Here is a 128307-nt window from a genome sequence, read left to right as displayed (position 1 = left end):
AATACCAAAATTCTTATGAAATAAAAAAAAATTTTTTAACGGAATTTTTAATTAAAATTTTAAAAAATATTAAAATTTGTTTAATTAATTTTTATTATTATTAATTTAATAAATTGAAAAAAAAATATACTAATTCTTGTTCATTTTTAACATTTTAAATAATTTTTATTAAAAATACTTCCTCAAAATTTAAAATAAAAAATATTTCAAGGAAATCGAAAACATTTTTTGCATCAGCCTTGATTGGCTAATTTATTTTTTATAACATTTAATACTGCAAACCTTATTAAATGCGGTAAAAATCCACTTATCTGCAATGTTATGTAGAATGGACTTCAACATAGATAATTAGTAAGAAAAAAAGAAAAAAAAATCCATAATCGATTGATTCTGTATTTTTTTGCGCGTTAACTCGATTTCCTCGGAAAATACCCCGCAACTGTTTACAGCGGAAAATTTATGACTAAATTACTTTTCGCGAATGCTTTAAAAAAAAATGGAAAAAAATATTTATTATTATTATATATGAGCACCTAATTTGTATCCAACCATTGACTGCGAACTTTCCCATGATATGATGTTATTTTGCTGGCTTTTCACCAACTTGTGAGCGGCATGTAGGCAACGAGAGAATAGATATTAAAATATGCAAAATGCAGCTCGGTTCTCGGAACTGTACACAGCTCTGTAATTCCAAACTGCCTTTTCATGCCTCGGATATGAAAACATTGCATTTTTAAGTCACGCGATTTTTTTTCCTCTCTCTTCTTTGTTTTGTGTACGTGTGTGGGTTTAAGACACATAAATATGAGCGCAAATATTTTTTTCTAGTCTTTCCATTAATTTTTTTGCTTTCCTCATTATTTTCATTTATAATATTTTTTTTTCATGTCGCCCGAAGAAGAGGAGTTTATGTATTATAGAGTGAGCAACAACGTTCGTGTCGCCATCGAGACGAAGTGCAGTGACAAAAGGTGGAAACGAGGACATCCTCAAGCGATTACCAACAATTTTTTTGTCGTGTCCTTTTCTGGAGGTGGATACTTATTTTGCTTTTATTGCTAATTTAAGTGTAATTTTTTATAATTTTTATTATCATTTTATTTATGTTTTTATTTTTTTTTTTATGTTTGCTTTAGTTTTTCCGTGAAACCATGAAAATTTGCACACAACACACACAATTTCCACGTCAGTCAGCGGTTGCGTGAAGTGAAAAATAATTGCAAAATATAAAACTTTCAGGAAGTCGCGGAGGAAGCCACCCAACAAAAAATATTTAAATAAAAAAAGTTGCCAAATTAAGAAGTTTCGTGTGAGTTTGAGGCGGATAAGGGAGGTGTGCTGTATTTAACTCAGCATTTTTTTCGGTGTGTTGTTGACCCAACCGCCCAAAGTCCAGTGACTGGTCTGCAAAATGCGTGCAAAATTGAGATCGCATGTTTTTAATTTCTCCGTCTCGTTCATGACAAATTTTTTTTTTAAATAAATTTGAGCGAACAAGTGTTGACTTGTTCATAGCCTGATACACAGTCAGTTGACTCATAAATGGCAAAAAAAAAAATTGTACAGAAATATAAATATCAGAAAGGAAACATGAAATAGTGTTGATAATTACTATTTTTTGTTATTTTATTGTTATTAGTCAGCCATCGAGCGAGTCGACTTGGGGCACCTCAAGATTATTTGCGATGTTTTGACCAAAAATTAAATAAAATTAGCACGCCATCGTACCGCCATTTCGAGACGTTTTGTTGTAAACACGATGTTGCAACTTGTTTACTGCCTGATAAATAGACTAACCTTGTAAAAGAACGAAAATGACGACACATTCCACGTAAACAATTTTTCGCTAAAAATACTGACGAAAAAAAAATTTTTTTAGAATGGAAAAATTATTTTTTTTTATTTGATCAGATGAGCACAGGGTCAACTATTAAAAAAAATATTTTTCATTGTTTAATTTTCATTAAAAATTCGTATCACATTTTAACAATAGTTGACGTAAAAAATAAATAAATATCAAAAGGACAGAATTTCGCTCGATCGAATTTTATTCAGTAGAACAATTCAACGATCGCGTACAAAAAAAAAATTCAAACATGTAACATTGACCTTGAATTGTAGATTTTGCTCGTCTCAAACCGAAAAAATAAAAACACAAACTTTATTTACAACATTCGGCTCAATTATGTAGATTCGCGGAAAAATTATATTCGTGCGTTCTCGGTTTCGCACGTAGCTTCCACGACGAGACCACGTGCAAAACTTTACGCACACACAAAAAAATGTCGATTCATTCATTTTCGTTCCCGTCGCAATTTTTTTGGCTAATACGAACGTATTACATAGACGATCGCTATTTTTTTTTTGTAAACGATCTTTATCTATATGGACGAAAAATTCACGAACGAGTCTCATAGGCAAACCGGATAGGTAATAAATAAATTCACGATTTTATTCGCCAATCCACGTACATTTCAATTCATGATGTAAAAATTAAATTTTTTTTTTGATGTAACGACGACCGGCGTATCAAGAATAACAAAATTTTTGCGTGTTGCAGGTAGAATTTTTTCTCTTGTTGTAAAGAAGAATGTAACAAAATAGCAAAAGAAAAAAAAATCGGGGGTAACGTGTTAAGTGTGTGTTCTTTTCACATCACAGCCCGAAGAATAGAGGCGGTTATTAGCAAAAAATATAAAAAAAAATAATCATGTGTGTTTGGTTTGAGTGAAGTGTGGATTGAAAGCGAAAATTAAGCAGGGCTCGAAATTTTTTTTAATAATTTCATAGAAATTTCGTAGTTTTGAGCCCTGTTCACGACTACAGTCCATAAATTTTGGCATAACATAGAAAAAAAGAACATAAAACCACCATACACTGGCAAAAGAATGAATAATCAAACAAAGCAACAGTTTAGATTTTTGTGTGTTGATTACATATTCTTTGCCATTTCTTTCGTTTTTCGCCTTTTTTTCGACTTACAAGAGCAACTAAATTAAAATACTCGTCATGCAAATTATTTAGCGAGTTCATTAGCTTTGGAAAAGTCTTGTAATAAAAATTTTTCTGCTTTTTATCGCAAAAAAAAAAGTAATAAAAGTTACAAATTTCATGCGTGAAAAAGGGCTTTAAATGACCAAATAATGCTAATTTTTTTTTACGCGCTTTAACTAAAAAAAAAACGAGTTTTATTGCGAAGAGTTTTTTGATGAAAAATTACTAACACACTTTTTATAATTTTTATTTCTATTGAAGATATCGATAGAGATGCTGGTTCTTGAATTTAACCCCTTTTTATGCATTTTCGAGGACGATTTCTTCCTGATTAATTTGCATAAAAAAATTAACAGCATGATCTCTCTTCAGAAAATTTGCATACAAAACTTTTACTTTCTTTATTTTTAATGCACCGTGAAAGGAGATAAAAATTATGAGAAATACTTCCTGTAAGATGATTCATCCCAAAGGCAAATTAAATGCATTAACAAACATATAATTTGCATAAAATTCGGGGATTAAGCTTGCCACATATAACGTGAGAACTGCATTTTTTGCATATTAAGTATGGGAATGCGACCTTTTTTGCGCATATAGAATTTTTTGCATTACAATAGAAGGTGGATTTTTGGTTTGAATTAAATTTAAAAATAAAAGTGAAGGTGACAACGAGACATAAACATCGCCACAGGTGAAAAAAATTCTCATCAAATTTATTGAAAAATCGTTAATGTGGTTCAATAGTGCGTCAATAATCCTCCTTAATGTCTGAAAAATATTATTTTTAGTAATTTTTAAAAATTATGCACGAATTTTAGCAGCTGCTTTGAAAAATAAAATACAAGCCGGATGCAAGTCCAAAGCGCTAGAAATACGAAAAAATATTAATGACAATATTTTTAAAAATTTTACGGGAGGGAAAACTCAAAACTTCTAATCAATAACAACCTAATTAGAATATTACAGAATTTATGCATCGTAAAAAAAAATTTTTTTTTTTTTTTTTTTTGAGGGAAAAAAGTGCAAGGGCCAACGACAACGTAAAATAAATTTTTGTCTCCCCTACACGACGAATGTTTTTCTTAACTAGTTTTTTTTTCACAAAATTGTCGATTTATTGCCAACGCCGTGTGTTTTGTTTCAAGTTCGTCTTCTTAAATACTTTTTTTTTACTAATCATATTTTTTTCTATTAAAGGGAAAGCGTTCCCCTTTTCTAAATCGGTCGATTGTGTGCAATCATGCAAAGTATTGACACAAAAACGAATGCAGAAGGCTCGTTTATTAACGCAAATTAGATTAGAACTCAATTATGAGACACTAAAAAAAAACCAGATGCGCAGTTTTTTTAATGGCAACATAAAAAAACGTGTAAAAAATACGCGAAAAATACAAAAAAAAAAAAAAATTATCAATTCGGATAAGATACTGCGAGGTCTACAAAACTAATGACGCCATTCACGTTTTTTTAAAAGTTTTTTTCCATGCGAGCGTTTCGCATTGAAATTCAGTATGAAGCGGTTTTTTCATAAATAAAATTTTGTGTAAAATAAAATAAAATTTAATTTTAAGGACGATGCACATGTTGTCGTTCGTTAAAGTCTGTCGTTCAAGGCGTGTTGTAAGAAAAAGGGACTGCTAAATTAAATTTACGACAAACACAGAATAAAATAAACAAATGGCGTTTTTCGCTGCTGTTCCACAAAAATAAAAATTTTTAAAAATTTTATGGGATGAAAAATTTCCGAAATATAAAATATGTGCAGATAAATTAGGTCACAAAAATTTTTTTTTCAATGTTTGATTGTATGCAGATGTTAATGTTGTTGTTTTAGGACCTTTTTCTGCAATATTTTTCGGTTTCTTGGCAAATAAAAAAATTAAATAATATAAATTTTGAAGTACTTACGGTTTTTTTTTGTAGAATTTTTTTTTTTGAGGCACTGCTTTTAAAAATTTTGAATTTTTATTTATTTTTTTTTATTTTAACACACAGCTGAGTCCGAAATAATTATTTATTAATAAAAAAAAATAACCCAAAAATATTGTCCAAAAAGGAGCTGTGTGTGAGGTTAAAAGTTTACTGAGCAATTGTCGTTTATTTATTTGTAGAAATTAATGCGAATGTCTTGCTATTGTCTTTTTTTTATATTTTAAACTTTGTAAAATTGTCTGTATATTTAATTTTATATTTTTTTGCAAATTATAAATTCACTATTTTATTCAAAGTTCATTGGTGTTGTTTTGTTATTAATTCTTCTTTCACACATTCTTTGTTGTAATTAATAATTTTTTTAATATTTTTCACATTATTATTCATAATTCCACGTATCATTGCAATATTCAATTTCTTTTATTGTTTTTATTTTTTTTTATTTTAAAAAAATATTTGTTTTGATATAAAATTAATGCACGTCCACACTCAACTAGTCCTTGATTTGTACTAGAATTGGTTGTCGAGCGAATTTCAGACTCAGACACTCCGCGCTGATAGTATAAAATTAACTTCGTGTGTGTGTGTGTGTGTTTGCGTTGTAAAGGGCTCGAAGGTACTAGATGATGTAAAAAATTACAACACGCTGTAATATTGCTACTAACACAGTGAACGTCGATCGCGAACTAACGCACTTTTGTAACGTGCGTGTGTGTTCGTTTGGAGAAACAAAAATATTATTTTTAAAAAAAATTTCTGTTCAGAGTCACTACCGACTCGATTGCCGTTTACAAGTGAAATGACTTCTTTTACGGCAAGAAAAAAACTACAAACCAGCACGCAATACGAAAAAAGGGCAAACTGCAACAACTTTCCCCTGCGCAGTAGGCACTTTTGTAGAAAAATTCGTCTATGAAATCATAGACAACGAGGGGAGGGGATAAAAGTGCATATTAGACGACGGCAACAAGTCCCTTTTTTCTAATACACTGGAACAGGTACCTGCTATCTGCATTCTCCTATTAGGCCCGCACGTATATCCCGTGCTCGTCTGTAGAGATCTTTTAAGCAAAATCATATAAGAACGCATAGACGAAGGGAGAGGGGGAACCTAAAACACCCGAAAAATGCATTAAAAATCATGCATCTCACTCCAATCCACAAAGGGCCCATTTAAAAGTGATTTTCGGTACTTTTCACTCGCACAAAATTATGATTCGGCTTTTGATTCGTTTACGCACGACTCACGAATGCGTAAATATTGCATTCGAATTTTTTGTTTTTGAGATGTAGAGCGTTAAATTGTAAAAAAACTGACCATTCTTTAAAAAAAATTCAAAATTTCAACAAAAAATTTATTAAAAACGCGCTTTTTTAATTTTCTGTTGATAAAATACCAGCCGCTAACACTCCACACGCAATACGCGACCCTTTTTTGCATAGCAAACATAAAAAATTCCGCGAACCCTTTAAATGTGCGAACATTTCGCATAGCGAAACACGTCGTACGTCACTTTTCTAGCCACGCGCGCACGATTTTTCTCATGTACGAGTTTTTGCAGATTATATATTCGCACATTGTAGACAGCGAGAGGTGTTTCCCAAGTTGCTGTACGTTATCGCGAAATGATTCATTCAACTTCGTTCGCGAATGTACGTGCGAAAATGTGCGAATCGTTATTTATTTATTCGTAATTCGTAAAAGGTGAACGACTCGCGAATTTTTGTTTACATTTTTTTTTCGCAAGGTCGTTTTTTGGCATTTATATGAGAAAGTATACGCGATTTCGTTTTAAATTTATCTTGATGTGACATGAAAAAAATCCGTTACATTAAAAAAAAAAAATTTTTTTTCAACCCTTTTGCCTGTTTGGTCATTAATTTTTTATTAGTATTCATAATTCAAAATTGCATTTTCTCAAGGATTTTACCCTTTAACTGCATTTATTATGCAAAATATGCAGCAAAAAAATTTTTTAAAAGACAAAAATCCCTCTTTGTATTCCTGCCGACAATATTTTGCACTTAGACAACGGTCAGTTATCCGTCACCCTTTTGCTTAAAAATCTCGATACTTTTGCATATTACGTAATACGAGTCGTTGTCGTATGGTCAGTTGCTCAATCCTTTCGGTCCCTTTCGTTTATTTCTTTATTGAGGTGCCAATTTTCTATTTTTTTTTTTAAGACTGAAGAAGACGAAACTGTAAGGATATTACGTAATCCTTGTCATTCTTGAATGAAGAAATCTCCGAACATAATAGGGGACAAAAGTAATTGCAATATAATGTGCATTCATCAAAAAAATGCAAAAGAAATAAGGGAAGAAAGTTGCCTACCTGAAAAAAGTTCTTTGACAGTAGTAAGCAGAAGATGAATGGATTTATGTGCAAAAAATAAACTTTTATGACCATCATGCAAGGGTTAAAAATATTTGCATGGAGAGAAATTTTTACTTCTTGGGACTTTCTTAAAACCATTAAAATATTAAACTATTAAAGGGTTAAGAAAAAAAATTTTTTTTTTGAAGAAATTTGCATATTTGGTCAATTTAATCCCTTTTTGGCTTTTAAAGAGGTTTAGCAGAGTTTGCAAATTATTATGGGATAAAGTCGGAGAAACAATGGGAAAGAGTTAAAAAGTTACCTGTTGATGATTTATAATTCCTTGCTAATTCCAGCTAATTTTCAAAAGAATACAAACAAAAGGAGGACAAAGGCGAGATAAAAACCTCAAGTCGAAGGAGGAAATCTTATTATTTTATTTTTGCTCGAAAAATTGGAGTCACAAACGTAGTTCGGTAGTTTAGAGTTCCTGCTGCGAAAGACAATCAGGTAGACAATGGAACAAGGTAACCTATAATTTTTGTCTATTTTTCTCTTGATTTTAGTGCGTTTCGTAAAAATTTGATGATTTTTGCAGAAAACATAATTTTTTTGATTCTGAAAAAATTCAAGAGCTGTCGAAAAAATTTACGAACTATTTTTCGTTTTGATTTTTAAAAAATGTGATGAAATAGATGCATAAAGAAAATATTTTTTATTTAATACTAAAAATTTGTTTTAATTAAAAAAAATAAAAATTAAATTAAATAAAATAAAATAATAAAATTAAATTAAATAATTAAATAAATTAAATTAAATTTAAAAAAATTAAAATAAAAAAATTTTTGTAATTAAAAATAGAAAAAAATTAAATTTTTTTTCTATTTGTATTTTATTTTAGAAATATAAATTTTTATTTATTTTATTTTCCTTTTTTTTTAAATAAATTTTATTATTTTATTTTTTGTTAATATTAAAAAACTAAATAAATAAAATTAAAAAATAAATTTTTTTGTTAAATTAAATAATAAATATAAATAAAAAAATATTATATAAGGAAATAAATTAATTAAAATATATAAGATTCATATTTTTAAATCCAAAAAATAATTTTTTCTTTATTTTTAAGCAAAAAAAAAAATTTTTTTTTTTTTTTATTTTTTTCTTTAAAAAATTAAGTTTTGCAAAAAAAAACACATTTTTAAATGCTTTTAAACAAAAATCATAATTTTGTATTTTTAAATATTTTTTAAAAGTTAAAAAAATTTGAAAAATTATAGGTTTCAAAAATATTTTATCTAATGGGTTAAACTTCAGCACAGGTAATTGATCGCATTTCACAGAATTGTTTTTGCCCACACAATGCAAAAAGCACATTGAATGCAATTTTTCACAAGAAATTTGATATTTCTTCACTCCTTCAACCCTTTTTCTACTCTTTTACTCTATTTTGATCCCATTTAAAATTTATTAACCAAACAAACAATCACAGCACAAAAAGTTTGATCCTTTCAATTTTTTTTATGACATCCAATTAATGTCTTAGATGCCGGTTGCAGAAGAATAGCAAACAATAAAAACCATAATAAAAATCAACAAAGGAAGGATGTTTATTGCAATTTATTTATTGAGTGTTGAATTGTTCTGACGAAATTGATCGACGAGTTGTTGTGTTCGCATAAAAGTGGCACAAAAGCTTTTTATGTGTAATTTTTTTTGTGATTCGTAAATTGATATCTAATGATATTTTATTTAGATTCAAACAATTAGATAACGCACGATGATGGTTTCATACAAATTGAATTAAGTGCACAAAAATGCATAGTTCACAACCGTCATCTTTTGTTATTAATTGAATATGATTTTTTTTTTTTTGGAGAAAATAAAAATAAATAAATAAAGCAGAAACGGCAATTTATGAATTAGAGAAAAAAAAGTTCAATGTACCCATTAAATTAAGACAACGTGCTAGCAAAATAGCGTAATTTTTATGTCTTTGCTGTAAATGTGGCACAGATGTTGTGACGAGGGTGCATCACAATTTCCTCATTGAACTTTCTAAAAAAAATCATTAAAAAGAAATTTTATGTCACTCTACTTTTCCTGGGTGTCTCCTCTAAATTTTAAGAGCTGTAACTCATTCATTGCAGATACGCCGCACGTTTGTCTCAAAAAAAAAATCTAAAAGGAGGGACCCTTCGCGTCGATGATATCTTGCAAAGAGACGAAAAACAAACAAAAAACAAGAATTTTACGGACGTGCATGCTATTCACGTTATTTTTAGACCAAGCAGAGTTAAACATAGCAATTTACGCATCGAAAAAGAAGAAAAAAAACCGTCAAAAATATTCTCTAAACAAATTTATGTTATGACGTTCCGACAACTGCATGCGATCGAAAAAATTTTTCGGAACGCAGCAAAAACAACTTCAACATTGAAAAAATTTATCAACAACCGAGAGATAAAATAAAGTATAAAAATGTCAACAAACAAGTAATAGACGTGCATTTTGTTGCGTTCACGATGTGCGTTGATGACGACAAAAAAAAACGAGACTTGAGTGAGCGCAAAATGAATGCAATGCCAATAACCTCAACGAAAAAAAAAAAGAAATTCTTTTTGTTAAAAGCATTTGAAATGTAATTTAATATAATAAATATTGTAAATTGGTATTAATCATCGTCAATCTACACACTTAAACTACATTTTTTTCGTCTATTGCATTAGTTGAGGCATTTAAAATGTTTTGTATAAGTGCAAAGAAGTAGTGAAAAAAAGTTCATCACTCTCGTGTCAGACATATTTTTATTTTCTTGAATGGAATGAACGACGAACGCTTCTTATCTGAATCTAAACAATTTTTTTTTTACATGAAATTGAAATATTTTTGTTTACATTTTTTCGCTTTTTTGGTGTGATGAGAGGAAATTTGAGCGGTTTAACCTTTTAAATGACTTTCGATTAAGTGGCTTTGGAATTACTTGAACTTTCAACTGTTGAAATTTTTTCAAAAAATTATTTTTAGCTAATTTTTGAAAAATTTTTAGAATCAAACGTTCTAAAAATTTTCCATTAAACAAAATTCTTATCAATTTTTTGCTCTATTTTTTATTCAATGATCGTCAATAAAACTAAAGATAAGAAAATTTGTTAGTTTTTTTGAAGTTTTATTGAAAATTTCGCTTACCGTTCAAATTTTTCGTTAAATAACTAGATTACGAAATACAAAAAAAAAGTTTGACAGACGATTAATCGTGTTTATTACTTTTGTCAATCGCCTCTTCTCACAAACTGATGACCAGAATGCCACAAAAAACAATATTTTCTCACAGATACGCAAAATACACGCGAGATTACACGCCACATTTCTTCCGCCTCGTACATCACCGCGCCGATATTTTGTGTGGTTTTGCACACTTTTTCTGATTTCCTCACGAGACGCTCGCAAAAGATTAAAGTTTTTACTCTAAAATAAAATATTTTTATAAAATCGCACATCAAAATGTAACAAAAAACGAGTAAACAAACACGATGAAATGCACGAATTTGCACATTTGCTCTTATGTTGCGGCATTTTAGGCGGCTTCTAAAATGATTTAAGCGGTAAAAATAGATGCAAGTGTGCCAAATTCGCAATTTAATGAAAAACACACATAAAATATGTTGCTAATGGTCTTCCTGTGATCTCGCTATTTTCGGATCTGGGGCAATTTCCGAAGAGGTGTGTTATCAAATTGTGGTCACAAACACGTCTTTGTGGTTAGATAAGTCGAGTTTCACGTAAATTGCATTAAAACTTGTTTCTATGCGACTTGCCTTGATGACCTTTGACGTTTTTTGCAGCTTTATTTCCATTACGTCAACTTCTAGAATTTCTGGTTTGAACGAAAAAAAATACGCATTTGCAGACCTTCACACTTACTTAGCTGTGACAAAGCACGTTTCTTACAAAAAAATATCATAAAATATAAACAAACAATGGCAAAAAAGGGAAAGAGTTGAAGTTATACAATTTGCATGGATAAATTGTGTTCCGAGAATTCCGAAAAATTTAACTCTTTCGCCTTGAGTCAAGCAAAAACAAACAAAAACATGCATTTTTTTTCAAGAAAAGTGATTATTCGCCCTCATTCAAAATTGCATTGTAATTTGGCACATCTCTGTTACTTTTAACCCTTTGCAATTTAGATGCAATAACAACAACAACAACCCTTTTTGCCAGAAATACCGAAAGAGAGTTGTTGCATGTCAACAACAATGCCGTACATAATAAAGCCATAAAATGGGTAAAGTTTTGCCAAAAAAAAAAAAAAGTTGTCCGAAAATGTTACGTAAGATTATGCCACATGAAACAATGGCAAACTTTGCAATATTTTTCTTTCGGACAACATCAAACGAACGTGTGCCGTTCTTTTACCTGAGATTTAAGGGTTCTGTCTTTTCGGGGCAAAGAATTTTTCGGCAAACACTTTCAATTAGTTGTTCATTGCTTGATTGAAATGTTTCAAATTGATGAGCCAATATGTCCCTAAAAAATATGCTTCTGTTATAATAATAACAAAAAAAAACAAGAAATGTACAAAGAACCCTTAATTTCGTTAATGGAACGGGGTAGCAATTATTTTACTTTCATTTCGTTTTTTCGGACAAATTGATGGACTGTTACAATAATAAAAGTGCGGCGTTAATGTAAAATCGATCTCCCTCCAAAAAGAATAGAACACGAAATATGAAGAATAGTAATGGACACGTTAGTCGCGCAATATTATTGGTATGAAAAATATAGAAAAAAAGATAATAGAAAATTTATAGTTAACATGACGTGAGCGTATTTTGTTTGTATCAAAACGCGGGAGATGTAAAAAAGGTTTCAAGCTAACAAATCACAAGCAAGTGTTTGGATATATATTAGACAAAACTGAAAGCCTTGCTTTGATCTTTTTTGAAAATCAACTTTGACTTAAGTTTTGTTCGTTCTTATAAGACTAGATAATTTGCATTGGTTTTCATCTAATATTAGCGATTAGTTGATAATTTGACGATCTATTGAATGTTCTACTTGTGGTAGATTAGCTCTATTTCGATCTCCATGCTCCTTCTCCAAATTCTGTGTGAACCCTTGTGTCTTATACAACCCTTAAGATTCTTAAAAAGTGCTCTTCTACTGTTATGATCGGCTTCTCTGACAAAAATATGTTCAACGTAGTCAAATTTATTTTTTTCCGTTGTCGAAGCTCTTCTTCACATACATTTGGTTTGATTCAAGGTTAGACATCTTGCTTGGATATGAATTTTTTTATCATTCGGGCAATCGAAAATTCTGTTTTGCTGTTCAATTATATACTTTTTTCATATAGCTTTAGTTTATCTGAAAAATTTTGCAAATTGATCGTTGAAGGTAATTCTGGTTTCATTTTATTGTATTCGTTAAATCCTTTGTAATAAAATAAGTTTTGTCCTGCACTTGTCCTTCGGTTCGCTCTTAAACTTTCTTTAAGAAGATTTTCTTCTTGTTGTTATCGATATCCATGTCACGGACAACTTACCATATGAAACGCCAACTTCTACAAAACGCCTTTCGAAACTTTGCTGTAATGATAGTGAAAGCAATTGTGAAATATTAATGCGGTTTTCAATATTTAATGGGAATACTTCTTATGAACTCTTATCAACTCTAAACGGCAGAAAGATTAATTACGATAAAAGCTCAACTCAATTCTTACCTTTTTTCTGAAAACTTAAAAAATTCTTTAATTAAGAAATCTTCTAAAAAAAATCATCTTTTGCACATTTCATGCTCATTTACCTGTTCCTCCATATACTTACATGTGAGTTTACGCACCTTGTCCTCCTTTTTTTTCGGTAATTTTTAAATATTTTATACATTTGAATTGATAAATTATTGACGGAACATTTCACCCTCATCAAAATCCACGTTCCACACGATATCAGCCAAAAAATTTAATTTCATTTAATTGTGACTCGTATATTAATGCTGCGTAGAAAAAAAAAAGAAACAATGAAATTCACCACCTGCCATTTTTCCGATGTTAATAATTTCAATCAATTCGACATTATTTTTCGGCTATTTGCTTATAACTTTTTTTGTTTTGTGCGTGAGTGTCCTTTTGCGTATCGAGTAAAAACACATGTCCCATTTGAAAATGTTATTACTCGATCGTTTTGCTTTTCCGAAAAAAAGGCGATTTACATGAATTAATAATTAGGACACACAGCGAAATTAAATATGCAGTAGATTGATTCGAAAAATTTTCTTTTGTAACTTTTTTTTTGTTCGTGTGATTCGTGAGGACACACAACAAGCTACAGAAAAAGTGTAATGATAATGGATATTGTGGAAAGAAGGACACATATAGTTATTTTCCAATCATATAAAATTGATAAATTTTTTTGTACAAAAAAAAATGATAACTAAAGTTATTGTACATTAATTTATCAAAAACATGACAAAAGTTTGGTAATTTGGCGTTCTTTCACTTCTTTTAGATTGACATTTCAATACTATTTGGTGTGACCTGAAAATTCGGGCGATTCTGAAGGGGGTGTGGGGAAAATTGCTGCTTTTATTATTGGTTATTTGTTCAGGAACTGATGTATGAAGGTTCTTTTTTTTGTGATAATAAATGGCCAAAAGAGAGTCACAAATCATGCAAACCTCATTAGTTAAGTATATGACATGTGTATTTGATGTTTTTTGTCTAATGGCAGGTGGTTGATATTGGTTAAAATTTCCATACTCTCTAATTACGATAATTTTGTGTCCCTTACTTTTTTTTTGGGTGGCACGGGAGGACGAAAGACGCAACACAACAATTTGTACTTTTAATGCTTTGTTTGTTGTCGACCGTTGTCCATCGATGGCTTTGATTGAAATAAAAACGCCTGATAATGACACGCAATTTTAATGTATGCAATCAATTTATTATTATTAGCTATGGAACATGTGTCATTTGGGTCATCCTATTATTATTTGATTTTTTTCGGGTAATTTCACTTAGGGGAGAATTACTTTTTTCAAATTTTTCGAAAAAAAATTGAATCCTGATTCTTTGACTTTTTCCAACCGATACGAATCTCAAAACGACAGAATTAGCGTTTTCGCGTTTGAAGGGCTTACAAATACAAATAAAGTCAGAATATTAGTTTAGTTACAGTTCAAAACACATAGAATTCAATGAGAATCTACCAACACAGAGTTAATAACCTTCACAAGTGTACACGTGGATGATACGTGTATCTCTCTGTTTTATTCAAATACTAATAAAAGTTACATATCCAACGAAATTGAAAGCGACTTCTAGTACTTCAAGAGCGATTCTTGATTTTTTTGCGTAGCTCAATTGGATCTCTCTCGCAAATTAGTCATGTAAAAATGTGTTGGAGCTCGGAAATGTGCTCTGTGATGTAATATTTTGCCATTTTGATTGTGTTTTAATTGTATTGTTTATTAAAGTGACGCAAATGGAAGCCATGTTGGCAGAAAATTTACTTCAATAAAAATTAATTTCTTTTAAAATTTAATAAATTATAATTTTTTCAATATTTTATAAAATTTTTAATATTTCAATCCAATTTTGTGTTAAAAATTCATCGCGAATTTCGGTATAACAAAAATTTCTTTCATTCGCAACATGTTTTTGTTCCGACATCGCCCATAAGATATACGCAAAAATATCTATGTGTGTCATTACCAAATGTTTTTTTCAAGATCAAGTTCACAATCTAGTCTAAAGAGAGAACCTATTTTTGTGTAGTAGTAACCTTGACATAGACATTCATTCATTTAGGAACACAAAATTTTTATACGCGAATCTCTTACAATTTTTTAGTTTTAAATTGAGAGAGAGAATCGCGAAAACGTTCCTCGTGTATTTATTGTTCGCGTATATTTTCCATGGAAATAGATCAGTTTTGTATGCGATCGTCTCTTTTTGAGTCTATTTGAAAGAGCTGAAAATTCTTGACCTACCTCAAAATTTTTGTCAGCTTCTATAAAGGAGCATATAGTTTTGAGTAGAGAGAATTAAAACACATATGCGTAAGTGACACGTAGAAATGTGTGTGGCGAAAGAGATCCGCGAATAAGCGTTGCGCAAGAAAAAGGAGTGAGACCGATGTATTTGCGCGAATTCTTTTCCCCCACTTTTTTGAGTGGCTTTTAAAATTTTAATTTTTTCGCTTTAAAAAAAATCAAAATTTTTAATTACTTTAAAAATTTTTCTAAGAATTTATATTTTTTTTTTATAAAAATTTAATTTTTAAAAAAAAAATTTAAAGAAAAATTGTTTAAAAAAAATTTTTTTTTGTTAAAAAAATTATATTTTATAATAAAAAAGACCGTCAATGAAGTTGAGTGACCAAACCTTGTAAATAAATTTCGCACAACTCTATCTATTTCAGTCCCCCATAAAATTTTCATATCAAGTCTCTCTTTATTCACGTGTGTCGCTCTACTCACTTAGCCACCAACGAATGCGAATACACGCGAAAACCGAACACAAAACAGGGACAAAAGAATATTTTATTAATCAGTCTTTTGCGCGAAGTGATCGAGGTTGGATCGCAAAAATTTTCAAGGGGACAAATTTTTTAATTTTTATTTTAAAAAATTATAGAAATTTAAGCAAGTCGGTCATGGATACGAGGGAAGGGAAAAAAAACTTGCTTCATCAAGCCAAGAAAGTGGATTAAAAACGCGAAAAAGGCTTAAAATTAAAATATTTTCATAAAAATGGTTTAAAAGTTGAGTACTTACTTGACTCATCCCCACTTACGTGCTCTTTCTTCACTTTTCTCTTTGTTCGTAAATTCGCGATATTCGCAAAAAATATTTTTTTTGCAACCAATCACAGTGTTCATCAATAAGCCCAGTTTCCTCCATTTTATTTTTGGAGCTTAAAATGGATGTTATTTAATTTAAATTCAGCAGATCAACAAAAAAATTTTGATTCTAAAAAAAATAAAAAATAAATTTTTAAAAACATCGTAAATAATTTTTCTGCCAGCTCTAAAAATGAATAAAATAATAAAATAAATTTTAAAAAATGTTATAAATTAAAAATAAAAATATTAAAAAATAAATTAAAATATCATAAAAAATAAAATTTTAAAACCCAAAAAAAAACCATAAAAAATTAATAATTTCATCATAATTTAGACGAGCGATAAAAAAAACCTGACTTTTCATGTCAAATCGCTCAAAATCCCATTTAAACACCTTCTAATCCTGTTATGTACAAAATCTCCTAATGTCTGGCTCTAATAATAAAATAATCTGCTTGCTATATCATGGGAACTTTTTTCTGCATTCAGCATCTTAGCCGCTTATCTAGATCGCAAATCACACAAAAAAAAACCTTTTTTATTCAGTTATTATTATTGTTTCCCAAAAAAATATCTTGAAAAAATATTTTTCTTCACATATTAGACATATGTGCGTTTTTTTTTGCCTGATTTCTTGATTCCTTTTCACGAGGTATAAAATTCGTTATAAAATTTATCTTGCATTGTGTTGCATGTGCGTATCAAAATAGTAAAAAAAAGGTACGAATATCGTTGCACAATAAAGTGGCATTTTTATTCAGGACGTGTAAAATTTATTATATGACGACTTGTAGGTGTGTGTTGAATTCAGTGCATTGTATCCTCCGGTGAATTGTCTATTATTTTTTGTTATTCTTCTTTCACTTCTTCGTGCGTCGTCGTGGATCGACTGACTGCAGAAACACTGAAAGAATAAAAAAACATGTGAAGGTTGAGAAAAAGTCACACGATATTCAACCAGAATAAAAATAAATAAATCATATTACGTTCCTTTCTTATTGTCGTCTACTTTTTTTTTTCTCCTTTTGATATTGTTTAATTTGTTATTGTTGCATTTTATTGTGTGTTTTGGGTCGCATCATGAAGGTGTCTTTGATTAAAATTCTTCGCGTTTTTATAGCGAACCGATTTTTTCAGGTTTGTTTTGTTAAAAAGTGACAAAATATGAGATTTTTGAAATTTATCGCAACGTTATTTATGTTTTTGATGGAAATTAATGGATCTCCAACCCATAATTATTGTTAAGATCTCTCGGCGAAAAGAAAAAATAAGAGAAATGAGATAATGGATCTTTTTAAAAAATGGGCGGACATTCGCGACTTACAAGATTTTTGAAGAGAAACGCATCTGCACGACTCCATTTTTCATTTCCGTCAAAAAAAAAAAATTTTTTTTTTTGGAGTTCAATGTCATTTGTGCATCATCTGAATATAAATCAACTCCAAGAAGTCAAAATTTTGTTTAACTGTTATTGTTATGAGGACGCGCATGTCTTTATTTATCACTTCAAAACATCTTCAAATTTTTTTTTCGGCGTAATAAATTCGTAGCGCATGCAGTACATGTGGCCAAAAATTAACTCTTACATGCCATAAACGGCACTTTTATGTGTGCACGCAAGAAGAAAAAGCAAGAACTACTGTTCTTTATTATTTTACGTTTTTAAATGAAATATATGTATGTACGCCGCCACTCCGCGCATAATGCATAAACAGATAATTTAAATGCATATGAGCATTTTGTCGAAAAATAACAGAAACATGGTATCGTTTACATTTCTGGAATAAAATAAATAATAATAAATTGCCGGTTAAAATTTCATATATGAAGAACATGGTTGTGCCTAAAATAAACATAGTAGGTTGGACAGTAACTGCGATAAATGGCTTCTTTGAACAAAATTCATGAAAACTTAAGAATTAAGAGTTTTAAAAAAAATTTCAAATTTTTCCTGATATTAAGTTTAATTTTTTTTACGTTAAATTTTCTATGAATTCTGATCTGGTCGAAAAACAATTGACTTAAATTCTTACAAAAAGACAGGAATGCACTAACTTTTAGTCAAAAGTAAATATTTAAAAAAAAATCTTAAGTTTTTAAGTAAAAAAAAATTTTTTGACTTAATTATTGACTTACTAAAACTTAAGTCTAAGAAGAAGTTAAATTAAGTCAAAAGTATTTTTTTTTAATTTTTACCAAATTTGAAAAAAAAATTTTTTTTTTATTTAAAAAAAAATTGGTAAATTAAGTCAATTAATATGACTTAAAAGTCAAACTTAAGTGATTTTTTCTCAAGCTTAAGTTATAAGTCAAATAGTTTTGTCTCTTGACTTAATAAATTTTGAAGCCATTTGAAGACTTCAGAGACTCATGAAATTTGTCAAATTAGTAACTGACTTAATTTTTTGTATGAACGTAAAGTTCTTAAGTTAAGAAATTTTCTTAAGTCAACGTAAAGTTCTTAAGTTAAGAAATTTTCTTAAGTAAAGAAATTTTCTTAAGTCTACATAAAGTTCTTAAATTATGTAATTTATAACATTTTAAGATTATTTTTTGACTAAATTAACTAATTTTGTATGAAAAGCTGTTAAAATTAATGAAAAATACTTGACTTAAGAACCTTAAGTTCAAACAAAAAATTTTGATCTTATAATAAAAAGCGCATCGATGCACCCTCGTGTGACACGTCCAAAATTAAAGCCATACAGGAAGTCAATTGTTATTTTTGTGTGAGTGAAGTAGTTGCAATCACGCGGTTTTTTGTGTTCATCAACAACTCATCAACTATTGAAGGGCTTTGAAAGACAAAATTAATATGCACAATGCAATTTCGTCCAAAATTTATTGTACGATTTCACATAAAACAACAACAAAAAGAAATGGGACGTGATTTGACACTTTTCCATTAATTTTTGTATTTTTTTGGGAACGAAACCAGAAACAATGCCTCAAACGTGATTCTGATGCGTTTTTGATGCAATCTTATGTACATATTAAATACCGCGGCAAATGTTTCGGTGAAAGCGTATTTTTAACGATTGAACATCAAGAAAATACGTGTCTGGCAAATGTAAGTGATTTCTTCATGAAAACTTCGAGGGCAATGTCCTAGTTTGACGGGAAAAAAAGTTTTCTGGCGTCACTTTTATCGAATAATGGACTTGGAAATCCGGTTAACTTTTTGACGTTGGTGGCATGGCAAAACAGAAGTAGCGCCCAACATCAAAGAGTTTCACGGAGAAACGCTTTTGCCGCCTTCACTTCGCGATTTTATGAGAATTTTCGCACCTTCCCATCGCAAACAATACGAAGGAATCAAAAAATTATAACATCCTAACAAAAAGCAATAAAATAGACAAAGAAAAGCTAAAAAGATTACACACTAACAAAAAAAAAACGCAACAATCCACCTGACAAAATTCATCCCTTAAAAAGTGTGTGAAAATATTTTTTTTTTTCTAAAAAAAATACATTCGCTGTCTGGCAACCTTTTGTATATCAAGTCAACTTTACGCAATCTATAAATCTATTTACGTACAAAAATGTGTCTGGAAGAAAAAAAAATTGATATCGTTAAAAAAAATCCTAGATAAATATATTGTATCAAAAAATGAGAAGTAGGTAGGTATAAAAAAAAACGAAGTTTGACATAAAAAAGGGACACGAAGGATATAAAAATGTACCTGTTGTTGTCTCGAAAATGCCTTGTTTCATCCACATATCCATCGATGTGTGCTGTGCTTGTGCGGAGCGTAAGCGTGTGATGCAGCACACGGTCCGACATTGTGCCATGGCATCGTCCATGGATGGATTAGTGTTACAATTATATTCTTTGTCTTCATTTTCCTTGCCTTTCTCGTTCGATATCCTTCCCTCCTTCGAGGCTTTTGTTTAAAAATGATTCGGAAATATGAGAAATGGGTTAAAAAAAATATAAAAAATTAAGATAAATGATTAATCATAACTCACTTCGTGAAAAGAAAGAAAGAATAGCTCAAAAACTGGCCAGACTGCAATTATTATAATGCAGTATAATAAGTTAGAGAAACAAAAAAAAAATAAAAACGAAACTTTTCGACAGACACACGATCGATTGTTAGCTTTTTGAATTTGAATCATAAAGAGATCTTGTTACATATATGTTTCGTTCGATTGTGTTACAAATCAACGCTGCACGGGAGATGGATCATAATAAAAATATAATGATGATGATTATTATTGTTATTTAACGCGCGTCTCTGGCCTACATTAACAAATTTTCTGTTAACGAGTCTTTTTGAAAAAATATTTTCATGGAATTTTGCATCAATTTTCAACGAAAAATACATTGAAGGTGGTCCGTGAGAAAATTTCATGTCCTTAAATCAAAAATCAATTATGAAATTTTAAGGATTATTTAATTGATTTCGTCTGAAATTTGATTTGATACAAAAAAAAATCAAAAGTCATTCCTTGAGAGACTCCTTTCTTATAAAAAAAAATTTTTTTTCATGGAACACAAAGCAGAATCCAAAACCAACGCCTTTTTAGCATCTTTTATATTATTAATACTGCATATATACGCATTCTATTTAACTTTTTATTTTTTACTATTCAAACATCGTAGCAACAACGAAAAAAATGCATCCGACGCAGAACGACCACAAAGAATCAAGTATCAAAAAAAAGTTTTTTAGACGAGAAGCATAGAAACAGACAAATATGGGTCGTTACCCTCTAGAATTCACGGTCATTTTAAAGTCAAACTAATGCAACGATTTTAGGCGAAAACACGAAGGAGAGTGCTCTGTAGGTGTACGCAATGCACGCAATATCAGAATTATTCGCCTACAACAATTTTTCTTCTTCGGGAGAAGTCGGAGGATTTAGGGTAAAGTATCAATTAATGAAAAAAAAAATTATCATAAATATTTTATTATTTTTAAACAATTTTTAATTTGAAATTTAATTTTTTGAATATTTATCAATTCAATTACTGAAAATTTAAACTTTTTAATTTATTTTAAATTTTTTGAACTTAAAAAAAAAAATAAAATTAAATTTTTTTTATTGATAATTTTATGGTTTAAAACGACAACTGAAATCACAGCAGCTAACTAAAGCCACAAAATACACAACTTACAAGAACCTTGACCCTGAACTACGGGAGAAAATCATGGTCGATGACAAAAGCTGACGAGAAACTGCTGCAAGCCTTCGATAGGAAAGTTCTTCGTTCCATATTTAATGCGAAATTTGTAAACGGGAACTCTCGACGACAAAAAAGCTCAAAAAACAGATGGGCTGAGGTCAAGATAGATTCAGGAGACAGACAACGTTGGAAACTCATCTTAAGCTCAGCTAATTCCAAATCTTGGATGTAACATCATAAAATTTGTTAATTGAAACTTCACCCTATCGCTCCATCCTCGTTTCCTCTGTCTTCGTTTCATCCAAAAAAGAAAAAAAAACAAAACAACGCAACTAGAACTGCATTCTGTCCTCGATTATACTCAAGATTCCTATTGAAAAAGATTTCTTGTCGAAAAAAATGCATGTTCCAGTATGATTTTCGTGCGTAGCGTGCGTAGAGACACACACATGTGTTCACATATGCTTCTTATAAGCAAACGCAACTGTATTGGAATGCCGAACTAGACAAACAAACACATTTACGCAGCGATCGGCTCAGAGACTTTGCATGAAGTGAAGGGGAAACGTCGAAATTCTCTCGTCATCTCGTCTTTGCAAGCGCACACAAATACACACATCACGACGCGATACGAACATACAATACCTATTCTATTGGGCTAGATTACGATTCGCTGACTGACTGTCTTTTTCATGGTTTGTTTTGTTCAATTTTTTCACTCGATATGTGGCACAGGTACTCGTGCGTTTAAATTTTAAACTTTTCGAAGGGGAAGTTGAACGTAATTTCGGAGAATTTAGAGGAGAAGCGCGTCAAAAAGAGATAAAATATAGAAAATTATTGAAGAACGACTGAGATGGAAGACCGAATTTTCGCTCATTATTAAAAACTTTAATTTTAATTGTTCTAAAAATACTTTTGCAACTTAAAATTCACATTTTGTTCTGTTACAAAATTATTTTTGAACATGAATCAGCTAAAAATTCGAATAATTCCCACACAAAAATGATAATCTCTTGAAATTCATCAAACAAGGTGTGCCATTTGCCTACCAAATTTTTCATGCTGTCATGCTATTTTGGCTTTCACATGCCATATTTTGATCGCTACTCGATATTTATGACATTTCTCTTGCATTTTTAATTCCACAACCGATTACGGACCCAAAAAAAGACAAGTTTGGACAACATTCGCCTATTTTGTTTGAATATTTTATAAATACAAAAGGTAATTTGTCCATGAAAATAGCAGCACAAACGAGCAACTGAACCGTTGTTCAAATAAATTATCAATTATTCGCATAATGAAGGCCAATCGTACGTTTCAAGTTTCTTTTTTTGTCTATTTTTTTTGGCTAAAGGGCAATTCAAATGCGTGTTCGGCACATTAGTAATCATTTTTTCAACCACAAATGCATGTTCCATAAATTTTATGTTTATACGAAAAAAAAAGCGAGCGAAAGAAAACATTGTAAAAAGTCAAAAAGGAAGTCGCATATCCGGGACTGCGTGTGAAATTAGACTTACATGCATTAAATATGCGCCAAAAATGGGCCTTGACATTCGTTCGTCATGTGGTTCCGTTGAAATCGACTGCCCCCTGAGACTTTTATCAATATTTTTTTTGTAAAATTATTTAAAAATTTTTGTAATCAGTGAAGTTGTCGTGCAAGTTGGTTGCAATTTATTACATTTTTGTTCATGCTGATAACCTCCTTATCTCCGTATCATAACTTGCTTGACTTGTTTGGGGACAATTTTTAGTCGACTGTTGAATGATACTGATAAGAGGTTCGTGATTCACAAGGGAAATGTTGTTTTTTGCGGTTTTCAGTTCGACAAGGCGTCAAACGACTAAAATATCATTTCGCACCCCTTTTTCATCGTCGCCGAGTCGATAACAAGACGATCACGTGTTACAAAACTCCCTCAATTCGTCTCATTTTTACAAATTTTTATATTTTTCTTGTCAATGTTAAATGACTCGTTAATAATTTGGTCCAATAAAAATGCGTTGTAAATAATAAATTTGATATTTTTACGTTATTTTATAAGCAGTTTAACATCAATAATATAAAAACCCCTTGTCTTGCCCCATGTCTGCCGATATTCGCCTTTTTCCACATCATTTTGTCTCAAAAGGACTGTAAAACTTCAAATTTTTCGGTAATCTGAAACTTTTTCTTGATTTATCGTTCTGCTACGTTTAAAATGTGCTCTTTTTGAGTCGAAAAAATTGATGATTGACTTATTAGCGATAACTTTGACATATGTTGTCTGGCAAATGTTTTCAGAAAAAATATGTCGATCGAATTACATTTTGAAATTTTGTTAATTTTTTCTTCAGACGAAGGTAAGAAATTTAAAAGGAAGACCTTTAAAAAATTTGCATCAACCTGAAAATTTTTTATTTAATTAACATAAATTGCATTACAATCAAAAATCGGTTAAGAATCAGCTGGAACTATTGCCAAAAAATAAAATTCCGTATGCAAATATTCCGAAAACCGTTGGAATCTATTAATTTTCAATATCAAGGCAATCAAAACAGTTCAAATCGAATTTTGTTTATTTCTTATGTTAATTTTTGTGTCTTGTAGCAAGGCTACGAAGGGTAATAAAATATAAACTAAACTCACAAAAAAGGGACATGTAATAAATTTAAAGGGCAAGACGAGAAAAAAATCAGCGCGCCAAAGTCGAGATATGCAAATGCAATTTTGTAACAACATTAATAAAAATAAAAAGCGGCATGAAAAAAATCACCACTCTCCGTTTCCGTTTTCTTCGGTCGTATGTCGTTGTTACCCCGTGTATACGTCATCCTAACCATAAAATAATAATAAATATGCAAATGCAATTAGGTAGTGAAGCTGCTGCTACTGCTGCAAAGAAATGCACAACAACACACAGACGGTTGATATGCAAAATAGTTTTTAAGTTATTTTTATTTTTTTTTTCGTTGACGAGTTTTTTTTTCTTCTTTCATTCAACAAGTAATATGTAAATTTTTTTCACTTTTCTTTTTTTGTACGGTGTCTCGTATGAAATGTTTGTACGAACCATGCTGTTAAAACGTTTAATTTTTTATTAACTCACGGAGATATGACAGGAATGTTCCAGAGAGGAAAAAACTGGTAGGGAACGGGTCGTTTGCGGAAAAAAGGTACGTGACTGACATCAGATTTCGAGAAAATTCGTGAAAATTATTGGAAATTGTATTTTTAAAGAAAAGGATTGAACTCAATAGTCCTGAAAATTAAAAAAAAAATTTAAAATATTTTTTTGTGATTTTTAATATTTTTTTAATTAATTAATTAATTTTTTTATTAATTTTAAAAATTTAATAAAAAATAATAATTTATATAAATTAATAAATTTTATATTTTTTTAAATTTTATAATTAATTTAATTATTTAAATTAATAATTTTTAATTATTTTTTTTATTAATTTTTTTTAATAAAAACCAATTAAATTAGAGACTAAAAAATCCAAAAAATAATTTTTAATATTTTTTTAACGCTCAAAAATAATAATTCTAATTTTTATTTAACAAAATATGCATATAGTACTCGTTTCATGAGTCGTCTTCACCCCTCGTCAAGTACCCGTAAGTAAAAAAAATGTGCATCGTCTCATCATCATGAACATCAGTATTAGCAAGGACAATGCAAACAAACTAATGCAGCAAATAAAATTCATATAAAAAATTATAATAAATTAGTAAAATATTCAAATTTTATGCAAAAGTTTTCGATATCTTCTTTCATTCAATTTCTTTTAAGAACTTTTTAATGTATTTCTTCCCTATCCTCTTGCCCCGAACGTAGAGATTTGCGTTGCACCAAAAAATTCAATTTGCATACAAGAAATTTTCCCACACATCAAATAGATAGAACCCTTTAGTACGTACGCTACACAATTCACGTACAGCCAAAAGGTGTGCTAATTTGAATATTCCTGTGCGTGCATTAGTCGATTGCATACGAAAAGTATGTAAATTTAGTGCACAAAACAAATCAAAAAACGCACCTTTTGGCAGGGCAACTTTTTTTTAATATGTTCCGTGACTCTTCTATAAAAGACATGTCTCGGTAATAAAAAGTTGAAAGGATGATCACTCTTTCTCTCTGGGTGACTCGAAAAAAAATCGGTAATGCACAAATTTGCATATCAAGCGATTTTTATTGCTTCCTTGAGAATTTCGTGAGAAATTTTATATGTAAATGATGTTGATGACGACGTGCAAAGATCTTCTTTAAAAAAATTTTTAACGTTTTTGGCAAGGTCGAAACCTTCGCCCTTTAACTCTCATTGATCATCATCACCGAAAATCATTGAAAATCAACAAAAATGCGAAACTACTCGTTTATTAACAACTAATCAAGTATTTTTTTTATTTTTTAGTTAAATAGCCATGAAAGTTTATTCACATTCAAGCCCTTCAGCGTACACCTTCGACAAATATTTTTTTTTGACAAAAACTTGCACGTTAATCTGAATTTATGTGTGATGTTTTGCAGTTTAATTTACAATCGGATGCCAAATAAAGTAGCTTTGACGACCCACATTTTTTACCGAACATTCGGTCGTTAGCTGATTTTTACACGTGTAGTACCACGTATGTATGGTATTGACCTAATTTTTAGCAAAAAAAAATTTTTTTTCAGTAACGTGGCAAAAAATAATTTTTTATGCGTGGCGACTAATTTTTCTTAAATTATTTTTTTTAAATTATTTTTTTTTTATTTTATTTTTTTTTTATTTTTTTTATTTTTTATTTAATTTATTTTTTTTTTTATTTTATAAAAAAAAATATTTGTGAAAAAAAAATTACAAACCAGAAAAAAAATTGTCTAATTATTTTTGACAATGATATTGAATAGACCCAAAAACTATTTTAAAATGCAAAATTAAAACCAGTTTACATTCATTTCTTTTTATCAAAGGGCGATAATTGGAGAAAAAGTGTTACATGTCAAAAAAAACGACAGCGAAATTAAAATAAAATTTTTGTTGTTAAATGTTTAGTTAGAAGAGCAATTATGAGTGAAAGAAATCGCTAAAGGGCCATTTTTGACGTTTCTTGCTCGCATTTCATTAAAATGTGATCGCACCTTTTTTAACGAGCTTTTTTTTTTGCTTTGACCGTCATAAATTTTTATTGGAACTCTTTTGTGCCACAATGACTTTTAATTTTACGACGCACTCGAGTTTTTTTTTTATTTTTTGGACGGGAAACATCTGCAAACAAATGGCGTTGATACGGCTATTAACAATATGTGGTCCTTTTTATTAATTATCGAAAACCCCTTCGTCCTTTTTTTCTTCGATTTTTTCACATCCTTTGATATTCTAAACCCGTCATCATTAACGCAAAACAAAATGTGTTCGAAAAGCGTGATTATCTGCTGAAAAAAAAAGTTATAAAATTTTTTTTGAAGAAAAAAGAGCAAATGTTGGATATTTTTAACCCGCTTCTTTAACTCTTTGCAACAGATTGTGTTTCGGAATTACGTCATGATTATCATTAAAATGGAACAAAAAAAGGATATCGCAGCTTGCATTCTTTGTGTGAAGTAATAAATTTTGTAGAGAAATGTGTCGATGAGAATTGATTGTTTTTTTTTCGTGGATAATGGCGTTTGGTTAAAGGATGTTATAAATTGGCTGTAAATTACCCGAGAAGATGAGGGAGGAAAGGTGTTTTTTATTGTTTAATTTAGATGTTTTTTATCTGCTGCAAGATTCGTGGAAAGATAAAAATTCGAGAAAAATTATTTTTTAATCCTTAATAAATCATTGAAAATGTTAAAAAGGTAAGTTTTTGCTGAAAATGCAATTTTTTCAATTTTAATTTTTTTTTATAAATTTTCAATCCAATTTAATTTATTTAAAAAAAATTAAAGTGCTTAAAAATCATTAAATTTTAAAAAAAAAATAAAAAAAAAATATTAAAAAAAAATATTAAAAAAAAAATATTAAAAAAAAATATTAAAAAAAAAAAAATATTAAAAATTTAAAAAAATATTTAGAAAATTTTAAGAAATTTAAAAAAAAAAATATTTAAAATTTTAAAAAAGTATACTTTTAAAATAAATATAAAAATAAATTTTATATAAATATTAAAAAATTTAAAAATAAATACTAAATAATTTAAAAAAAATATTTAAAATAAAAAAAAAAAATATTAAAAAATTTAGAAATAAATAAAAAAAATTAAAAAAAATATTAAAAAAATATTTAAAAAAAAAAAAAATTAAAAAAAAAAAATTATTAAAAACTTAAAAATAATTTATTTTCTTCAAAATTTTAAACGAATTAAATTTTTTTTTTAAAAAAACGTCAAATTCAGACACATAATTCATCTAAATTTGGCGATAAACTTTCACTTTCCAGTTCACCCCATAAAAACCCACACAAAAAGTCAATTGTCTTCTCACACAATTGATTTTCCGACAGGAATTACAATCAAACACTGATCGTATTAACTAACTTCTTGATCCTTTTTATCCTCTCTTCCTCAATTTCTTACGTAAAAAAATCCAATAATTCTCCAAAAAATCGTAAAATCCAATTTCGCACTTATACTTACAACTTCACAGCAATTTTTTTACAGAAAATGCATCATAAATCTTCCAATATCGCATCCCATGCAACATTTATTTCCAATTTATTGCATTTCTGGCATTTATCTGCACTTTGCAGACGCATTCACACATGAGATACACAACAGATTGCACAAAAAAACACAAAAAAGGACTCGAAAAACTGACCTATATCAACGATGATTGATGTGAATCGGATGGCAAAAAATATGTTTTCTTTTTAATGATTGTCTGGACCTTTTTTTCTCGTCATTTTTTCACACTCCTAATGATCTTACGTACAAAAAAAAATATTTTCGTTTTGCAATAAAAGAAGTTGTTGTGTCTCCTGCAGCGTGATCCACTTAAGTGTCTTTTTTGTGCACTTGTTTGAGAATTAATAGCAAAAAAAAAGCTGTTCCTGGATGAATAAAAGAGGATTATCATCATGATTTTATGATGATGTTTTTATTAGGTGTTGAGATCTTTTGAACGAAACTCGCACAGTGAGGTCTGAAAAAAATTTCACACACAACAAAAAAAAAAGTTGGTAAACAAAGTGCATTGTTGCGTCACAATCTGCTCATCCACAGAAAATCCAAAGTCCAAAGTGATAAATTATCGAATCTCATGCGACATGCCATAAATTTTATTGCATTATTTGCATTGGAATTCGACGTGATGACAAAAATAAAAGAGAAAAAAAAGTTACATGATGCAAAACTATTTTTGTCAGTGACACTCACGCACACCTTTCTACGTGCGTTTGATTTGCATAGCGGATATTTGGCGTTCATAACAAATGGTCCACGCATAAATTTTGAGAAAGTCTTGCATTTTCGAGAAATTTATTTATTTTTTTTTTGTCAAATAATGTGCAAGTGGCATGAATATGAAATGAGTTGTAATAAAAATGTTAATCGCCAAGTGAGAGTTGCACATTGCAGAGGTAAAAAAAAACTTTTACCGACCACACAAGGAAATTAATTTGTTTAATCACACTCTCGATTTTTTTCTTATTTTTTGACGTATTCCAGATTTCACCCCTTTCGATTTTTTTTACTTTCATCCTCTCGATTTTTTTTTATCAATAAAATGAAGAGCAGAAAAAAGTTTCCTGTGTATCTCAACCCCTTGATCTCTCTCCCTTTAAATAAATTTCAAGCAATTCGTCATTGAACCAAAAAAAAAAAAAAATAGGATGCTGCCAATGAACTCCTTTCAAAATATTTACCACGCTCAAACATTGGTGAACATAAATATCGAAATCAAAAGTGAGGATGCACCTCGAACGACAAATCATTGCGTTCCGTCGCACAACACAGGAAATCGATAAAAAAATATCGTCAGATTGCTTTCAGATGAATTTTCGAAAAAAAAAATCTTTAATTATATCATTGAGAAAAAAAGGATTGTTTGTCATTTTTATCGTGAAACGAAACATATTGAGAATAATAAAAGCACCTCATTAAAAAAAATTAATGACTAAATAAACGTTAAAACAGAAGGCGATCTATTTCGTGGGAATTATTAGCATATGTGAAATGGAAAGGATAAATATATCGGATTTCGATAAATTTTGGCTTCAGGATAAAAAAAAATCCTAATAAAATTCAAAAGGATATAATTTGTTAAAAAATTATAAGAAAATTCCTTTAAATGAGCTCAAATGTAAATAAATGGAACAGACAGCGCATGGGAACCTGTCGCACGGATCTTGTGGTTTTCGATCCATTTTTCGATATCTTCATTAAAGAAATGAAAACGTAGAAATAAAATCATTCTCCCACAAAATCACAATCAATAATGGGATTAATTGAAATAAATTTGGACCCTTTTCGTACCTAATAAAACGATCAGTCAATCGTCTTAAAAATTATTTTTATTTATCTTTCGTCTTTGGATCTGCTGTTGATGCAATTTATTGGTACAAATGCAATAAAGTACTTAACTATCTTGATTTTTAAACCAAATAAATCTTTTTGTGCAGCAAATGTGATTTCTTTGTAAAGCAATGAATTTCCATTAAAAAAAAAATTTCGTCTGAGAATTTTACAGAAAAAGAAAAGAAAGAACAAGACATGTGCATTAAGGGTTAAAAAAAGTAATTTCTCATCATCGACGATGAAAAAGGAGTAAAAAACAACGCAATGCCGATAAAACAAAAAAAAATAAATAAACAACAATTTTGTTAAAAATAATGCAAAGTCATGATTTGAAATTAAAATTATTTTTTCGCTTGTCTACTGCGTTACTCTTTTTTTTTTGTAAAAAGGCGTTTTTAAATTTTAATTAAAAAATAATACCACCGTCAGTGGAGCAGAACTTCTAAAAAAAATTAATCGAAGTCCAAACCGCGAATCCCTGAGAAAATGTCTCTCCTAATTTATGATCAAACCAGAAAAAATATCGAACAATGAACATTTATTAACAATAAAAAAATTTATTCGAACGAGACTTGGCTAATAAATTTCGTGAATAAAATTCAAATAGTCACAAAGGACAATGGGATATTTTTTGATATAAAACCAGATTGGCTTTTATTCCTTTTGATATTTTTTTTATAAATCGTTTTTTGGGACGCATTTCTGTCAATTTATTATTAACATCCAAAATATGTGATCCTTTTTTTGTATGATACAAAAATTAAATAATATTACAAAAACATTATGAACGGCAGGTTGGATGCTCTATGTTAATCCGAATGTGGGAAAATTTTAAATAAGACACCTGCGAAATTGAGAAGGTATAACGAGGATTGAAATGTGTGTGGAGGATAAAGTCGAAGATGATGATGCAACCCTTTTTATAGGTTTTTGAATTGGAGGAGATGCGAAGGTATTTTTTTAATTTAATTTAATGAGTTAATTTTAATTTTTTGAATATTTTTTTTTAATCAAAAAAATATGATTTCAGACGAATTTTCATATCAAAAATGTCAATGTTGAAAATATTGAATAAGGAAATAATAAAAAGTTTCGAAAAAATGAGGTAAGAACTTCAAATTTCAAGATTTCTTAATTTTTCAAATAAAGAATTAAAGCAAATTAATTAAATTTTTGAAAAAGTTAATTTTATTTCATCAATTTTATTATTTTGCTTCAAAAAAATCATAAGATAATTTGAAAAATTAATTAAGAAAACTAATTTAAATTTAATTTAATTATTTAAATTTAAAAATTTAATTAAAAAATAATAAAAATTAAATATTTTTAATATAAATAAAATTATTAAAATATTCAATAATAAAAATAAATATAAAATAAAAATTTAAGTTTATTTTTATTTAATAAAATATTTAACTGGTAAATTTTTAAACTATTTCTTTTATTATTTTGAAATTTATTTATTTTTAATTTTTAAAGTATTAAAATAAAAATTTATAATTTAATCATAATTTTTTTTTAAACATTTTTAATAATTTTGAAATTAATTAGTTAATTTAAAACCAACTCAAACAGCATTTTTTGTTAATATTAAACTACGAATTAAAAGAATTAACAATAAAAGACAAAATTTCAGCATCACAGATGTCAATAAAACCTCTCCTCAAGCCCTTTTCCACGAATCCCATCCTCAAATATTTATATCAAAATGTTGTTACGTCTCCTTTTGTTGACACTGTCACTTGAAGTCCTCGATCGAGATGATCAATCACTTAAATTTAATCGGACAAGTGCACCTTACCTTACCTTTTTCCCAAATTTTTACACTAAACTCTCAAAAAAATCCTAACAAAGCTTCGTTAAATCAACAAAACACAAATTCATCACTCTCAATTTCAATTTTTTTGTTTGTTTTTCCAAATATCTGAAATATGCAGACAAGGGGATGCAACTCGCAGGTAGTTTTTTTTTTAATTTCTCGCTACCACATGTGTGTGAATTCGTACGAAACATGACTTTAGCTAATATTTCGTATGTGATCGTGAATTGAAAACTTAAACAAGTGCATTTTTTCCGCCATTTTGGTTTCATCTCAACTTCACATGTTGCTGTTGTGTGGCATGTTATGCGATAATGAAGTTTTTTTTTGATAAAGGACCGTCTCAAGTGCTCTGAAGATGCAACGTGACCATGTAATTTTTGTGTGTGGACAATAAAAAAAAGTTTTTTTGGACAATCTGCATCTAAAATTACATAATATCAACTGCACGTACACCTGAGGGTAATAAATAAAGAACCTGAGACGTTTTTTTGTACTTTAACTTCTATCTTTTTTTGTATTCTTATTCTTATTTATCATATCAAAGTTTTTTTTCCTTTTTTTATTATTATTACTCGTTTATACACGGTTCTTGGTACGAGATTTCTTCAACATAATGATGATTATTGTTAAATTTTGTTGTTGTTATAACTCCTTCGTTTATTTTATGATACGCATAGTCGCATGTACATGTGTGTCTATCTGCCAGACAGGCAAAACTATTCTCGAAATATTGTGCGTTAGTTGCGTTGGATGCCTTTTTGTTGTTATTCTTTTCTTTTTTCTGCCTCATCTTCCAAAAAAAAAACACATAAAACGACGACATCATTGTGATGATGCGCGATAGGATTAACAAAAAATATTCTCAGTTTTTTTTATCTCTTTCTTTGTGATGTTTATACAAACTTTTTTTTTCTTCCAGAGAAACACGTCGAACAATATTTAGTTCATTGACCCATTTATGAACCTTTTTTCTCTCAAATCTTCTCGTCTTTCGCCCGTTCGAGTGAATAAAAAACGCATGCGATGCAGCCTGGATACGTTGTGCGTTAGTTTTTTTTTTACCATATTTAAATTTAAAAATGGTTTTTTGTCTTCTGCTTCTTCTTCGTTTTCGTCGTTAGCGTTTTAATGTCGTGGGCTGAACAAGTTTTGACGAAAAAAAAAAATCAAAAATAAAATGGAAGAACATAAAATCGACTAACGTACAATAAATAAGTGGCTTACGCATTTGCTGATATATGATCAACGTGTGTTTCGCTGTGTCCTAGGTTTTTTTTTCGTTATGCATCCAACATCATTTGAATAAGAATACAGATTCCATGTCTAGCGATGGACCGCAGATCAGAACTCGCGCTGCATTGTCTGTTGATAAATTAATCTCCCATTTTATTTTTGTCATTTCACGTCATTTGTAATTCGAGATTTTCGACCGGTCATTAATTTAAAACTTTTTTTGTGGACTTTGATTTTTTTTTTCGTGCGCGACGCGATGGTGACACACAAACATAGATAGACGCGAAGAAAGAGGAAATGCCATTGCATTTGAATAAAATTTTTATTGGCTTCTTATCAGATCGTGAAGTCAAATGAATGGAAGATTTATTAATGGGATGGAGGAACAGTTGAAAGGCGATTCGCAGTTTGAGGTCCATCCGTTCCTAAAATTTATTTTTTTATTAATTTTTTTTTTTAATTTATTGCAAAATATTAAAAATTTTAATTTTTTACTAAAGATCTGTTCTTTAAAAAAATTATATTTAAAAATTTTATTTTTTTTTTTAATTATTTAAATTATTTTTTTATTTAATTAATTTTTTTAAAATTTATTTAATTTAGTTTATTAAGTTTTAATTTTATTTAATTATTTTTAATTTTAATTTAATTATTTTTTATTAATTTTTTTGCAAAAGATCAAAATTTTCAAGAATAAAGATCATTTCTTTAATTTTTTTTTCAAATTTAATCTGATTTTTTATTTAATTTATTTTTATTTTGATTAATTAAATTTTATTTTATTTATTTTTATATTTTTAAACTTGAAAAATTCAAGAATTCAATTATTTTAACAAAAAAATGGTCTTTTTCCTTATTCAATTATCAAAATTTTAATAAAAAAAATACTTAATTTTATTTTTTTATTCAATTAATTAATTTAAAAAAAATATTTAAAATTTTTAATTTATTTTATTAGTTTTATTAAACTGATCTTCTTTTAAAAATACAAAAATATTAATTATTTTATTTATCAAAAAAATCTAGCAAAAAATATCCATTTCCTTATTGAATAATTAAATTTTTAAGATAAGAAATCTTTAAATATTTTTAAAGGATGTTAATTTAAATTTCCAAATAAAAAAATCTTTTTACAATTTTTTTCAAAAGAATATTTTATGCAAGCCCCATCATTAATCATGCAACGTGCTGCGTTCCAATAAAAAAAATTAAAACATACGATCGACGTGATAGTTTTTTATTGGACTAATTGCCTCAAGCTATCTCAATTTACTCCATTTTCTCGATGTTTGATGTTTATTTCTTCTTCGTTGTCGTTTCATTAATTTATCAGCAAAGAGAAAAAAAAATAAATGAAGAAATTTCTACACACCTGATTTAATTCGACGATTCCAGCTCAATAAATAAACGTTCCCAAATAATATCAAATAACCCAAAAGTTAAATAAAGCCAAGAATTATTTTATTTGTTGTGGCATTTGAAACTTTTTTTGAGGTAAAGTACACGAAAAAAAGGGATCTTGAACAAATAAATTTCCTAATTTTTTATCGCGTAATTTATTGGATGTATTTAACGAACAAAGAACCCCTTTTCAAACGTCTTTTTAACAAGAGAACAACTAATACTTCCTCCGAAGACGACAACGACATTACCTGTTATTATGTCCTTTGATTGTCACAAGTCTGGACAACTTTTTCCTTTGAAAAGGACCGACTTTTTTGTTTATTTTAATTCGTTTTTCGGGAGATTAGGGAAAAAAATTCCTTTGCTTACACAACAAAATTATGTCCGCGTCGCGCATTTTCTACGCTTATCTAATCTTGAGAATAAATTTATTTTTAAATTTAAATCGAATTTAGTTTTAGATTTTTTTTTAATTAATTAAAAAATAATCTTTGGTGGTCTAAAAAAATCCTTAAGAAAGTTTTGTATTAAATTTTGTCACATTTTTAGCACTTTATGAATTTCTTTGTGTCATTCAATTCGTCACATTTTCATCAAAACAGCACAAAATGACAACCTGTCACGCGATCCTCTTTGATAGCTGCCGTTTTTTCGGCATGTACTCTAATAAAACTTACAACAATGGGTCGTAAAAGTGTCTAAAATCCCTTTTTCTTTATGTACTTTAGCAAAAAAAATTCTTATCGCACATCAAAAAACTGACAGATCATTTTTCCTCAGACAAATGGGTCAAATTACTAAAATAAAAAAAAATAAAAATAAATAAATGGAATTCGCATTGAGGTGCAAGGTGCTTTTATTACCCATTTGCAACATGTTGAGTACCGTAAAAATTGCAAAATGAAATATGTGAGCTTTGAATTACGCATCTCAGGTAGCAGGAAGATTCGTCTTCGATAGAGACACGTCGCCAAAAATGGACCGACAAAGGAAAATCTGCAAGAAACCGGTCTTGGTTTTTTTTTAATTTTTTATAAAATTAAAAAAAAAAATTTTTTTTTTCATTTTTTAGGAGTACGAGACTTCGCAAGGAGGTAATGATGTATGTAGACGTAATTACATGCTCCGTAAGTGAGATAATTGTAATGAGCAATAATTGCGGGTGTTGATTTTTTGGGGAGAACGCACAATTGAACAATGTTAGACCACCGGAAGTTACCAAAAGTTGATTTTTTGTTGAATTTTTTGCTCATTTCACAATTTTGAGACACTTGTTGCGCATTTTTACGACAAAATTGGCTATTTAGAACAAAACTATGCAGATTTTCCTCCGCAATTCCCATAATTATATGGTTTTAATGCCAGGTTTGTCGTATAATGACCACTCTCAGTGCCTTTTATATGACATAATTATAGTAATTCTCGCTTACATAATATTTTTGCCGTCCCGCAGTAATTTGCGTCAAATTATCCGACCAATTATTTATAGCAAGTTCCTTTGTTGCTGCTTTCTAAATCGACAAATTTCCTGAATGAGCATTTCTTGCCTTTAGAACTCCTTCCAGAATTGTCTAAAATGAAAAATAAAATTAAAAAAAAAAAGATCACGATAAATACCGCGACTAATGCACAAAATAAGCATTTCTCCGGCTTTCGTCTTCTGAAAAAAAAAAAATTCAAATTAGGCTAGAAGCGTAGAAATTCAAAGATAAAATAAAAACTTGGCCTTGAACTAGGTTTTTTACTCTTTTCCTACACATTTTACCATTTCAGAACGCATGCATGATGCATTTTTAACACACACAGACAACGATCATCAAATTTTATGTACATTTTTTATTTACTTTTTATAGGTTTACTTTTAGAATCAAGTCTGTCTGACGATTTTAGACGCGGAACGTCATTAAAAAGGGTGTGATTACCGGGTTTCTATGCCGATAATGACCGCAATTTAATTTTACTATTTTTTTACGTTTCCTTGATTACTTTTTTTTTTGTTAAATTTAAAATCAAATCATGTCGAAGTCAGACAGGTACAAAAAAAATCCCAAAAAATAAATTAAGGATATCAAAAAGGAAAAAAATTCTGATCGTAGATATGAAATTTATTCGCTTGGACACATTTTTATTTTATTCTTACAAGAAAAAATACGATTAGATTTCATTTTTTTCAAAGGTTTTGAATTAAAAAGATAACTAAAAGACAGAAAAAGGACCAAAATGACATTAATTTTTTTTTAGTTCATGTCTGTAAAAAAAAGTTGCTATCTTCTATAAAAATCGATTTTCCCTCAAATTTTTTTTTTATACGAATTTTTTTCATGCGACATGACGCATCGTTAGATAAAACGCATGAAAAAAATTAGGGAAACGATGCAATTGAATGCCGGTTGCACGCCTAAAAATTTTTTGGCTCAGCCGGGCATATTTTGATATAAATTTTGCTAAATACCACGCTCCATGCATGACTAACCAAGCAAGACGACGCATATAAATGCGTTCTTTTACCTTTCCCAATTCTAATTTCATGTCTAATTTTATGTCAAAATATATGGCATTTAGTTTTTCACAAGCACGGTTTTGCGCCAGTCAGCCATTTTTCGAGAGGAAGACTAAAAAAAAATATTGCGTTCTGTGTGTATGAAAGCGGAAAGAATGTTGTTGGTTATTATTTGATGAATAAACATGATGTTGTATTTATTTTTGTACAAACGACGTTCGAGAATGAAATTTTACAAGAATTATGTAACGAATGCGAAGTTCAAGTGAAATGTTGTCAGACGATAGGCATCTTGTGTAAATATCCGGAACCGGACTTAATTTTGAAGATTTACAGAAATTTAAAGACAAGAATTAATTTTGTTTGTTTTTTCTTATGAGATTATTTAATCCATTTTATTTGGTATTAATAATAAATTAAATATTTATTATCGATTTAAAACCTAATAGTAAAAAAATAAAATCTAAATCAAAGAGATATAAAATTGTAACAATAAAAAATACCTCCAACGAATTATTTGGTGACCAACCATTTTTTACCCCATTCGTCCTCAATGTCCTACAACACTTGTCATGTTTCTCTTTTTTTTCTTCTTTTTTCATTTGAGATGAATGCTTAAATCTTCATTGTCATTATTTTTATTTTTTTCTTTTATTAAAATGAACATAAGAAAAAAAAAATCATTTTAGGGGCATTTTTGTCTGTCTTTCATTAATTGAAAAGAAAGTTAAAACAATATTTCAAAATTAAAAAAAAAATATTTAAAATTTATTTTAATTTAGGTAAATTTAATTTATTTAATTATTTTTTTTATTTTATATTTAAAATATTTTTTTTATTTAATTTTTATTTAAAACATTCACATTTTAAAAAATCCTTCAAGCTCAAAATTTTGAATTATTATTCAATAAAAATTTGTTCAAAAATTTTTAAATTTTCCAAAAAAATTGCTTAAATATTTAATTTTGAAGTTTTTTGAAATTTTGTAGAATTTGGTTTTTAATAACTTTTACATTTTTTTCTCAGACGAAAATGTTAAATTTTTTAATAATTCTAAGTTTATGAAAAATATTATAAAAATTGGTAGCAAAAATAATTTTTTTTAAATACCATTTTTGGTTTTTTTATTTTTAATTTATTTTATATTTTTCCATTACTTTTTATTTTTTATAAAAATTTCTTTTTTAGACTGTTTTATAATTAATTAAATAAATAAATTAAATTAATTAAATAAATTAATTTTCTTAAAATAAATTTTTGAATAAAATTTCAAATTTTTATTAAATTAAAATAAAATAAAATAGACTTATTATTTTAATTTTTTAACGACGACGATGACTTTTTATCCACATTGCATCCCAAATATTCGACCATCATTAGTCGAAAAAAAAAAACAATTTATTTAAATAAATTTCTATTCCTCCATTCACTCTATCGCAGTCATGTGTAGGTTGGATATGCACTGATCTCCATTATACTTAATTTTTTTTACCTTTTTCTCATTCTTGAACGGATTTTATTGCCTTCGTCCGTAATTTATATCCAAATCCAAAAAGAAACACCGAACCTACGAAAAAGGATAACACAAAGATTATATTCGTCGTGTCATATTAATTTTATTCAAATAATAATAAAAAGCTGAAAGACGAAAGAAGATGAAAAATCATAAATTTTAACGCATTGCATGCACGCAACGCATTCAAGGTTAGGATAGGAGAGGCATGTAAGGACATTGCCCTTTTAGCATCGAGCATTTCTGGATCTTTTCTTTAAAAAAAATCATCTTTTCAAAGAACGCAGTAATTTATATACATCTCAACAATGCACCATCCTTGGTAAACGCGTTTAAATAAATATAATAATTGACGAGTCCCAAAAATAAAAAAATGAAAAAAAAGAACACATGCGAGTTATAAAAACGCGTCTTTTTTTAAAAAAATGGAACGAAAAAAAAATAAATGTTGCGTAGTTAATGCATATTTCTCATTAAAAAAGGATATACTATGTTATTATATCACGAAAAAAGGACAACGACGCGTTAAAAAATTACAAGACAAAATTTTCTCACACTTTTGAAAAAAATCGTTTTCTGGAAGAAGAAGAAGAATACAATTGTTAGCGAGAATCAGAGGATAATGACTTTTTAATGAAGAAAACTTACCAATATGGAGGAGGATGCGTTCCGCGATGTGTTAATTTATACGTATTTTTATTGCCGCCACATGTTGTTGCAAAGTTAGATTTCATGCTTTTTTTTCAATTTTAATGGAAAATGTGCATGCCACACATTTTGACATTTTTAGAATGAATTTTTTTATCTAAACGAAAAAAAAATTCGACAGATAATGATTTTGTGGTGAATGATGACGGTTGAGTATTTTTTGGTGGGAACGACGAGACGCGATATTGTTTTTACCCCGATGATGCCTTTTTTTTATAGAATTTTCACATGCATGATGTTGCATTTTTTACTAAAATAGAAAAAAATTCGTGTAAAAACCATATGGGTCGTTGCATCTATCAACAAAACAAAAAAAATAGAGAAAAAGAGACAGCAACCCCTTAATTGGACACCGTCGTTCGCATTGTTTTGTTGTTTTTTATTGGAGAAACACGCACATTTCCTGCTGATTGATGTAATAATTTGATGCCCGAAAATTGTGCAACCCTCATGCACTTTTTTTTAGACGAAAAAAGGACAAAAAATTGTTCTGAAAAGAGAATAAAAAAAAATTGTGCGGGTAGTAATGAATAAAAAAAATGCAGATATTTGATAAGATATTTAATTTATTTTATTGCGGGGTTAATTTATTTATTAAGAGATGTTAGACGATGATGAAGATAGACATCATGTGAAAAAATATCGGCAAACCTTGACACGCCATGCACTGGCAACGGCCTCTGTGTTGCATTGAAAAGCATTTTTGCCCCGTGGTTAATGTACGGCTCTCATTAAATTTTATTCCGTCTGCGACCCGTTTTTTATGACATTTATAATTTTTTTTCTGCTGTTCGTTATTACTTGCTAAACTGTGTCCTTTTTTTCGTTTTTTCACTCAATCTTCACTTTTACATCAACCAGTTACGTGGCAAAAGTACAGCAAAAGAAACACATATTTGCACTTTATCATGCAATATTTTAATTAGTTTTGTGGAGCAGCAGACGAATGTTTTTAATTTTTCTTTTTTTTCTGTTTTTCATTCAACAAGGCTACAAATAAATAAATTTGATAGAAATCATAAAAGAAAAATTAAAGTGACGAAGAAAAGTAATGCAAAAAAGTCGTAAAGTAACTTTTTTTTTATCTACCTGAGAATCGTTCGTCGTCCTTTCAAACCACAAAATGGTAGCTACTGATTTTTATTTTCTGTGTTTTTCTTTCATTTCGTAATATTTATCATTTTGAGAGGGAGACAATTATTACACAACATCCTCTAAGTGACTCTCGAAGATTGCAAGGTGCGTACAATAGACGTCGAGCGAATTAAATAATAGGTACGAAAAAGGAAATCAATAAAATAATAAATTGCCAAGTTTTTTCTCACACTCGCAGGTCAGAGACGGATGAAATAAAAAAAAAAATAAGGTAAGTCTGTAATAAAATTGGTTTTAAGTTTAAATTGGCAAATATATATGAAAATTCACTTAAAAACGTCTGAAATTAGTTTATTAATTAATAAAGTTTTTTAATTAATTTATTTTTTATACCTATATTTTGCCATTTTTAGTAGTTTTTAACTAAGGGTAAACTAAAAAGATAGAAAATTTGAAATTTTCTAGCTTCAAAAAATTTTTTGAAAATTTATAAAAATATTTAACATTCTCAAACTTAAATCCATAAAAATAAAAATAGGTCTTTAAAAATTCCAAAAATTATGAAAAAAAAATAAAGAATTAATTTAAAAAAATAATTTATCCACACATCTTTCTTAAAATTTTAAGACAATTTAATTAATTAATTTAATCAATTTTAAATTAAAAATTTATTTAATTAAACTAAAAAAAATAATAATATTAATTATAAAATAAACATATAAATTAATTTTAATTAATTAAAAATTTAAAAAAAATATATATTTTTTTTATTTTGAATTAAATTTTTTATGTTACAAAATTATTACAATTTTAGTATTTGGTCTAAAATTTTTCAAAAAGATAAAAGAGTTTTTTATAAATTTGTAATATTACTTTCTAAAAAAATGAATTTTTGAATTAATTAAAAAAAATATTATTAAAAATTTAAAAATTTTATTTTTTCAATTTTTCAAAATTGTGTTATTTAAATTTTGTGAAACATTTTAATTTAAATTAATAATTTATTATAAAACTATCAATTTTTAAAAAACTTTAAAATTGTTGTATTGACCAAAAAAAATATTTTAAAATTTAAAGTTTATTTTTAAAAATTTTCTGAAGTACGGCACTGAATTGCATTTCAAGTCAATTTCAAGACAAACACACACACAAAAGAAATTCAACACATTAAGATAGCAGTGCATTTCGCTATTTTAAAAAAAAATTTTTGATTGTCCTTTTTTTAATTCAGGGATGGAACTCAATTTTCGCTGAAACAATAATTTTTTATCCATTTTTACATTAAACAAAACTAGACAACGTCACTGACTCGCTATCGCACTGCCTTCCCTATCTCAGTGTGGGTTGCTATCAAAATATCCAATCAACTATTCCAACATAATTTATTTTATTTTATTTTTTTTTTTCCTTTTTTCTGCAGACCTTTTATCCTCAAAACACACTTAACGCATTGACTAAATGCGTTGCTCACAAAAAAGACAACAAAAGACTATCAAAAAATTCGCGCGCAGGTATAAAATTCCAAGAAAAAGCACTCGAATTTGTGCATTAATATAAAAAAAAACATAAAAAACGAAGAAATTCACAAAATTAATGGCATCCTTTTTAGTTTTTTTTTTGTTCGATTTTTGAACAAAATTGACTATTTGTGTAAATTTCTTGTTTCTAAACGTGGAAAGAATTGAATTTACGATAAAAGAACTGTTCTTTTATTTTTTTAATGCACTTTGCAAGATAAATGTCCGATAAAAAAGGGGCTTTGTATAAAATATGAAGAAGAAACGTCTCGCAATTAATCGATGCAGTTAGATAGAAATGTCTGAAAAAAACGACACGTCAGTGAAATTATCAACGCTGCATATTGATCTTTATTGGCTGAGCAAATAAATGAAGTTTGTTTGCTTTTCGACAAAAAAAAAACACTCACATATTCGAGTTTATTGGGGTCATTGTACCAGCCAGCAAGTTTATCTGACAAAATTTTTGTTTATTTCTAAATGCGCACATTTTTACATCGCATCGTCGTCAGCATTATTATTACAATAGCAAAGCAATAAAAACACATACGCATGCATTTTGTACGCATATTGAGGAGAGATAGCAGCGGCTTCATATTTCTCCTCTTGATTTCTTAGAAATGCGTGAAAGACGCACACAAATGCACGAAAAAACTGATAAAGTGCGAATGCATGAAGATTGATAATTTTTAAAATATTTTTTTTTTCATCTATCAATTGAATGTTGATTTATTATTCTTGATTCTTTTTTCGTTATGCTCAATGGAAGAAATCATGAAGTGATCACATGGAACACACACACACACCCAGAGAAGTCTGACGATCTTCGCGAAAGTAGACGTTTGTATGCTAATGATGCCAACTGTTTTTCTTCAATGGCGATCATAAAATATGAACAACGAAAGTGACGTGCATTTGCTCTATGTTGATTTTTTTTTGTAAATTTCAACTTAGAGAGGTTTGTAAGTAGGTTGCACGTGTAATTTGTTTGGCATTTCTTTTTCGGATGCCACGTAGGTGGCTTTTGCAGAGTGAAATCATTAAGTGTGGTTTGAAAGTAAACAAAATTTTTCGACAATCAGATCAGATGCGAGGTCAATATAGCAATTTATGCTCATCCACAGTCAATGCCTTTAGCCAGTTTTGAACAATATTTTATCTAATAAATTTGTGAGCCCTTCAAAACTACAAAAAATGATGCATATACTAGATAATCCGAAGGCTGTCAAGCAAATTTTTCGAACAAAAACACATTTTTTAGGTAGTGACACACTCATAAACTCGTTTATGGTAAGTTTATAATAACATGCTAAAAACCTTGCAAACCCTATTTCAATGCAAACCTTGAAAAAGGAATTAATGTCTTTTGTGTTTTATACCAAAGACATGATTTAAAAGCGGTAGTAAGTGGGTTTTTATAAAAAAAAAGGTTAAATTTGCAACCAACTTGTCAAAAATTACATGAAAATAAGGGCTTTTGAATAAAACACTTGACGAATAAATAGCACATACATAAAGCTGTAAAGATGTTAAATAAATATAATAATATAAAAATTACATATAGATAAAGGCAATAATTTTGGAGCACACTCAAAAAATAAACACACATTATCGTCTACATCATTACGGGTGTATTGCATTGTGTGTAGTTTGTGCGTAATATTCACAAAAAAATGATGTAAAGAAAACCTTGTCGGGTACTGAAAATTATTTTACATGAGCGTATTTTCAAATTTTATAGCTAAAAGTTGAGTTTTAAAATATCAAGTGTTTTTCTCAACTTTTTAATCATTAATTTTTTGATTTTATCCATTTTGTTTAAAAAAAAATCAAATGTTTGAAAAAAAATAGTAAGAATTAAAGTGTATAAATAACATGAATAAATAAAATTAAAATAAAAATTTAATAATTTGATAGAAAGAATACAAATTCAAAAGAAATTTTGCACAAAGGATGCAATTTTTTCTTTGCTTGACATAGCTGTAATCGAAATTGCAATTGCCAACATGTCGCGACAAGGAAAAGACAGCAGTAAGTATTTTTTGTTTATTCTATTCCTTAAATTTTTCATAAATTTTTATATTTCTAGACGATTCTTTTAAAATGAATGCTCAAGATGATGGAAGGTCTTTTAAATTACAAGAAAATCTTTTAAATTATTTTGTGCAAATATAGAGTATATGAATATCAAACGAGGTTTCAATTGACCCAGTATCTGAGTGGCGAGTCAAAATTGAATTATTGACCAGTTCGAGGAAGATATATTTGAGGATAGCGACAACGAATACATACAGCCGAAAGTAAGAACACGTTGATATAACATTTGAACAAATAAGAACAGAAAAAGTTTTTCATTCTGTAACTATTAATATAATACATATAAGGAAAGGCAAAACATGGATGTACCTAAGTTTTAATGAACAGATATCAAAATTGAATAGAAAAGTGCCTACAATGCATGAAAATGAATGAATTTAGTTTTAAAATACAAACTTTTTTTAAAAATAAGTTTTGGTTTGCAATTTATACTCAAATAGATAATATTAAGCATCAGAACGAATAGAAAATCTGGCCAAACGATTTAAGCATCAGTAACAGACAGACAACCATCATATCGCATAATTTTTCTAACAATAAATTGTCTAATAGTACTTACTAATACAAACTCAGTAGAGAGGTGAATGGCATTTGAAAAAAATAGCAATGCGACTGAATGCCATCCATCCACACAATAACAAAACTAAATTTTTGGTCGTACGTAAACAACATTATATGATCCATAGACTTTGCTCGACAACAACTGGTGTGTACTACTAAATGTTATGAATAAAGGGCCTTCATCATGCATAATTCGTTATATATGTGTAAATTTTGTGTAAACGTTGAAAAAAAATATTTTTGTCGTAAATTAACGAAGATGCTGGTGTCTTGCATGTTGATGATTTGCAAGATGACAAAGAAAAATGTTATCAAACCTGATTAAAAATGCAAATATTGAAAAACAGCGATAAGCAAATATTTGGTACGAGTAGCACAATTACTTTACGTGCAACAACACGTGGAACTTCAGTTTTTGTCTATTTTTTGGCTTATCATATTTGGCCTAGATATGAGCAAATTATTTTTGTTACGAAATTGATAATCGTTGAGTCATGACGAGAGCTCTGAATAAATTTTGAAAAATTAATTGAAGCTTCAATGAAATTGTCAAATCGGAAAGGATGAACAAAAGTTTTAAATTAATGAATAAACAAATTAACAACGCTTAAATGTACAAATTGCTCACAATTGCATTAATAGCACTTACATCACATAAATGGCTTTAAATATTACAATTACAACACATATTCTGCGGGCAATTGTATCGTGCCTTTCTTCAATATCTGTATGAATTGCAATAAATTGTAAGAATTGTTATTAAATTGTGTGAAATATGGGGTTATTAAACTTTTTTCTGAAGTTGTATCTCTTGGAAACGGATGGACCTTTTTTTGACAGGAAGCTTGATTATGTGAAATTCACGTGCGAGTTGATAATTTTCATTGTTTCATGTTCCGTTAAATTTGTCATGTCTTTAAATAAGGCACGTTCTTCAGAGATTAATTGTTTTGGATTCTGACATGAATCTTACATAATTTTCTAGTATAAAAGGCAGGATTTTGTTTGAGACTTTTAAAAGTTAAGTTAAACTCTGTAACGTCAGTCAGGAAATAATAATCTGTTCAAGATGAACTTTTTTGTCAAATATTTGGCAATGATCCTCGTGATTTGTGCTTTTGTTGTAAGTTGAATTTTTTTAGAAAAAAATAGAATCAATTGAAATTTTTGAATTTTTTTTAGTATGTCGTTCTTAGCAACCCTTGTAACGGCAACTGTGGCGGAAAAACCTTGGAAGGTTGTGGCAATTGTGGCGAAGAGTCAGTCGCTGATCCATTTAAAGATACTATTAAATTCTGAATAAAGTTCTTCTCCTCGTAAATCTTTCGTTTTTCTTTCCTCCATTTTGTTCCTGGCAACATCCTTCTCCCTTCAGATTGTACTAATTTGGCAAAAAAATCAAGGGAGATTTTTCTCCTGTGTCAGCTTCTCCTGCAATCTTGCGTGTGCGTACTAAAATCGATACAATAGGAAGCAAAGGATGACAAAGAGACGAAAGGAACGCCTCTCCTGCTTTGTGTACAAGTAATAACATACAATTCACCCCTGAACGCACTTACCTGACGACCAATTACTCCGTAATGAAATGTTTTTGCTTGTACACGTGCGTTCTCTAATTGACCTCTTTCTTATTTTTACCTTTTTTTTCGACTGTTTGTCTTTTGCATATTTTATCAATTTCGATTCCAATTCCGAAATTCCCTATCGACGCATGAAATTTGTCAAATAAATTACAATCAGAATGGAAATAAAATTAAATTACTCCATTGCGAGTCGAGTGGAATCGTTTAATAATGAATGCCAAATGTTGTCCAAAAAAAGGAAAAAATGAATAATGATGTTACATTTAATATTAATATGTGGCAAGGCAATCGCTCTAAGTGGAAAGCTCTTTTCTCCAATGCATTAAATATTCACAATTGACAAATATGTAAGGACGATAATGATGTGCGGCGGTGTAGTGTCGTGATAATGTTTAGTTGCCAAACATGGAAAAATACTAATTAATGTCTTGTATTGGGAGAATCGTAATTAGTTTGAGTCAATATTTTAACGAGATATCATGAGTAGAGTGCTAAATATCAAAAATATATTCAAATTTTGAAAAAAAAATCGAGAAAATGATGAGAAATCATCAAAAATCCTTTAAAATTCACGAGAAAAATTTGAATTTCCGCATTCCCACAAATAATTTGATGACTTTTGCCAATAATTTGCATATCGATGCGGGTTCAATGAATCGAACACCCTCATCTCATATGAAAATTTTGATTTCTCAACCAATTTGTCTCATCAATTTGATAAATTTAATCCAAATACGGGTCGTAATTGCCTTTTAATACTTCAATCTCATCTAAAGTGTGCGAATTTGATCAAATTTTTATTACAAAAGGTCTAATTTTGATTTTATTTGTCTACTTTTTAAATATTGGCAATGCATTTTTGTACATTTAACGATTTCAAGTGTCCTCCAGATCTCCTTTTCATTACGAACGATCCCTATTACCACTTACGAACTAATTTTTTGTTCAAGAAAGTCAATTTTGATGAGCATGTACTGTTTCAACGAGTACTGACATGCTTTCGATCGGCGTTTGTGGCGTAATTCCGTGTCCCAAATTGGCAATATAACGATCTTTGCCGAATTTTTTCACCATATCCTTTACCAATTCACGCAATTCTTCAGGAGGTTTGTACATGTCTTGCGGATCGAGATTTCCTTGGACTGTTACGTTCGGTCCAACACGATGACGAGCCTCAATTGGGTCAATGGAGTAATCGATACCGACGACTTCATAGCCGAGCTTTGACATTTCTTCCAAGGAATGCATGGCGCCTTTTGCGAAAACTGTCATCGGGACTGTTGCGATGTTAGCTGCCTTTAATTTTTCGTGTAATTTATCGCGGATGTCTTTTAAATAAGGAAGAGATGCTGAGAGAAACTCGTCTTTGCTGATGTGATCGCAACTGGATTCAAAAACTTGCAACATTTGGGCGCCAGATTTGACTTGCATGAAGAGATAATCAACAATTGTGTTCGTTAAGTTGGTAAGAAGGCGTTTGGAGTCGGCGGGATATTCCGTGAGCCATGCTTTTGCCTTTGACATCGTTTTGCTGCCGCCTCCTTCGATCATGTAACCCATTAAAGTCCACTAAAAAGATGAAATTTATTTAAAAACTTCAAAAAAATCGATAAAAAAATTTAATTACCGGCGCTCCCGTGAATCCAATCAACGGAACTTTGCCATCCAGCATGTGTCGCATCATCGTAATCGCTTTTCCAACGTAATCCAAACGCTCGACGGCATTCTCGATGGTTAATTTTTTCATGTCTTCCGGCTCAACAAGTGGTTCGGGGAATACGGGACCCTTTCCAGGCTGCATTTCTACCGTCATGCCATACGCTTGGGGAATCACGAGAATATCCGAGAAAATAATTGACGCATCAAGGTCGAATCGTCTCAAAGGTTGCATTGTAACTTCACAAGCGAGTTCTGGGGTACGACAAACCTCGAAAAAGTCATGTTTGGCACGAACTTCTTGAAATTCGGGCAAATATCTGCCGGCTTGTCTCATAACCCAAACAGGAATTCGATCAACGGGCTCTCCGCGAGCAGCACGAAGCAAATTATCATTCTTCAGAACTGGAAAAGGCTAAAAAGAAATAAAAATTTGTTAAATTAATTCAAGAAAGTGATAAAAAAAAATGTCAAAGCGGTCAAGGATGGAAAGTGGATAAACAAATAAAAGAAAAAATAGTGAAATTACGGTAAATTTGAAGAAATTTTCATTAATCTTCGATGCACAATGGCTTAAATGTTAATTTTACTCACTTTTCCTGTAGGATCCATTGCGAAAATGCCACAAAATAAGGTGAAAAATGCCAGCAAATATTTTAAAATGACCTGCATTAAAACAGCTGACTGCTGAAAATGTTATTTATCACTTTCATTCGTCTCATATCACAATTCAGCAAGTAAACAAAGAACTATCAACAACTTTTGCCGGCTTTTCTAAGCAAAATTTTTACAATTTTCACAGAAATTCGAGCTGCAACGCTCCAAAAATGAGTGCCAAGACAGAAAACGTGAGCCCATTGAATGAGGAACGCACGGGAAATGTACGAGAAGTTGGTTCAGAAGCAGTTTGGAGTCTTTCGAGTTGCAAACCAGGTAAAATTTTTAAATTTTCTCTTCCAAATGATCAAAAATTAACTAAATTCTTGTTTTTTCTCGTAGGATTTGGCGTTGAACAACTCCGCGACAATTCTACAGAGACTTATTGGCAATCTGATGGACAATTACCACATTTGATCAACATCCAATTCCCACGAAAGACAACCGTCAGTCACATTTATCTCTTTTCTGACTACAAACTCGACGAAAGTTACACTCCGAGTCGGATTTCCATCCGTTCAGGCACACATTTTAACGATTTGCAGGAAATTGAGGTTGTGGATTTGTGCGAACCAAGCGGATGGGTCTGTATTGCGGTGAAAGATGTGCGAGAGAAGCCAATTCGGACATTTATGTTACAAATTGCGGTAAGAAAAGTCCCTTGAAAGACTTTTTAGAACAAAAATTCATAAAAAATTTCATTTTTAGATCATCAGCAACCATCAAAATGGTCGAGACAGTCACTGTAAGTTCTTTTTGTCAAGGAAATTTAAAAAATTTTCATCTAAAAATATTTTTTTATCAATTTTCTAGGTCGTCAAGTACGGATTCACAGTCCAGCTGAAGGTTTGTGTGCTCTTAAACTCTTAAAAATGCATTTTTTCATAAATTTTTCTAATTTTAGGACGAAGATATCCGCTGGAAATGTTTGGAGAATTCTCGACTGTTGATTTTCAGGCCTACAGTACTATTCGTTAGAGCTTAAGTAACCAAGATCTGTTAAGAATTAGATTAAAAAGTAGTTTTAAGTCGTTTTTTTTATACAAAAAAGAAACTTTTTTCATCAAAAAGTTGAATTTCGATAGAATTCAGACAAAAATCAACAGAATTTCGCATGACATTTTCTTATCAAATTCAATAACAACAAAAACCCGTTAATTTCTGATGTTTTATCTCACTATCCGTCAGTCTTCTGCTTGATTTCGCCAAGTGAGTGTCTCGTTAATGCTTAAATTTCTTCCGAAAAATTTTCAATCAACGTCTTTTAAAATCGTTTTTCGTAAATTTTCATCGTCAAAAGTGCTTTGCACACCAAATGAACGATGAAATTTAAAATTTTGTGTTTAATTTTCGTGATTTTATGTGAAAATCATTTCGCCCAACACGTGCTCGCCACTGAATTATCGACATTCGAAGAAAATTACATCCGAAATTTGTTCCATAAGAACTTGGAAGAGGATTATCGAGCATTTTCCAATGAAAAATTGACTCCAAAAATCGCAGCGGAAATTTCTGGTCGATACAACGCTTTTCAAGAAAGTCGAAGGAAGAGACCAGATCATTCGAGAATCAAGAGAGAAGCAACTCAAGAAGGTAACTTTTGGTTTATTAACAATTTTTTGTACAAAATTTTAGAGAAATATTCAAAAAAATCAGAAACCAAAGAGAAATTCTTTGATATAGGCACAATTATGGGCATCAAGGAACTTCATGAACTGACTCATGTCCATCGGGATTTCTTCGTTGTCCTCATTTGTGCTAAAGAGGTATTCGCGGAACGAGTCAAAGTACTGAAAAGCTTCTTGCGAAACAAGTTCCGAGTCTTTTTCGGGTGTTTCTACTTTGCGCAAAGTGATTTTCTGCCATGTCCATTGACGAATCGTGCGCCAAAAGTCTTGCGTGTGCTCCTTTCTGCCCTCGACGCAGATGATTCCAGGTTTGCCGGGTCTGAAAAAGTACTTTAAATATTTTTTTACAAGAAAAATTAAAAAAAATTACCTCATAAATCCCGTCAAAGCGAGTTCTTTGGCTGTTTGAAGGATATTCCTCCGCTTCGTTTTGCTCTTTATATGATGCGAATAGATCCACAAACGTTCCATTTCCGCTGGTTTCTCGTCTTCATCAATTTTTTTCGTCGTTTCGACGCCTCCTTTATTCAATTCCTCGAAAGTTTTCAAATTTTCTTGAATCCACGAGATGATTTGGAAGATGTAAGAGTCACTTTTATCACATTCCGACTCGATAAAGTCTTGTAAAAGAATTTTAATGGCACTTTCTTGCGTTCGATTGTACTGACTTGAACGAATTGTGACGTCAGGAAGCTCTTTTAGCGGATATAAATGAGGTAAGGCGACTCGTACTTCGACTTTGTAATTGTCTTCGGAGGTGATTGTCACAATAAATTCCAATTTGCTTGAGAGAGATGAAGATTTTCCTTTGACATAGTCAGAAATTTCAGGTATTGTTGAGTAATCCAAGACTTTGAGCTCGCCAGGAGCGCAATAAATGGATGAAAGTAAGTCGATTTCGTCTAATTGCTTCTCGAGACATGATTTTTTGGGGTCGTCATCTGACATTTTCTGAAAATAAAAATTTTTAAAATTACTTTTAGAAAAAATTTCATAAATTTTTATTTTTTTTAAATTCTATTTTAGAAAAAATTTTTCAAGTTATTTTTTTTTAAAGAAAAAATTTATTTAAAGAAGAAATTAAATAAATTTTAGATTTTAATTTAAAGAAAAATTTATTTCTAGAATAAATTTATAAAGTTTTTTTTTAAAGAAATAGGTCAATTTTTAAAGAAAAAATAAATCTTTAATTTTTTTTGTAGGAAAAATTCAATTTTTAGAAAAGTTTTTATCAATTTTTATTTAAATTTTAAGAAAAAATTTTAAATTTTTGAAGAATTTTCATGATTTTTTATTTTTTGGAGAAAAAAAAATCAATTTTAGAAGAATATTGCAACACATTTATTAAATTCATCTCCATTTAACATTCAATAAAGAAAAATAAACTTTTCAAAAAATTTTTAACCCGCAAAATTAATCAAATAAGAAAGGCGTATCGAGAACCCCCAACCCAGCATTGACTCCCGTTTCATTCGATTCAGCCAATTTCGTTCTCAGTATGTGACCTCCTTGTTTGTTATACAAAATTTTGTCTTTTGTCCCAATAATAATGCCAAAAATCCCTAATTCCGACACCAAATCCGACGGTGTTGAGCTAAATTTCTGTCCCGGTCGAATTATGAAGCCCTTTGACATCGGCGGCAAAATGCGATCCATCAAAATATAAGCAGACCTCTCCTCTTCCGTGAGTTTTTTCAGTGTGCTAGGAATGTCTGCGCCGTAAATGTTATGTCCGCCGCCTTCACGTTGCGGTTTCAAGACAAATCTTTCGGGTTCAGCAAGTGCCATTTTAACTGCATTTTCCGAATCTGCGTCATTTTTGTCTAAAGAATACAATCCAGTGAAAACTGCCTTAACTGCTTGAATTTTTGCTTCGTCCTTGAGGAAACGTCGCAAGTTTTCTTCCTTTGCGAGCTCTTGTTGCACCTTTTTCGTACCTGACAAGTGATAATTGATCGTTGGACATTTGATTGCTGATGATTTTTCGATTTTGCAACGAGCGTTCCATTCACGTTCAGATGGGTAATGTGCTCCATCATACCCGGCACGGAAATAAACGACACTAACCAAGTCTCCTTCGACGACTAACTCGTCATTTTTGTTCAATTCTGCTTCGATATTTAGCTCACTTAACGTTTTTCGGATCACTTTGACGCCCGCTTTCCGGATTTCGTACTCGATAAATCGCTGATCACAAATGTTGTTGGTCACATCTTCAACTACAAACAAAATAACGGCATTTTTCGCTCCATACATCTCCCAGGCACGCAACATTCCGTCACACAGTCCGTGTAAGGCATCATTTTGCGGTAAATTTTTGCCAATTTTCTCATATTCATCCAATTCGCCGAGCACATAGCAGTGAACGTCTCTCAAAATTGTCGCCAGAGCTCCAAAACTCGACGCAATTGTGTTAATTTCGACTTGTTTCAACGAATTTCCCTCAAATTTGTGTGGTAAATAGTCCGATCGGATCAACGTTAGGCTCAGCGCATCCTTTTTCGGCTTTATCGATTTGTAACAATGAAAAAGTTTTGCAGTGAAATCATCTACTTTGATCGTACTCGCTAATACTGACGATAAAAATTCGTCGTCGTGAGCCACAGCATGCATCAATTCATTCAAAGTTGTCTGAAGAGCGACTACTTTTTCAAATTCGGCCCGCGGAAATGGCGAAGGAGTCAAAACAAAAGGCACAAATTGTAAAGCATCCGGATTAAAATTATTTGAGGGTCGAATTCCAGCACCGTGCATCAACGCATAGTCCTTCGCTTTTGTAATCAGTTCCGCGAATTGTTCCTCGTCTTTGGGCAAAGTGATAAACTGCTTGAAATAATCCATGGTCCAGCCACGTGTTTCGTTTCTGCAAAGAAAAAAGAGGAAAAATTCATGTTACAGTTGAAAATTCTTAAAAATTTGATGAAAAAGTGCAATTATGAGATGAATTTCGAACCGAAATAGAGGAAAAAATTTAAAACTGTAACATAAATTTGTCCTCTTGCTCACAAAAATTCTCTTTTCAGGCGGTGTTTATGTCTTGGATGGCTTCCAGGAGGCAGGAAGTATTCCCGTAAACTTTCCAATTGACATTTGTTGCTTCCAAATCGTGAAAAGAAATTATGCTGTGGCATTACATAAGACGTCTTCAACTAGCAACGACACAATTTTGTCAATTTTTCGTCGAGTAAGTATTATTTTTATGAATTTTCGGTAAAAATTTTGACAAATTTATGCTTTTTAGGACGATTCAAATGGAGAATTTATCAAAATTTACGAATATAATACCAAAAATGCTCATTACATGGACTGCACGTTCTCCTCAATCGCTGGATTTGTCGCTGTTGCTAACTACATTGACGAGTCTGAGGATTTTATGGAAGCAATTGAAGGCAGTTCTCCCGTTTTTCGTATCACAAGTGATGAAAAAGTTGAAATTGTCTTGACTTTTTCGACGCCGTATCAGAATTCCATTCATTTTTGGTGCGTTTTCATCGAAATTTTCATCAAAAATTATCAAAAAATTAATTTTTTCGATTTTTTTTAGGAAATATAATGACAACATCTTCCTAACTCACACCTTTAAATACCCTCTTGGTACAGCAGGTGCTCGCAAACGATGTCCCATCTACATATGGTCTGAAAGGCAATTCACGTTGATCGATCGCATCAAATGTTTGAACTCCTTCCACATTGAACGTTTCGAAATTGATCACGAAATGTACGTCGCAGTCGCGAATTTCGAAGATGACAATGGAAAAACCGACATTTTCTCGTACATTTACAAATATGACCTTGGAACGCAATCTTTTCAGGATTTTCAAAAGATTGAAACGCACGCCGCTGACGATATTCGACATTTTGAGTTCACATACGGGGCACAACATGACGATTATTTGATCGTTGCGAACCAATTTGAGGTTGATGCAGCGGGAAATCGCAATTATGAGACTTCGTCAGTTATTTACAAGTTCATTAACGGATATTTTGTGCCGTTACAGAGCATGGTTTTCGATCACGTGACTCATGTGATGCCTGTCATCGGAAAAAATCACGAATTTCTCCTTTTGGTAGCTTGCAAGAACAAAGCTGTGCAAGTTTATCAGTACGATGGATGGAATTTTGTCGAATCAACGATCGATTATACGAGATATGCTTTCGGGGATGGAGTTACGAGCATTCGAGCGTACAATAATTTAGCTGAAGCAACGGTCATTGCGATTTCTAATGAAAATCACAAAGCTGGAGACACAAATTTCTTTTTCCCCTTGTACACACTCAAAAATGACATCTCACAGATCTACAAAAAATTCCGGGAATGGGTCGATGCGACGATCGATCGTCAAAAAAATCAAAATTTAGAGGAAATTTTGGAAACACTCAAGAAATTGCCAAAAATTAACGGACCTGAGCTCACAATTTATGGAAAACTTGAACTTGCTAATGCGGTTGTTCATCGCTTGGATACCTGGGTACTTGAAACGCCTTCTTTGACTTTAGACAACTCGTTAGTTGAAAGAATTAATCAACTTCATGCGAGAATTGAACAAGTCAAAGCCCAAATTCATTATTTGGAAGAAGTTTTAATGCCTGGAAAGGAACATGTCGAAGTCGCTTTCAAGAAAGATCGTCCTCCGGTAGGAGATCAAACGAAAAACGAAGAAAAAATCGAAGAAAGTACGACGAAAGCAGCAGAAGTGGTGAAAGAAACTCCAAAAATGACAGAGACACCAAAAACGGAGACAACTACAAAAGCATCTGTGGAAGAAAAAGTCGCAAATCCTAAAGAAGAAGAAATTGTGAACGAAGTTATCGAAGTCAACGACTTGTATATCAAGAAAAAACTCACATTCACTACCATTAACCAACGTCCCGCTAACAAAATGGTCCGAAACTTCCCGAATCAAGCCTTGAATCTGCCGAAAATTAAAATAAATGGCGATGTCACGTTCCAAGATCGCCTTTTCGTGTCAGATAAAATCGATGATGTCAAATTTTCCAATGAAAATTTACTCTTACGAACCGGAAATCAATTTTTTATGGGAAATTTGGATGCTGAAACGATCGAAACGAACAAACTCATGACTCCGTATCTCAATAAAGAACCAACTTCGGTCTTTTTGGAAAAGACATTGAACGAACATGTGGCTCAAAGTCGTATGGCGATGCATTTCGATGAGATTGTTGTCGATGAATTATTCGTTAATGGCTATTTTAACGACATGGATATTCGAATTTTTGACTCTCTTTTACTCAAACCTGAAGGAGATCAAGTTTTGGAAGCAGCATTCGCGATAGAAACGTTGAATGCGAATAACGTCGTTTTGCTCGGAGGCACTTTGAGTGGAAAACATTCACAAGATTTAATCTCAGCAAGGGAGGGAACGCATATTATTGACTCTACGGTGCAATTTACGCATCCAATTCATGCGGAAAACTTGATTGTTTCGGAAAGAGTGAACAATATTCATGTCAATGAAGGTCGAATGGATGTCCTGTTGAAGGAAGCGAACTACACTCAAGTAAGTTTTTAATTTTTTCATGACTTTTAAAACTAAAATGGTTTAATTTTAGGTAGTTACTGGTCCAAAAGTCTTCGATACGGTCCATTTACTGAACCCAATTGGGCTGCAAGGCAAAATAAATAGTCAAAGTTTGGAAAAAATGAATCCTCTGACGACAATCGATCGAAATCTCGTGCTAAAAGGCGATTACGAAATAAATGGCGACGTTTTAATCAAAAATTTCATGCAAAGTAGTGACATTATTGGTCGTTCAGGAGAATTTTCAGCAAATCGTCTCTTTAGACATGGATTAACTTTGGATACAACTCATTCCGACAAATATTTCGTCTTTACCCAACCGATCCGCATTGATGATGTCTACACAAAACCCAGCGAAACCTTTAATCCCGATGATTTTGTCAAGACTGGCAGTGATGAGATCCAATACGTGACGGGATACAAATCGTTCGCTAATGATATCGTCGTAAAAGATGGATTTTGCGAGGCAAACGAGATAAATCGAGTAAATTTGGATGAATTAGAGAAGAATGTGTTGAAAAAAACGGGCGATCAAGTCATTTCCGGGCATTTTCACTTGTCGAAGTTAACAACTCCGACAATAACTGCTGAAGAAACATCCTTCGAAAACGCTCGTTTAGAGGAAATTTTGACTTTCGACACTCCTCAAACGATTTCTGGACCCGTAACGATCGACTCAAGTGTTCGCGTTCACAATAACATCGAAGCGAGAAATTTATTCAGCGACGGCGACTTTGCAGATGGGAATTTGCAGTATTTGGTTGAAGATACTGTCGTTCGAGATGGTCGGCATTACCATATAACCGCGGAAAAAATATTCGATCGTGTCACTGTCGATGATTTAAAGTTCACTATGGGCACTGGAAAGTTAAATGGCATCGCGATGGATACTCTGGTTTGGGATTTGGACATTTTCAGCGATAAATACATTCATATAAACGACAGTTTGTACCAACCGAAGCCACTTAAGATCAAAAATTTGCATGTCACGGGTGCAATAAATGGAGTTAATGGTGCCGACTTTGGAAAATGTTGGCTTTTGCATGAGGGAGATCAGGAATTTGTAGCTCCAATAACCGTCGATAACTTATTTGTGGAAAATTTGAACTTGAACGGATACCTAAATGGGCACAACATCAATTATTTGTATGAAAATACGATTTGGCTCAATCGTGACGAACATTTGGGACATGTAGAAGCCGTTGCTGTAACCGCTATGGACCCTGTAACCCTCGGAGGACATGTTTCAGGCATGAATTTAGCTTCGGATGTCTTACTGAGAAATTCTTCGTACGTTCAAAACGTTGCAAGTCTCGTCGCAAAGTCAATTTCCGTCACAGATTTGACCGTTCAAGACACTTTAAACGGCGTAAATTACCAAAAATTGGTAGAATTTGCCACAAACGATGCTCCGATGAACGTTCACGTGCTGGGACAGATAAATTTCTTGTCACAGCCGGTGTTTAAGACGATAAACGGCATCGATATCGACGAATTGTACGAACATGCATGGCTTGCGAATCGTAATGCGGTCCTCAAAGCCACTTACTATCTCGAAAATACGGAATTCGTACACAATATTATCTCAACGGTAAGTAAAAAAATTGTTTATCATCGTTATTGATATTACACAACACAGATAACAATATAATCGAGGAAGGAGAACGACCTTGAAACCATGGACAGGTAAAATTCTTGTTTTTTCGTTGCAGGGCTTCGTGAATGACTTCGATTTGGACTACATTTCCAAGAATTATTTCAGTTTGACACAACCGCAAGACATCCCGGGAGCTTTTTACTTCCAAAATGGGACACTTTTTGAACACTTGAAGGTGGATAGTGTAAAGTTGGATGGAAAAATTCGCGGATTAAATGAGTAAGTACACGTTTTTACCTTGAATTTTCGATGAAAACTGCTGCGATACCGCAAAATTGGTCCCTGAAACGCCTTGTCACAGCAGAAAAGTGCTTTGATAGCAGAAAAATTATATTTTTTTAGACGAGAACAACTCGTTCTGCTTCCGTATTGTTTACTTTTGCTGAATCCATGTCAACATTCAGTCTCTCATCACTTTGATTCGTCTCAATTCTCTCTAATTTTTTGAATTTTTTCGTCGTTGCAGGCAGGATTTCTTCGTCGACATCAATTATTTGAATGAATATGCCTTCAAACGTGGAGTTGAACAAGAAATTAGCGGAATTTGGGAAATTTATCAAGTAAATGTTGATGGTAAGTCACTTTTTAAACAATTTTTTCAATAAATTTGTATCAAAATTCTTTTTAGGTGACTTGAATAACGTTCTTATCAACGATTACAACTTCCAAGATGATGTTGTGCGATACGATGTGCCTTATAATAACATCACAGGACAAAAATTCATGGAAAATTTACATGTCAACAACGTAATTTGTGCCTTTCCAACATGCATCATTCAAGAAACCGACGTCAGTGAATGGCTTTCGAACGCAGTTTTGGTCTACGGCAACTACACAATCCAAGGCAAGACCACAGTCGAAAACGTAACTGTCTTCGGAGAGCTCAGATCTGTTGGTACCATCAACGGAAAGAAGTTTGACAGCTCCACGGTACTTTTGAGGGACTCAGAACAAACTTTGTTGAACAAAGTCTTCATTCGGAACAAACATCAGGACCGCATCGTGCCAGTTTTCTTCGAAAATTTACACGTAAACGCCATAAATGGAAAGAATTTTAACGAAATTTTGCAAAAAATGGTCCCGCGACACGGAATCTCATCTGGAGTTGTAAATAATTTGGAACTTTATGAACCGCTTCAAGTACGTCACTTACATACGAAAGGAAATCCGCTCTTTAACGTCGATTTGCAACAACAAATGAACGATTACGAGCACTATGGAGACTTTTCCGCCTACGAACAACAATTTAAAATGTTGGAAAATGTCGGTTCATACCTCGAAAAGGCCGTTACTCGTCCCGCTTACTACTTGAGTCATCTTGAACTGCGAAAAGGCATCTCGGGGGCATTCACGGATGTCCTTCCCGTTAAATTGGTTGAAGATACGTATCACTTGGCAGCCTTTGATCGCGATGACACGAGTTTAAGTGTGCAATTTTATCAATTTAATCACACGGAAAATCGATTTGACGTCGATCACTTCATTCCGCCGCTTCGAACAACCGCAGAAAGTGGCGAAAGGATCTTGAATGTCGAAATCGGGCATGTTTTCGATATGGATAACTTGATTCTCGAGACACAAGCAAGCACGGGAGAGTTTATTCAAACAAGTCTTGGATTCTTCCATGAAGAAGGCTTCCAGAGGCTATGGCGCTTGAATACCACACACCCCACAAAATCGAGTCCTTTACGTTTAAGCGGCATGGATTGCATTTTCCGGTATTCTGAAGTCGTTTCCACGTCAGAAATTGCTTGCATCGGTCGTAACGGGATATTTTTGTATCAAAAACTTGAAGGAGCTCCCATTTCGCAGGTTGTTACTTTGGGCAGTGATGAGCAAAGGAGTAATTCTGTGATAGTTTTGACCTCCGATGGCAACATTGTCATCTACGAACCTCAAAATATCAACGAAAATGATAAACTTACGTCGCCAAAACAGTCGTTGCAACCCATGAACCCCTCCTACATTCAAGCTGTGACCTATGACGAGTATTCTTACATCGCAGTTTGCTCAGACAAGACCGAAAATGCAGCTCATTACGGTTCAATTGAGATTTATCGCGCACGAAAAGGTGCGGAATTCACTCATTTCCAGACAATAAGCATCAAAATCCCGTTAAAAGTTGTTTTTAGCAAGTTGGAGTCGAATGACTTGCTAATGTACGTTCTCACCAACAACCCATCGCAAAGTATTATTGTGTATCAGTACACAGGAGCAGCGGGTTTCAAGGAATTTATCGCGAGTTCGACCCTTCCACGGGGAAAAGGCATCCAAATGGTTCGAATGCCGGATGAAAAGAGAGAAATTTTGGCAATTATCACCGAAAAAGATGTCATGTTTGTCGAACCAATTCTCAAAAAGTGAGAATTTTGATTTGTTATTGGTTAAAAAAAAAAAAAAATAAAGAAATTTTGTTGTTGTTGTTATTTTTACCGATTTTTATTGTATCTTTCTTCACCATTAAATGTCAAATTTGCTGTTTATTCATCGGTAGCTTCAACATTTTCTGTTTGCAGCTCTTTGAATGTCGCGACTGGAACATAGGTGACCAAGGTGTACAATTTGTGTACGGAATCTTCATCATCATTGCGGCGACGTGACAAACGAACGCGAATGCGGAAAGGTGGATTTCTAAAAAAAAAAAATATTTTTTTTAAACAAAACTCATTTTCTTGAAAAAATTTAATTTTTACCTGATACCGCGAGACCAGATGGCTTTGTTAAGACGTGTGTCGATGCGAACGTCTTGCGTGCCCATCTCCTTTTCGGCAAATTTGCGGATGATCTTGACGGCACGGGGTGAGCGCTTCTTGAAGCCAACTTTGTGGAGGCGACGATTCAAGTGAATTGTGCATTCACGGGTCACCACTTCATTGATGGCGGACTTGTTACGTTTTTCACCTTTGGATTTTGCCATTTTTCAGGTGTGTCGCTGTATTTCTGCAACGAGAAATTACAAAAAATTAGCAAAAATTCACAAAAAAATGATGTCAAATGTCAAAATCGTAGTGCAGCAACATCAACAGAAAGTGAGCGTGTACAAAGTGAAAATTAATTATCCATTTTTGAGCACTTTTTAACAAACTCCCGTCGAATCTTTGACTTTTAATCGATAAAAGAGCGAAAATCACGTCGTTTAAACACATTTTCGGGTTGATATTGCCGCATTTCGATGGAAAATTCGATGAAAATTAGCTGGAGTAGCCATGTGGACTTACTTAAACACAGGAAGGTTCAAAAGAAAAGACAGAAACGTCAAAAATTGACAAATTCGTTCGATCGGCAAAGCAGGATCTTGAAATGCCTTTCGAACAGAGCTAATAATTTATCAGTTTCATTCGTCTCATATATTGTGAAATAATTTTAAATTTTAATTTTCTTATTTTTTGCCTAAAATTACATCTAATTAATAGAAAAATCTGTAAATTTTGATAGATTTCAATGTAAATTCATCGAATTTTATGAAAACAATTGTTGTTACATCCGAAATTACGTAAAATCAAGTCAAAATAAAATGCCGCCCAAAGCTCTAAAGGTAAATTTTTAAAATTTTTCTTAAAATTCAATTTAAATTTCTTAATTTTGTAGGATGCCTTCGTCATTGTCCTTGACTGCAGTGCAGATTCGCAAAAATCATCTTCAAAAGAAGGCGAAACTTTCTTCGAACGAGCTAAAAATTGCGTTCTCCGTATTTTCGAGAGAAAAATTTTTGCATATTCCGAAGATCAGCTCTGTCTCTTCTTAATGGGAGCTCCGGGGAATTATTACACCGAAAATGGGGAGAAACGTTACAAAAATATCACGAAAGAAGTTGATTTGCAGAAAGCTACATGGGATCATTGTCGTTTTATTGACCACTCGGTAAAGCCCTACGATGGCAAAGCTGATTGGTTTGAAGCTCTCGACTGTGCTTTGGATATGTTGCATGATGCAAGTGACTCTCGACCTTTTAGCAAGATGAAAATTTTGCTTCTATCCACTTTGGGTACTCAAACGACAGCAACATCGAAGGATGTCAAGGAATTTATTAACAAAACGAAAGTTGAAGATAAGCCTCCAGTTGAAATTATTGTCATGTAAGCTAATTTTTCAACTTTTTTATAAGATTTAATTAAAATTCAATTATTTTTTGTAGCAATGACAACATTGAATTAACAGAAGAAGATACTTGGACCTTCTCACAAGTCGATGCAAAGACGCAGGAACAAGAAACGAGCGAAAATTTGATTAAACAAATCATTTCAGAAACCGATGGCGTTCTTTGCAACTTGGAAAATGCAGAATTGGAACTTTTGCACTACGAAAAACAAAAAACTAAAGGCGCCCCGAAGTATTTTACGTTCAAAATTGGTGAAAGTATCTCGATGGAAGTTGTTGAATACGTCAAAGTAGCAGAATCGAAGCTTTTAAAGTCATGGCAAAAGATGACATCGGGCGGAGAAGATGTAAAAACCGAAAGAAAATACTTCCTCAACGACGAGGAAGTGAAAGTCGTCCCTTCTACAGTTGATCCAAATGAAATTTCAACGACAAATTCTTCAATTTCGGCAACAAATTCCTCCATGATGACAGAAATCACGTCCCCGAAGTCAAATATCTCCATGGAAGTCGATCAAAAACCAGAATTGGAGGCAATTAGAGGGTACATGTTTGGTCCCGATGCCATCGCTTCTCCCGGATTATTTTTGGATTTCGGCGAAAAGAGTCTTTTGTGCATTGGATTCAGTGATGCCAAGTACGTTCGTTCGGAATACCTCTCTGGCAAGGGATGTCACGTAGTTTTGCCCAAACCAGGCTTTAAATCATCCATCAAAAAGTTCGCGTCTCTCGTCAAGGCCTTGTACGAAACTAATTACGTGATTATCGCTCGTAAAGTTTACCAAAAACGTGCAGAACCCAAAATTGTGGCACTTTTTCCGGAATACAATGAAAACGAGAGACCATTTTTGACGGAGATTGGCTTGCATTACCGCGAATATTGCATCGACATTAAATTCCCTTCCTTACGAAATGCGAGAAAATTTCAACCGACACAGGAACAATTCGATATTATGGACCAACTAATCGACTCGATGGACTTGATGACCGTTGGAAATGAAAAATCCGGCAACGCAGAGGCTTTTTCGCAAAATAAAACGTTAAATATCGCCCATCAACACATGTGTCGAGTAATCGCTCATCGCGCCTTGCATCCAAATGCCCCGATTATTGATAAAATTAGCGAAGAACTCACCGCCTTAATTGACGTGCCTGAAAAGATCAGAGAAAATTCGCGTGATATTTTGCTCAAAGCAAAGGAATTATTCGTACTTGAAGAGAACAAAGTCCCCACAAAACTGCAACTACTGGAGCAACGTTTAAAGGAAATTGCCGAAAAAGAAGCTGGAAACGCCGAAAACGACCAAACATCAGCCGAAATCGATGCGAAAATCACTCGCGTTGGCACCGTGACTCCAGCAGAAGATTTCCTCTTTTTAGTTAACGCGGGTTCTGCCATCGCTGAGATCACGCAGCAACTCCAAAACGTCATCCGTAAAATCACATTCCAGGAATTTACGATTTCCAAAGTCAAAATTACGAAAGCTCTTGTCGCTTATCGTTCCCAAGCGATGGAAACCAATCCCGCGAGCTATAATGATTGGATCGTTCGTTACAAAGAAGAACTTTTATCGAACGAAAAGCAAGAATTATTCACAGAAATTGTTGTTAATGAAAATTTGGGCTTAATTTCGTCTGAAGAGTCGAAATTCGCAGAAGTCACGACTGAAATGGCAGAAAATTTCTATACTGTCGCCGAAAAAAAGCAAAATACGACAATCGTGGCACCCCAAGAGGATGACAACGACTTGGATGACTTGATAGAATGAAAGTTTGTGATGTTCTGAAATATTTATCTCTGTCAATATTATTTAATTTTAACTAATATTCAAAGGTTTTGATTCATTAAGTAGAACAAAATCAAATAAAATCGCACATTTCGACGGGAGTTTCATAGAAAATCAAAAATAAACACGGGAAATCGCTTCTACTTCTTAAATTTTTGCGTAAAACGAGTTTTTGTTTCGGAAGATACACAAAGAGAGAGCTCTCACTATCGTTTTTCAAGAGCTTTCTTTTCCTTTTCTGTAAAAGAAAAATTAAAATTCATTAATTTTTCTTAATTTTTAAGTAAAAAATTAAATTTTTTACCTTTTTTCTCCGCTTCACGTCTAGCAGCTGCCTCCGCTCGATGTTGCTTGATAATTGCTAAGCGTGCCAAGTCAGCTCGCGCCTGTTCAGTTTTGCCCTGCGCATGCAACTTTTGATAATTGGCTTGTGCCCGTTGCTTCTCGAGCTCTTCGCGTTCTCGTCGCGAAAGTTCGGGTTTCTTGCTCCCGCTTGCACTGTCCAGAGAGATTTGTGTCACCTTGTTGGCAGCTTTCTTTTGCACACGATTCGGATTTTCGATTTCAATGACGCCCTGAGGTCCTTTCGCCTTGCCATCGTCTTCTGATTCAGATTCTTCTTCAGATCCTGAGAGAAAATTTTATTATTATTTTTTTTTTTTTGAAATTTTCATAAAAAATTGAGTTTCTTACCACTTTCTTCGGACTTTTCGGAAGCTTCTTCTTCCTCGCTGGAACTTTCTTCCTCATCGTCTTCGCCTTGTTGCTTGCGCCACTTTTTCTGTTCAGCCTTTTTCCGTTCCTGCTCGAGCTCTTCGACATCGGTAAAGTGACGATTGCGTCCCTTGTGATTGACGTATTTTCCTGATGCGGAGAAAAACAAATGGGTAAATATTGAAGACGACAACGAAGACGAAAAAAATGTGTTCTTCAGTTAAATCTTACCTCTAGGCATGTTTCACAAAAATCCCGTAAGCAATATCACAAAAGTAGTTGCAACGTGAGGTTTTCGAAAGAATTCGGGGAATAAGTCGCTTTGTATCGTCGAAATTTCGGGTTTTTTGATATGATTTATCAACTTTTTTGGATTCCTGGCTCTTTGTTGAAGTGAAATCCCATGTAAAATTCCAAAAATTTTCGCAAATTGTTTGGTTTGTCACTGGGAAAGTCAGCTCAAATGGCGTCATTCATTTATGTCGAGGTTGGGGGGAGGGAGATACCATATTGAGTCTTCATGTCTTCATTTTCTACGCATGTAAGATAAATAAGAAAATGTTTTAAGACAATTTTGAAGACAAAAAAAAATAAGATTTTAAAATAATTTGCTTGATTATTCAAAATTGGATTTCAATTTTTTGATTTTTTTTTTCCTTTTTTCAGGTTTTGAATAAATTTTGAATTTTAGCTCGAAAGCACTTCAATTTTTTTTTTAAACTTTTTTGACAATTTTTTTAGTTTTTAAGAAATTTTACTTAATTACATAATTTAATTTTATTAAATTAAATTTTAGGTATATTTGAACATTTTTTTTTTAAATTTCTTTAAAAAAATTAAAATAAAAAAAAAATAAAAATATTAAATTTGAAAATTTTCTGCAAAAATAAAAAAAAATCCACAAAAATTATTCTTAAAAAAGTAAAAAAATTATTTTTTAAAATTACGGAAATTTTTAATTACCGGGAGTGAGGTTCAAAAAATCCCACATCATTAATGAAAAACGCCACGATAAACAAACAGCGGAAAATTTCGTGTCCAACGGAATCTCTTAAACTTTCAACTGTTTTTGACTCTTAATGATGGAAATAGAAGTAACTGAGCCCCAAGCCAGTGACGATAGCCGATTCAACACGCTACGGCACTCGACACAGGAAAAATCTCCCAAAAAATATGAAGCAGCTAAAGTTGCTGAAGAAGATTTACGGCAAAAATTGGAGTCAACACCGTCCTTTGATGAGAAATCCTTTCATGACGTCATTGTTTCTCTGTTATCGATGAAAAATACGCTCTGTAAGTATTCAATTTTCTACAAATTTAAAAAAAAAACTCGTAAAAACAAACAATTTACCTGTTGCTTACCTTTCCAGCTGATGCCCGCTTCGTACGTTTCCTGTTCATCACTGCGCCAACGAAATCTGTCTCGGAAAAAACTTTGGATCACATTTTTGCTCACATCCTATCGACGCCAAAAATCACAAAATTCTTTCCAAAAATCAGAGGATGTCTTCACTACTTGGTTGGCTTGCTGAAATACGAAATAATTGACAGTTATGATTTGCGTGGGCAATATCCTTTCTACTACAACTTGTTAGATTATCCGAATTTGGAGACGTCTGTCGCAGAACTCATTTATCACACAACCACTTATGACAACATCAATCCGTGGCTCGTGGATAAGGTTCAACGGTTGTACCGAAAGAAGGAAAGTCTTCCTTTGAGAGCTTTATTACAACTTTTCGGGCGACTCCGTTTAAATATCGTCTCTTTGCTCGATTTGCCGAAAGTAAAAGACGAGATTAATTCTTTCGGTGCCATGAATCACGTTTTGACAAAAACTCTCGAACGAATTGCGTCTCCTGAAACGCTGGCAAAACTAAAGAAACATCCGACAATGACTTTTCCTGACTATGCCCAACTTCAAATTGCCTTGCGATCCAAAACGTATCCGAGAAGTGTGCGATATTATGCGGAATATGACGACTTGGCAGAATTGCTGGAGGAGTATTTGCGATCGTCTTACGACATGTTCCAGAGTTCTTATGACGCGCTTTTGTCAAATCGATACAATTTTGTGTTGCTCGGAGTTCTTGGACATTTATTGAACGATCAGGCTCGTTTTTATGTTCGACACATTTGGAAGTCAATTAAGGAAGGAGATTTGAATGAAAAGGAGATCAAACTGTTTTTGACGAATTTATATCAACTTTATCTCGTTTTTGATCATGATGTGTTCGGACTTCGTGAGGATTTGTACAATTTCATGGAAAACAATGACTTTTTCACTTACATCAAAGAGGTAAGAAAGTAAAACTTGAAAAATTTTCAAGAACTTTTTTTTATTTCTTCAAAAATCGAGTAGATTTTAATGGATATCATCTTTAAAATGAATTTTATCTTTAAAATCTATCAAAATGGAAAATTTCTAATATTTTTTTTAGATTCAATTTTAGCTTTGAAATTAACGTCCGGAGTTTTCATAGTTTGCTCCGAGTCGACTCTAATAATTATTAGAGTAGAGTTGAGTCTGCTCTATCGAACTCCAAATTTTAAAATTTTTCACGATTCTTCCTCATGCTGACATAAAATCGAGTTTTTTGTACCAAGTCAATTTTTGACCAGTTTTAAGCCTAAAATTGAATAAAAAGTCATTCTGAAGATGATTTCCATTCATATTTTGGCAATTTTCGAACAAATAAAATTTATCTCGATTCTTCCTCATGCTGACATAAAATCGAGTTTTTTGTACCAAGTCAATTTTTGACCAGTTTTAAGCCTAAAATTGAATAAAAAGTCATTCTGAAGATGATTTCCATTCATATTTTGGCAATTTTCAAACAAATAAAATTTATCTCGATTCTTCCTCATGCTGACATAAAATCGAGTTTTTTGTACCAAGTCAATTTTTGACCAGTTTTAAGCCTAAAATTGAATAAAAAGTCATTCTGAAGATGATTTCCATTCATATTTTGGCAATTTTCGAACAAATAAAATTTATCTCGATTCTTCCTCATGCTGACATAAAATCGAGTTTTTTGTACCAAGTCAATTTTTGACCAGTTTTAAGCCTAAAATTGAATAAAAAGTCATTCTGAAGATGATTTCCATTCATATTTTGGCAATTTTCGAACAAATAAAATTTATCTCGATTCTTCCTCATGCTGACATAAAATCGAGTTTTTTGTACCAAGTCAATTTTTGACCAGTTTTAAGCTTTATAGATTCAAATATGAAAATTTTTTAAATTTGTAGTTTTGATAGAGTCGACTTCCAAAAAATTGGAGTTTAGCACGGAGTTAGTCGACTCTATTTTGAAAACTTCAGACGTTATTTGAAATTCATCAAAATGAAAAATTTCTAATATTTTTTTTTTATTTTTTTTAGATACTGAAACTCGTGCCATTGGTATCGTATCCGGAATATGACATTTTCTTCAAATATTGCCTCGAAGTCTTGTACAAAAATTTCATCATTGGCGCGCAACACAAACAATCCGTCTTCATGTCGAGCATCATTAAAGCCTTATCACACCTTTTGTATAACACGTACAAAGTAAAGTCGGACAATTATCGCGTACCTTTCTTATTCGTAAATGCCGAAGAGCGCGAAGTCATGTCCGACATGGATTTATCAATTGCCATCACCGCATCGCAACACATATGCAAAATTCTCGTCAACGTTGCTCACGGCGATTTTCGCGCAATGCTCAGTGTCATGCAATTTTACGAGGCTTTGAGCGACGGAGAGGAATTACACAAAATTAACGTTTTGAATATCGTTCCAACCGAAATTTTCTATGCTTTTGTGATAAATCCAAATAGTTTGTTGCTCGATCGTTATGCAATGCTCATCATTTCACTTTTGATGCTTGCCGACATGTATGACGTGCCACCTAAAGATAGTGGCATCATTGAAGTCAATTCCCAAGCAAACGAATTATACGCTTTTCTGTTTCGAGATCCTTTCGCGTCGAAATTCATTCAAAAGCGGAAAATCATTCGAAACAGCAAAATGTTCAAGAATATTTTTGACATGCAAAACCTTCAACGAGTTTACGTGCTGAAAAATAATCTTGCATTCAAGCACTTTTCGTCGAAACTTCCTGCCAAAACATCCGGCGACGATTGGACGTCGTACAAACGTAAATTTCCCAATTTAATGACACTTTTGTCGCACATCCTCGCACCGGGAAAGAAGAAAAAGTAATTTTTTGTACAAAAAATAAAGTTAAATTGTTGTAAAATTTATTCGTTTGACGTTTCGTCAGTGTCGACTGCAAAATTAAACTGAAATCCTGATCCACTCGAAGGCAAATCAATCTTTGAAGGAGCAACAACGGAACTTTTTTCCACTTTTTTCTCATCCTCCAACGATAAATCGTCCATTTTACCAAGTCAATTTTTGACCATGCTGAAAATTGAATAAAAAGTCATTCTGAAATCCATTCATATTTTGAGTAAAATTTATCTCGATTCTTCCTCATGCAATATTGAAGTTGAACTTGAAATTTTTCTCTCCCTCGACAATTGCAGCCTTTTTCACGAAATAAGCTTTGTTGGACGATCTCCCAGATCCGAGAAATTTAAACGAATTCGGATCTAAAATGAAAATTTTTCGGTTAATACGAGTCGAAATCGAGTTCAAAAAGTTTCTTACTAATGGAGTAAGTCTTCTCATCCTCCAACATTTTCGCCCGGTAGTCCCCGAAAGTGGTTCTCATCAATTGACGCTTCTTCACTGTTGGCTGTGCAGAGCTCCGAAGTGTCGTTAATGTCTTCAAAGTGTCTCTGTTTTGTTTTTCATTTAATTTTCCCGAGTTTAAGCTCTCTTCCAGTCTTTGGATGCACCAAGCAAGTTCCAATTCGAACTTTTCCTGTGCCTCTCGTTGATCTTGCGATTGTGCTCCGTGATCCTGTGACGTACTTGGCATCGGTTGAGGTCGAGGAATTGCCTTGAGCTTCCCCGAGTTAGGGGCTCGGTGCATTTTTAGCTTTGGAGGAGGCATTTTAGCTGCACGTTTGTCTTTGTTTATTTGTTTACAAATGTGAAAATGTCAAAATTGGCTTTTTTGAAAAAAGATTTGAATGATTTTTTGTGTATTTTAATAAGTTTTAATAAAAAAATTAACGTTAAATTTATTAAAATTTTCTATTTTTGAAATTTTCTATGAGATCGTTATGCAATGCTCATCATTTCACTTTTGATGCTTGCCGACATGTATGACGTGCCACCTAAAGATAGTGGCATCATTGAAGTCAATTCCCAAGCAAACGAATTATACGCTTTTCTGTTTCGAGATCCTTTCGCGTCGAAATTCATTCAAAAGCGGAAAATCATTCGAAACAGCAAAATGTTCAAGAATATTTTTGACATGCAAAACCTTCAACGAGTTTACGTGCTGAAAAATAATCTTGCATTCAAGCACTTTTCGTCGAAACTTCCTGCCAAAACATCCGGCGACGATTGGACGTCGTACAAACGTAAATTTCCCAATTTAATGACACTTTTGTCGCACATCCTCGCACCGGGAAAGAAGAAAAAGTAATTTTTTTGTACAAAAAATAAAGTTAAATTGTTGTAAAATTTATTCGTTTGACGTTTCGTCAGTGTCGACTGCAAAATTAAACTGAAATCCTGATCCACTCGAAGGCAAATCAATCTTTGAAGGAGCAACAACGGAACTTTTTTCCACTTTTTTCTCATCCTCCAACGATAAATCGTCCATTTTTGAGTCAATATTGAAGTTGAACTTGAAATTTTTCTCTCCCTCGACAATTGCAGCCTTTTTCACGAAATAAGCTTTGTTAGACGATCTTCCAGATCCAAGAAATTTGAACGAATTTGGATCTAAAATGAAAATTTTTCGGTTAATACGAGTCGAAATCGAGTTCAAAAAGTTTCTTACTAATGGAGTAAGTCTTCTCATCCTCCGACATTTTTGCTCGGTAGTCCCCGAAAGTGGTTCTCATCAATTGACGCTTCTTCACTGTTGGCTGTGCAGAGCTCCGTAGTGTCGTTAATGTCTTCAGAGTGTCTCTGTTTTGTTTTTCATTCAATTTTCCCGAGTTTAAGCTCTCTTCTAGTCTTTGGATGCACCAAGCAAGTTCCAATTCGAACTTTTCCTGTGCCTCTCGTTGATCTTGCGATTGTGCTCCGTGATCCTGTGACGTACTTGGCATCGGTTGAGGTCGAGGAATTGCCTTGAGCTTCCCCGAGTTCGGGGCTCGGTGCATTTTTAGCTTTGGAGGAGGCATTTTAGCTGCACGTTTGTCTTTGTTTATTTGTTTACAAAAGAGAAAATGTCAAAATTGGCTTTTTTGAAAAAAGATTTGAATGATTTTTTGTGTATTTTAATAAGTTTTAATAAAAAGTTAAAATAAATTTATTAAAATTTTATATTTTTGAGAGAAATTTCATTAAAAAATCAATAAAAATTATTAAAAATAGCAAAAAATATTTTTAAAAATTTAAAATTCCAGACAACCGTGATTTGAGGAGTACAAAAATGAAAATTTTGATTAGAAAATGACAAATTTGTACCGGGGCGAATTTCATGAATGAAAATTTTTCCTTAATTTATATTTAAAATCCATAAATTTAACTAAAATTAATAAAATTTCATTCAAATTTCTTAATTTTTTCATAAACTTCTTCAAAAAAAAGGGTAAATTTTCGGATAATTTCAAGTAAAAAAAATTTCCAACCGTAAATTCAAATTTGACAGATTTATGACAACAGTACAGAAGCACGTACAGATACGACGACGTACGGGAACGATGGAGCGGCGAATGAAGAGTGGGTTGAAAGCCACGTAATTCATTCTCGCAGCAGCATCAGAGACAAAAGCTTCGTGTCTCTTGTATTTCCATTTATTCCACAGTTGATATTCGCATCGAATCGAGCTAATTGTTCTCGTGCATAAAGTGACTAACTTACCAAACAATGAAAGTGCTAGTTTTCGTGCTATTTACGGTCTTTTGTGCCGGGCAATTGGCCACCGCTGACGACGACATTAAACTCGACGAGGGAGTGCTCGTTCTGACAAAGGGAAACTTCCAAAAAGCCATTACCGACAACGAATTCATCTTGGTTGAGTTCTGTAAGTACTTTTCATTCATTTTTTTTTCGTTGCATTTCGGACTTTCTTTTCATTTCTCCGGGACGGGATGATGATGTGACCCACGCATATCGCTCACAGACTTTTATGGTGTGTACGGTCATCAACCTTTCTTCTTTCGTTTGCTTCCTCTTGCTTCTTACGTGTTCATTACGTGTACGGGCGACGCACGAAGAACGGAAAAGTTGTATTGTGAAATCGTAGAGATTTTTCTAAACCTGATTTTTTTTTTGTAAAAAGTTGTATGCATAGGCAAATCACGGGCGTCGTCAACGTTTACCGGTCAAGTGACATTGAAAACGTTGCACGTTGTTGCTTTTGCCGTGCTTTTTTATCAATAGAAGACGTTTGCAATCTTCTCGTTCTAATCTTTTGAGTCACCACGTCGACTGAAATGTTGTTTTTGTTGACGTGGCGATCACTTTTGATTATTTTTTTTAAACAATGCTTCTTTAAATAAATAATTTGACACAAAAAAAATGCTGAGTAAACACAACGAGGTTGATTTTTTTATTAAACGATTTTGATGACACGACACTTTATGCTATTTTATAATAATTAATTGATAATTATACCTTATCTTATTTTCCACAGATGCACCATGGTGCGGACATTGCAAAGCCCTCGCTCCCGAATACGTGAAAGCAGCCAAACTCTTGAGTGATCAAGACTCCAAAATTAAATTGGGTAAAGTTGATGCCACCGAAGAAGGTGAACTCGCTGAGCAATTTGGCGTTCGTGGATATCCAACATTGAAATTCTTCCGCAACGGAAACCCCGTCGAATACAATGGCGGTCGTCAAGCTGATGACATCGTTGGATGGTTGAACAAAAAAACTGGCCCACCAGCCAAGGAATTGAACACTGTCGAAGAAGCGGAAGCCATGTTGGCCGATAACCAAGTTGTTGTTGTTGGATTCTTCAAGGATCGCGAATCTGCTGAAGCTAAGGCCTTCTTGGGAGCTGCTTCCGCTGTCGATGATCAACCCTTCGCCATCACAAGCAACGAAGATGTCTACAAGAAATACGATGCCAAGTGCGGATCTGTCGTTTTGTTCAAGAAATTCGACGAAGGAAAGGCCGTTTTTGAGGGAGAAGCTACCGAAGAAGCTGTCAAGAAATTCGTTGCTACACAATCGCTTCCATTGGTCATCGATTTCAATCATGATTCTGCTCAAAAGATCTTTGGCGGCGAAATCAAGAGTCACTTGTTGATGTTCTTGTCCAAAGAAGCCGGTCACATGGAGAAATACACTGAAGTTGCACGCAAAGTCGCCAAGGATTACCGCAACCAAGTGTTGTTCGTGAGCATCAATGCCGACGAGGAAGACCATCAACGTATCTTGGAATTCTTCGGCATGAAGAAAGAAGAAGTGCCTTCCATGCGTCTCATTAAACTCGAAGAAGACATGGCAAAATACAAGCCCGAAAAAGCCGATCTCACCGAAGAAAACATCAAATCGTTCGTCGAAAAATTCTTGAAGAACGAATTGAAGCAACACTTGCTCAGCCAAGAATTGCCCGAAGACTGGGACAAACAACCCGTCAAAGTGCTCGTTGCCACAAACTTCGATGAAGTCGTTTTCAACAAAGACAAGGATGTTTTGGTTGAATTCTATGCTCCATGGTGCGGACACTGCAAACAATTGGTACCCATCTACGATGAGCTCGCCGAAAAGTACAAGGATAACGAAAATATCGTCATTGCCAAAATCGATGCGACTGCCAACGAATTGGAACACACCAAAATCACGTCGTTCCCCACTCTTAAATTCTACCGCAAGGGCGACAATCAAGTCGTTGACTACACTGGCGAACGTACCGTCGAAGGTTTCAGCAAATTCCTCGATGCTGGCGGCGTTGATGCCTCTGCTGGCGTTCCCGATGTCGAAGAAGTGAACATCGATGAAGCCGACGAAGACAAAGCCAAGAAGGATGAACTGTAAATGCAAACACAAAAACACACACAAAACACCTGTTGTACGCTTAAGATAACAAAAAACACAAAATAACATCTCCGTTTTAAGAGTAAATAGTTCCATCCCTCCCCCTCCTTGCCCCCTTAGAAACCCCCCTCAAAACACCCGGTCCTTAATTTTATATTAAAGAATACAAAAAGTAAACGGTTAAGAGTGACAGAAGCATGAACTGCGCGCGAGTTAGACTCACGTTCCCGAAAAAACAAAATTTTTTTACTAAAAAACGCATTTATTCAATTGTGATTCGCCTGATTTTCAAAAAAAAAAAAAAAGATGTGTATTGTAACTAACCACCTTCCTTTTGTAAAATTTAATTGATGTTACATTAACATTAGAGATAAAAAAAATTTTTAGCATTTTTTTCTTATTAAATATTATTAATTTTCAACGAATTTTTTAGTAGTACTCACTTAGAGACTCAAATTGCACACATCCTTAACTTACTTCTCTTAGTTTTAGTCGTCGTTTCAAATTTTTTTTTTATATCAAGACATTCCGTCTAAAAATTTTCCGTAAAAAGAAGAAATTTCCTTTGAAAATTTTTATTTGTTAACGAAAAATGGGGAATTGTGTCTGAGTACCAATATTAACTGATAATAAAAAAAACTTGATAATAAATTATAAAAAGTAAAAAATAAATAAAAATCAAGAAAAAAATTAAAATGAACTTTTTCTTTACTTTTTTTTTTTTGGCTTCTTAAACGATAAGATTCAAACTTCTTTTATCTCAACACACAAAATTCGCAAATAAAACGTAAATCAAGGGTAAAACGAGAAGAGTTACGACCAAAAAAATCGCTGAACTCAAAAGAATCTTGTCTTGTCGCTTTTTGTTTGCGATACACTCACGATAGGGGATTTGTGAGAATGATACTGTGTTGTACAGGGGTATCCAGTGATTGCCAATTTTGGAGTACAGGAAGTCGTCCAGCATTTTTCGCAGCAGAAACGAACGTTTGTTCACCAAATCGCGCATTTCGACGTAATTGTACATGGCAAGGTCGCAAATGGCGTGTGCATCTTCCCAACGAACGCGACTGAATTCCCGTAAGGCGCCTGCAATGTCGGATTTGTATTCGTTTAGGATGTTCTTGAGCACCGTGACGTCTTCCATGCCGGCGTTCATGCCTTGACCGTAGAAGGGAACCTGGTTTTATAAGAAAAAAAAATTAAAATTGTATTTTTTTGCCCCGAGGGCAAAAAAAAAAAAAAGTTAAAAATTTCGTCAAAAATTACAGTTTTTTGGTGTATTTTCATCATTTTTCAAGAAATTTTCAAGAAAATTTTTCAATTTTTAGTAATTTTTGTATTGAAAATCGTATTTTGACATGAGATTTACTTTTAAAAATAATATTCATAAAAATTACTGACATTAATTTTTAAAAAAAAATTGACAGTTTTTTTTAAAGATATTAATTTTTTTCAATTTTAGTTGAAATGTTTTTATATCAATTTTAAATATACAAACATCAATATAAAAAATTTTATAACAACCAAAATATTAATAATTGGCCAAATTGTTAAAATTTTGACATTTTGTATGAAAAGAAGTATTTCAAATTTTTTTTTTGCCCCCCCCATTATTATTTCAAAAATTTTGAACAAAACTATTGAGTTTCATTTGGAGCGGCCTTATTCAAAAAATTAATTAAATACAATCAATCGTGGCAAAAAAAAAAATTATTCATTAATTCAAATTTTTTCATAAAGATTTTTTTTTTTAATTTTTCTGACTTTCAGAATTATTTTTAATTTTGCAAACTATGAGACAAAATTTGTAATCTGAAGTTTTTTTTAAAGAATTCAAATATTTTTTTTTTTAAATAGGTATGTATATGAAAATAATTTTAGATATTGAAAAATGTATTAATATTTTTTTAAAAATCTTTTGAAAAATTAAAAAAAAAAACATTTTTTGTAAATTTTTATGCGAATTTTTAATTTAAAATTATTAAAAATTAATTAAAAATTAAAATTTTAAAATTAAATTATAATAAATTAAAAATATATTATTTAATTTTTTTTTAATAAAAAGAATAATTTAAAATTTCATAAAATTTTGATAAAAAATTAAAAATAAATAGATATTTTTTTTGAAAATTTTCTTTTAAAAAAAATTTTTTTTTTTGCATTATTAATTTTTTTTTTATATATTTTACATCGAACTTTGTGAATTCAAATTTAAAAAAATAAATAAATAATTTTTAATTTTTTTTAAATTTTTAAACATAATAATAATTATTGAGTTTCATTTGTAACACCATAAAAAATGTATTTCTTACCATTGCATGTGCTGCATCTCCAATAATCAACACTCTGCCATACGAATCGTAACGACTACACTTCACTTGAATCAAATGCTGTGCCTTAATTTTGAAGAAATCTTTCATCAATCTCTGTTCTCCGATCAACTCAATGGCATCCGGAAAATATTCCTTGAAAAATGCGAGCAAATCTTTTTCCTCGCGAATACATTCGAAATTCTTAAACGGCATAAAAAGTGTCACGGTCCACGATTTGTCTGCATTTGGCAATGCGATCATCATAAATTGCCCTCGTGGCCAAATGTGCAAATAATTTTCGTTCATTGCAAATTCCCCATCTTCCGTTGCGGGAATGCACAACTCCAAATACCCGTGATCGATGTACGTTTGCGAGTAACTAAATCCCGGTTGTTTCACCATTTGCTTCCGCACGGCACTAAAAGCTCCATCCGCACCAATTATCAAATCCGCACTTTTGGTAATGACACTTTTTGCCGGGTCCCGCATATCCATGAAGCGCATTTCGCCGTTTTTCAGGTCGCAATCCACGAGTTTCATGTTGAAGTGCATCGTGATATTCGGTTGTTTTTCCGCAGCGTTCAAGAGTACTTCGTTCAAGTATTTTCTGCCAACGGAATAAATTGCTTGGTTGCTCACATGATCGTATGGAACGACTTTTCGGTTGCCTTGCAAGTCGTGCAACATTCTGCCACGCATCGGAAGTCCATGGGTGACGAGAGTTTCTTCGAGGCCCACGTCACGTAAAGCAGCGCGACCTCGTTTACTCAGCGCTAAGTTGATGGAACGCCCAATAACGAGCTCTGCTGTACGAATATCCTCACGAAATTCGTATAAATCCACTTTGTGACCCATCATGCCGAATTGCAAGGCAGCTAAACTGCCAACGAGACCCGCGCCAACAACAGCAATGTGAGGTTTTTCGTGACCCGTCGTGCCGTTATTCACTGACATTTTTTTAAAAATTTATTTTTTTCTTCGTCTAGATGAACCGCTCGCTACAAAATCCCAAAGCAAACTGTTTCAAACTATTTTCCGTTGTCTATTTTGCACCTTTAAGCACCTTTGAGCTGCTCCCCTTATCAGTTGAGTACTACTTATGTGCGATTAATGAAGTGAATGAAGTCGTATGAAGATTTTCAGCCGAACTACAAGTGTGACAGTTGGTTAGCGACAACAGCGAGAGACGGAGAGAAGCCACCAAACTCGAAGCCATTCAAGTATTTAACGCATTACGAAGCAACCAAAGCTCTCAAATTACAAATATTTCTTAATAGAGCGAGAATATTTTGTCTAGCTCATGTTTGGTTGCGGATTCACTTAAAATTGATCTGTTTTTTACGTGCAACGCGAAATGTCGAGAGATAATGTCGATTGATTTGTAATTCATCAAATTTTGTTTTGATATGTCATTCGGGGATTTCGAAGGTAATCCTACTCTTGAAAATTCATTCATTATTAAAAATTATCTTTTTTATGAATCACGTTTAATTTTTCGATGATAACTTTTGACCCGACATTTGTTTATTTTTAGTTTCATTGCACTAAAGTGACTTTCAAAACTTTTTACCAGGCAAAAAATAAGTTTTTAAGTAAAATTTTTTCATTAAAAGTCCAAATTTTATCTTAAATGCGTTTAAACGAGTTTTTTTTTCTTTATCTTATCATTGATGTTAACTATTTTTGCATTTTTTTGAAAGAATTTCATTTTTAAATATTTTATCATTGTCCAAAATGATAATCTCTTTGGTTGCACGTGATGCAAAAAATCTTATCTTGAAATGAGAAAAGTTTTAAGACAAAAATTGAGATAAAAATTCATCAATCTTAAAAAGATTAAATATTTTATTATTGTTTTTAAGTGAGAAAAAGTTTTTGTGATTTGCAAAAATATTAATATCGCTTGAAAATAATTTTTTGTCCTTATCATAGAAACAAACTTACAACCGTTTATACCATGTTGAACATGTCTGATCACCGAAGTAAACAAATAAACTTTATCCTGATTTTTTTGTTTCGCCAAATATCGACCCAATATGATCAGAAATCATCTTTAGAATGAATATTTATCCAATTTTAGGCTTAAAACTGGTAAAAAAATGACTTGTAAAAAAATCAGCGTTTTTACTTCCAAACGCTGATTTTTTTGTTTCATCAAATATCGACCCAATATGATCAGAAATCATCTTTAGAATGAATATTTATTCAATTTTAGGCTTAAAACTGGTCAAAAAATGACTTGTAAAAAAAATCAGAGTTTGAACCTCCAAACTCTGATTTTTTTATTTCATCAAATATCGACCCAATATGATCAGAAATCATCTTTAGAATGAATATTTATTCAATTTTAGGCTTAAAACTGGTCAAAAAATGACTTGTAAATGACTGATCAACTTTAGAATGAATATTTATGCAAAAATCAACTTTAGAATGAATATTTATTCAATTTTAGGCTTAAAACTGGTAAAAAAATCAGAGTTTGAACCTCCAAACTCTGATTTTTTTATTTCATCAAATATCGACCCAATATGATCAGAAATCATCTTTAGAATGAATATTTATCCAATTTTAGGCTTAAAACAGGTCAAAAAATGACTTGTAAAAAATCAGAGTTTTTACTTCCAAACTCTGATAAATTATCAGAGTTTGAACCTCCAAACTCTGATTTTTTTATTTCATCAAATATCGACCCAATATGATCAGAAATCATCTTTAGAATGAATATTTATCCAATTTTAGGCTTAAAACTGGTAAAAAAATGACTTGTAAAAAAAATCAGAGTTTGACCCTCCAAACTCTGATAAATTATCAGAGTTTGAACCTCCAAACTCTGATTTTTTTATTTCATCAAATATCGACCCAATATGATCAGAAATCATCTTTAGAATGAATATTTATCCAATTTTAGGCTTAAAACTGGTAAAAAAATGACTTGTAAAAAAAATCAGAGTTTGACCCTCCAAACTCTGATAAATTATCAGAGTTTGAACCTCCAAACTCTGATTTTTTTATTTCATCAAATATCGACCCAATATGATCAGAAATCATCTTTAGAATGAATATTTATTCAATTTTAGGCTTAAAACTGGTCAAAAAATGACTTGTAAAAAAAATCAGAGTTTGAACCTCCAAACTCTGATTTTTTTGTTTTGTCAAATATCGACCCAATATGATCAGAAATCATCTTTAGAATGAATATTTATCCAATTTTAGGCTTAAAACAGGTCAAAAAATGACTTGTAAAAAAAATCAGAGTTTGACCATCCAAACTCTGATAAATTATCAGAGTTTGAACCTCCAAACTCTGATTTTTTTATTTTATCAAATATCGACCCAATATGATCAGAAATCATCTTTAGAATGAATATTTATCCAATTTTAGGCTTAAAACTGGTAAAAAAATGACTTGTAAAAAAAATCAGAGTTTGAACCTCCAAACTCTGATTTTTTTATTTCATCAAATATCGACCCAATATGATCAGAAATCATCTTTAGAATGAATATTTATCCAATTTTAGGCTTAAAACTGGTCAGAAAATGACTTGTAAAAAAATCAGAGTTTGAACCTCCAAACTCTGATTTTTTTATTTCATCAAATATCGACCCAATATGATCAGAAATCATCTTTAGAATGAATATTTATGCAATTTTAGGCTTAAAACTGGTAAAAAAATGACTTGTAAAAAAATCAGAGTTTGAACCTCCAAACTCTGATTTTTTTATTTCATCAAATATCGACCCAATATGATCAGAAATCATCTTTAGAATGAATATTTATCCAATTTTAGGCTTAAAACTGGTAAAAAAATGACTTGTAAAAAATCAGAGTTTGAACCTCCAAACTCTGATAAATTATCAGAGTTTGAACCTCCAAACTCTGATTTTTTTATTTCATCAAATATCGACCCAATATGATCAGAAATCATCTTTAGAATGAGTTTGAACCTCCAAACTCTGATTTTTTTATTTTATCAAATATCGACCCAATATGATCAGAAATCATCTTTAGAATGAATATTTATCCAATTTTAGGCTTAAAACTGGTAAAAAAATGACTTGTAAAAAAAATCAGAGTTTGAACCTCCAAACTCTGATAAATTATTCATCAAATATCGACCCAATCTGGACAGAAATCATCTTTAGAATGAATTTTTATTCTTTTTTAGGCTTAAAAGTGATCCAAACTCTGATAAATTATCAGAGTTTGAACCTCCAAACTCTGATTTTTTTATTTCATCAAATATCGACCCAATATGATCAGAAATCATCTTTAGAATGAATATTTATCCAATTTTAGGCTTAAAACTGGTAAAAAATGACTTGTAAAAAAAAATCAGAGTTTGAACCTCCAAACTCTGATTTTTTTATTTCATCAAATATCGACCCAATATGATCAGAAATCATCTTTAGAATGAATATTTATGCAATTTTAGGCTTAAAATTGGGTAAAAAATGATAACGCTATTCAGATTTGAAGCCTCATTATTCCATTGTTGACTCTTTGAACTTTTAAAAATATTATTTGATTTTGTTGCTTTTTTATTTATATTTATTATTTTAAATATTTTTCTTTTACAATCTAACAACATATAAATTATTTATTTATTAAAATAACAGGAAGTTTATGTTCTAATTAATCTGTTTATTATTTTTTATTTATTTTAAAGTTTGATAAAAAATATTTATATTTTCTTTTAATTATTCAATAGAACCTTAATTAAAGTAATAAAAATATTGGTCATGCTAATGCCCGAGGAATATTTTATTTGATAAAATTATTTATTTTAATTGACTTGGAAATTGACATTCCTTTTAAATTATATTTTTTTTAAAATTATTCAAGGAAGACTAAAAGACAAAAAAACTTAGGCACCACAAAAATGGCAAATTGATAAACGAAAATTTCTAAAAATAGTTTCGACATTTTTTTATTTTATAAAATAAAAAAAGAATGTATTCGAGACTCTTATCTCATACTTTCGAGATAAAATTAAAAATGTTTTCGAACACATGTTTAAAAATAAAATTTAAATGCTTACTGGAACAAAGATTAAGTAGATGTAATGTAAATAAATAAATATTTTGGTTCGTTTTATGAAAAAAATTTCCATTTTTTGAGTTTAGCTTGAGCACATGTGGCTCTTTTCGTAAATATACAATTGCTTTCAAAGTATTTACATGATTTTTTTTTTCACTTACAGACTCACAATCGGATCACATTCGAGTGTTGGCGGGATTTTTTGTTGTTCCGCAAGGAGATTAAAGACAACTTCATCATCGTCATCGTCTTGTAAATTTTTGCCATCACCAACACCGATCTCCGAATGCTAGGACGTCGAAACCTCTATCAGTAAACTTTCATCGACTTCTTTGTTGCTTATCAGTGCATTCGACAACTCGTGTCGCGCTTTGTGTACAATCCACAACATCAACCCGACACCAATTAACACTTCCATGACGAAAACGCCGTATGACGCGAGTTGCGTGTGATGATCATTGAACACGTCATGAATGTACTTGAGTTTCGTCCCGAAGTAGACGTTGATTATTTGTGCCGGCAAGAGTCCCAGCAACGTTGCTGTGTGATAATTGCGACTTTTCACGGAACTTATGCCGAAAATGGTGTTCTGTAGGCCAAACGGAATCGGGGTCAATCGACAAAAAAGCACAATTTTGAATTGTCTCGTGCCTGAAATCACTCGCAAAATCGCGCGACCAGTCTCGTTCTTAATAAATCTAAAAAAAATCGATTGAGTGAAGTGCAAGTTCAAATTTTCTTGCGTAACAGCATTTTTAATCCAATTTACCTGTGTACGGGATAGATTCCGTGGAATGCTTTAATCACATTATGCGCAATGAAGACTCCAAGGTTGGCTCCGAGCACAACCGCAAGAAGTCCCGTTGTCATGCCCAGCAAATAGCCGCTGGAAATGATGAGCAAAAGGTATCCGACGACAATGGGAAAACTAACTACAGTAAAGAGCGCTACGAGAACTACGAAAATCACAATGGAATTTTGTCTTTCGATCCAGAAGAGAGTCGCCTTGGCATATTCCTTGAAGGTAAGTAAGGCAATCATGCAACAAATGATCACTAAAAATATAATTTGATTAATTTTTTAACTTTTTTTAGGAAAAAATGAAATTTCTTACGAATAAAGGGAATAAAGAAATTGAAAAACGGCGTATTTGTCACACATTTATGGATCCGTATGCAATATCCTTTTGCGTAATTGGAAGGCGATAATTTTGGTGAGACATTTGACGGAGACGAGAACACGATGCACCCATCCTCAAGTCTCTTGATTTCCATGTTGCAACGATCCCCTCTCGTTCGTTCAATCAATTAACATCATTTACACTGCTGAATTGGCTTCAATTTGTCATTCTACCTACTTTCTACGTGATTAAAATGTAGAAGACGAGAAAAAATGTAGAGCAATGTCATAAAATTTCTCTCACTTACCTGAATTTTTGGACAGTTTCTTCTCTGGCTCACGGATTTGAATGTCTTTGTATCATTTATCACAAAATTCGCATTACTAATAACTAAAAATTATGGAAGAAATTGCTAAAAAACAGCAAACTGGCAATGTTTACAATTGAATTTTTGATGAAGTGTTGCCTGATGACTCGAACAGGGTCGGAAAAAATACTATAAGTCAAAAAAACTATTGCTTTTGCTTCAGTAAAGGTCCAAATTAAATTTATTTTTGAATTTAAACTAAATTTTTTTTACTTAAAAGTCAAAGTTTTAAATTAAAAGCCAACTTTTACTCAGCTAAATTTAAGCTTTTTGTGAAAGTTCAAGTCAAAATTAAAAGCTAAAATTTAAATTTCATAAAAAAAAATTCAAGAAAAAAATTTTGGATTTTTAAAAAAAAAGTTTTTAGATTGACTAAAAGTTTAAAGTCAAATCATTATTAAAAACTTTTTTTTTACAAAAATTATTTTTTTCATTTCAAACAATTTTTTATGAAAAAATTAAATTTTTGGAAGAATTAAGCTTTTAATTTTGATTTGAACTTTTACTTAATTAAAAGTAAATTAGCTTTATTGGCTTTTACTTTTAACTTTTATAGTCAAGAGTCAATTTAATTTGGACCTTTACTGAAGCAAAAGCAATAATTTTTTCACTCACAGTACTTTTGACCCTGGTTTTAAGTCAATTGAGGCAAAATTAAAAACTTATTTTTTTTTTAATTTCAATTTTTTGAACATAAATCGTAATTGAATTTACATTCATGCCTAATTTTTTGATTTTTTTTAAGAAAAAAAAATGTTTAATGAAAATTTGAAATTTGTGGAAAAATTAAGTTTTTACTTCATTAGCTTTTCTTTTGAATTTTAAGTAAAAACTCAATTGAACTTTGACTTTTACTTAAGCAAAAGCATTAATTTTTTTTTGACTTACAGTATTTTTTTCAACCCTGTTCTCGATTAAAAAAATTTCTTCTTGCTAATTCAAGACAAAATTTGACGTCGATTGTTGTTTTGAAAATTTATCGCAAAGTTTTCACGGAAATTAAGCAGGAAAAATGGCCTCTGCAGGTCGAAATGAGAATGGAATGCCAACTTCGGTCAAATCTGAAGACATCGGCGATAAAAATGGCGAGGAAAAGCAAAAAACAGCAGGACAAACAGTTGCTCCCGAAGGCACTCGTCAAAATAGGTAAGTTAGGCGTCGTTTATCGAATTTTTTTATAAATTAATTTTTTTTGTAGCATTGAACGGATCCACATTCGCAAACAAAAGGTCTACCAAATGAGTCGCGCCTCAAAAATGGCAAAACTTTCAATGTACTCCGCTTGTCAGAGTCCCAAGTGTCGTTGTACGGGCTGGAAGACGCCGCAAGAGAACCGCAATCGTGATGTCGAAACGAATTATCAGCCGGAATCGACGGAACCATGTCGCGCTCCCAATTGCGGGCACACGTTGCAAGATCACGTCTCGCATTTGACGGAAGTTACGGATCCGCAAATTAACGAACTCATGTCGACAATTGTGGATGTCGAAAATTTGTACATGAGCATCATGAAGGAAGAGGACAAAGACACGAAAAAAGTTTATTGTTACCTGTTCCGGTTGTTGCGACAATGTATCTTGACACGAACGCAACCTTTGATTCGGGGTCCTTTGGGCGAGCCTCCATTTGAACATCCAAGCATCTCGAAGGCAATTACAAATTTTGTCATTCACAAGTACAGCCATTTAAGCCAAGCGGAGTTTGTGACGATGACAGAAGTGGCAAAAACCTTTTTGCATTGCTTGAATCACTGGAATTTCGAAACGCCATCAGTTCGGGTTGATTTAAGTTACGAAGATGCTTCTGCCTATAAAATCAATTACACGCGATGGTTGATGTTTTGTCACGTACCGGCTTTTTGCGGATCTCTCAAGCACTTTGAAACGTCTTTGGTGTTCGGTAGATCGCTCCTGAAGGCCGTTTATCAGTACATTTCGCAACAACTCCTCAACAAATGCAAGACTGAAAAAGATCGGATGCCTCCTGAGAAGCGAAGTGTCTTGGCCCAGCTCCCACGTTTCCTGGAAGCACTCAAACACGAAGTTGTCGACGAGGAATCGCTCATTTGGGACATCAGTTTCAAGCCGGCAGCGACAATGTTGCTTCAACGCAAGCGTCATAGCGAGGCAATTGGAGCTACTTCGTCGAAAAAAGGCGTCGACACCAATAAACGCATCAAACGCGAAGATAACGAAGATTTGTCGGATGACGTCATCATACGAGCGTTGAACAAAATCCAAGACAGTAACAGCATCAATCGAACTGAAATCGTTTTTCCGGTAAATGCACCACGAGACGAAGCAGCAAAGGGCGAAGAAACTCGCGGCGAGATCGAATTTCACATTGTTGGCAATTCCTTGACGAAACCCGTGTCCAAAGAATCCATGTTGTGGCTTCTGGGCTTGCATAACGTCTTTGCACATCAGTTACCGGGCATGCCACGCGAGTACATCAGTCAACTTGTCTTCGATCCGAAACACAAAACCTTGGCTCTCATCAAGGAAGGACGTCCCATCGGCGGAATTTGCTTCCGAACCTTCACCTCGCAAGGTTTTATTGAAATTGTCTTTTGCGCTGTCACAAGTAGTGAACAAGTCAAGGGCTATGGGACACATTTGATGAATCATTTGAAGGATTACAGCATTCAACAAGGCATTAAACACTTTTTAACGTATGCCGACGAGTTCGCCATCGGTTATTTCAAGAAACAAGGCTTCTCGAAAGACATTAAAGTGGCTCGTCCTGTTTATGCGGGCTTCATTAAAGAATACGAAGGTGCTACATTGATGCATTGTCAACTCATGTCGACGATTGTTTATACGCAATTCACTTCGGTAATCCGAAAACAGAAGGAAATCTTGAAAGAACTCATTTCGCAACGTCAGCAAGAAGTGCAAAAAATTCATCCAGGTCTCACTTGCTTCAAAGAAGGCTTGCGTTCAATCCCAATCGAGGCAATTCCCGGCTTACGTGAATCATTCCCCGGATGGAAACCGCAACTTCGGGCACAACGCCAATCTCGTCCTTTGGAAGAAACCGCAGATCCCGAAAAACTCGCTGCTACCTTGGGAAATGTTTTGCAATGCGTGAAAACAAATGCCGCAGCTTGGCCTTTCCTGAAACCCGTAAATCCCGCAGAAGTTCCGGACTACTACGATCATATCAAGTATCCGATGGACCTGAAAACCATGACTGATCGCCTAAAAGCGAAATATTATTCCACAAGACGATTGTTTATTGCCGACATGCAACGCATTTTCACAAATTGTCGCACTTACAACGACTCTACGACGGAATATTACAAGTGAGTTTTTAATTTTTTCCTTAAAAAACTTTTAAAATTTCATTTTTTTTAAATGATTTTTTTCATAGATTGGCAAATCACTTGGAACGATACTTTGTTACACGCATGAAAGAGTGCGGATTGTGGGACAAAACTTGACCTGAAGACAAACTCGAGTCACTGGAGGATGAAATAGGCTCGGATTTTAGTGACTAGCAAAGTAGTTGTAGTAAATTTAACTTGAAATTTGATGAAAAAATCCCTGAAAATGATGAATTTAGTGATGAAATCCTGTAAATTACCTGTAAAATTAGAGAAAAATGTATTAAATGATAAGACTTTAGCAGATATTTGCACAAAAATAACTGTATTTGGCATATTATTTATGTACTTCTTATTGGATATATACATATGGAATTGCAGTTAAAATGTTACTAATTTTATGAGATTAATTGCTTTGGAAAAAGAAACAATACTGAATTCAAGGTACATATTGCTATTTAATATTTTGGTGAGATTTTTTTTTTCATTTCGTGATGAATTCCTTTTCTTTGTTCTTTCATATGATAAAATAAAATCATTCTAAATATTTTAAAATTTTGTAATTTTAAGAAATGTAAAAACAGGAATATTTAAATAAAAATTGAATAAAATTATTGAAATGTGTTTTGTTTTTTTCTGATGAGTTTTTTCACTTCAAAAGTTCTGAATTATCAAAAATTTCAAGTTTTTTATTTTATTTTTTTTTAGACTAGACTTAAAATTAGATTGATTTTTTTTAGATAAGTTTTAAATATTTAAAATTCAGAATATTAAATTAAATAAAATAAATTTAAATAAATAAAAATGATTTTAAAAATATTATTTAAAAAATAAATAAATTAAATTTTGAGCCGTGAGTAAATTACTCAAAATATTAATTTTAAATTAATTTTTGGCCTCCGAGAAAATTAAGTAGAAATTCCTTTATTTTTTAAATTTAATAATTTTCAAGTATTTAATTTTTAATAAAATTATTAATTTTTCACAAAAAAGTAGGCTTAAAAAAATATTTATTTTTTTTAATCTAACTTTACTTTTTGTAACTTTAATTATTTTTACAAAATAATTATTTTTAAATTAATTTTTTGGGTTTAAAAAATTTTTTCATTATTTTTTTTAAATTAAAAAATATTTTTTTAAAATAATGTATTTCAAATTTTGATAAAAAAAAATTTAGTAGGTTTGAAAAATAACTTTTTTCATTAAATTTTTAATTAAATAAATTTTAAGTCATTTTTGAATTAATTAAATTTAAGAAGGCTTTAAAAATAATTATTTTATTTAAAATTGTTATTTCATTTAATTTTTTGATAAAAATTAAATTTTGATGAAAAATTTGATAAAATTCGTTACTTTTGAAGTGAAACTCCTCCAACTAACATTAAATATTTAATCTACTTGTGATAAGGTTAATGGCGTACTTGATCACTTTCTAGCAAAATTGACTACTTCTTAAATTTTCTCATCAGCTTTAAGCCTTTTTTCACTCATTTTGGCCTTTTTTTTGATTCAATCCTAATTCTAATAATTGATATATTTTTTTTTCTTAATTTTATTCACTGGCGGAATTAGCTACGGGTTTTTTTTTATAAAACTGAAATATTGTGCTGATAACTTTTTTTATGATTATTGTGTGTGTTTTTTTTCTGTTTCACTAATTCTATTTATTTTGCATTTTTTCTAGATTTTGTTTGTTGAGTATTTTCCATGGATTTATTTATTTTCTTTAGAAGATTAAATATTGTTTTTGGGTTTTGAAAACTGAATCGTCTTAAAATTATTATGGAAGATTCCAAAGCTTTTCAATGATATTAAAAATTATTTGAGCGATTTTTGGATTAATTTGAATTTTAAGGAAGAAATTTTTTTAGTTGCTTAATAATTAATTTTAATTTTTGGAAATAAAACTTAATTAAAGGCATTTTTTTTTAAAAAGTCTTATGCGTTAAATAATTCATTTTTCAATGTGAAATATTAAATTAAAAATAGGAAAAAATTAAATGGCACACACACGAAAAATACAGAAAAATATATAAATTAATTGCCTAATGTTAATAATTCGTCTTAAACTTCTATAAGAAAATGTTAGTTTTGGAATTCGTTAATTCTGGAATAAATTTCCGAATTTTCAACCGTATTCCGATTGGATGGCAATTGAAAATTCTCCTTTTGGAATTTGAGTTTCGTGATACCAGATTCGGGTGTCGAGCAGCAAAATGTCTCCCGGTTCAACTTCGAACGAGAAGCTTTTGCATGCGTTTTCGCATTCGGGCGTCGGATTCAGGGACCATGCTTTGTGTCCTCGTAGTTGGGCCTGCCACATTAATCGAGGAATGTAGTCAATCTGAAATTATTTTTAAACAAAGTTTTTTTTTTCAATTTTTTTTAGAGAAAAATGAACTTACATGCATGATGGCACCTTGATCGTATCCCAAAAAGACAAAATCCGTTGGCGAGAGTTCGGCATCTTCCGGGAGAAATGGTAACGGTGGATACGGATACAGTTTCCGAATGTGTTTCATGATGCTCGGATGACAATTATTCCATCCGACATACCATTCGTTGCCATCGTCGAGCGGTTCTTCGCCCCTAACGCGCTGAAAAACTTCCCGCAACGTCACAAAGTTCGATTTAAAGTGCAAAAACTGACAATCTTCAATAACACTATCGATGGCTCCCGGAACTCTTTGGTAAATATCCTTTAGAAAACTGTAATTTAGGTTTTTGACGGCATCCCAGTGCAGCGCAGCGCCCTTCACGATTATCGGTTGACTAGAATACGCGTACGGCTCGAATTCGTCTCGCGTCACATTTCGCGGCAGAATTATCGGTGCTTGTAAGCCACTGCAATGCCTGCAATTCGAGATGGGTCGTGTAATTTCCCAACTGAGATAACCCATGCCGAGGAAACATCGCGTCGACAAGATGTATTCGAAGAGATAGACGAGAGCGGGTGTCGCTACGAACAAAAGTACCATCAGCAACACGCCATACATGAAAATGACATTTTTGCCGTCGGAAAAACTGAAAAAGCTCTCGACTTTGATGGATTTCTTGTACGCCTCTTCCAGGTCATCGAGCAGAATGTCTTTGCGAGATCGCAAAATGGCACTGTTCAAGCCACTTATCTTCTGTAAAAACAATTGATCACATTCTTTTGTGCGTGTCTCGCTACGGACCATCTGGCATGTGAGATTTTCGTCGCTTTTGGACACACAATTTAACTCGGACAACACATAAATCGCCTAAAATAACACAGAATTCTTGGAATTTCCCAATATTTTTATCTGGATGTCAAATATTTTTGTTTATGTTTGGGGCTGTGCCGTTACTACCTGCCCAGCGTGCGAAAATTTTGACAGAAATTTCATTTCAAGCATGCTCAATTCGAATAAAAATTATTAATTTCCTTTATTTTTAAGGATTTTATGAATGAAAAATTATTTCTCATGCTTGAAAAAATTTTAAAAAATATTTTTTTGATAGAAAAAGTAAAGAAAATTAAATTTTTAATGATTTTTATTTAAATTACGAAGGCACTTCTTGCATGATGGGTATTTTAGAATGTCAATTTTTTCAGTGCCGTTAATTTTAATTTATTAAATTTCCAATTTTTATTTAAAAAAAATTTTTTTTTATAAAAATTTTCTTAAAAATCAATTTTTCATTAAAAAAAATTTTTTAAATTTAAAAAAAATTTTTTTAGGGTTCAATAATTTATATTTTTGCCCCATCTACATCTCTGTTCACGTGTAGTAGAGAAGTGCTTGTGTGTGTGGCAAGTCGAAGTCGTGAACTCTGCAAAGAGAAACCTTTGAAAACTCAAATTAAAATCATTTCTCGCAAGAAATTCAAAGGAAAAACATCAAATGTGCTAACATCGAGCGACATTTTTACGTTTGGACGGGCAAAGAACTTGGGTTACTGTCATTATCAGTGTAAAATACGTAATCCAAGCAGGACAGAGGGGCAAGAAGTCGTGTGGTTATCACTTACAATTGGATATTTCGTGAATTAATTACATAAATTGTGACGAAAAGGTGACAGAAAATGTCTGAAAAGGGCACCAAGAAGGTCATCAGAGTCGGTTCGCGCAAAAGTGAGGTGAGAATTGCCGCTTAAAAGGCATTGCAAAAGTGTAGAAAGTTACGTCACACTATCTTTCATCCATGAGAGTTATTAATTAAACTAAATTACTTTCGCTTTTTTGGCGTGTCTCGCTAACGTTTACTTACAGCTAGCACTTATACAGACAAACTATGTCATTTCGTGTCTCAAGAAATTGTATCCAGAAAATGTATTTGAAATACGTAAGTACACTCAATTCAAGTCGATATCAAAGAAAACGAGTTTTTTTGCTCAACTTTATTTTTTCTATTTACATACAATCAGCATGTATTACCATTACTAAGCGAAAAAACTCACGTTTTTACCTTGTACTCTATTAAATTTTTTGTTTACTTATTTTTTCGCAGATAAAATGACCACTATGGGTGATCGCGTTTTGAATGTGGCCCTCCCGAAAATCGGCGAAAAGTCGTTATTCACGAAAGATCTTGAAGATGCGCTCACAAATGGCGGAGTTGACTTTGTCGTGCACTCGCTGAAGGATTTACCGACTGCTTTACCGGTTGGCATGGCGATTGGAGCGGTTCTCGAGCGTGAAGATCCCAAAGATGTGCTGGTTTTGAATGCGAAACATGCTGGAAAGACACTTCAAACCCTTCCCGAAGGTTCTGTCATCGGAACTTCATCTCTTCGACGCTCCGCTCAACTACATCGTTCCTATAAAAATGTCAAAGTTTGCGATATTCGGGGGAATTTGAATACCCGTTTGGCTAAACTCGATGCGGAAGGCTCGAAATTCGACGGAATTATTTTAGCGCATGCCGGAGTCAGTCGCATGGGATGGGAAAAGCGCATCAGTCAAGTGTTGGAGCCCGAAGAACTGCTGTATGCCGTAGGACAAGGTGCTTTAGCGGTCGAATGTCGTTCGAATGACGATTTTATCTTGGACATGCTACGAAAATTGTGTCATCTTGACACGCAATGTCGTATTTTGGCGGAAAGGAGTTTCCTGAAAACGTTGGGAGGCGGATGTAGTGCCCCCGTTGCCGTTCATTCAGTACTTAAACGTCCCTTGGATGAAAAAGGAGAAATTGAACTTGTTGGTGCGGTATGGAGTTTGGATGGAACAACGAAAATCGAAGAGCAACTCAAAGCGGAATTGAATTTCGAAACAGACAATAACAATTTTTCACCTCGAAAGAAACTTAAAACAACTCATGACATCGACGAAGACACGCACAATGACAAATCTCCGACTCCGCCGAAAATTATCGATGATTCTGCGGGTACGTCACGCAAGGAACGCACACCGTCAATTGATGAATTGATCACCATTCATCGGGATCTCTTCAAGAAATGCCCGTATAGCGGGAAATTGACGCAAAATAAAGTACAACCGGAAAAAGAGGAAAAACCAACGAACGGAAATAAAGTAAAAACGGAAGAAAATTGCCCGCTAGACTTCCCCGTAGGACAAGACGTGATGGGAGAATGCCCGTTCTTCAATAGTACCGAACAAAAAGTCGAAGCATCGCTCGATTTGGGTGCTAATGGACCAAAATGCCCAGTCATTGATTGCGCTTCAAGCTCAGTTGTAGCGGAAAAATGTCCCTTTTTCGAGCACAAAGAGACGGAAGACGTAAAATTGATCGAATATGACGAAAATAATCACGTATCGAAGGCTGTTCCAACGTTAATTGACCACCGAGATGAGCTTTATTGCGGCATGCATCGTCATAAGACAATCCAAAAGGAAATTTTTGATGCCTGCGAGGAGCTGGGGAAGAAATTGGCAAACAAGTTAATCGAGAAGGGAGCCTTGGAAGTTATGCGATGCGCTCAAAATGAAATTCACGCCAAAATTTAGGAGAATTTTTTTCTTGTTTTACCACAACAACGAAGTTTTGTTGCAATATTTATATAGAGAATTACATACGGTGTTTAGTTGTTGATATTTTGTATAAGAAAAGTTTATTAGTTAAAGCCATTGTTTGTGGCGGTGCACTTTTATTGTCGTTGAACTGTCTCAGGAGTAATTTTTATTACATTAGGATTCGTAATGTAGAGCACATGAAACCAATAAAATGAACAAATTAGAAATTTTATAGAAAATATTGTTATTTAATTTTTCAAAAATTTAAAAAAAATATCTTGAAATGAAAAAAATATTCAATCACATGGTTCGTCGAAATTTTTTTTTGTTTGATTTTGTATGGAAACAGTATTCAAAAAATTCCTGCATATCAACAAGTGATATGATGAAAATAAATCATGGTTTTATTTTTTTTTGCAAAAAAAAAAAATATTTTTTTAAAATTAGTTTTCAAAAAAAAAACTTTAAAAATGTTCAATTTTGAGTAATTAAAAAAAAAATTTTGAAAAACATTTCTAAAATTTTTACAAAAATTTTTTACGAAAAAAAGGTAAGGTTCAAACATTTTTTTTATTTTTTTGAAGATTAAAATTGCATTAAAATTAGTTAAAAATCAAGAATAAAAAATTAAATTAAAACTCATTTAGTTTTGATTTATGCTTTAGAATTTAATTTTTTTTAAATTAAGGCCGCTCCAAATTTTTTTTGAACTTTTTGTCCCATGCCCCAATTCAAAAGTCGAAAAAATGAGTCGGCTGAAAGTGATACTCTTGACAGTTGTATTACAGTATCGATTTCAGCCAACTCACTCAATATCTAAAAATCTGAAGCACGAAAATTTTAGCAAAATTCATCTTAAAAATGTACTTTAAAGCCTAGTTTAGTTAAGTTTAGTTACTTAAGATGGGAACAGAAGTAGTGACGCTTCCCGCTTCGGCGGAAGATCAAGAAGAAGGCGAGATTATAGACGTAGAAGCATACGAAAATATGGAACTCGAGTCCATTTCAAGGTAAAAACATTTTTTTTCCACGCAAATTGTTTTTTCTTACATTTTTCTTCAATTTTTTATAGCGAGGAAGAAGAAAACCTCAAAGATCGGATTCGTGAGCTGGAAACTCGCAACAAAGAACTGGAAAAACTCGCAGCAGTAGCAAAAGAAGAACGTCGAACCTACAATTATGGTAAGTGTTATTTAACAGTGAGTCATTCGATGCATGCTGATGATGCATTTTTTTCGCAGACAACTCGGATTTTGTTGAAATTTCATCGGAAGAAGAGACGTATTTCGAGCCAAAGTCTATCAGTAACAAATTTTACGTGCGAATGCTGCATCCGAATGGCAGACGAAGCAATCCCGTTTCTCGTGGTAAAAATCGACGAAGTGATGTAAGGTACAAAAGTCCGGATAAATTCCGTAGCAACGTGGTTTCACCTGATTTTAAGAGGAGACGACGAAGTATGTCGCCCGAATATTATCAAAAGCCCCGGAACGATCACAATCGGGAAAGAGGTAAAAATGAGTCGTATCGACGGGAGCACAAGAAGAAAAAACGACGGAATAACAAACGGGATTACAGCGATTCAGAGTCTGAGGGGGAAAGGCACAAGCGAATTCAGTTGACAGCAGCGGTAAAAAGAGACACTCGCGTTCCAACATTGCATGCGGATAATCCTTTGATGAGAAAATTGAAGTTACGACCCGGATCAGCGAATAAAGAGAACGAAAGATACGCGAATGGGGATGATTTGGAAGTAGAAAATGTTGAGGACACCAATGAGCGGGACATGGAATTGGAAGAACCCGAAGAAGAAGACGATGAATTGATCGCACTTCGATTGCAAGCTCTCAAATCCAAGGCAGAAGTGAAAGAACTGATAAATGAACCACCTGCGGAGGCAAGTTCCTTGAAGGAATTCAAATCCGACGAATTCGATCAGGAAGAATTGGAGCTCCGGATGATCGCATTGAAGTCAGCAATCGTGAAAAAAGCTGTCGCTCGCAAAAAACTCAACGAAAAGCCATATTCGCCCACTGACGGCTTAGAATGGACTCCCACATCGCCCGACAATCCCTATGCCAGCAGTGAAAGTAACATGCAAATTAGTCCTGCCATCTCCCCAACGCTTGACGATGCCGTCCTTCAACCCATCGACATGGAAATTGCAACGCCCGATCACATGTCAAACAGTCCAACGTTTTATTCGTTCGATGAGATGAAAAATACTCCGGATTACAATAATGCATGGGCTCCTTTTATTCCAATGCCGATGCTTGTTCCCGTCATGATACCACAAATGGTCCCGATGATGCCAAAAACGACGAAAAATGGCGTTCCTTTGGAATTTTTGAGCAAACCTGTGCGTGATGAGGTGACGGGAAGTTGTCGCAGCAATACTCAGTCCCCTTGCAATACTGGAATTGCCTCAGAGAGTGATATTAATTCAAATCTTCGTCCTCGGAGTCGATCTTTAGATAGTTTACCGCAAAGTACAAAAGAAGTAGAAGAAGAAAAGATGCCAAAAGACACAACGACAGAAGATGACGAGGAACAAGCACTTCGAAATCTCCTACTGGCAACGATTTCTCCGAATAGACAACCCAAAAAAGTCTTACCGGTGAAGGAAACTTCAGCTGACACGACTCTCGATATCGAAAGCGACCTCAAAAGAGCAGCAAATCGTTTCAAGGAACTGTCAGAACACGAAGAAGAATTAATCGAAGCGAGTTTGGACAAGATTTTATCGAAAAATGAAATCCCGGAACAAGTTGAAGCGAAAATTGAAGCACCAATTGAAAAGAAACCGGCTGTGAGCTTAAAAGACGTCGTTCAAAGACTCAAATTATCGCAAGCGAAAGCAAAATTATTGAAAGTTACGGATGTTAAAGATGAGTTACCGGTAGAGGAATGCAAGGAAAGTAAAGTTGAAGCACCTGTGATAGAAGAATCCAAGGAAATAATTTCCGAAAGTCTTCCTGTTGTTATTGAAGAGCCAGCAAAAGATATTTTATCAACCATAGACTCTCCAAAATGTGAAAAATCCACTCAAGAAATGCCAATTGACAATCCAAAGTCTGTGGAAAGTCCAAAAACTTTAGAAGAAAATGCTCCAGATTCACCAAAACCCGTAAATTCACCGAAAATTGACACATTTTCGCTTCCAAATACTCCGCCGCCGCCATTACCGAAAGCCGTAATGCAACTCAAGCCAAAACAAATCACGAAAGCAATGTCTTCAATAGCTGCTGCCACACTTAACAAACCAAAGCCCGCACAAACAACGAAATCCGCACCTGTTGTCATAATGAAGCGCAAGCTAAAAACGAATTCTAGTATCATAAATGTGCCATTCCAGCATAAGACAGTGGCGAAAAAAGCTCCTACATCCACGCCAAACAACATTCCAAGTACTTCGGCGGCAATTTTATCGCTTGAAGGTGTCATCAAACCCGTACCGAAAGTCATAATTCGTTTGGGAGAGTCGAGTTCGTCGGAAGATTCGGATTCCAGCTCGGATTGCGACGAGGAAATGCTCATGAATCAAAGTGCTATTGCAAGTCCGTCACATATCAATGAAATTAACGGCGTGGCATCGAGTCCCGCAGCAGAAGAGAAGAAAGATGATGAAAATATTCCGTCAAAAGTCGATTCAGCGTTCGAAAGTAAGCTAGATGAATTCTTGAAACAAGCACGTGCCAAAACGGAAAATGTCTCACCGAACAAAGCATCGCCCGGAAAAGTTACAGTTCCTAAAATTGTTCAAAAAACACCTTCAGTAAGAAAATTTTTGATTTTTTATGAATTTTGACTTTAAATTTGTTCATTTTTAGGCTGTTCGTCACTTACCGCTTTCATCGCAGATTGAATACAAAAATTTGCTGGCAAAAATGCAACTTTTAGAGAAGCAAAAGCAATCTCGTGTGAAAGCAAAACCAAAAATCAACTTGGAAGCGGGCGGAAATATCAAAGTTACGGTTGTGAATGATGCTCCTTGCACTGAAATTGTGCCTCCAACAAAAATTGAAGACACTTTCGAGGCACGTTTAGCCAAAATGAGTGACGAGGCGAAGGAAAAAGCATTGGAAAAATATGAGACATCCTACAACGACTTCAGGTTTTTTTCAATTTCTAATTTTTTTCTCTCAAAATTTCATTAAATAATAATTTTTTTCATTTTAGCAACCAATTCGACTCGCAACTCAGTGATTTCATGGACCGCATCACAGAAGCCACAGTTGAGAAGCGCAAACAAATCCAACTCGAGATGGAAGCGGAAGAGTTGCGTGCGAAATTGGCAGCTGTCGAGTCACAATTAGGGCATCAACGTGAAAAAGTACGAAAAATCTACCCAAATATCTCGGCGGTGCACAAGAAAATCCTCGCAACTCGCGACAAATACGTCAAAATGGGCAAATGTTGCGTAAAATTGGGCCAAACGGTCAAGGGAACGGATTATCAGTAAGTAAAAAAACAAAATCAAAACTCTGGTCTACCGAGTTCCTCGCTGCTTTCGTCACAAAACTCCCGCCTCGTCGTTATCTTTTCGTTGCTCGTCCACAAATTCGTCTTCTAAATCTACGCGCAAGAGGAAACTTGTCACGTGTGTGTCGACTTTTAAAGGTAACTCTTTTCTCTTTACTATCACCCCAACCCGAATTCTAGGTTTACGAGCGAAGCCAAGGAAAAAATTGTCGAACGCTTGAAACAGCTGCCCACGAAGACGAAACAACTGAAGAACGCGAAAGAGGAGTACTTGAAGGAACTGGAAGAGGCTCGAAATGCCAAATCTGGCAACAATTCGTACCAATCAGTGCTTGATTGCATGTCATCGACTAAAACGGGGTATGTGTCTTTTTTTTTGACAAAAAAATTACCAAAAAAAAAAACAGATTTTCAAAACTTTGCAATCCTAGAACAAATGACGGAGTTTTGTGCCCGTTCGACTTAAGCGGGAAATGCTCTGACAAAGAGTGTAAGTACGTCCATCTACCATAAAACCAAACATTATTTCTTAATTTCGGGTAAGTATTAGTTAGAAGTGAATGATGTTTAATGTTACAAAACATAAAAAAAATGCGCGGAAGCATGAAAAAAAAAATTATTTTTAAAAAACGGATGGAACAGTGAATCTAAATAAGAAGATATATAGAAAATTATTAAATATATCGAAAGTGAACCAAAAAATATCGCCGTGTGAAGCAGAATACTATTTACAAGTTAAATGATGGAACGACGACCTGTTGGAAATTATTGATATAAGAAATTAGTAAAAGAGAAAAAAAATCAATTTTCATACTATTATTTTACACTTAAAATTTTATCCATATATTTTTTCTAATGGTTAAATTAAAACAATAAAGACAATAAATTATTACAAAAAAAATGTGTTTTTTTTTAATGTTCTAAGGCTTTTTGGAAAATTTGAGGTAAGTATTTTTTCTAAAGTTAAGTTTTTATGACGTTTCTGTGTCAAAAATAATTTTAAAAGCTCAAAAATATTAATTTTGAATTAAAATACGTCTTAAAATTAAATAAAATAAAAAAAAAATATTTAAAAAATTAAATAAATTTAAGAATAATTGAAATGTATTTAAATTAAGTTATTTATTAATTAAAAAATTATTTAAATTATTATTTCATTTTTTAAAGTTAATAGGTATTTATTAAAAAGTAATATTTAACGAAATTTATTTTATTAAAAATTTATTAATAATTATTAAATAATTATTTATTGTTTTTTAAAAATTAAATTAAATTGAAATTCAATAAAAATTATTTAATTGATTAAAAATTAATTTAATTAAATTTCATGTAGAACACAAGATTTATTTCGTTAAATTATTTATTTTTGTTAAATATTTATTTATTAATATTTTATTTTATTTTCATGAAAATATTGTTTTAGAATTTTTTTAATAAAATTTCATTATTAAAAATTTTTTTTTTCATTAAAATCCAAATTTTTTTTTGAAATTTTTGTCCCATGCCCCATTTAAAAGTCGAAAATCCAATGGGGCAAAATAAAAAAAAAGTTAAAAATTTTACCAAAAATTACCGTTTTTTGGCCTCTTTTCATAATTTTTGAAGGAATTTTTAAGAAAAATTTATTTTTTTTTTTAATTTTTTTAACTTTTGTATTGAAAATGATATTTTTACAAGAAATTTCTTCTCTAAAAATTTTTTTTCGAAAATCATTGAACTTATGTTTTCAAAATTTTTTTTGAGATTTTTTTTATGAAAAAATTTTTTTTTCAATTTTTTATTGAAATATTCTTCAATTTTATAAATTTCAAAGTTAAATCAAAAAATATTGTTATTTTAAAAAATTTTAAAATTTTGTCATTTTGTATGAAAATAGTATTTCAAATCTTTTTTTTTTTTGCCCCCCCCCCATTTTATTTAAAAAAACTTTTTGGACAAAATTATTATTATTTTTTGGAGCGGCCTTACCTATTTTTGATTAAAAGTTGTTCATTTTAATTTAAAATATTTTCATTCAGTGCCGACAAAAAAATTTAAATAAAAAATTTTCCATTTAAATTACCTTTTTTAAAAAAAATAATTTTCGATCTTTTAAAAACTCATTTTGATCACAAATCGCCCTAAATTCCCTCAACAAAATATTTTGTCAATAGGTTACTTCCTAACAATTACTTTTTAGATGACTTTTTCCCTCAAAAAGTTCATAAGGGATCACAGTTCACCCAAAAAAATTTAAAGATTTATGTCTAAACAGTACTTGAGAGTTCATTCTAGTTATGCAATTGCATGAAAAATGACCCTCAAACCAAAACCGATACAAAAAATGCAAAAGATTAACATCTTATTCAAATAAAAAAAAACGCAAAATTTGGCAACAATCTAATCAAAAAGTCGTTACATTTGCATTGATTTGCAAAAAAAATAGGGAATGACGAATCCACTCATGCGAAAAATTTACATGTTCACATATCCTTCCTCTGTTTTTTGGGTCAATTTAATTTTTATTGTAATTTTTTCTCGTGATTTTTCATGATTGACAGTTAATTTCGCGCTCAAAATTTATTCAAAGCGAGATTTTTTATTTTTGGATCAGGCTTCGTTGTCACAAAAAAATTAAGACATCCTTTCAAATTACCATCACATGTCCTCATAACATTTTAATGAATGTTGAAAAGTTGTACAAGAGAGAAAATTACGATGAAAAAAAAAACACGTGAAAGGAAATCTCTCGTTCCATGTCGGGCTTAGTGAACGACGAGAAAAAAAACTTTTATATATTCAAACAAACTTTAATTGAAGTAATCAAATTTTAATGAAATTACCTTTTTTAGCTCCACCTTTTCATTTTTTCTGTGTGTGTTCGAGGGTACGGAGCAGAACATTACTTAACAACAACATTTATACTGCTTCAAGCCTTATACACTTCATTTTTATGTTGGTCGTGTTGTTTTGGATGTCCTTTCTTGCTCTTGCTTAATTTACCAACTTGTACTCGAATGTTTTTTAACTGTTTAAATATTCTCGTTTGGCAGTGGCAGCGCGCGTGTGTTCGCTCGTAACCCATAAAATGGGGGAAAATTATGGAAAAAACTCAGATAGCTTAAAAATTATGTCTTTTTATTTTATTTACACATCCATAATTATTATTTCTTGTTTTTCTCTGCGGTTTTGCTGTGCCAGCTACCCACGCCATGTCACAAAAAGGGGACTTGATTCAATTAAATGTACTTTGAAACAAGACACGGACCAAAAACAAACTTTTTTAAACAAATATCTCGAATTTATTTATAATAATAATAATATACTTGAGTAATAATATTAAGAAATTCGTAATAAAATGTATGTTTGTTCGTAAAATTTAAATGATAAAAAAAATGAATCCCAGCTAGAATCCAATTAAGAGCAGAAAATCGTATCAGGTGGTCGTCGTCGACGTCTATTGACAAGGAGTTGCACACTAAGTGGGTGATCAAAAGAAAAATTTAAAGTTTTCTCATTTATTTTCGTCTAGCAGCCAACTTACTCTTTTGATATCAGCTTCAGCTGGTATAATTTCTGGTCGATTCGAAATTCCGCAAGACGGGGTATTGTCTAATCCATGAATTAATCTGTAGGTTTCACTGTTCTTAATAAAGCTAATGTCCTTTTCGGGTTTCTGGTACTTGAGGAAATTTACTCTAAATTAAGAAAAAATATTTTTTTTAGTAAAAATCTTTAAAAAAATTTTTTAAACGATAGGAAAACGATGAAATTGACGAGGGTGAATGATACGAACGACATGAAAAACTCACAAAAATTACCTTCGCAGGAGATTTCGTCCTCATCTTTTACCTTTTCAAGGACCAATCGACTATGCTCGGAGCTGTTTTTACGAAATTTTGGTCATTTTCGCTCATTTTTTAAAGCAATTTCGCAAAAAAAATTCGTAACTTACTTGCCCGTTCGTTTATGCGATGAAATGTCGGACCAATAGAAGTTCCAATGGGCAACCTTTGTGTCCGCAATGAAAGAAAAGAAGAGAATTCCATGACAAACTACTGTTATTAGAGTTGTTATCCAATAGAACTTTTCATCACTGAACAAAATTACATGAAATTAGTGGGTTTTAGTGACAAACAAGACGAAAAAAACAGTTGAGGCAAGGAAATCAAACTTCTTTTAATTGCGTAAAAGACTATGATTTGGCTTTACCTTGCGTCATATCCTAAACTAGTGCTTTCATATGTGTTCCTGTGTATGCAATGAGGAGAAATTGAGAAATGAGGCGTTTTGTGATCAATGAAAATAATGATTTTTGCTTGTTTTTGGTGAAAATCATTACCCTAAAGTAGATCCCTTGATCAATTCTGCTTGTGAGCTAATGACTTCCGCGATAAAATCTTCGTTGTAGGCGTCTTCGGGTCGTTTCCACATGCGTCCCTTGAGGAAAATCGGTCGTTGTTGGGGCGTGAGGGGACCAAATGCACTCTTAAGTCGCTTCTCAGCCTTTGGTTTCAACTTTTGCTTCAACTCTGCCTGCAAATTCGCCTTTGGATCGCTCGAAATGTTGAAATTCTCCTCAACTTCAGCGGGTTTCTTGAGTTTTCGTGATGAAAGTTAAAGTATAAACATAGAGATAAGGGATTTTTTTTAACTAAATGTGAGTAATGTTAATCAATTCATGTATTGTTTTCATATTTTTTCGTAAAAACGAGGGACAAACATCAAGTAGACGTTACACAATATGAGAGCTGATGCAAGCTACAGGGCAACTAATTTTCTAAAAAAATTGAAAAATTAAAATTTTTGTCAATAAATACTATTAAAGCACTTTTAATTCTATTTAAAAGTCTTCACAATGGTAAATGTCTCGAAAATCTCATTGGACACTTCGGAATTCTCAAAGTCGCCGCTGCACGATGTGATAACCCAGCATCCAGCTCTTCTGTGTCGTACCTGAATATTTTGTGTGTGTGTGTTTGCAACATCAACAACATAATTCGAACAAATATTTGGACGAGAATTTTAACAATTTTTTTTTGTTGTACAATCAATTATGCAAAACATCGTCATTTATTTCGTTTTTTTTTATTTTTTTTTTCGGCGAAGATATTTAAACGAATAAATTTTGAAAAAATATAAAACCTCATTAAAGCAAGACATTGCATTGAATAAAATTGTGGAACGACGGAAAATTACATTTCGTTAATTTTTCGTCGTTTTTCTTTGGTTTTAAAGTAAAAAATTTGTGATTTGAATGCTTACCTTCTCAAATTTATCTTCCCAGTCTTCTTCGTGTTTGTCGACTTCCTTTTGGATCTTTTCAAATTCTTGTTCGGAGTGAGGACCCAAGTGCTCGGCGTTGGCATCTTCTGGGATGTCGTATTTTTCTTCCTCTGGAGGAGGAGTTGGTTCCTTTTCTGGCTCTGGTTGAGGTTCTAAAACAGATTTTTTTTTGTTAAAATTTTATTTTTATTTTTTTTTTGAGTCGCTTTTAATTTATTTCAAACTTTTCTCTAGTCACAAAAATTAGAAATTTCATGAAAATAACTTTTTATAAAAATAAAAATAAAAATTTAAAATATTTTTATAATAATTTTTTACAATTTTTATATTTTTTCACTAATTTTCTATAAAAAATAAATATTTTTTATAAAATTACTCAACATAGTTTTCAATAAAAAAAAAAAAAAATTAATAAAATAAATAAAATAAAATAAAAAAATAAAATAAAATAAAAAAAATATTTTGAAAAAATTTAAAAAAATATTTTAAAAATATTTTAAAAAAATTTAAATACATAATAAATATATTTTTCCCAATTTTTAAAATATTTTTTTTTTATTTTTACTTGATATATTCTGAATTTAATTTTATTGGAAGGTCAAAAATTAAATAAATTTCGTTATTTAATATAAAAAAGTATTTTTTTTATTTATAAATTTAATTTTTAAAAGATTTTTTTATTTTTATTGTAATTTTATGAATTAAATTTTAATAAAAGGTCGAAAATTAATTAAATTTATTTATTTTAGAAGTAAAAGTATTTTTTTTAATTTTTAAAAATTTAATTTTAAATTTTCAGTATTATTTTTTTTAGGTATTTTGACTTTTTATTTTTAAAATTTTCTCAAGGGTCAAGTTTGAAATAAATTTAAAGCGACTCACGAAAAAAAGCAAGAAACGTGGAAGAAAAAAAAACTTACAGACAGTCAAAGAGGAAAGAAACAGAAAAACCAACGAGAAACGAGACCATTTTTTTTATCTTACCTTCTTCCTTTGGCGGCGTCTCAACTTTACGCGGCACCTTAATTTCCGCAATTGGTGGATTCAGCAGCGAATGCAACTGATGCGTGATGGCATCGAGTGTCGCTTGAATTGTCGTCGGCAAATTTGACAATGCTTCGAGTTGTTGTTGCACTTGCGCTAATTGCTTCACGAATTCTTCCGATTCCTCCTTGTTCTCTGTTTCTTCCTTTTTGGCTTCCGTAATTTGCGGAGAGGGTTCAGGCTCGGGAACGGGCTCTTGTTCTGGCTCGGGCGTTTCTATTTTGATTTCGGGCACAGGAGTTGCGGGTTTTGTCTCTTCCGTGGGGAAACGTGGCTCGGGAGACGCTGTTTCGTGCGCTAATGGGATATGAACGGGAAAAGCTCGCATTGGTGAAGGAGAACGAGTTTGTTCTTCTTGTTGAATGATTTCTGGAGCGATTTTCGGTTTGGATTGCCGAACGATTTTTGGGCGATATGTTTGGGGCATGACATTGTATTTGTAGGCTTGTTTCGGGACGGGACGTTGAGGCTTTTGGAGGAAGGTAGTCCAACGTTTTTCTTCTTCTTCCAAGTCTTGTTTGGATTTGCGCATTTCCTCGTTAATTGTTTGGAAAACTTCACTTTGCTTGAACACACCTGCGGTTGGGATGAGTTTGTTAAAGTTGACACTGCAAAAAAAAAAAAAAAAAAATCATGAAAAAAAATATTTTTTTAAAGAATTTTGAAGAAATTTTCTCACCCAATGACGTTGTGATCTTTTAAGACCTCAGCTTCGCCCGAAATCATTTCCGCAATATCGTCATCCGTGACAAGACTTGGATCCTTGGGGAAACTCAGGACTTCGTTACGATAATCATCAGCGAAATCCAAGGGATCTGAAGCCGTTGTCGGGCATGGAGAGGCGCCACAAGGAGTCAAATCGCGTTCTCTAAATTTTTTATTAAAAATTTATTAAAAAATCGTAAAATTTTTATAAAATTACCTCAAAACTCCAACGCAAAAGTTATTCCCCGCCTTTGTGAGTACCTCGTGCGCCTCTTGATGCGACAGGGGTGTCGTTGGAATGTCATTTATCCGTACGACGACATCGCCAACTCGCATGCCAGCTTCTTCGGCAACACTTCCTTCCATCACCTACGAGGAAAAATCGAGTGAAACATTTTACATAAGAGTCTTGGCAGTGCGAAATACGTCATTTGAACGCTCGCAATGTGCAAAAAAGAAAGATATTTCGCACAAAAATGTTGGCACTGATTCATCTTTATTTATCTTTTATTAATTCTTGTCTCGTGTTATTATTTTATTTATTACTGCAAATCAATTTGTAACATTGTTGTTGTTGTTGTAGATTTTATTTGAACAACAAACAACGTGATGCACTTTATCGATTTTTTTTTCTTTTCTAATTTTATTTTTGTAATCACAATCACAATTTGCAGACGCGCGTCTATAATTAAATTGAAAATGTAGTTCATCTCAAATTGTTCTAGATACAGGAAAATGATCTTTCGCATCTATTTTAACTTGAATCATTCTTAAATTTTTCATTTTTTCTTCGAAATTTTTAATTTTTTTACTTTAAAAACTTCTTAAAAGACATTTTTTAAAATTTTTTGTAATTTTTGAATTACGTAACATTTTAAGTCCAATTTTTTTAATAATTTTATTTTTTTTCAGCAATTAAGCCACAAAAAGACTCAAGAACCTACCATCGACACTGTTAAAGGTGTTTCAAAGTCAGCTCCGCCAACGAGACGGAAGCCAAACTTCCGATTGTCAGTCTTGCAGAGCTTCAGCTCTACCACCATTTTCACGGATTAACTTTACTTTTTAAGTGAACGAAAAAAAGAAAGAAAAGTTTTTTTGTTCTTCAACTTTTACTGTGTCACAGTAGAAAAGTGAGACAAGAGATTCTTCTTCTTAGTTTTTTATGACTTTTCACTTTGAGCACCGAAGATTAACTGAATGGATTTAATTGATCATCGAAGTGTGTAACGAATCGATTGGCGAGTGAAATTTCTCTTTAAATTTGATCGAAAGAGTAATTTAATTGATTGTTTATTGCAATTTTTAAGAGATTAAGAGAGAAATTTCTCTTTAAAAGTTGAGTTTTTCCATTTTCTTGAGTTCAAATCTCAAGATTTTTGTGAAATTTCTTGAAATTCATTGACTTTTAAAAATTTTGAAGAAAATTTTTGATATCTCAACACAAAATTTATTGTCTAACGATGATTTTTTTGATTGTTCCAAGTAATAAAATCCTCTCAACTCGCATTTAATTTGAGTAAAATGAGATTTTTACGAAAAATTTCCTTGAAATGTGATCGAACTTTTCAATATCGGAATTCAATTAACCTTGAACTGCTTTTTCTTTTGACATACAATGCGCCAAAATATTTTAATTATGTTACATTTTGAGTATTTTGTCAAGAGTCTCTTTACTTTGTTGTAAGTACCTAAAAAAAAATATAAAAAAAAATTAAAAATCGTTAAATTTAATTTTTTTGTGTGACATTTTACCTCAAAAGATCATTTTTTGAGAGATTTTTTTACGAAATCTCCCTAAAAATCATCATTTGAACCCCGATTGACCGTTTGTTTTGTTGAAAGAACTCCGACCTCCAACCCTCTTGTAGTTCGTTGTTAGTTTGTTGGCATTTGGCAATTTTACAAACAATTGAACTTGTTGAAAAAAAAAAAAATAAATAAATAAGTTTGTCAATCAAGATTACACTCATCAATATTTATTTTTTTTCTTTCATGACGTTAAAGATTAAAAAAATTTTCTTTTATGTAAATTTTTTGACAATTTTTTTTAGTCCTCGTTAATATCACGAAGCAACCATAGTCAAGTCACCCATTCATTCATTCACCCATCACCGTCATCGTCAACAACATTCAACACGATTAATTATGAAAATCTTATTAAAAAAGTCTGCATTGCCATTACTCTTCACTTTTCTTTGACGCAAGCAGAAAAAAAAAGTTTTTTCATGTCCCGGAATGACGTTTCGTTCAGCAGGCAGCAACAAAGACGGGTAATTACGAACTTTTCTTCGAAAATCGTTCCTTTGGGGTAGTAAGGGGAACACGTTTTTGTGTATATTCCGTACTTTTTAAGGGGTTCTTTTACGGCTATTATGTGCATCTCTCGTCTCTTTCGTATTTAAAAATGCTTGAGAGCAACCAGTAACTGTCCCCGTCGTTCAAGTGTTTTTTCATACCTTTTTATGCGAATCCAACGACGACGACGACGGAGAAAAATTAAATGAAGAGTTGTATTACCGTAACGACAAACAATTTTTATGCAAATTTCAGTGTTTCTTTGCTGAAAGTATTTGTTTAAACAACAGTATGAATGACAATGGTTGCCAAACCCACAACGAGTCAAAAAATTTATTTTCAAATTTAAATGATAATAATGTACCAACACCGGGGGAAAATTGTATTAATTATAAATTTCGTAAATTTTAATTCATTATGTTCTTACTCTGTAAAAAATTGGTGTCTCGCAAGCAAAAAATTTCGCGAGATTTTTTTCGAAACATCATGAAAAATTTTTAATTTTCAAAAATTTATGGGGAAAAACTTTATTTTATATTTTTTGTTAATTTTATGATTTAAAATGGTTAAAAATGTGATTAATATAAACTTTTCTCAAAATTTTCTCAAATTTCTGATTCCTTTGTATTTTTTTTCTTTTTTCTCTCAAAATAAAAAAAAATGCATATTTGATATTATATATCAAAAAATGACAAATCTATTTAAAATCTGTAATTAATTTAAAGTTTTAATAAAAATTTAATTAAAATCAACAGAAATTATAGAAATTTATGAAGTTGACTTTTTTTTTGCGTGCCTTGAATTTTATGAAATAAGAGTTAAATAGCTTCTTTTTAGAGATAATTTTATTTTTTTTATTAATTATTTTTATATTTATTTATTTTTCAATCCTTTTTTTTTATTTTAAACCAAATTTTTCAAAATTTCAAACCTTTTTTTACGTTCTTAAAAATTTTAAAATTTAAAAAAGAAAAATAATTTTTTTTTGTTTTATTGATTTATTTTGGTCAAATTAAGAAAAAAAAAGTTTAATTTTATATTTTTCACAAAAAATCTCAGAAACTTGAGCAAATTTTGCAAAAATAAATGTTTCTTAATTCATCTGTTAACTATTTTAAATCAATAAATTAACAAAAAATATCGAAACATTTTTTTTTCTCTAAAAAATAAAAAAAAAAAATAATTGGTATCTCGTGGATATTTTTTGTCTCGAGAAACCAATTTTTTACAGTGTACGTTCTTATTGTTTGTTACGAAGAGCATTATTTTGGAATTTTCGCTAATTAACATTCATATCCATTTAATTATTGGTGTAATTGCTTGCAAGTAATTATATTTCCTTTCGGGGAAATTGTTTATTGTTTTGTCTCCCTCGCAAGTGCTAATTTGGTAGCGGCGCAACGTTAATTAGCGCCTCAAGCGGCCATTTTTGAGAAAAAAAAACAATAAAATAAAAATTAATCGTCATCGAAACCTATCAATAATGCTCAAATCCGGCCCATCGACGTTCAAAAGAATCATTTTACACACAATAGAATCTTTTATGAGCCGCATAATCTGATGATTTGATGAGTTGCTTTAAAATTTGTCATGATATAATATTATTATTATGTCATTTTAATAACGGAACGACAAAATATATATGAAACGATCATAAAAGCGCTTCTTCTTCTCCTAAAAAAACGAGAAAAAAATAAGGAATTACTCGTTATTATTATTAGATTATTAAAAAACGAGGTACGGATATTCGGCGTTACCAAAGATACGAACTATGGCTTTCAGATGACACAAATCGACCACGACTATAATGATGTTGGCGATGATTTTAATGAAAACACGCACAATTTATGGTTCATTGTTATTATTACCGCAGGTGATTTTTTTCTTTCTTTGCCATGCGACGAAACGAGAGGAATTTCAGTTAAAAAAGTGTCGCTTTGTACAAAGTACTTGTTTGCCATAAAAATGTCATAATTTTTATTAGGCCTGTGTTTCGTACAATTTTGCTCCTCTCTCGTTCATGGGCTAATAGATGCGATGTGGGTGGGTGCGTTTGATATTTCGTTCTTTTTTTGTCGATATAAAAAGAGAGCACAACAGTATTAAGTACTTAAAGTTTTAAAACCTTTTTTGAAGTAAAATCTTCAATAGAGCAACTTTGAAGGGAAAACATGTTCTGACTGACGGTTGATGAGAAAATTTTACTTTTAACGGTTATTTTGTGCCCGCAGGTCTGCTTTTTTCGTTAAAAATATTTCTAGCTTCTCGTCCAAAAAAAGAACGAACTCAAGCAAGTGGCATCCCCTTTCCACGGCGCCGAGTTATTATTTTTCTAGCAAATTTTTATGAGAATATTTAATATCGCTTAAAGATGGAGAGTAAATGTATTTAAAAAAGAGGAGAACGCCTTGTCTTAACTATAACGGTTATTGTCATTGTTTTAGTCGTTTAGAAAATTTACTTCCTTATCAATTTTCACATTTTTTGTGCTCTTGTTATTTAATAATTTTGTGGAATAATGATTTTTTCATAAGATTTTTTTGTGTCCTTTGGCGATTCGATGGTTAATGATACATAAGAAGGACTTAAAAGTTGTTTAAAATTTTAATATGGAAATATAGAATTTATTTTTATGTAGAAATGAGAAAAATTTGATTTTTCGTGGGTTTTATTGAAAAAAAATTTACAATACAATAATGTTTTATTCCTTCGACTTAATTAATGGGTATTATTGAAGTTAAAAAATTTTTAAATTTTTTGAAAGGGCTCCACAAAGGATAAAAATTTGTCAAAGGGCTCTAATTTATCATTTTTAATCATTTTATAACTCAAAACTGCCAAAAAATTGAAACTGAAAAAAAATTTTTTCTTTGACATAGTTTTGTTTTGAAAACTAAATCAAGAGCAAAACTAAATCAAAAACTGTGTCAAAGCCATTTTTGTCAAATCTTGCTCCAAATGGATAAAAATTTGTCAGAGGGCTCTAATTTATCATTTTTAATCATTTTATAACTCAAAACTGCCAAAAAATTGAAACTGAAAAAAAATTTTTTCTTTGACATAGTTTTGTTTTGAAAACTAAATCAAGAGCAAAACTAAAAAAAAAACTGTGTCAAAGCCAATTTTTTGTCAAATCTTGCTCCAAATGGATAAAAAATTGTCAGAGGGCTCTAATTTATCATTTTTAATCATTTTATAACTCAAAACTGCCAAAAAATTGAAACTGAAAAAAAAATTTTTCTTTGACACAGTTTTTTTTTTGAAAACTAAATCAAGAGCAAAACTAAATCAAAAACTGTGTCAAAGCCATTTTTGTCAAATCTTGCTCCAAATGGATAAAATTTTGTCAGAGGGCTCTAATTTATCATTTTTAATCATTTTATAACTCAAAACTGCCAAAAAATTGAAACTGAAAAAAAAATTTTCTTTGACACAGTTTTTTTTTTGAAAACTAAATCAAGAGCAAAACTAAATCAAAAACTGTGTCAAAGCCATTTTTGTCAAATCTTGCTCCAAATGGATAAAAATTTGTCAGAGGGCTCTAATTTATCATTTTTAATCATTTTATAACTCAAAACTGCCAAAAAATTGAAACTGAAAAAAAAATTTTCTTTGACACAGTTTTTTTTTTGAAAACTAAATCAAGAGCAAAACTAAATCAAAAACTGTGTCAAAGCCATTTTTGTCAAATCTTGCTCCAAATGGATAAAAATTTGTCAGAGGGCTCTAATTTATCATTTTTAATCATTTTATAACTCAAAACTGCCAAAAAATTGAAACTGAAAAAAAAATTTTTCTTTGACATAGTTTTGTTTTGAAAACTAAATCAAGAGCAAAACTAAATCAAAGAGCAAAACTGTGTCAAAAACTATGTCAAAAACTGTGTCAAAGCAATTTTTGTCAAATCTTGCTTCAAATGGATAAAAATTTGTCAAAGGGCTCTAATTTATCATTTTTAATCATTTTATTACTCAAAACTGCCAAAAAATTGAAACTGAAAAAAAATTTTTTCTTTGACACAGTTTTGATTTGAAAACTAAATCAAGAGCAAAACTGTGTCAAAAACTGTGTCAAAGCCAAATCTTGCTCCAAATGGATAAAAATTTGTCAGAGGGCTCTAATTTATCATTTTTAATCATTTTATAACTCAAAACTGCCAAAAAATTGAAACTGAAAAAAAATTTTTTCTTTGACATAGTTTTGTTTTGAAAACTAAATCAAGAGTAAAAAAACTGTGTCAAAGCCAATTTTGTCAAATCTTGCTCCAAATGGATAAAAATTTGTCAGAGGGCTCTAATTTATCATTTTTAATCATTTTATAACTCAAAACTGCCAAAAAATTGAAACTGAAAAAAAAATTTTCTTTGACACAGTTTTTTTTTTGAAAACTAAATCAAGAGCAAAACTAAATCAAAAACTGTGTCAAAGCCATTTTTGTCAAATCTTGCTCCAAATGGATAAAATTTTGTCAGAGGGCTCTAATTTATCATTTTTAATCATTTTATACTCAAAACTGCTAAAAAATTTAAGAATTAAAAAAATATTGGTTTTTCTTCTTATATTCTTTCATTTGCAACTCTTTTTAGTTCATACTCTTAAAAACCTAAATTTTTATTTTTTTTGTGATTAAAAACAAAGAAATTGTAATAAAAACCCTTCAAAAAATTCTTCTGAGCTCATCTCATCACTAAGTGGATTTTTTTGTCTATAAAGCAAAAACATATTGATCCCCCTTCATTTTTTCTGTTGTTGCTACAATTCCATCAATACTCAACTCACACTCATTTGCATAACCAAACCATCTCTTTTACCTTCTTTTAATAACAAGTGCTGGTAAAACACACTCAGATCAGAAAAGAATAGATGAAAAAACGTAATAAAACACGAAAATTCCGTATCAATATCTCGAAATGATGGCGGAATATTATTTTAAATTTAATGATGGAAGCCGCATAAATATCATCAACGAAAGTTCAAAGGAATTAATAATAATAAAAAAGAAAAGAAAGAATAGAATGTGTGTGTATTCCAATGAATGTGACAAATAATGTTTGATCTCTACTCTTTTGCTTAGCGATTTCCTAATTTCGTCGAAACAACAAAAAATAAAAAATTGATGAAGTATCGAGTTTCCAAGCGAAATCATGATGGTGGGTGCTTTAATTGTCGTTTACTTTTATGGAGCGTCGCACGTTTTAGTAAATTTATCTAAACAAATAAAATAAAAAAAAGAGAAATGTCTTCCATTATTTGCATTAGTTTGTGTGGTACATTTGTAGATGGAAAAGCTCATTAATTTAATTCTCAAAGCTCTTTCACCCCTTTTTCGTGCTTATCTCTTCTAAAGTGTGTGGGATGATAAAAAAAAAGAAAACGCGAGAGCATGGAAAAAATGAAAGGGGGAAAAATGAAACAGAAAACATTCTTTTACATCACCATAAATTTATTTGCATATACCTACCTACACTTTTTATGATGATCTATCTGCCTAATGTACAAAACAGCAGTTATCTAGGAGGAAAGAACTCTACACTTTTTCTCTCTCTCGACAATTCGAATGGCAGTCTTAGACTTTTTTTTTAAATAGGGTTGAAGATAACGAGCGATGTTGCGTTCACTTTCATAATGTACCGTAATGAAAAAATGAAAGAGTCGTATGGAAAAAACAGGAGCAGCAGTTAAAAAAACTGTGGGGGTTAATTTGAATATTTTTTTAATATACGAAATTCTTATCTTTTTACGCGATGTTTGCAACTGTCTACGGATTACGTACAACTTCCCATTTAACGAAATTGCTATATAACGAATACAAAGGTTTAAAAACCAAAAATGTGCATTGGGACGATATTCTTAAATGTGAATAGGGATAAAATAGGGTAAATTTTTAAAATATGCATTGGGTTAAAAATCTTGAAATCTTTTTTGAACGGAAAACTTTTTGTTTTTTAGCACTTTCACTTTTGTAACCCAAAATGTTTATCTTTGTCTCTATACAATCGAATTCAACGATAAAGTTTCTCAATTTCACGGCCTCGCACGCGCCTTCATCAAGGCCGAAAGTCAGCAGCGATTCCACCGCATTCAACGATTTGCTTGAGTATATAACTAAATCATTAATTTTTAGCCCATTATTACCCTCCAGTTCTCTTTTGAACGTTTCTGCAGTCCATCCCTCCTGGACCTCAGGTCTTTTCATGATTTTGATCGTACACCTTTGGAGCACGATGTTTATCTCCATAACTTCCAAACCTTGAAGATCGCTCCATTTACGTCTACGAAGCCATTGCCTCGTTTTTTCGTCCTTACACAGCGCAATGAAACGCCCATCACGCAGGAACATGTTCTTTATCTTCACATCCGTTGGGTTTGCCATTTTGCTGCGGCTTATGCTGATAAACGAGAAGATTTTTTGTAAATCGGACTCGGTCAGCGCATTAGATAAAAGTTCTTTAATGTGCTTTGGGTCAAAATTTTTAAATGCGCATCGGGTCAAAAATCTTAAATGTGCACTGGGTCAAATTTTTTAAAAAGTCAAGTGGGGCAAATTTCGAGTGTACAATACTTTAAAAACTAAAAATATGCACTGGGACGAAAAATCCAATTGTATAATGGGCTATTTTTAATATTCAATGATGATATAAAATGAATTTTGTGAACAAAAACCGATTCGTTAAATGGGAAGTTGTACGTAAACGAAAATAAAAACGTGTGTATCTTTAGAAAAATGTAATTTAAAATGTAATTTATTGGCTTTATTTTAAAAAATAAAATAATAAATTTCGCTTCTTTTTTTTCTAGTTTAAAATTTCATCCTTTATTTTCGATTTGTTTCATTATATTTGATTAAAATTCAATGCAATTTATGTTTTTTTTTCTTTTTTTTTAAGAAAATGGGAGAAAGCCTGCATCGTAATCAACTGCTTTGAATAATTCATGTCGACTGGTCCTCTTGACAAAAAAAATTGAAATTTGCATCTTTTTAACCGAGATTTATACATAAAGTTATTGTTGACTTTTACTTTCTTTCTCCGCAAATCTTGATTATTATTTTATTTAAAGAAAAAAATGGAGAGAAAAACAAAGACGAACAATCAATTTTGTTTGATTTGATTGAAAATTTGATATTTTTTCGGAATAATATTAATATAATAAGGTTTCAAATTCAAATTAAATTAGACGAAAAAAAATATAATTTTAATAATTTTCGTTCATTTTTTCTTTATTTTAAGGCAAGATTTATCCAGTCAGTCATCAGGTCTGTTAAAACAAAGTGTGCAGATAAACAGGTAGATTAAAAATAATTTACGTACATAATTTTACTTTTTACCATTTTAGATAACGAAGGGAGAAAGATTTATTTTTTCCTTCTGTCTCTTAAAATTTTTCTTTATTTCATTTATTTTTAGTATTAAGCAATTGTACACAAAAAACAGTAAATGGAGGAAAATTTTCGGTACTTTTATTTCATTTTTTTTTCATGGAATCATGATGAGTTGTTTTCAATTTTTCATTATGTGCATTTTCCCATGCCAGTCCCAAGAGTTATTCTTTTTCCTTTGCTGGTCCTCATTTTTTAACTAAGAAAATACGGTGCGCGAGAGATTGAGTATCTGTAATAAATATATACGCGGAAAAAAAAAGTTAATGGAGCTTTTTAATACTAAATTACCATTAAAAGATGAAAATGCGCGACATTTATTTTTGTCAGCAGAGTGGAAAATGGGTTTTAAATCCTGTGTCCTTCTCTCCATGTACTTTGATTTTTCGCTTTTTCGTGTAAATATTTTTGTTTATTTCGCAGCCAAGTGTTGGAAGTCAGGAAAAAACATTAAAAATTATTACATTATTATTAAGAAAAATAAAAAAAAAATAATTCATTGTGAAATTAAATCCATTCTACCTTTATAACGCACACGTTTCATTAAAAAAATCCCATTTTTATTTTTTTTATCGTTATTGTTTACGAAGTTTGCAGAACTCATTGGTTTCATTGGCGGATTCAAATGGTCTCCAATTTCGATTTTTTTTTTGCTTGTTTCTTTCAATTGTTTGTCTTCTTTTCATTCTTTATGTATTGCCATTATTTCCCTTTTTATTTCAATTTTCTATCGTTTTTTTTTTTAAATAAAGCAGAAGAAAAGAAAAATTCCAATCTCAGCGAAAAAAAAGTATCTCCTTTCACAATCAAACGAGTAAAATACTTAAAACAACAATAAAATTCGCCATTATTTCGGGAAATCGAAAGAAGAAAAAAAAATTGGACGCGAATTACACGCGCGCGAGAAGGGGAACAAGTTTATCATCGAGCTGAATGACCGACCTGAATGACGTGATGATAGGATATTGTCATTACGTTGACTCTTTTATTCTTCGCGATTCTCCATAAAAATGAAAATATTATTTTTTTTCTCATTATTTTTTTTTTTTTTACCTTGATCGATCAATAAGTACTTAAATGTTCGAAATTTAAGAAGATGATGGGCGAACATTTATTAGCAAAATCAGCGAAATTCGCGAAAAAAAAATTATCATTGATAGATTTTAATTATCGCCACTCACAGTAAAAGGCGGAAAATGTTGAGAAAATGGAAATTTTATGCAAATCAACAATTACCTTGAACAAAAAAACAAAAAAAAACCGAAGGAAATGTAGAAAAGGAACGACGAAAGTTTAATTGTTAACCCCATGTTGGCAAACATAATTAATTAAAGTCTTATCGTTGTCTTGTTATCGGGAGAGGTAGGTTGTTTGCATAAATTTCTGTCGTTATTTTGGTTGCGCGGGACCGTTTTTTCAGTAATTATAAATGGTCGACATGACTCCACCCTTTATGAAAAAATTTGAACGTTTTTTGTCCTTGTACGTTTCTTTTTTTGTTAAATGACGTTGAATTCATTAAAATTCTATTTTTTGTTGTTTCTAATGAAAGAAGCCTTTGTAAGTTATTGACGACAACGTTGATGACGAATATTCAAAAAAAAAATCTTTAAGGACATTAAAAGAGTTTTTTTTATGTTTCATGATTTAAATAAAAGAAAAAAAAAGGAAAAAAGAGGAAACAACAATAAACAAGAAAAAATTTTTTTTTTGCGTGCTCAAGTATTTAGGTGTAATGTACAACAACGAAGGATGGATGGCAAGATAAAAAAGGAAGTTACCCATGCTACATCACTCTTCATCTACATTTACTTAAAATTCTGGCAAAGAGGAGAGTTAAAAAGGACTAGAAACGAAAGAAAAAAGCGAAAAAGAAAAAATGGGGCCGCTAAATTAATTTGCTTGAAGGGGGCAAACAACGCGAATGAATACATAGACACTTAAAATTAAAATCGTCGTACACGGGAAAAAAAGGCGCAAAGTACCTCATTCCATTTTTTTGTATTCTCGCACTCTCTCGACAACATCCCCAGTCCTTTATATTGTTTGGTTATTATAAAGCACTTGTACTCTTTCGTTTGCAGTGGGTGTTATTTTTACTTTTCTTATTTTTCTTTCGCGTTCTACGGAGACGCCGCGTCGTACATTTAGACAATGAATTTTTTAGCGGAGCCGAACTGGTCGAAATTTCGAAATGGGTTTGAGTTTCGCTTGAGAGATGACTTTTTAAATAGAAAGGGTGGCTTTTGCTAATGGAAGTCGTTTTTACTTTGCTTGTTTACTTGTGTATACACTTCTTTTGAGTAAATATTTTGTTCTGTACTGTTCTGGGAATGGACGAGAATCATTTTTTATGATGAATATTGCTTTTCGTCTCGTTATGCGTTGAGAATCCCTGCGTTATGGGCATCACTTTGAGTACATAAAAAAAGATAAAATACTTAAGCAAATTATGAGCACCGAAAAAAAAGGTATGAGGTGATCGCAAATTTTATTATAAAAAGGCTTCGTTAATATTTTAGCATCCTCGTCAGTAAGTGCTTGTTTTTCGTTCAATCCATTTTTTTTTGAGTGTTTATGAATAAATGACGACAAAAATGACAACATTAGCGTAAATTTTTTTTTGTTGTAATTTATTTTTTCATCCATCCAGGGAAGCTTAATTTTTCTCTAAAATAATCTTTTAAATCAAGCTGCTACATTTTTTAAATTAATAAAAAAAAAATAAATTAAATTTTATTTTTTTTTTGTTTTAATTCATTAAATTACTTTTTTAAAGAAATCATAAAACACAAATGTGCACCCAGATGAAAGAACAAAAAAAAATCAACCCTCTCACAGTGTGGGGTGAATTCTAACCCAGAGGAACGTGTGCCGATACTCAGAATACGTAGCAACAAAAAAATCAGCTGTTTCGATCGATTTTTTTTTAACTCTTCATCGTCTTAAAAAAAATATTTTAAAACAAACTCTGTGTATATAATTTGAGTCGTGAAAAAAATTACCCCCTTGTAATTTTAAAATGTGACTCACAAAATGCAACGGAGATTACCCACGTTTATGCATGTTGATGAAAATCTCTGGGGTGACAGTTTTTTTTTGTTCTTTCAGTCCGTTATATTTTTTTTTTTGCATAGCACGAGGACTTGATGTGATGTAATATGATTCTTTTGTTTTTTGTACCTTAAAAAAAATTGTTTAAAATTTACTTGTGGGATTTCGAGTTAACATGAAAAAAATATTCTAATGAGTTTAGAGGAGGATGTTGGAAAGGATTAATTAAAATTACAAAAAAAAATTGTTGAAAAAAATGTTTGTTCAAAGGCGGTTCAAGTTTTTTTTAGCTGAACTGAAAATCTGTCGTACTTTGCGGAAAACAAGCAGCTTTTGTAATTTTTTTTATAATTTTTAACGGTCGATGCCAATGACATTGAATTTTTTTTCCTTTATCTTTTTTTCAAAGGATTATGGTCGCTTTCAATTGTTGGACGTTCAAAATATGTCATTTTAATGCATTTCAACACGTGTCTGATAAAAGATTTCGAATTTGTATTGATTGAAAAATTCTCAATTGGTTTGAGGGAAAGTTTATTTTTCATCAAGGACCTTGTCTAGAGCAGAAAAAAATTGTGTAGGTGTCCATTAAAAAAATCAAAGAAAATAAAAATCTCGTTAATGAATTCATCATTAACATCACTCAACGATCTTCTAATTAAATTTCATTTTTAATCATTCCAGCAGTGTAAGCAGTAACTGTTTTAAAATGTCCTACGGTGATTTTTTTTCACAGTATTTTACGTCAGTCTCATACCTTCGAGAAGAAGAAGAACAATCAGTATAATTGTTTTTGACATCAAAAGGAAAAATTGCTAATTAATGAGCTTCTGTGCCGTTTTGCGACTTGTCTCACAAAAAAGCAAAGATTATTGTCGTGGAAGAAAAAAAGAGCGTTTTTCAAAAGAAAAATCAGTTTTTTGCACGTCCATTGTCCTTTTTAGCTTCGTCACAAAAGATTTTTATGCCAATTCACTCAAGTAGAATTATTTTTCATTATATTCTCATTATAAAATATGCAAACAAGCACAAACACGGTAAAAAATTATAATTGTAACGATATACAATAATTAGTGTTAAATTATTTGCGTTTGCCAGTTTTTTTCCTCTCTCCGGTACTACACAATGATGATGAAATATTTTTCAAGTAATTATAAAGCACGCCCATTTTCTTGTCTTTTCTAATTTTATTTCATTTTATATAATTTCTGTTTTTTTTGTGTGTTGAGTGAACAAAGCGCGATATCAGAAGAAAATACAAAAATAAAAGAGGAGAATGAGTTCCGGATGGGAGTCAAACAGGGTGGCGAAACTTTTTTCATTGAATTTTTTATTCGTTTAGGTAGAAATAAGCAAAAAACATGAGAGAATCGGAAATAAGAAAACAAACAAAAATTTTGACGAAAATAAATACAAAACGATTAATTTCCACTTGAACAGGTTACAAAAAAATTAATCATCAATTAGTGATTTTTTCTTTTAATTAGATGCAAGAACGATTTTGTTGAGAAGTAGTCGAACGCTAATTAATCAAAAAATTTTTGTTTGTTTATGACAAATTTTCGATGCCGAGTCCGATTCACGTATGCGCATCACATACATGTGTGTGATTTAAATGCTTTTTAGACGAGAATCCCCGTTGATAACCCTTTCGTCACTTTGTTTCATCGTCACAAAATAGGCAATAAATTGTCAAATTATCGACTTTTTGTAACTTTTGGGCAAATAAATGTTGCAAAAAAGGAAAATAAATCATCCGGTACTAATAGTTCCCTATTGATATTATCACACACTCAAAACTATCTCTCACTTGAAACGGTTTTACGTGCATTTAAACCCATTAATAGGCCCCTTTTTGCCATTGTAATTGTTTGCAATCATTATCGATTACAGATATTTTGCCTTTATTCTCATTTTTTTGATCAATTGTTATTGTGATATTTTTATTTATCTCAACAATGCAAAATTTATCTCTTATTCAGAAGCGGTTCAGGTAGAAACGATGATGCGTAACCCACTCTTTTAATACACACATAATAATAAAATAATAATTTTAGCATATAAATCACGGAGCTTTTATCGATCGAACCCTTTCTTTGTTAAATTTTAATTTTTTCTGGTTGAAAATGGGTTTGAATGTAGTTCATAAATTTTCTAAACGACTCGTGCCGAGCTCTAAAAAATTTTTTTTTGCTACATCTAAATTTTATAATGATCTACATTTTTTTAACAATGCACAAAAAAAAATTTTAGGGTGAGGATTAAAAAAAAATTGAAATGATTTTTTTAAACCCTTTCACTTTCATCGGTTCATGCGCAGCTTGCACCGAATTTCACTTGTCGAAATTTTTTAATGATTTTTTTCATCTCGATTCCTCTTTTTTTTATTTTTTAATGTGACTATTATGCTAACACAGAAAAAAATTTTAATATGCATGCAGGAAGGAAAAAAAATCGTGAGGGGTGAAGTTTGGTGTGTAATCAAATAAATGTGTGAGATATACAGAAGAGATGAAAAAAAAATTGTGAGTGAAGATTTTTTTTAACCCCTTTCTAGTCTTTTAAAAAATATTTGAATATAAAAAATTATATTTGATGTTGTCGGTAAGCACATTAGAAACGTTTGCGGATGGGATGAGGAATTTTGTGCAGTCATGTCAGAAATGAAATATTTCGCTAGATGACTCAGAGATGTTTGGAAATTGATTTTTTTGGTAAGTAAAAAATTAAAGTTTAACTTGAAGAAAAATTTTAAAGACAAAAATAAATCTATTTTAATTTAATTTAAAATTTTTAACGTTTCTGATGATATTAAGAATTTTTCGTTTGAATTGTAGATTAGGTTTGAGGATGCATCACCGCGGTCCGAAGACCTATTGTGATCTTGAATATTTTTAATTAAATTGATCTTTGAGTATTTACTTCCCTGTTATTTGTTATGTAGGTTCAACCTATTAGTGTCTCAGTGAGATCGAAATCTGTTTTTCACAAATTCGCACGTGGCTTTTTGAAATTCACATAGTTCACGTCGATATTGAATCCGTCAAGCATCTTGTCGTTCGCTTTTCTTTTTTAAAGCTTATTTTTCTAAAATTAAAGTGGTTTAGTTTCGTTAACAAAAATCATTATTATAATTTTAAAACGCAAATTTTTCTTTTTTCTAATGGATGAAAAGGGTTATTCTCTTACCATAAGTACGCACGAGTCATTGAGACAAACAGCGAAAAAAAAAATCACCCCAGAAATGTCACCCTCAGATGTTTTTTACGAGTCGCATGTTTTAAATATTTTTTTCCTTTCCAACTAAATTTCATTATTCAAATCCATGTCATACATTAATAAGCTCTATTGAATTATGATTTTAACAGCATCTCTCTCAATGCGAGCGTAAAAAATTGATTACCGAAACTTTAATCTTGCGCGAATCCTTTGAAAGACTGAACTTTATCGTCTCGAAACTCTTTTCATTTCTTTTATATAAATTCCTTAAATAAAGCCATAAAGCGAAATATCAGACAGCATTAATCTAAATTGAGTTCATACCGAGAGTTTCAATGTCGAAGGAGCGCTGAAAAGGTTTGCATATATATAAAATAAAATTAACTTGCGGTGTGTCGTACTTACTTGCAATATTCATAAAATGTTATAAATTGGAATAATAATGTTCATATTCTAGTCATCTTTACCCGTTGTAATGATTTATTAGATGAGATTCCCTATATCTCTCATACACTTTTTTATTACCCTTATGTTGTTATTATTGCCGTGCCTGCTTACCGTAACAGCTCTTCTATTTTGCATACGCACGAGATAAAAGCGATTTTGAAACCCATTTGGAACTGTATTAAAAATTTAGATTGCAATCGTTCTCTTTCTTTGTTGTTAATGTTGAGCCAGATTTCGAGCTTGTTGAAGTGTGGAAGGAAAAACGTAAAAAATATGCTAGAAGATTCGAACTTTAGCCGGTGTCCGGTTTGCGATCTAGTTTAAATGTCGTGTTGAATGGTTTCGCAGTGTTTGACTGATCAACCTTGAGCCACAGACACTTTCAAATCATTTTATGATCAATTATTGCGCTGTAATTATCATCAGCTAACCACAACTACTCGCCGTTTTTTTCTTCCTAGGAAACAATTAGAATCTTTATTGCTGTGCGAATTCGAAATTAATCTAGATCTTCCGGTAAATGTAACTCGTTTCATGTTGAATTAAAAAAAAAGAAGAAGAAGAATGATAATTAACTTCTAGTTTTGGCTGAGTTACGTATAAGGTGTTTAGATGACATTGTCACTACTTGTCCTTAAAATGTCAGTTTCACACAATGGCATCATTTTTACATACAATTCATCCCAAAGCACGGCGATATGAACGTAAAGTGCGTGCTTCTGCTTTTCAATTTAAATTTTAAATTAAAAAATCTTCGATGTAGACTTGAAGATTTTTTTTTGTTGTTAAGAAAAGAAGACAATGACACTTACTACGCATTGCCATCGTTGTCGTCGTCGTTGTTGTCTCGTGGCAGACAATACATGTGCCTACATACGCGCAAAAGTACAACATCAAAACAAACATATAAGGAGTGCTGACGGTCGCATAACAGCATTAAAGTAACCTTGATTTGGTAAGTACAACAAAGTTATGTGACGTAAATCTGATCTGTTTTGTTGCATTTTGTTATGTTAATTGCGTAGCGCCTGATCAATTTGCTCGGAGCGCTAATATTAAATGTTCTATATAAAAAATTTATTAATTTTTCATAGAAATCGCATTTGACATCGTCTCGCGTGCTTGTACGCATTTCTCGGCCATGGTCAGGGTCAAAGCGGATTGTTTCCTACGAATGATGTGACATTGTTCAAGTTAGCTATTAACTAACTTTAATCAAATACATAAATCATAAAATCATGTGCAGTTTGAGCTTCTGAGTTGTATCGAAACGTAATTAAGTTCTAGAAAATGTGTAATTATTGATTTATGATAGGTGTATGGCGCGGGGCAACAGTAGCTGATCGTGAACAACATTGTGTGCAAACTTACAAGGCGTTTATTTACGATGATTTCGAGGAAATATAACTAAATGAGAGCGGAAGGACAATTGTTAGACTAATTAAAATTTATGTCTTTTGTCTCCTTCACATATTAGATCATTAGCTACTTTAAATTTTTGTATCCTTTTTTGTGGTTCTTTTTTAGGTTAATATTCGTATAATAACACTTTAGAAAATCACTTTTTTCATTTAAAGAGAAAATATCAACGTTCAAGAGAGATTTTTCGCCACAAAGATTTTTGTCAACGTCCATATCATGCTGAAAATTTGGTTTCTCGTCAGATCATCGAAGTTAAGCAGTATCAGGTATGGTTAGTATTTGGATGGGTAAGTACTTAGTTGGCTTGGGAACGCCGCGTATCATTGGCTTCTTTTTTTACTCACCTTAAAATATAAAAATGATAACGAGTTAATTTTATTACCTATTAATATACTTACAAAATTTACATGTGCTTCGCTGGAGGCCAGAGGCATGTCATTACCATTGCACAAGATAAGTTTCTTGTTAAGAGACACATTTTGCATCAATCAGTAGGTATGTATTACTTCAAGAGTTCTGTCAAAAAGTCACTTAATTGACGTGTCATTTGCAATTTTAAATACTTTGGCAACTAAAATGTGGTAATGGCCCACAAGAATTAACAAGTATACTTACATGGTGTGTGATGACTGTCATTAAACTGACCTACATCCTTTGCTTAACTACTTGTTTACAGGTAAATACATCAATTTTAACAGACAGATGCTGTAATCTTACACTTGACACACATTCTGCTGATACGAGATAAAACTCTTGTAGGTTTAATGTAAAAATAAATAAAATCACGACTAATCGATATCCATCAAAAGCAATGATGATATGTCTGGACAAATAATTAATTAAAAACTTGAACTTGTTTGAAATTATTTGTATGAATGAAATTGAAAGTTGGCTATTTATTTGTGTGGTTTAACAAATATTTGACATTTGAGAAGACCATCAATATTTAAACAAGTAAACACTTCTGAGTTTTTTTTAGGTATGAGAAAATCAATAGGTTTAAACTTGATCTAATTGATTAAAACAAATAAAAATGTTAAATGGCATCTTAACCATGAACGGATACCATAAATTACCGCTCATTATTTTGATCGTATATGTACTTACTTAATAATACCAACGATATCGATCTATCAAGGTTTGCGGCTTCACAAAATAATACAAGCGCTTTTCAGCATCCATTTGCGCTTTAAAAGACGTTTTAATGGGAATTTTTGCAAAAAAAAAATGCGAATTCACAAATTAACCATAAATTGATTAAATATATTAAATTGTGTCTCTAATTATATTTTTCTGAATCACTTTAGCCTTATACTTGATCATTCTTAGAGATTTGTTATGTCATATAGCTCAGCAAAAACCCATTTGATCGATTTGTTACATCAGTGCCAACAGTTTTTATTCACATAACATACAGGTGGTCAATTTTGATTCTCTATTTTTTTGCGTTGAATTGAACAAGCAATAAATTACTGCAAAGAAATAAATTCTAATAAATGTTTATTTAAATTGACGTTTATTTTGTGCACCGATTGCTGCTTTTATTGCATAAGTAATGCATTAAATGTCTCTAAGCATATAAAATAAATTTGATTTTTTGAGGCGATAAGTGACTAATTTCGGAAATGCATGTAAATTATTGCAATTTATGTATTCTGCGTAAGGCTACTGGTGTGAAAATGTAAAAAAAGTGAACGACACGCGGCGTTCTCAAGCAGTCAGTCATCTAAGTACTAACCTTAGAGAGTCTGTGGAGTTAATTTGAAGGACTTTTTGTATGATTCTATTTTTTATTGGATTCTATCGAGTAAAGAAAAATTTTCTCATTAATTTAAATATAGATGACCAAATTCGTATTGATAAAGTCAAATGAAGCGTTTTTTATGCAAATTTATTATTATAAAGTTAAATGAGTAGAGGTTTGATGACCTTTAGTGAATTCTTTTCGATCGATAACAGACAGAAGAATATTTGTGAGTAAATGAAAATAAAAAAAAAAGTTTTGATTTGTACAAAAGATGGAAGAAAGTTTTTCTTCTCATTTATTTTTGGATTTTTAATTTAATTTGTAATAATTTAGTGAACAAGGACTGGGGCGGCATGGACAGCATGAACGCCATGAACAACTGGAGCGTGCACAATAGGGGCAGCATGCACAGTCTTGACAACAGGAACGCTATGGACAAGAGGAGCAGCGACAACAGTTTTGTGAACAACAGGTGAGTGATGTTGAACAATAGATTGATGGCTTGTGGCAACTGGAGCAACAACAGTCTTAGTTACAACTGGAGCGTGTACAGCATGGACAACTGGAGCAGCAACAACAGGTGCTACGTAAGAATGATGAGCTTTAGTTTGATGGAATAATTTTGTGCAATTGCATTAGTATAAAATAGAAGCTTTCGCAGAAATTGACCATAGCGTTTAAAACATAATTCATGTGAGATTCAATTTCTTCGATTGAGATGCCCAACAAATCACTTTTAAATTTAGATCAGCTTCTTTGGAGATGAAAACTTACCATGATGTACAACTGGGGCAGCAACAACGACTCCAGGAGCAGCCGAGGCGTAGGCGATGACTGAGGCAAGGATCAAGAATTTGAACATTTTGGTGGATGTGTTTTTAATAAAAGGAAGCTGAGAAGCTGTTTTAATCACTGTTAACTGAGTAATAATACTGTCTTCAGTCAGACAATCCTTTATATAGGCAGTCGGGAAGCTCAGCGATACGCATACATCCATAGAATGAGTAGTTTGAGTAAACATAACAATAATAATATTCAAAACTGAGCGAATATGATGAAAACTACAACAAACAACGTCAACTTACATTCAATGTAAGTAACTTATTGAGATCATATGCTCAGTATGTAATAGAACTAAAGTAACTTACAGACAGGTTATCATATTTTTTGTGCAAAAAAAAAAGAGAACATCAAACATGTAAATTAAAAAATAAATCAGGTGACAAAAACCCTAATTTTAATAAGCATTGAAAAGTGTCCTTGACAGATAAAAAATAAAATCGTTTATTAAGTAACGAGAAAAACATGTCTAGACAGAATATTCACGAAAATTCTCGAGAAAACTTTATATGTGTAAGTTACGTGCAAATTGTTAAACCTTAATAAATGGGAGAGAAGATTAGCAACATTTCCGGATTATTATATTGTACAGTTTTCTTTTGAAAAAAAAAAAGATTTGATAGTTGAATAAGTATTCAAAATAAAGTTCTGCAAAATTTTTTTTTTCAATTTCTTATCATTGAATCATAAAAAAATTGTTTTCAAATGCAAAAAGCAGTGATAATTTTGTTTTCAAATTTTTTAAAGCATAAAAGTTTTTCAACGAAATTTCTTATAAATTATGATAAAAAATCAAAAAGTCATAGCAAAATTGAGCTCTTTAAAAAAAAATGCAAATTAAATAAGCAAAGGCGATTCCATCATTTTGATTCAAAATAATTGAAAGGTAGAGAAGAACGAAAGTGTTTAAAAATAAAAGTAAAGTTATTTTAATTTTTCAGGAAGAAAATTTGTCTTCCGATTTATTATTTTATGTCTATTAATTCAAATATTGATTTAGTGCAAGAGGACTGGAGATGCATGCACAGTCTTGACAACGGGGACGGCATGATGATGTACGCTGTGAGCAGAGTGAACAGTCTTAACAACTGGGACTTCGTGGTGAACAGCGTGCACAACAGGAGCAGCATGAACAGTCTTAACAACAGTTGGGACTTCGTGGTGAACAGCATGGACAACAGGAGCAGCATGAACAGTCTTGACAACAGTTGGGACTTCGTGGTGAACAGCATGTACAACAGGAGCAGCGTGAACAGTTTTAACGACTGGGACTTCGTGATGTACAGCGTGAACGACGGGAGCAGCAACAACAGTTTTGTGGACAACTGGAGAGTGATGCTTAACAACTGATTGATGGCTCGTGGCAACTGGAGCTACAACAGTTTTTGTCACAACTGGAGTATGCACAGCATGGACAACGGGAGCAGCTACGTAAGATTGATGATAATCTTAATTTTTTTTTTGTTTTGGAATAGAGTAATGTTTAAATTAGTCCAAAAAAAGGAAAACTTTCGCAGAAATTGACCTTTGTTTAAAATATAATTCATGTGAGTTTCAATTTCTTCGATTGAGATTCCCAACAAATCATTTTTAAATTTTGATCAGCTTCTAAAGGATGCAAAGAGCACTTTGCTTAAATTCTTACCATGCACAACTGGTGAAGAGACAACGACTCCTGGAGCTGCAGCAGCGCAGGCGATGATTGAGGCAAGAACTACGAATTTGAACATTTTGGTAATTGGATTTTTTGGAAGCTTTGAAGCTGTTTGTTTCACGGTTGATTGATTAATGATACTCTTTTGGGCCAAGACAATCCTTTATATAGTTGGAGATGTAGTTGAACTGTACGCATATAATCCATACATTAAACCACCGAATATTCGTTTTAAGCAAACATAACAATAAGTAAATAAATAAAAAATATTCAAATACGTAAAAAAGCGCGCGACAATATTGAATACAGAGCCAACAACAACAAAAAGCCGACTCAATGTAAGTAACTTATTGCGATCAAGTTTTTTTTCTGTACGAAAAAGAAAACGAAACGATGCGATTTTTTGAAAGGACCTATAATAAATACATAACCCAAATAAGATAATTCATATATGTTTTTTGAATATGTGTGGAAACATGCATACATATTATTTCAAAGAACTTAATTGACACTATAACACTTTGTACGAATGACTTCATTTACCTACATCATTCAAGAAACCTGTCTGTCATTCGTGTAAAATAATATTTCGGATAGAATTAATTTAAATAAGGGTACTTAGGGTTTTAAATGTTATTATTATGCTTCAATTTTAATCAAAATAGTTACACTTGTTAGAAATCAGGAAGTTTTATAAATTTTGTAACGAAAAAAAAATCTATTTATACATGGAATTAGTTATGAAAAACATTTGTATGTAAATATATAAGTTTATACTTAATAGATAAATATTTAAGAAACATTTCGTTTAAATTTAAAACTATTTATTTCGTTTAAAAAGATCTTGGGTGCGGGAAAAAATTAAAACGTAATTGCAATGAGTTCAAATAAAGAGTACCAAAAATGTTAAAAAGACATGACCAAATAGGTTTAATTGCAGATCCAAAATATTGAAATCATAAACGTACCATGAAATTTTCATCGTAAATACTAATATTAACTCATTATGAACATTAAGACTACCAAACAATCAACATGCATCCTACATCCTGAAAAATTATCATCATTTGCCACATTTGCATTTTTCATTTGCCAAAAAGAGTTTTTTATTCGCCAATTGAAAGTCACTTTTGCCAAAAAAAAAAAATATTTGTCGAAAATGCATTTTTATGTGCGTAATTTCAGTTTAGATTTTTGATTTGCCAAAAATTAATTTTTACATAATGATTTTAAGAAGAATCCAACAGAAGAATTTTCAAGAAAAATGTGTATCAAATAAACAGGACTTTCACAAGGATATCACAAGGATTACTAGTTCTGTAAGTTCTTTCATAAATATAATGAGGAAAAATTTTAATATAATTTAGCAAGGATTAAAAAGAATTGAAAAATATGTTTTTTGATTTTATTTGGAAGACGTTGGTCATTCCATTTTATTTTTTTGACTATTTTTTCAGTTTTAATTCAATTTGTAACAACTTAATGATGAACAAGGACTGGAGCAGCATGGACAGCATGAACAGATTTAACAACTGGGACGGCGTGGTGAACGCTGTGAACAACTGGAGCGTGTACAATAGGGGCAGCATGCACAGTCTTGACAACTGGGACACTGTGGACAACGGGAGCAGCGACAACAGTTTTGTGAACAACAGGTGAGTGATGTTGAACAATAGATTGATGGCTTGTGGCAACTGGAGCAACAACAGTCTTAGTTACAACTGGAGTGTGCACAGCATGGACAACTGGAGCAGCATGAACAACATGTGCAGGTGCTACGTAAGAATGATGAGCTTTAGTTTGATGGAATAATTTTGTGCAATTGCATTAGTATCAAATAGAAGCTTTCGCAGAAATTGACCATAGCGTTTAAAACTTAATTCATGTGAGATTCAATTTCTTCGATTGAGATGCCCAACAAATCACTTTTAAATTTAGATCAGCTTCTTTGGAGATGAAAACTTACCATGATGTACAACTGGGGCAGCAACAACGACTCCAGGAGCAGCTGAGGCGTAGGCGATGACTGAGGCAAGGATCAAGAATTTGAACATTTTGGTGGATGTGTTTTTAATAAAAGGAAGCTGAGAAGCTGTTTTAATCACTGTTAACTGAGTAATAATACTGTCTTCAGTCAGACAATCCTTTATATAGGCAGTCGGGAAGCTCAGCGATACGCATACATCCGTAGAATGAGTAGTTTGAGTAAACATAACAATAATAATATTCAAAACTGAGTGAATACGCGCGCGACAATAATGAAAACAACAACAACAACGTCAACTTACATTCAATGTAAGTAACTTATTGCGATCATATGTTCAGCATGCACAAGCACTGTCTGTAGTTTATTGAGGAGAGAACAACAACAGCGAAAAAGATGCTGTGTGGAAGTGTAAATAGGCATGTAATGTTATAACAATAATAATTGTAAGCAAGTATACTTGACTCGGAACAAATACTTGCACGCCGCAAAAAAAGGTTAACTGAACTGCGATCAACATATATCGAAAATAAATACCAATTTACACGGACTCATAAATCTTGACAGGCATCATAATTTAAAATTGAATTCATTAAATTCTCAATTAATTTTAATTAAAGATAATTACAGGTTGTTGTTCGAAAAAGGATGAATTGACATACAAAAGATGAACTGATAAGCAATGGAGACGGCTTGTCATCAATAAAATTTTCGTGAGCATTTATCGATAAAATTGCAAGAAAACCAAACAAAAACGCAATATAATCAAGTTATTGCCTCAAATAAAATTAAACTGTGGGTGTCAAATAACAAAGGGCTTATTTAGCTAACACGTGGCGTTCCTTCAACATGATGCAATTCAGTGCTTTGTTGACGAGATTTTTAAAAACATTAAGTCTCGCTATACGCATTTTAATCACTTTATCCTTCCTTTTTGATCACCAACGATGTCTTGTCGTCACAACTCACGTCATCAATAGCCTAGAAAGAAACTATCGTCAGCACCCATCATTATGAACGTACTTGACTTTTACACCTTTTTGTATCGCTCAACATCATCTTTCTCCTCTTTGATTCTGTTTTTCTTCCTCACCAAACAAGGTTATGTTCTTTTCTCGCACAGAAAGTAAAAACGCAATAAATTAAAATTGTTTCCTTTTACATTTGGCGAAGTAACTGGAGCGTTGAAATAGTCATTAGCGATATTATTAATAGTTTTGCCCTGACTTTTACGATGCATTTATGCACTTTTCTAGACTTCTCTGGAAGCCACGACGGCGACGACGGCAAACAAAACAAAACCACTCTAACTAGCACTTATGCGAAAATGCCAAGCCCCTTCATTATGCAAATTTAGTACATGGTTTACCAGTTGTTGATAGTAGTAATAACAATAATACAACTTCTATTCCTCTTTTTTTTATTTTATTTTTTCTCGGAGTTGCAAGACAAATTTCCCACACATTCTCGTACATCTTATGAACGATGCAATATTGGCAAGCAACAACAATATTATTATATAAAACCTGAATTGCATCTAACTTATTTTAATAACTATTTGTACAATCATTGGACAAGACGTTACGTTACGTTCAGCTATGCAATCGTAATAATAATAGAAAACTTTTTTTTTCTTCTTTTTTCAATATGTTTAATCAAAGTGCGCGATTCTTTATGGTCGATAAAACAAGGCTCCAAGTGCTGAGCCTACACTTCATGCTTATTTAAAGCTCACAGACAATTAAAAGGTATTCTTTTGTAGGCATTAGATTTGCATGATTTTAATATTTCTTTGTGTCCCATTTGACACATATATCTCTGCCCATAGCATAGTTAGATTAAATTTTTGAAAAAAAGTAGGTAATAATGCTAATAAATAGGTAGAGGCTGTCTAGTCGTTTTATTTTATTTACATATGATGTCGTGTCTTGATTCATTTTTTTTATTTATTTCGTTCAGAATATGTAATGAGATACAATTAATCATTTTGCAATAAAAAAAGTTTATTAGTCGTCGTCGTCGTCGACATGGATGTCGTGTGTGTAAACATAAGAAGGCGCTTTAATAGAGAGGCATGCAAAGTAGATTATTTTAAGAAATTATATAAAAATCTAAAAATAGCTC

General features: G+C 31.8%; 22 protein-coding genes and 1 long non-coding RNA gene across 25 annotated transcripts; 9 read left to right on the top strand and 14 right to left on the bottom strand.

The window, feature by feature from the left end:
- The first annotated feature begins 45175 nt into the window (after window positions 1-45175).
- Window positions 45176-45476, top strand: LOC134827578 (uncharacterized). The gene is made up of 2 exons (XR_010161799.1): window positions 45176-45278; window positions 45338-45476. It is a non-coding gene; the product is annotated as an uncharacterized LOC134827578 (long non-coding RNA).
- A 1001-nt stretch (window positions 45477-46477) lies between these two features.
- LOC134837355 (uroporphyrinogen decarboxylase) lies at window positions 46478-48073 on the bottom strand. The gene is made up of 3 exons (XM_063852729.1): window positions 47989-48073; window positions 47366-47809; window positions 46478-47307 (listed from the first exon to the last, which is right to left on the bottom strand). The coding sequence occupies exons 1-3, from the start codon at window positions 48064-48066 to the stop codon at window positions 46693-46695; spliced, it is 1137 nt and encodes a 378-aa protein (XP_063708799.1). The 5' UTR covers window positions 48067-48073; the 3' UTR covers window positions 46478-46692.
- Window positions 48074-48135: 62 nt separating this feature from the next.
- Window positions 48136-49157, top strand: LOC134827339 (anaphase-promoting complex subunit 10). The gene is made up of 5 exons (XM_063839936.1): window positions 48136-48327; window positions 48394-48698; window positions 48760-48796; window positions 48865-48897; window positions 48956-49157. The coding sequence occupies exons 1-5, from the start codon at window positions 48222-48224 to the stop codon at window positions 49027-49029; spliced, it is 555 nt and encodes a 184-aa protein (XP_063696006.1). The 5' UTR covers window positions 48136-48221; the 3' UTR covers window positions 49030-49157.
- A 94-nt stretch (window positions 49158-49251) lies between these two features.
- On the top strand, window positions 49252-59299 carry LOC134827336 (uncharacterized). The gene is made up of 8 exons (XM_063839933.1): window positions 49252-49644; window positions 52703-52863; window positions 52921-53159; window positions 53224-55198; window positions 55251-56810; window positions 56932-57095; window positions 57343-57449; window positions 57505-59299. Exons 1-8 carry the CDS (start codon window positions 49374-49376, stop codon window positions 59238-59240), a joined length of 6213 nt encoding a protein of 2070 aa, XP_063696003.1. The 5' UTR covers window positions 49252-49373; the 3' UTR covers window positions 59241-59299.
- On the bottom strand, window positions 49637-57243 carry LOC134827338 (RWD domain-containing protein 2A). The gene is made up of 3 exons (XM_063839935.1): window positions 57114-57243; window positions 50050-50630; window positions 49637-49998 (listed from the first exon to the last, which is right to left on the bottom strand). The coding sequence occupies exons 2-3, from the start codon at window positions 50625-50627 to the stop codon at window positions 49704-49706; spliced, it is 873 nt and encodes a 290-aa protein (XP_063696005.1). The 5' UTR covers window positions 50628-50630; window positions 57114-57243; the 3' UTR covers window positions 49637-49703.
- LOC134827337 (glutathione synthetase-like) lies at window positions 50989-56584 on the bottom strand. Its single transcript, XM_063839934.1, has 2 exons — window positions 56497-56584; window positions 50989-52542 (listed from the first exon to the last, which is right to left on the bottom strand). Exon 2 carries the CDS (start codon window positions 52518-52520, stop codon window positions 51093-51095), a length of 1428 nt encoding a protein of 475 aa, XP_063696004.1. The 5' UTR covers window positions 52521-52542; window positions 56497-56584; the 3' UTR covers window positions 50989-51092.
- LOC134827340 (large ribosomal subunit protein eL31) lies at window positions 59286-60200 on the bottom strand. Its single transcript, XM_063839937.1, has 3 exons — window positions 60095-60200; window positions 59570-59816; window positions 59286-59507 (listed from the first exon to the last, which is right to left on the bottom strand). Exons 2-3 carry the CDS (start codon window positions 59791-59793, stop codon window positions 59357-59359), a joined length of 375 nt encoding a protein of 124 aa, XP_063696007.1. The 5' UTR covers window positions 59794-59816; window positions 60095-60200; the 3' UTR covers window positions 59286-59356.
- Window positions 60201-60243: 43 nt separating this feature from the next.
- On the top strand, window positions 60244-62749 carry LOC134836726 (X-ray repair cross-complementing protein 5). The gene is made up of 3 exons (XM_063851931.1): window positions 60244-60411; window positions 60465-60952; window positions 61012-62749. Exons 1-3 carry the CDS (start codon window positions 60391-60393, stop codon window positions 62741-62743), a joined length of 2241 nt encoding a protein of 746 aa, XP_063708001.1. The 5' UTR covers window positions 60244-60390; the 3' UTR covers window positions 62744-62749.
- Window positions 62750-62755: 6 nt separating this feature from the next.
- On the bottom strand, window positions 62756-63873 carry LOC134836727 (28 kDa heat- and acid-stable phosphoprotein-like). The gene is made up of 4 exons (XM_063851932.1): window positions 63707-63873; window positions 63455-63625; window positions 63066-63389; window positions 62756-62999 (listed from the first exon to the last, which is right to left on the bottom strand). The coding sequence occupies exons 1-4, from the start codon at window positions 63714-63716 to the stop codon at window positions 62968-62970; spliced, it is 537 nt and encodes a 178-aa protein (XP_063708002.1). The 5' UTR covers window positions 63717-63873; the 3' UTR covers window positions 62756-62967.
- A 612-nt stretch (window positions 63874-64485) lies between these two features.
- LOC134835067 (uncharacterized) lies at window positions 64486-67837 on the top strand. Its single transcript, XM_063849923.1, has 3 exons — window positions 64486-64768; window positions 64846-65774; window positions 66860-67837. The coding sequence occupies exons 1-3, from the start codon at window positions 64555-64557 to the stop codon at window positions 67679-67681; spliced, it is 1965 nt and encodes a 654-aa protein (XP_063705993.1). The 5' UTR covers window positions 64486-64554; the 3' UTR covers window positions 67682-67837.
- A 117-nt stretch (window positions 67838-67954) lies between these two features.
- LOC134837313 (UPF0488 protein CG14286-like) lies at window positions 67955-68503 on the bottom strand. Its single transcript, XM_063852683.1, has 2 exons — window positions 68132-68503; window positions 67955-68073 (listed from the first exon to the last, which is right to left on the bottom strand). The coding sequence occupies exons 1-2, from the start codon at window positions 68478-68480 to the stop codon at window positions 67955-67957; spliced, it is 468 nt and encodes a 155-aa protein (XP_063708753.1). The 5' UTR covers window positions 68481-68503.
- A 539-nt stretch (window positions 68504-69042) lies between these two features.
- Window positions 69043-69784, bottom strand: LOC134836996 (UPF0488 protein CG14286-like). Its single transcript, XM_063852299.1, has 2 exons — window positions 69381-69784; window positions 69043-69322 (listed from the first exon to the last, which is right to left on the bottom strand). Exons 1-2 carry the CDS (start codon window positions 69727-69729, stop codon window positions 69060-69062), a joined length of 612 nt encoding a protein of 203 aa, XP_063708369.1. The 5' UTR covers window positions 69730-69784; the 3' UTR covers window positions 69043-69059.
- A 508-nt stretch (window positions 69785-70292) lies between these two features.
- Window positions 70293-73090, top strand: LOC134831042 (protein disulfide-isomerase). The gene is made up of 2 exons (XM_063844682.1): window positions 70293-70574; window positions 71187-73090. Exons 1-2 carry the CDS (start codon window positions 70418-70420, stop codon window positions 72536-72538), a joined length of 1509 nt encoding a protein of 502 aa, XP_063700752.1. The 5' UTR covers window positions 70293-70417; the 3' UTR covers window positions 72539-73090.
- A 144-nt stretch (window positions 73091-73234) lies between these two features.
- On the bottom strand, window positions 73235-75908 carry LOC134831068 (kynurenine 3-monooxygenase). Its single transcript, XM_063844713.1, has 2 exons — window positions 74854-75908; window positions 73235-73718 (listed from the first exon to the last, which is right to left on the bottom strand). Exons 1-2 carry the CDS (start codon window positions 75805-75807, stop codon window positions 73299-73301), a joined length of 1374 nt encoding a protein of 457 aa, XP_063700783.1. The 5' UTR covers window positions 75808-75908; the 3' UTR covers window positions 73235-73298.
- A 3676-nt stretch (window positions 75909-79584) lies between these two features.
- LOC134836716 (transmembrane protein 64) lies at window positions 79585-81474 on the bottom strand. Its single transcript, XM_063851907.1, has 4 exons — window positions 81319-81474; window positions 81006-81251; window positions 80661-80946; window positions 79585-80589 (listed from the first exon to the last, which is right to left on the bottom strand). Exons 2-4 carry the CDS (start codon window positions 81163-81165, stop codon window positions 80181-80183), a joined length of 855 nt encoding a protein of 284 aa, XP_063707977.1. The 5' UTR covers window positions 81166-81251; window positions 81319-81474; the 3' UTR covers window positions 79585-80180.
- An 856-nt stretch (window positions 81475-82330) lies between these two features.
- LOC134827001 (histone acetyltransferase KAT2A) lies at window positions 82331-85204 on the top strand. Its single transcript, XM_063839522.1, has 3 exons — window positions 82331-82524; window positions 82577-84682; window positions 84751-85204. The coding sequence occupies exons 1-3, from the start codon at window positions 82391-82393 to the stop codon at window positions 84818-84820; spliced, it is 2310 nt and encodes a 769-aa protein (XP_063695592.1). The 5' UTR covers window positions 82331-82390; the 3' UTR covers window positions 84821-85204.
- A 1473-nt stretch (window positions 85205-86677) lies between these two features.
- Window positions 86678-88002, bottom strand: LOC134838223 (uncharacterized). Its single transcript, XM_063853703.1, has 2 exons — window positions 87109-88002; window positions 86678-87047 (listed from the first exon to the last, which is right to left on the bottom strand). The coding sequence occupies exons 1-2, from the start codon at window positions 87883-87885 to the stop codon at window positions 86832-86834; spliced, it is 993 nt and encodes a 330-aa protein (XP_063709773.1). The 5' UTR covers window positions 87886-88002; the 3' UTR covers window positions 86678-86831.
- A 469-nt stretch (window positions 88003-88471) lies between these two features.
- Window positions 88472-90883, top strand: LOC134827051 (porphobilinogen deaminase). Its single transcript, XM_063839582.1, has 3 exons — window positions 88472-88807; window positions 88941-89013; window positions 89179-90883. The coding sequence occupies exons 1-3, from the start codon at window positions 88754-88756 to the stop codon at window positions 90636-90638; spliced, it is 1587 nt and encodes a 528-aa protein (XP_063695652.1). The 5' UTR covers window positions 88472-88753; the 3' UTR covers window positions 90639-90883.
- Window positions 90884-91482: 599 nt separating this feature from the next.
- On the top strand, window positions 91483-96000 carry LOC134836813 (uncharacterized). 2 transcript variants are annotated; one of them, XM_063852047.1, is made up of 7 exons: window positions 91483-91654; window positions 91717-91826; window positions 91886-94419; window positions 94475-94758; window positions 94824-95102; window positions 95307-95486; window positions 95558-96000. In XM_063852047.1, the coding sequence occupies exons 1-7, from the start codon at window positions 91548-91550 to the stop codon at window positions 95637-95639; spliced, it is 3576 nt and encodes a 1191-aa protein (XP_063708117.1). In that variant the 5' UTR covers window positions 91483-91547; the 3' UTR covers window positions 95640-96000. The 2 variants fall into 2 exon arrangements, with proteins under 2 accessions (XP_063708117.1, XP_063708116.1); XM_063852046.1 differs by having other exon boundaries at window positions 95534-96000.
- A 2294-nt stretch (window positions 96001-98294) lies between these two features.
- Window positions 98295-103317, bottom strand: LOC134838515 (fibrous sheath CABYR-binding protein). The gene is made up of 8 exons (XM_063854059.1): window positions 103085-103317; window positions 102358-102509; window positions 102115-102303; window positions 101376-101995; window positions 100371-100543; window positions 99448-99701; window positions 98650-98803; window positions 98295-98583 (listed from the first exon to the last, which is right to left on the bottom strand). Exons 1-8 carry the CDS (start codon window positions 103181-103183, stop codon window positions 98563-98565), a joined length of 1662 nt encoding a protein of 553 aa, XP_063710129.1. The 5' UTR covers window positions 103184-103317; the 3' UTR covers window positions 98295-98562.
- An 18717-nt stretch (window positions 103318-122034) lies between these two features.
- LOC134837312 (larval/pupal cuticle protein H1C-like) lies at window positions 122035-122567 on the bottom strand. The gene is made up of 2 exons (XM_063852682.1): window positions 122480-122567; window positions 122035-122288 (listed from the first exon to the last, which is right to left on the bottom strand). The coding sequence occupies exons 1-2, from the start codon at window positions 122565-122567 to the stop codon at window positions 122035-122037; spliced, it is 342 nt and encodes a 113-aa protein (XP_063708752.1).
- Window positions 122568-123541: 974 nt separating this feature from the next.
- LOC134837311 (larval/pupal cuticle protein H1C-like) lies at window positions 123542-124275 on the bottom strand. The gene is made up of 2 exons (XM_063852681.1): window positions 124191-124275; window positions 123542-123972 (listed from the first exon to the last, which is right to left on the bottom strand). Exons 1-2 carry the CDS (start codon window positions 124273-124275, stop codon window positions 123542-123544), a joined length of 516 nt encoding a protein of 171 aa, XP_063708751.1.
- A 1348-nt stretch (window positions 124276-125623) lies between these two features.
- Window positions 125624-126300, bottom strand: LOC134827179 (pupal cuticle protein G1A-like). Of its 2 annotated transcripts, none has more exons than XM_063839748.1 (2): window positions 126166-126300; window positions 125624-125992 (listed from the first exon to the last, which is right to left on the bottom strand). In XM_063839748.1, exons 1-2 carry the CDS (start codon window positions 126251-126253, stop codon window positions 125679-125681), a joined length of 402 nt encoding a protein of 133 aa, XP_063695818.1. In that variant the 5' UTR covers window positions 126254-126300; the 3' UTR covers window positions 125624-125678. The 2 variants fall into 2 exon arrangements, with proteins under 2 accessions (XP_063695818.1, XP_063695820.1); XM_063839750.1 differs by having other exon boundaries at window positions 125624-125974.
- Window positions 126301-128307: the final 2007 nt, after the last annotated feature.

The sequence above is a fragment of the Culicoides brevitarsis genome, chromosome 1 (genome assembly GCF_036172545.1).
Source record: "Culicoides brevitarsis isolate CSIRO-B50_1 chromosome 1, AGI_CSIRO_Cbre_v1, whole genome shotgun sequence".
NCBI classification, from domain to species: domain Eukaryota; kingdom Metazoa; phylum Arthropoda; class Insecta; order Diptera; family Ceratopogonidae; genus Culicoides; species Culicoides brevitarsis.
This window is presented reverse-complemented; position numbering and strand designations above follow the sequence as displayed.

Excerpts from the sequence above, each read along its gene's own strand:
- LOC134836813 (XM_063852046.1), top strand. The coding sequence starts at position 91,548 with ATGGGAACAGAAGTAGTGACGCTTCCCGCTTCGGCGGAAGATCAAGAA. Across the intron at positions 91,655-91,716 it reads GAACTCGAGTCCATTTCAAG|CGAGGAAGAAGAAAACCTCA; the intron begins GTAAAAACATTT and ends AATTTTTTATAG. Across the intron at positions 91,827-91,885 it reads ACGTCGAACCTACAATTATG|ACAACTCGGATTTTGTTGAA; the intron begins GTAAGTGTTATT and ends TTTTTTTCGCAG.
- LOC134835067 (XM_063849923.1), top strand. The coding sequence starts at position 64,555 with ATGATGGAAATAGAAGTAACTGAGCCCCAAGCCAGTGACGATAGCCGA. Across the intron at positions 64,769-64,845 it reads ATCGATGAAAAATACGCTCT|CTGATGCCCGCTTCGTACGT; the intron begins GTAAGTATTCAA and ends TTACCTTTCCAG. Across the intron at positions 65,775-66,859 it reads TTTTCACTTACATCAAAGAG|ATACTGAAACTCGTGCCATT; the intron begins GTAAGAAAGTAA and ends TATTTTTTTTAG.
- LOC134827179 (XM_063839748.1), bottom strand. The coding sequence starts at position 126,253 with ATGTTCAAATTCTTGATCCTTGCCTCAGTCATCGCCTACGCCTCAGCT. Across the intron at positions 125,993-126,165 it reads TGCCCCAGTTGTACATCATG|CTCATCATTCTTACGTAGCA; the intron begins GTAAGTTTTCAT and ends ATCAAACTAAAG.
- LOC134838223 (XM_063853703.1), bottom strand. The coding sequence starts at position 87,885 with ATGGTCCGTAGCGAGACACGCACAAAAGAATGTGATCAATTGTTTTTA. Across the intron at positions 87,048-87,108 it reads ATCAAGGTGCCATCATGCAT|ATTGACTACATTCCTCGATT; the intron begins GTAAGTTCATTT and ends AAATAATTTCAG.
- LOC134836716 (XM_063851907.1), bottom strand. The coding sequence starts at position 81,165 with ATGGAAATCAAGAGACTTGAGGATGGGTGCATCGTGTTCTCGTCTCCG. Across the intron at positions 80,947-81,005 it reads TTTCTTTATTCCCTTTATTC|TGATCATTTGTTGCATGATT; the intron begins GTAAGAAATTTC and ends TTATATTTTTAG. Across the intron at positions 80,590-80,660 it reads GGAATCTATCCCGTACACAG|ATTTATTAAGAACGAGACTG; the intron begins GTAAATTGGATT and ends GATTTTTTTTAG.
- LOC134827337 (XM_063839934.1), bottom strand. The coding sequence starts at position 52,520 with ATGGATTATTTCAAGCAGTTTATCACTTTGCCCAAAGACGAGGAACAA.
- LOC134827051 (XM_063839582.1), top strand. The coding sequence starts at position 88,754 with ATGTCTGAAAAGGGCACCAAGAAGGTCATCAGAGTCGGTTCGCGCAAA. Across the intron at positions 88,808-88,940 it reads TCGGTTCGCGCAAAAGTGAG|CTAGCACTTATACAGACAAA; the intron begins GTGAGAATTGCC and ends GTTTACTTACAG. Across the intron at positions 89,014-89,178 it reads AGAAAATGTATTTGAAATAC|ATAAAATGACCACTATGGGT; the intron begins GTAAGTACACTC and ends ATTTTTTCGCAG.
- LOC134827336 (XM_063839933.1), top strand. The coding sequence starts at position 49,374 with ATGAAATTTAAAATTTTGTGTTTAATTTTCGTGATTTTATGTGAAAAT. Across the intron at positions 52,864-52,920 it reads TTTTGTCAATTTTTCGTCGA|GACGATTCAAATGGAGAATT; the intron begins GTAAGTATTATT and ends TATGCTTTTTAG. Across the intron at positions 55,199-55,250 it reads AGGAAGCGAACTACACTCAA|GTAGTTACTGGTCCAAAAGT; the intron begins GTAAGTTTTTAA and ends GTTTAATTTTAG.
- LOC134827339 (XM_063839936.1), top strand. The coding sequence starts at position 48,222 with ATGAGTGCCAAGACAGAAAACGTGAGCCCATTGAATGAGGAACGCACG. Across the intron at positions 48,328-48,393 it reads TCTTTCGAGTTGCAAACCAG|GATTTGGCGTTGAACAACTC; the intron begins GTAAAATTTTTA and ends TTTTTCTCGTAG. Across the intron at positions 48,898-48,955 it reads GATTCACAGTCCAGCTGAAG|GACGAAGATATCCGCTGGAA; the intron begins GTTTGTGTGCTC and ends TTCTAATTTTAG.
- LOC134827001 (XM_063839522.1), top strand. The coding sequence starts at position 82,391 with ATGGCCTCTGCAGGTCGAAATGAGAATGGAATGCCAACTTCGGTCAAA. Across the intron at positions 82,525-82,576 it reads GAAGGCACTCGTCAAAATAG|CATTGAACGGATCCACATTC; the intron begins GTAAGTTAGGCG and ends TTTTTTTTGTAG. Across the intron at positions 84,683-84,750 it reads TCTACGACGGAATATTACAA|ATTGGCAAATCACTTGGAAC; the intron begins GTGAGTTTTTAA and ends TTTTTTTCATAG.
- LOC134838515 (XM_063854059.1), bottom strand. The coding sequence starts at position 103,183 with ATGGTGGTAGAGCTGAAGCTCTGCAAGACTGACAATCGGAAGTTTGGC. Across the intron at positions 99,702-100,370 it reads GGGAAGATAAATTTGAGAAG|AAACCCGCTGAAGTTGAGGA; the intron begins GTAAGCATTCAA and ends CGAAAACTCAAG. Across the intron at positions 98,804-99,447 it reads ATCAAGGGATCTACTTTAGG|AGTAAATTTCCTCAAGTACC; the intron begins GTAATGATTTTC and ends TTCTTAATTTAG.
- LOC134837311 (XM_063852681.1), bottom strand. The coding sequence starts at position 124,275 with ATGTTCAAATTCGTAGTTCTTGCCTCAATCATCGCCTGCGCTGCTGCA. Across the intron at positions 123,973-124,190 it reads CTCTTCACCAGTTGTGCATG|CTGCTCCCGTTGTCCATGCT; the intron begins GTAAGAATTTAA and ends AATCTTACGTAG.
- LOC134836727 (XM_063851932.1), bottom strand. Across the intron at positions 63,390-63,454 it reads CGAAAAGTCCGAAGAAAGTG|GATCTGAAGAAGAATCTGAA; the intron begins GTAAGAAACTCA and ends ATTTTCTCTCAG. Across the intron at positions 63,000-63,065 it reads ACGTGAAGCGGAGAAAAAAG|AAAAGGAAAAGAAAGCTCTT; the intron begins GTAAAAAATTTA and ends TTTCTTTTACAG.
- LOC134837312 (XM_063852682.1), bottom strand. The coding sequence starts at position 122,567 with ATGTTCAAATTCTTGATCCTTGCCTCAGTCATCGCCTACGCCTCGGCT. Across the intron at positions 122,289-122,479 it reads TGCCCCAGTTGTACATCATG|CACCTGTTGTTGCTGCTCCA; the intron begins GTAAGTTTTCAT and ends ATTCTTACGTAG.
- LOC134827340 (XM_063839937.1), bottom strand. The coding sequence starts at position 59,793 with ATGGCAAAATCCAAAGGTGAAAAACGTAACAAGTCCGCCATCAATGAA. Across the intron at positions 59,508-59,569 it reads ATCTGGTCTCGCGGTATCAG|AAATCCACCTTTCCGCATTC; the intron begins GTAAAAATTAAA and ends TTTTTTTTTTAG.
- LOC134837355 (XM_063852729.1), bottom strand. The coding sequence starts at position 48,066 with ATGCAGGTCATTTTAAAATATTTGCTGGCATTTTTCACCTTATTTTGT. Across the intron at positions 47,810-47,988 it reads CAATGGATCCTACAGGAAAA|CCTTTTCCAGTTCTGAAGAA; the intron begins GTGAGTAAAATT and ends ATTTCTTTTTAG. Across the intron at positions 47,308-47,365 it reads TTGGATTCACGGGAGCGCCG|TGGACTTTAATGGGTTACAT; the intron begins GTAATTAAATTT and ends TCATCTTTTTAG.
- LOC134831068 (XM_063844713.1), bottom strand. The coding sequence starts at position 75,807 with ATGTCAGTGAATAACGGCACGACGGGTCACGAAAAACCTCACATTGCT. Across the intron at positions 73,719-74,853 it reads GAGATGCAGCACATGCAATG|GTTCCCTTCTACGGTCAAGG; the intron begins GTAAGAAATACA and ends TTATAAAACCAG.
- LOC134827338 (XM_063839935.1), bottom strand. The coding sequence starts at position 50,627 with ATGTCAGATGACGACCCCAAAAAATCATGTCTCGAGAAGCAATTAGAC. Across the intron at positions 49,999-50,049 it reads GCTTTGACGGGATTTATGAG|ACCCGGCAAACCTGGAATCA; the intron begins GTAATTTTTTTT and ends GTACTTTTTCAG.
- LOC134837313 (XM_063852683.1), bottom strand. The coding sequence starts at position 68,480 with ATGCCTCCTCCAAAGCTAAAAATGCACCGAGCCCCTAACTCGGGGAAG. Across the intron at positions 68,074-68,131 it reads TGAGAAGACTTACTCCATTA|ATCCGAATTCGTTTAAATTT; the intron begins GTAAGAAACTTT and ends TTTTCATTTTAG.
- LOC134836726 (XM_063851931.1), top strand. The coding sequence starts at position 60,391 with ATGCCGCCCAAAGCTCTAAAG. Across the intron at positions 60,412-60,464 it reads TGCCGCCCAAAGCTCTAAAG|GATGCCTTCGTCATTGTCCT; the intron begins GTAAATTTTTAA and ends TTAATTTTGTAG. Across the intron at positions 60,953-61,011 it reads CCAGTTGAAATTATTGTCAT|CAATGACAACATTGAATTAA; the intron begins GTAAGCTAATTT and ends TATTTTTTGTAG.
- LOC134836996 (XM_063852299.1), bottom strand. The coding sequence starts at position 69,729 with ATGCCTCCTCCAAAGCTAAAAATGCACCGAGCCCCGAACTCGGGGAAG. Across the intron at positions 69,323-69,380 it reads TGAGAAGACTTACTCCATTA|ATCCAAATTCGTTCAAATTT; the intron begins GTAAGAAACTTT and ends TTTTCATTTTAG.
- LOC134831042 (XM_063844682.1), top strand. The coding sequence starts at position 70,418 with ATGAAAGTGCTAGTTTTCGTGCTATTTACGGTCTTTTGTGCCGGGCAA. Across the intron at positions 70,575-71,186 it reads ATTCATCTTGGTTGAGTTCT|ATGCACCATGGTGCGGACAT; the intron begins GTAAGTACTTTT and ends TATTTTCCACAG.